Source organism: Haliotis rubra, unplaced genomic scaffold (assembly GCF_003918875.1).
Source record: "Haliotis rubra isolate DU_JTF1 unplaced genomic scaffold, ASM391887v1 Scf875, whole genome shotgun sequence".
Lineage (NCBI taxonomy): Eukaryota > Metazoa > Mollusca > Gastropoda > Lepetellida > Haliotidae > Haliotis > Haliotis rubra.
The window spans coordinates 209,126-353,304 of record NW_025767607.1 but is presented as its reverse complement, the minus strand read 5'-3'; the positions used below and the strand labels follow the sequence as shown (position 1 = coordinate 353,304).

The following is a 144,179-nucleotide window of genomic DNA, read 5'->3' as shown; positions in this document are numbered from 1 at the left end:
GGCGTATTGCTAAAAGCTGCGTAAGACCCCACTCACTTTATGCCATTTGATTATCATATATTGTTTTGTTACTTAAAATATTAAATCATTTCCTCACTCACTCATGTGTATTGATATCAGTTTATGATTAATTGCTATATTTAACAAAATCTGTGAGAGCCTAGTTATCTTTCTGGCCTTTGATGACAAGTGAGTGAGTTTAGTTTTACGTCGCTTGTAGCAGTATTCCAGCAGTATCACGGTGGATGTGTTCAGAAATGGCACATTTCAAATCTGGTTTGTTTACATAGGATAGGTGTTGTTTGGGTCTGGTGTTAAGGGGTCTGAGGTTTTTTTTCGATGTATTTGTAGCCACAGTTGCAGGGGATCTGGTAAATACATCCTGTTGGTTTTGGGCTGACGCTGGTGGGGCAATCGGCTCATAAATAGGTACTTTCTTACTCTGTTGCCGAAATACCAACTTTTTCCCACCGATGACCCGGGTTCGATCCCGATATGGGTTCCCCACATGTATGAAACCCATTTCTGGTGTCACCCTCCGTGATATTGCCAAAATACTCACTCACTCATCCAATGTAGTAACAAATGATGGTCCTAATATCAACAAAAATTAAAGAGAAAAGATACTGATAAACTTGCACTTGGTGTGTTCTGGGTTAAGGGAACATACAAGGTAACGAAAGATTCTGAGCAAACAACCCTTGTCTGTGACATCACATCCAGTGACCTTTGCACTTACTGAAAAAGTGTTGTTAGATCTCGCAATCTTGATTTTCGTGACTGTCTATCGAATAAAAAAAAAACGGAACACTCATCGGATGATGAGTTCGTCAACTTTTCGGCAAGCTTTATACATGTTAGCGTGTAAACGTTGTTGGTATCAAAACAACAATATATTATGCAGAGTTTGGACGAAACGTGCTATATTTGTTAATCGTACGTGTAATGGAATGCAACACGAGATTTACGTGGTTCAGTGTCGAAAATAATGAACCATAATATTATTTCAGAAAAAGAAATTTCATTTACTACCACGCTGATATGTAGTGATGAAAATATCAAAATATATTTTCAACTTGAATATGAAACATCGGAGATAAAAAAAGTTGAAAGTCAATTTAACGATTTATACAGGTTCCTAACGTGCAACGAATTCTAATGTCAGTCAAGTAATTCAGGTGAATTCAAGAATTTGTATGTTTGCTTTGTTCTTACCCTCTGTATGTGTGAAAATATCAGGATATATTTGAATAATGATTTTGATTTTTATCGAGTATCAATGTTCAGTATTAATTCAGTTGCACCTTGTTAAGTGACACCCCAACTGTGTGAAATCACCCTGATGCTTGGTTTGGGTTACAATATTTGAAGCCTCTGTAAAGCTTTCATATTTAAACCTGGCGAAATCTTCCAAACTCGATGCATCAGTGACATTGCAGCATGTTTATAATATAAGCATCATTTATTGATTAATTTAAGAGATTGTGAAACTTTTATTTACTGAGAGCAAAGTAATCTTATTGATCCATGTGAACTCATCCTGTACTTCTCGTGTTAAAATAATATAAAATAATATTATTTATGGTCCTAAATTGAAGCATGGTTTACATTAACAGTCATGTACCAAGCGCATGAATGTCATTGGACAGAAATGTAAAATAGCTGACTTGCGTTTCAGAGGGTTAGATTGTGTTTAATGTCATCACCATGGAAACAAACAATCATGATATTTCATAAATACAGACGAACTCAGAAACCTTTCATTCATTAGTAACTCCTGGACTTAAACATACACCTGTGAATATGCTGAACGCCAGGAACGTTATTATCTTGACATGCATACTGCATGTTGCACCATGGGGCACATGTTTAATGTCTGACGGAGAAGTAATTGACGCCATCTTAAAAGGCTACAAAGCCCATCACAAGCCAAACAATGTCGTTAACGTTACCTTAACAGCAGGATTGTCATCTGTGCAAGAACTGGACAATAAACAACAGTTTCTCAGCACCAGTATGCGGATGGTCTTCTCGTGGTATGACCATCGTGTTGTTTGGAATGCTTCGTTGAGCTCAGAGAAAAGTATTCTTGCGGACTCGAACAAATTCTGGAAACCTGAACTGATTATAGCAAATAGTATCAACGGAGAAGAGCTACTGCATAATGAAGGGTATCTGGTGGTTACCAGTCAGGGAACTATTCAATGGCTTCTCTCGGGTACTATACAAACAAAGTGTCCCATAAACATATACAAGTTTCCCTTCGATACCCAGACTTGTGAAATTGAATTTGGTGGATGGTTTGGTGCCTACAACAGAATACATATTTCAAGGGAAATAGACATAAAAATGGAGCAATTTGAAGAAAATAGTGAGTTTGAAATCTCCACAGAAAACGAAAAAAAAAGTAATATAAATGCGAGATTAGTTATAATCATCAACTTGAAGAGACGTCCTCTGTTCTACATCTTCACCAGCCTGCTCCCCGTGGTCCTCCTCCACCTCCTCAACAGCTTTGTGTTCCTGCTGCCTTCACAGAGCGGAGAGAAGACCAGCATGGCCGTGTCTATCCTCCTCAGCTTCCAACTGTTTCTGTCCATCATCAGAGACTCCCTGCCAGAGAACTCCCTGACCGTCAGCCTCTTCAGTCTCTACGTGTCTCTGGCCAACTTCACCAGTGTCGTCATCGTCGTTGTCAACATCCTCCTCCTCAAAATGAAAGAGAAGCCACCACCGAAATGGATCGTAAGAATGTGTAAGAAGGCGTTACATAAAGTTGATATTGTTAGCGACAATGTTCAAGATGACGAGCCGACGAGGCCAAAGTGGCCAGATATTGAAACTGAACTTAACAGGATCTGTTTTGCATGCTTCATTGTGTTCAGTAGTGGTCTGACAGCGGTGGTCCTTGGGATGCTGACGACATAAAGACACGCCTACCATGCCAACTGTCTTTATTAGAATGTTAACGTCAGAGAATAAAAGGTCCTGACGTCTCGACCGTCCCTTGAGTCAAAATGGCAAGGTAAATCATATGAATAAATGAATGCATTACCTGACCTACCACGCCTATTGTCTTTGAAACTTACAATACGATTATGTTTGTTTTATTATATACAGATACAATGGTAATAGGTAAGGAGCACTGATTTTATGTGCTTATCATGTTTGCTATAATTAACACAAATTGCTGCTCAGAAAGAAGCCAACGCATTATGTGACTTTCTCAGTGATACCATCTTTATAAAGTTTGGTAAAACATCCCTACTGGCACCAATTATGCTCCCCTCCCTGCGGATATGTTGCTTTGTGTATGTGAATTGGAATTTCTGGTAAAATTAAAACAAGGTCATTTGGCCAAGACTTAAGCTTAAGGTATATCGATGATCTAATACCATTCAATAATCATCAAATAACCAAATCCCCTTTTGCGAACACCTGGTATCATGCCTATTTGATAGTGATTCAAAACACATTCACTGTCATCGGATTGCATGGTATCAATCACTGGATTGTCTGGTCCATATTCTATTGTTTGTTTACAAACCACATCGAACAGCTGTAATAGTGCTGAAATAAATACATACTCATGGTATAGTCCCAACTGTACACTCGACCCTGATTTTTGCAGATGTATCTTATGGATGTTGAAAGGTTTTGTCGCTGCTATTTGCAAGGTTTATCATTAAACATTTGGCAGAGGTTTCAAGCAAACTGGGACATCATTCAATAGATCTTTTGTCTTCTTCCCATAAGAAGATTAGACGTTTAGACTCTGGATATTTGAGCCCAGATTCCGAGCATGTAGATGCTTTCATTGCAAACTGGAAAGGAGAAATGAAGCGGTTATTACCTCTAGTGTATCTGGTGCCTCACGTGTTGACCCATACACGCAAATACAGGGAAAGTACACGTAGGTTGTAGAACAATGGTATTTGTCAAGTCTCTGGCCTTTGTTGTGTAAACAAGGAACATGTATCAGGGTGGTAAAGAACTTTGTGCATTTGCCTTTTTGCGAGACCCATACCTCCCCAGTCAGATTCGGAGAGTTCGTTTTGTTGTTGATTTCTTCGATGCTGGCGTTCCAAATTGATTGCCGTTAATGATATGCTTTTATTTCTCCGGTTTCAAATATATTGAACTCTGTACATCATAATGTTCTATCTTCACTCCCGGAATGCTAAAAACTGAGTTTATGCAGGGCTTGAGCATGCTAATAAAATATGCTAGATCAGACTCGACAGGAGAAACATAGAATTTAGTTTTGTAGTGATCTCCTCAAAAATCAGAATCCCATAGTTTTCCCGCTTTGTTACCAGGTTCGCAATCGCTATCTTTATTTGTTATCCTTAATGCAGAGTTGCAAAGGTTTTGCTCCGGTTAGGACAGAATTATATGGTACATGTTATACTCATGTTCTCACTGGGTTCTGAACCAAAAGGTTTAGCACTTTATCTTTTGTAAATTTTGAATGAAGATTTGAGCCAACAGTTCAGGTTGATGTCAAACAATGAGCAAGTGTTAACTCGACCAAATCCAGTCAATGGTTTGGCGATAGTTGAAGTGTATTGACAACCCAGATGTTGCACGTTGTCGTGAATTCACGACAATTGCGGGCGTCCTGAGGAGCATCAAAGGGAGGATGTCGCACACTGACACCACTGTTGCAAGACACTAAACAGTGATAAATGCAGTTGACAATGGGGCGTCGGACAGGATTGTGTGAAAATATACGCCGTGAAGCCATGGGGGGATTACATGTTGGACAGAGTGTAAGGGACGTCGCCAGACACTACCAGGTCCATGAACGCACCAGTGTTTGCAATACTTTAATTTGCCAGTTGGCCATCAGGACCTGTTGCCGCAAGCAGGCCCTGAATGAAATCTGCGAGCCCATTTTTTAAAGTTAAACCAAAAACAATAAAAAATTAAAATAGACTACATTGTACTCAGTTTCACAGTGTTTCTACAAACTCAATTACACACAGAGAAGTTGTTATTGGTTAAAAACTGGTGTTGACATTCCTATGCGCAAAGTGGCGAAATACCAGGAAGTGAAACTGTAAGTTATTGTAACATGATGGATCATGGATTCCCGAACGTTAATAAAGAAAACAATTATAGGAAAGATTCCAGTCGAGAAAAAAATCCCTGACAAATAATTTACTGAAGGCCACAAAAGGCTGGAAATATTTGAATCTGCCGGCCCGATACAATAACAACCGGCGCTGGGCCTCCGGGCTGGCGGTTACTTGGAACGCTGGGACGCACAATTCGGCGTCTTCGACAACGGATGCAACTGATGGTTGGTGATCGACCCAGGCTTCGTGCAACCACCCAACATGAGTATCGTCATCTGGCGACGTCATCGATACGTTACAGGACGATGAGTGCAGCACGTCTAGCCAACGAACTTCAAGCAACGGGCACACACATTCATGCCCCGACAGTCGGAAATCGCCTTCATGCCGCAGGTTTACATGCACAACAACCAGTAGTTGGCGTGCCATTGACACAACGTCATTTAAACAAAAGGCTGAGATGGGCGCAAATTCATCAATGTTGGTGATGCAAATTCATTCCTTACATCCGTTTTCACTGAAACAGTATATTTTTAGACACCTTCAATTACCTACCTACAGATTACTTGGAAGACATTGTTGCAGGAATACATGGTTAAATAAAATAATAAAGTTCAACGACAATTTAAATATTAAAAGCCAACGTCGGTGTACTTTATAATTTAATTTCCACTCGTGATGATGCGAGTTACAATGGGGAACATATCTCAGTTATCTCCCTTTACAGCTTCGCCAATAGATGGCGCCAATAACTACAGTCCTAAGTATACTTCCGGCATAATGATGGCGTTCAAAGTTTGTTGCACGGTCGATTTCAAATGCGCAGCAATATTACGATGCCCGAAACGTACTGCCGTGCCTCGGGATGCTGCAATAGAGGTTCGACGTGTCCAAGAGGTCAAAACTTGCTGAAGTGGTGGTTGACTATCATTCGAAGTAGCGACGAATGAAACAAAAGCATGACGAGGTAGCCGTCAGCTCTCACTGATCTCACTCTCAGTGTTGTGTGTCCATTTCCACTTCTTACAGAGCGATTTCGTTACTGTAACTAATTATGGTAAGTACCACGTATTTTGTATCTTTTACAGTTTGAAGAAAACGTTGTTGTTGTTATTCTCCTTGCCAAATTTAGTTAACGTGCATGCCAACCGAAATTACGAGCAGGGGTTTTGAATCGATTCAGGAAAAGAATGTGCTTGCTTAAGAGGGACACATGCTGTACAAAACTTTTCACGCGAAACATTAGGGGCCTCTCACTGTAGTAATCATCTAAAACGTACAGTACACAATCTTTTCGCTTTACAAAGGGTGCACCCCCAAGGCGTCACCATCTGTAGAATGTCACTGATGGTATCGTCTGAAACCGGGATTCGTTAGTAAACCCTACTACCAGTTACTTATGAAGGTGGCCGTTCCGCATTGTCAGGGGTGATGAAAGGTCAAGTTACACACTCGCTTGGTCCATGGGGAATTAAGTCTAGGAGTGAGAGGTCAGACGACTGTAACTCCTCAATAAACACATTTCATTCATGTACTGGCGCTCTGGCACTCAATGAACTCAACACCAGGTTCTATACTCACATGGGTTTACTCGACCTCTCTCGTCATTACAAGGTGACGTGGTCTGGGCAGGATAGGGCAAGCTCTTCACCAGATATGGAACTGATCGATCGCGATGCGAACGTTCTGCTGACTGTGCAACCCGCACTAGTTTCTAATGCTAACCCATCTTTTTAAGGTGTTCGAGCCTGCTCCACCCTTGTCACATGACCACATATAATCCCTCCGATTCGTTTAAAGTTACATCATTCCATGGTCTCATGTTGTACCTCATGATCGAAGAATTACTGTAAACTCATCAGTGAGTCACTGTTAATTGCTACTTTAAGAGTCTTTTCTGTTCTGTTACTCACAGTTATCCTGTTCTCTATCCCTTAGTTTATTACCAAGCAGTAACAGCATTGATTCTATGACTAAATAACCGTAATTCTCAATAATGGATTTGTGATACGTTTCTTGAATAAAGGATGCATTTTCGCCTTATAACATCCTCCGCCTGTGGACAATAGCAGCTCGGAATAAGTAAACATGAGAACATGAAGGCGATGTAGAGAAATACAACAAAATCTACACAAGAAGCAATACAGGAGCACTTAACTCGAATGGGATCTGTTAATCAATTTGAAAGGTCTTGTGCAAAACGCGAAATTGGCAAACATGCCCAAGGTACACTAACTTACGTTCGAAAAACGGGACGAAAATGGCTCCTATGTTACTTCGTAATACCACAAAGCATGTACACAACACAACAAAATCTTAGTCTGTTAAAGTTCATAAAAGTAATAAAGATGATTAAATGTCACTTCGTACGACCACATATGGTCTGATCATTCACAAAAGTTCACTTGTCATCGGTCCCCAAACGAATTCACTGGCACTGTCTTGGGCAGGAAAAGTCACAGCATGAGCTGTCCGGCATTGGTACCGAACTCCACAACGAAATGTCAGTGACTAAACTCACAATGAAGAGTCAGTGACGTAACACACAGTCTTGCAAGATCCCACAGTACGATTTTGGGATGGAGACACGTGGTAAGATGAAAAAATGTCCGCACACGAGTAGACTAGCATGGGCAAACATGTCGTATGCCCGACGATCAGCAGACCATGTCGAATTATGGTGTCATAGATAGGTGTCGGAACAACTTTATCTGTGACGTTATAGGCGATGATAGGAACCATACTGTCTTCTGGCGTGTGGCGTGTACATTGGCTGTGCCCTGTGTATTGCGGTCGTCACCAACTGAAGTGGGGAGTCAGATGATTGAAGGTGGCGAGCGCCCGACAACAGTGGAGGAAGTGCTTAACTTCTGTTCCAACAGAACGTGGGCCGGCTATGGAGCTGCAACACTTGGGGAAAAGTGTTAAGCCAAAATCAATTTATTTGTGACATGAAGCGAATGTAAACAGTGTGTTGAAATATGGAGACATATGTCATTATGAAGTACCTCGATCTTTTCTGGACACAATGCTATGGAGGTAAGTATCAAACTACTATAAGCTTATTAAGACAAAGTACGATACTGACGTACAAATGCGAATTGTAGGACGACTCATCCAGTTCCTACTTGTCACATTCATAATATGGAAATGACATAAAGAGATACGAGATCGAAGTCATAGAATGCATGGACGTAATCTATAATTGTCGATATGACTATGAACAATTAAGGTACAACATTCAAGAAATGCTTTGTGGTGTAAAAGACGAGAACGAACAACATAGATAAATGTGTGAGGGATTGAGGGAATACATTGAAACACTGATGAAACTTGATCCTAGCAAGTAATATTAAGAGGAAGCAAGTGGAGAATAATGTAATGTATAGTCTGTAACTACCGGCTACCCATAATATGTGAGATACACAGTCCGAACACAAGTAGAATCTCTATATATGCAAAGTATTACCATATCTTTTGTAAGAGTGAGGATTAATATATGACTGAATATTCCTCTGGTGACTAGGTAGTGATATTAGAGACAAAAACATGATGGCATATGAAAACAGAACACAAAATATTAATACAACTTCCGAACATGGAGTATTTATCGGATAACATCACCTATGAAATTCTAAACCCTTGTTTATATCTCAAGTGCTCAATGTACCATACTGACAAGTGTTAGTTGCTTGTTGCACTTGATCACAGTATGAAATATAACGTATAGAAATATTAACTAGGACAAAGAAAATGTCGCATTTGTCTACACATGCCAGATGGCAAAGACTGCGAGGTTAAGGTAGCTTTAATATGATGGACAGGATGCTGTCTGCGATATGGATTATGTCAGAGGTAATGAGAAAGCTGCTTCACAATGTTGGAGGACTATAAATTACTTTGTCTAGTAGGAAGAAAAGCTTTTCACCCACTGATATAAATCTTCACAGAAATACGTAGATGTGTTGGAGTTTGCAAAGAAGGAAAATCAAAATGTAAGTAGTAAAAATGGAATTTCCGTTAAATATGAAAATTGGTCCAGAGGATTGCTAACTGATAATGTCAAGTCTCACGGGAAGAGATAGAATTGTGAGACCATAACCTCACAACAGGGTTGGTGGAAGGGAATATTTCCAATTACCATCAATAGCATTATACGCTCTTTCATACATTGGGAAGTAAGGTGTAAATTAACGTGAAATTTCTTGTCCTTTTTCGGATGGTCACGTTATTATCAAGTCATAAATGTGTAATTGTAAAACCATAATATTCGAAGATAAGTTGTAAAAGTTTTGAAAAGTTTCAAAAAATTCCGATATGAGTAAAAAATTAATTGGTTATAATTTTGAAGTTCTGTTTTCTAACAATTGTGAATGATCATGTCTTTATCGAATTCATCAAGTTTCAACGCAAAATGGCAAGGGATTTTAAATATACAAATCTGACATGCTGGACGCTTCTCAATGCGACCATTAATTAATACAATAGTTTTATACCACTGAAAGGAATAAGGCTTGGTTCGATTTCGAGAGCCATCGAACGAAGCCCGTTTAATTTAAATGTAACAGTCACAAGGATTTAATTCGTCTGTGTTGAAAATCTCGAGTAGAACATTCAATATAGTGATTGTACGCTTCTAAAACAGCCAAATAATCAGGTAAATTCATAACCTTCGTGACTTGATTGATTAATAAGTAAGCCGAATGAACTACTTCGATATACATGTACATCGAGGAGAGTGGAAGGAGTGTGAATAGGAACAAAATGCGAAATTAAAATTGACTCTCCAGTCCGAGAACAATGAACACCACGTTAACTATAATTATATCTTGGATCTAATGAGCAACATGAAACAACGGATATTGCACATTAAGACGTTTCTGAATCATGTTAAAGCTTTCTTTACTTCCTTAATTGGGAGCAAAGATGGACTCAAATAGTGATGAATTAACTGTTTAATTACCAAATACATTTCATCAATTTCTTATCGAGTAGTTGTTAGGAATGTAAGGTGTTCTAACAAAGTTGTCATTGAAATAAGAATACTTTTCTCCACATCTGATATGTGTATAGCAACTTCCTTAATGTTTCTATGGTTCGTTAAAAAACCATTAGGAGCGGATGAAATACGAGCATTTGTTTTAGACATGTACACGTCTGTCGACAGCTGACAAACTTGAAAAATGCACGAGAAATATAAGTTACATACTACTATAATTGTCTCACATACTGCACCAGTCGTTCTGCATATTCGACTCTAGCAGTGGCAAAACGTGAACGACCAATTGATCCAATAAATGAAAGAACTCCTCATTTTGTACTAGAATCCGCATATAAAACATTAATGTACAGAAATATTCCAGTGCTATTAGCTACCACTGTTCAGTTCGCGGGGAACTTTTGTTGCGCCTTCTTTATGCATCCATCTATTACATCGACTGAATAACAATTGTAATGAGGTAATGAGCAGGTACCAAACGTTTTAGTAGTTTGTCCTATGAATGTGTCATTTTGTATTGGAATACATGCACTCATTGTATTCTGAATGCAAACAATCACCATACTGATCGAAGTAGACTCCCGAATGCTAAAATATAAAGAATGGGATTATGAACATAAATATAAACTTGAAAATAAGTAATATATATATCTCATCAACATTTTGTACGAAAGGTTTCCATGCATTCTGAAACCGAGCAGTGATGAGAATTCATTTATCTCGAGACTTTTCCTGTAAATAGAAATTGACTGTATCTGGAAAATATGATACCAATTGTCACAAGTAGGTAATGGTAATTTCACACAAGTAACCGTGCGAATAAGCAACAGACATTAATAGTTGTAGCAAATACTGCGTCAGCATGCTTCACCAAAAAACATTTCTCATCATGGAACGTATATTTGTATCCGTACAGTATAACCATTGAACACTGAATTCTCTTGACTTCCTTTCGAGTCATGTAACTGTAATTCATTGTTCATCATCGTATTTCATTTAACATCATCGTGTTTCATCGTATTTCTTCGAACAGAATGGAATTTCACCGTATTTCATTGAACATCATTGTATTTGTAAGTATATCGCATCATCACGTGACGCACTATCGTCATATCTCTTTGGATCGTAGTTCATTTCTTTTTCTCGTATATACACGCATAGCGAAACGCTTTGTAATGGTCCGCGAATATGTACAATGTCTCTTATGGACAGCACGACCTGTAACCTTCCAGTAGAAGTAGTAGGTATATATGCATCCTGACCTAAACATTGTGGTCAGTAACCCGGGAGTGAATTCATCAAGTAATAGTATGCAACGTGACCCAAACCGTCGCAGGGTTTGGTCACTAACCCGTGTATATGAATGTATTCTTCATTATCAACCAGGATGGGACTGTATGTAGTCGAGGTATTCTGAATATGCACAACAAAACAATTGACAATAAACAATACACATATCAACATATATGCACGCTTCTATTTCCCTGTAACCTTGTGACAATTGAATCATGTAACACCATAATGAATTATCTACAGCTTGTATCAATATGAGCTGTGCTTCATGTCATATAGCATAATATAGTAATACTGCTGAAATAGAACACATGCAAAAATCAATATTAGAGTGGCCATCCAACACGATATCCGCAGTGCCTAAACTGAAAAGGAAACTAAGTATAACAATTTGTTTGAAACAATATAATTCTAACGCTTTAATTTGTTATTAAACGACTTCAGTATCATGTAATCATAGATCTCCTTCAGGGAATTTGTATTCATGTTCATCTGTAACCTCATGTACAGTTCAGGTCTCCAAATGAATCCTGTAGTATTTCTTTCCACTGAATATTCTACGCGCTCGAATGCATTTTGCTATACAAAGTATTCCTGTAAATCCAAGGTAACATGTTATGCCTGCTCGTGGTTAATATTTGAGCAGTGGGGCTCATCACATCCGTATCCTTATCATATTGAGTAGTTTATGGATGTAATTGGACCGACCGACAACTGGAAATGGGTTAGTTGGCCTATGTTTGTGGTTGACAAACCGTCTACGCCGTTAAGCGTGGCCAAGAACTTTCAGTCCTGTTCGCTTGCCATAACGTCGTCGTTTGCCCGTACACGGTGGCAATTTATTGGAGACGTCATATTGCCGATAAGCTTCGGAGTAATTTCCTGTGAGACAGAGCTTACTCTAAGTGAGCTATCATCATACAAATCTGATGATATATCTGTTGCAATTCGAATCGATATCTTGTCGTAGTTATCCGACTGGGGGAGACCATTGTCTGAATTTGCTGCGTACGGAAAGCATGAACGAATATCTACGGTATGCATAAGTTTTCCTGGTCGATATTGAACTGTGAAACCTAGGCAATGTTCTAATTTGGATTGGGGAGGAACTGTGCCGTCTTGCCGCAAGCGATCAAGTATTTGCTCTGACGCCGTAGGTTTTTTTATTGTTTACCAGCAACAGGTGGTAGCAATGTACCATTTGCCCCATTGGAACAACTGTTGAACCATTTTGAATAGCCAAAGTACAAGATTGAAAATTCATGACAACCTCTTGACGTATCAAGAAATCTAAGCCTAAAACCATGGTAGACTCAAAATTTGCAACAACTTGAAAACATTGTTCTGTTTGAAAATCACCAGTAGTGATGGGAAGTACAACTTGTCATAATACTGGCACCATATTTTGACTTATCCCTTGAAGAGATGGTACATCTGACTTTTGAATAGGGATTTCTTTCCATAGGCCTGAATCACTGAAAACTTCGAGGCTTAAAACATTAGAACCAGCGCCTGAATCCAGTTCAGCAATCTGTCCTCTCAGAGTATCGATTGCTAGCATGACGTTCGTACTGTCTTCAGACTGAGGGATGACCAATCTAGCCATTCGCGCAAATGAGACCGCCTCAGTAAGCACAGTTGGCTGTTTCATTAAAACATGTCGCCAAGTATTGTCATCCAGTCCCCTAACAGACGCGTCCATTAGGTCAATGCAAGTCTTTCCTAACAGACTAGCCGTCTCGGTCAGTTCCGCCAAATAAGCATCTAAAGATTCCTGAGGGGATAATGTACGAGTCACAAAAGTTTCTAACAGGGACCACCGATCAGTCGGGTGGACGTATTTGTCCTTGAACAATTTTCCACTTCGTCAAAAGTACAGAATTCGTTCTCTATTGACTGTAACTGATCTTTGTACCACAGGTATGCTGAATCCTTTAAAAAGAGTGGAAAAACTTGAATTTTCTCTGCGTCAGTCCATTTTTAAAGTTAGTAAAGTGAAGGAAACGATCAAGCCATTCCGCAGCATGGGAACTATCTTTACCTGTGAAATGTTCTGGCATTAAAGTGACCATATTGAAGTCAGGGGCAGAATTGGAATTATTGACGGCTGATGACGAATCTAAAGAGGAAAATGATAAGTCTAAATCCTCCTGAGAAATAGATTGGGAAGGGTCCTGGTGAGCAGATGGAGGGTGGTTGTTGTATTATACCAAGTCGGACCGAATTAGCAAATATTGAAAACGTGATGGGACGAGATGAGACCTGACTGGCAGCTGGCGTAGATGTACTTTCGGTGTTTGTACGAGACATTACAATTGACATTACAGTTGATGCCATAAATGTATTGGGTATATATTTCACATCTAAATTTTGTCCTCATGTCATAAAGCGACCGAAGTGCATACTTCCTTTCGTGGCTCTTTTCCTCTTGTGAACGTTCTCTTCTATATTATTGACTTCTATATTACACAAATAATTCCATTGTTTCCCGCTCATGATTTCGTCACAATTGTACAATCGACTCTGCTTTTTCTCTTTCAGCTGCACAATGGTACTGAACAACGAAATATAACTGAATAGTCTCGCTCCAGCATTTACATGTATATGAGGTACAGTCATTCATGCTCTTTCTCCAGAGAATTAAAAGAGTGTCATATGTCTTGCTAGTAAGTAGTTTGATTTCGGCTGCAAGATTGAAGGTGTCTGTAAAGCTCTCATGGTAGACATCTTGCGAACGCTTCCTATGTTGATGCGTTGATGACGTTGCATCGTGTCAATGACATACGCAAGATTATTGATCGTTCTAACGGATTGTGAAGCTTTTGTTTACTGAGAGCAAATTAGTCTTATTAAGTCATGTAAACTCTTTCTATGCCTTTCCTGTTTAAATAATACTTCGTATATATTATTTAAGGTAGTAAACTGAACGATGCTTTACATTTACAAACATGAACCAAGCACGATAATGCTATTAAACATAAACGTTAATTAACTGGCTTTCAATACGGAAGATTAGATTGTGTTAAATGTCATCTCCATAGAAACAAACAATCAAGATTTTATAAATACAGACGAACCCAGAAACCTTTCATTCATTAGTAACTCCTGGACTTCAACGTACGCCTGAGAATATGCTGAACGCTAGGAACGTTATTACCTTGACATACATACTGCATGTTGCACCATGGAGCACATGTTTAATGTCTGACGGAGAAGTCATTGACGCCATCTTGAAAGGCTACAAAGTCCATCACAAGCCAAACAATGTAGTTAATATCACCTTTACAGCAGGTTTGTTATCTGTCCAAGAACTAGATAATAAAAAGCAGTTTCTCAGCAGCAGTATGTGGATGAAATTCTCGTGGTATGACCATCGTGTTGTTTGGAATGCTTCGTTGAGCTCAGAGAAAAGTATTCTTGCGGACCCGAACAAATTCTGGAAACCTGAATTGATTATAGCAAATAGTATCAAGGGAGAAGAGCTACTGCATAATGGAGGTTCTTTGGTCAGGGAATTATTCGATGGCTTCTCACGGGAATAATAGAAACAAAGTGTCCCATAAACATTTACAAGTTTCCCTTCGATACCCAGACTTGTGAAATTGAAGTTGGAGGATGGTTTGGTGTCTACAATAGAATACATATCTCAAGGGAAACAGACATTATTATGAAACAATTTGAAGAGAATAGTGAGTTTGAAATCTCCACAGAAAGAATCACGGAAAAACCCTTCATACAAGAGCAAGATTCCTTATAACCATCAACTTGAAGAGACGTCCTCTGTTTTACATCTTCACCATCCTGCTCCCCGTGGTGCTCCTCCACTTCCTCAACAGCTTCGTGTTCCTGCTGCCTTCACAGAGCGGAGAGAAGACCAGCATGGCCGTGTCTATCCTCCTCAGCTTCCAGCTGTTTCTGTCCATCATCAGAGATTCGCTGCCAGAGAACTCCCTGACCGTCAGCCTCTTCAGTCTGTACGTGTCTCAGGCCAACTTCACCAGTGTCGTCATCGTCGGTGTCAACATCCTCCTCCTCAAAATGAAAGAGAATCCGACACCGAAATGGATCGTAAGAATGTGTAAGATGGAGTTACAAAAAGTTGATATTGTTAGCGACAATGTTCAGGATGAAGAGAAGACGAGGCCAAAGTGGCCAGATATTGAAACTAAACTTAACAGGATCTGTTTTTCATGCTTCATTGTGTTCAGTAGTGGTCTCACAGCGGTGGTTCTTGGGATGCTGACGATATGAACACACGCAAATATTACCCTAGCCTACCATATCAATTGTCTTTATTAGAATGTTAACGCTGGAGAATAATTGGTTCTGACGTCTCGACTGACCCTTGAGTCAAAATGCCAAGGTAAATTATATGAATAAATCAATGCATTACCTGACCTACCACGCCTATTGTCTTTGAAACTTACAATACGATTATGTTTGTTTTGTTATATACAGATACAATGGTAACAGTTAAGGAGGATTAATTTTATGTGCTGATAATGTTTTGTGGAGTAATTTGAAAAGTAAAATAGAAAAACAGGTTCAAACCCAGAGAATAATTGCTAAGATGTTATGGATGTGGATGCTAGAACCTTCAGGCTACCCTACCGCCTCTTGCAGCAAAAAGAATCCGGACAAATTATGTATTTAACCATTGAGAAATGTGCTAATGTAAGTAAATCTTCTCCATTATTTTCCAGAATGATTGGCATTGGCTAGGCTGATGTATGTCCTCATATCCTGACTGCGTAGATCAATGCTCATGATGTCGATCACTGCATTATCTGGTCCAGATCGGTTCTAAGTGTTCTTGTTATAGTTCGTGAATCGGGTAATCGTGCTTGATGGCATGGGTAATTTCGTATCATCTTTCCTTTCGCAATTATTTAAAGGTTTTATTCGATCGTAAACCTCAGAGAAACTCATGTTGTCGTATACCAACTGTGTAGATATACTTTCATGCCACTCGTACCGGCCAATAATGCAGTTTATGGACAAAATGTGTGTGTCAGCACGATTCATGCCATGATAATATTATCACACACTCCGCCATGTCAGATAATAATATATAATAGGGACACTTACTCATTGGCGCACGGGCATGCTCGAAGCCAGTTGTGCTATTGAGGTTTTCAGCAGGTTTTGGGCTTTGGTGTGTAAACGTATCACGAAGGTAAAGGATTTAGTGTATTGGTTTTCTTGCAAAGAAGCACACATCCCCACTCAGCTTGGGGGCAGACATTTTGGTGTTACAAATCGATTGCTGATAATTATATGTTTTTGTTTCTTCTGTTAAGATATATTGAACTCTGTATATCATGATGTTTTGTGTACTCTTCGGGAATGCTTAAAACTGGAAGTGCAGGTTTTGTACATGTTATCGAATCAGGCTAGATCAGATGTGACACTGAGAGCATACAATGGGCGGAATCCCATAGTTTACGAGCTTGGTTACCAGGTTCAAAGATGCGCACTTTATTTGTATCTTTAATTCAGAGTTTCCAAACTATTGATTAAGTTAAAACAATATTTTATAGCACAAGTTCATATTCTCATTGGTATGGATAGTCCCACTGATAATACTATTGTAAGAAATGTATTGGAGGCTGGACAGAGGAGGCCACTATGCCAGTGAGTCGCATCTTCTTTACTATGTGACAATGTGCTTAAAAGTCAGCAGGGTTCTCGGTGCAATGATTTTAGTTCTTTATCAGGGTTTCTTGGAACAGTTGAGTTATTGCACATTGTGTGTTCCGATGTCGTTTTTTGTGTGAACTGTTTGTGTCTTATTTATTGATTAGTTGAAGACGGATATGTACCGAGATGATGCATGGGTGGTCACAGGTTTCACAGTTATGACCTTTTATGCATTTGAAACGTTATTTAAAGTTGGAAGGAATATATGTTTCGAGCTTTAATAACAAATATGTCCTAAGGAAGGAAAGCATACTCCGACCAAGCTCCGTGAACCATTTCCGAAATCGCCTACGATCTACGATCTATGACTGCGTTGTGTTTAACTTCCGTACGAGTCGAACAGAGGCAAGGAGGTATTATTGCATTTATAGAACGACGGACTTGCACCTATAACTGTTTGAACGACGTCAATGTATATATATCGTCCTAGCCAATGAGGTACCAAGCTGCAGTTTAAACTGAATACCCTATTATTCACACAGTATGCCGACTCCAAACTGACCAGTGTTACTTTTAATACCTAACTGCCGAACACAAGACAACGTACGAAGTAATACAATCTTTAAACAATCTTTGATCCACTTATTCAAGCTGGACATAGTATGCCGACTCCAAACTGACCAGTGTTACTTTTAATACCTAACTGCCGAACACAAGACAACAATCTTTAAACAATCTTTTGATCCACTTATTCAAGCTGGGATAATGAATACTTGAGACTGCATAAAGTTTGTGCAATACCCTAGCAATTTGACAGAGGGTGGAACTAGAAGATTTGAATCAGCTTCTTCAGCTGGACGAGCAAACACTTTAATTACTAACAAACAATTATGCAGGTATATACACATGCAAACAAGTAGCGCAGCATTCATGATTAATAGCTTCCATTTAGGCATTTATATTCATATAATGAGTTGGTTTGTATGATTATTTTGGCCCTTTGGGCGCACCGTAAATTGATTTTACAGGAACACTTGTGAGTGAGTGAGTGAGTTGATAGTTAGTGTCACATCGGCAATATTTCAGCCATATCATGACCAGAAAACATTGCATATTCAAATCAATAAGTTTAGAACGTAAACACCTGTCGTTGATGGACAGTAAAACTACTGGAGTATCACAAATTTTGGCTTAAAACTAGTATCTTACTCTAAAAAGATATCACTATAGGCAATATATGGGCTATAGACATAAAAACGGGTTACAGATCGCCAGCAACTGATGGGGTAGATCACCCTGCTAGGGACCATGGGGACTTACAGTCCTTTCAGCTACCTCCATGGACCCTAGCTCGATTTACACCACCCCCTAAGTCGCTGGCGATTATAAGAAAATTTAGCCATAATTTAAAATCTCAAAATACTACTTTTTAAAAAATCTGGTAAGTTTCAATTTACTTTGAAAGTTTTGGGACTTACGTACCGTCTCAGGAGGACAGCTATGTTCAAAGACGAGCTTGACAAGTGTACACGAGACATAGTGCTACAGATTCCTTTGCTCGTGTTTAGTGTGATGTGAGCAAAGACTGTGAACGGAATGCCAACAAACGTTAGTGCAGTGATCAGCTTGGTTGCCTGCTGCCTTTTTACTGCATTCAACTAGCAGTGCACCTGGACGTAAGAGTTTAATATGTTTACCTTCAACTTCAACTCCTACTGTACGTACACCACTGCACGTGGTTACGGAATTCCTTAGGCAGCAGGGTGTAGAGGTGATGGAGTGGCCAGCATGCTCTCCAGACCTCAACTCAATTGAGCATGCCTGAGATGATCTCGGTCAAGGTGTGGACCACAGAGCTCTAGTAGAGGAATGGAATGCGATTCCGCAGGCTTTCTTTATGAACTTGATAAGGAGCATGAGAACAAGGTGCACCTGTGTCTTGGATGCGCGAGGAGGGTACACAAGATATTGAATGACCGAGGGCTTCCTGTTTGTCATTTTCATTTTAGGGGGTTGGTCTATACAACTGAAGTTTGCTGGTACTGTTTGAACTTTTTGTCTGTATGTCACGTTGTGTCACGTTTGTCAACACATTAAACATTATGATGACGCTCATAATTTTACTATTTCTAAGAAATGTGCTATATGTCATTTGATCCTTTATTAATGACGCCGAGTATATACTATTTCAAAACACAAACGCATAGGCATTGTGTATTTTTAAAAATCTATTAATTACCTATTGTGTTCAAACAATCGTGAAAATATTTAACAAAAAAGTGTTGATAACATAATTTTACACAATTGTAAAAGTAAAAAATCAACTTTACCTGAACATGTTGATTTTGCTGAGATTTTTTACAAGGATTAAAAAGGCATCACCACAATTTCAACAGAAATCACCTTCCAGTTGAAATTATGCAGCAAAGAGCATGTACTGTCTGGCCATAAAAATCCAGATTACTTTCGGAAATTGACATTCGTTTTGAAGAAGTTTCAAGGTCAAATCACTTCGCCACGTCTTGACGCTGCGACATTGAACATCGCCATTGAAAGAATGCACGCTGGAGATTATCAATATTCTGTTGCCTGGCGTCTGAATGTTAGTCTGAGCACGATATCACGGCTTGCAGCTCGTTACAACCACACAGGTATAACACATGACCGTCCCCGTACAGGCAGACCTCGAGTCACCACTGCAGCCCAAGATCGGTACATCCAGGCTCTACATTTGCAAAGGAAGGTAACTCGCTTGGCTGCAAAGGGAGGTAACTCGCACATATCATATGCCATCACAGTGACTAATAGTTAAACACGATAACAGTACAACAGCCATTAATCCTTGCTATTTTATGAGATGCCTTATGTCTGCAAATGGAGAAGGATTTTCTCTGTAACAATGGAAGTTAGATAAATAAATCTTTGCATCCTTATCGAACAGATAGTAACAAAAATAGGTGACTTAGAAACTTCTGAGAGTTACTTCTCTTGCTAAACGTTTTTTTCATATCTTGAGGATACACACTCATGATCCTTGATCAATGTTATTGTTAGCAAATATTCCCCCAAACTACATGTAGTTACTCAAGAATGATTAAGAAAATTGGTGCCATTAATATATTTGTTTTATGTATTTATTTCAAATTTAAACGTTTTTCTGATGAGATAAAGAGCCCAATATGCAAATCCTCATCTGATGGCTCCATTTGGCTATTTTCTACTAACATTTATTTCCATATTATTAATTACTGAATTACACACATAACTATTTGTGTCCAGTGGCGAATTATAGTGATGAAAGTGTTTTGCTTTTGCTTTTCTTTCAACTGTGCCATGGAATTGAATTACGAAATATACTTGAATAATCCAGCATTGGATGTCTACATATGTATGACGTGCAGCCCAACATACTTTTCATAGGTTTCAAAGAGTGTCATACGATCCATGCTCTGTAAAGCTTTTACGTCAAACATCTGATGATCTGGCGAACACTTCAAAATTTGAAGCGTTGGTGACATTGCATTATATTTTATTATATAGACAACATATACTGATCATTGATCTTCTAGCTTTTGTTTACTGGGGGCTAATCAGTGTTATCGATCCATTCTCATTATGTGCCTCTCACGTTGAATGATACTGAGTAATTATTAGTTAAGGTACCAAATTGAGTCGATGTTTCGATTTACAGTTGCGCCAAGCGCAATAATGAATAACACAGAAACGATAATTAACGGAATTGTGTTAATTCAGAAGATATAACTGTGTTTAATGCCATCTCCATAGAAACACACACTCATGATATTTTATAAATGCTGACGAACCCAGAAACCTTTCATTCATTAGTAACGCCTCGACTTAAACATACGTCTGAGAATATGCTGAACGCCAGGGACGTTATTATCTTGACATGCATGCTGCAAGTTGCACCATGGAGCACATGTTTAATGTCTGACGGAGAAGTCAATGACGCCATCTTAGAAGGCTACAAAGTCCATCACAAGCCAAGCCATGTAGTTAACCTTACCTTTGCAGCAGGATTGTTATCTGTCCAAGAACTAGATAATAAAAAGCAGTTTCTCAGCAGCACCGTGTGGATGGTCTTCTCGTGGTACGACCATCGTGTTGTTTGGAATGCTTCGTTGAGCTCAGAGAAAAGTATTCTTGTGGACTCGAACACATTCTGGAAACCTGAATTGACTATAAAAAATAGTATAAAGGGACAGGAGCTACTGCAGAATGGAGGTTCACTGATGGTTACCAGTCAGGGGAATATTCGATGGCTTCTCACAAGAGCAACAAAAACAAAGTGTCCCATAAACATTTACAAGTTTCCTTTCGATACCCAGATTTGTGAAATTGAAGTTGGTGGATGGTTCGGTGACATCAATAGAATACATATCTCAAGGGAAACAGACATTAATATGGAACAATTTGAAGAGAATAGTGAGTTTGAAATCTCCGCAGAAAGAATCACGGAAAAAATCCGAAATATAAAAGCGAGATTTCTTATAAGCATCAGCTTGAAGAGACGCCCCCTGTTCTACATCTTCACTGTCCTGCTCCCCGTGGCCCTCCTCCACTTCCTCAACAGCTTCGTGTTCCTGCTGCCTTCACAGAGCGGAGAGATGACCAGCATGGTCGTGTCTATCCTCCTCAGCTTCCAGCTGTTTCTGTCCATCATCAGAGATCCCCTGCCCGAGAACTCCTTGACCGTCAGCCTCTTCAGTCTCTATGTCTCTCTTGTCAACTTCACCAGTGTCGTCATCGTCGTTGTCAACATCATCCTCCTCAAAATGAAGGAGAATCCGACACCGAAATGGATCTTAATTATGTATAAGAAAGACAAACGTAAAGTAGATGTTGAGATAGGCAATGTGGAGGATGAAGAGCAGGGAAGACCAAAGTGGGAAGATATTGAAACTAAACTGAACAAGGCTTGTTTTCTATTTTTCTTTGTGTTCAGTTGTGGTGCAACGGCTGCAACGCTTGGGATGCTGATGATGCTGTAGCGGTCGCCATGCACACAATTTGCATCAAGATGTCTTTGCTTGTTACATAATGTTGCAATCAGTAAATCTGGAAACAACCGACTCTGGACAAAACAATCCAGTCCCTGACATTGCGGAGAGAAGACCACCATGGTCGTGTCAATCCTCCTCAGCTTCCAGCTGTTTTTGTCCATCATCTGGGACTCCCTGACCGTCAGCCTCTTCAGTCTCTATGTGTCTCTGGCCAACTTTTCCAGTGTCATCATCGTCGTTGTCAACACCCTCTTCCTGAAAATGAAAGAGAAGGCACCATCGAAATGGATGTTTAGAATGTGAGTTACATAAATTTGATATTGTCAGTGTCAATGTGGAGGGTGAAGAACAGACGAGGCCAAAGTGGCCAGATATTGACATTAAACCTAACAGGACCTGTTTTAAATGCTTCTTTGTGTTTAATAGTAGTCTCACAGCAGTGTTTTTGAGATGCTGACGAGATAAAGAAGACGTGCAAATATTGCCCTGCCCTACCATGTCAAGTGTGTTTAAAGTATAGAATGTCAACGCCGGAGAATAATAGGTCTCGAGTCTCGACTGACACTAGACTCAAAATGGCAAGGTAAATTATATTACATGACCTACAACGTCAGTTGTCTTTGATGGTATCTTAGGATACAACTATGCTTATTTAATTATATACAGATACTACGGTAATAGCTTAAGAAGATTAATGTTATGTATGTATAACGTTTGTTACAATTAACACAAATTGCTGCTTGAACATGGGCAAGCTCATGCTACAGTAACATGGGCTGATACTATACGCTTTGAGCTCTTGAAGCATTTCCCGAACTATGGACACATCTAGATAAATTTGATGGACTTCCACCTTCGTGGCACAATGCCCTTGCAGTACCTATACCAACGCCTGGCCGGGATCATAATAATTATTCTATCAGACCGATATATTTAACAAATTGTGTTTGTAAAAGCATGGAATGAATTGTAAATAATAGATTACTATTGTATGTGGAAACCAATAGCATAACTACAAATATACAATATGGTTTCTGGAACAATGGAAGTACTATTGATAATTTAGCACGATTGGAGTTGTTTGTTACAAATGCTTTCGGGATGAAACACATAGTCAAAAAGTTTCTTTGATCTTCTGAAAACACACGATACTACTTGGAAGCAGGCCTTTTAAAGGATTTAGGTTGGAGAGGTCCTTTCTCTCAGTATATATCGCAGTTTTGAATTCGAACAAACAGGCAACTTGAACTCCAAGCAGGTTTAACCCTGCGTGATTATTATAATCAGGATCAGGGTGTTCCACAAGGCAGTATTTTGTCTGTTACATTATCTAATATTAAAATAATATTTATTCAAAGGTTTCAACTGATTCTGTTGATGAATCGCCTTTCGTGGATGATTTTAATGTTTCTTGGTAAATATATGCATACAATATACAAATCTGTCTCAATGAAAATTCACAAATGGTCACTTGAAAAAAGCATTAAATCTTCTAAATAAATAACTGTTCTAAATACATTTTTCACATTTCTGCAGAAAATATACACTGCATAAAGACCTAGAACTATTTCTGAATGGCACCCCAATCAAAGTTGTAAGGAGGCCAAGGTTTTGGGTGTTATTTTTCACTCCCATTTAACTTTTTTGCCCAATATTAAATATCTTAAAGCTAAATGCTTGAAGGAATTTGATTGTTTTAAACATATTTTATTCATTCAAGAAAAGGATTGGGCACAAGTTATCCAACTTAGAAAAGCCCTCTCCAGATAATTACACAATTCATCTTACAACAAAGTACACAAGTGACAGACATAGGCTAGGATATGTACAACAGATGTTAACTGAGAAAGCGTTTTGTTTGAGAGATATAGATATGTACATATTTGAAAACATTCTGGTTGTCAGTGATTGAGAGACCTGCATTGCCTTGTAAGATAAGATTAATATCAATCAGTGTTCTATTTTTGACAATATGTTCTAAAGATTTTAACAGTTTATGTCTTTGAATAGTATACAAAGGACATTCAAGGAAGTAATGAAAAACATTCTCACATCTATGGCCACATTGACATGATGCGTCATTTTTTACATTTATTCTATATAAATCATAATTAAGTGTACTCGTCATATATCTTAATCTAGTGTGCATAACATTGAACTTCCTTATTCCATATGAATAATATATAGGTGCACATTTTTCCTGCACGTGGATATAAGATTTAAACGTGGCAACAGAGTCGCAATTTCTAATAGCTAAGGGAATATTATTCCACACTTTAACTGTTGATGGAATAAAAGATGACGTTGAGTACCTCAGTCTTGTATATGGTTGACTAAAGTTATTTGAGTTTCTTAACTCATAACTTGTCTGGTTGCTAACTACAGGTGGGAGTAAATCTTGAAGAAAAACTGGTGTCAGGCATTTTTTTAATTTTATAAAATAATGTTAATTTGCGTCTTCTCCTTCTCTCAGAAAGTAAATCCCATCCCTTTTCGTAATACAATGAACTGGAAGATGCATATCTTGGAAGACCAGTAACTATGCGCGCTGCTTCAAGTTGAAGTTTTTCTAATCTATTAGCTTGTTCAATTAAACATCCATCCCATACCTCGCATGCGTACTCAAAGTGTGGCCTTATGAATACAGTATATATTTTCGCTAGTGTTGTTCTATTTAATAAGAACTTTAATTTCCGAAATGATCCAATCATTTTAGATGTCTTTTTGATAATGTTTTCAATATGATGATGCCAGCTCCCGTTAGACGTGAAGATTAAACCCAGATGTTTATGAAAATCGACTGTTTTTATATTGCAGTTATCAAACTTCAAATTAATGTCTTTTTTGCCATCTTTCAAAGTAAATAATATAGCTTCAGTTTTTTCCGGATTGTAGGAAATTAACCAGACCTTTGCCCAATCGTTTAATATTTTTAGATTTTCATTCATGGCTCTTTCCATCACTTGTTTGTCCTTTGATAAAGTTCCCAGTGAAGTATCGTCAGCGAAAAGCCGAGTTATGCAATGTAGCTTATCAGCTATCTCATTTACATACACAATAAAAAGAAATGGGCCTAAAACTGATCCCTGGGGGAACTCCTGCTTTCAACACCATAGGCTTGGATAGCGACCCATTAACAAAGACTGATTGATTGCGATCAGTTACATAACTATTAAACCAATCAAGGAGTTTTCCACTGACTCCATACATCTCTAATTTAAGCATAAGCCCTCTGTGCCAAACTCTATCAAAGGCCTTTGATACATCGCAAAAGACCATACAATAGTATTCTTTGTTATCGAGTGATGTACAAATTTGATTATAAATTTCTACAAGTTGATGTACAGTAGAATGACCTCTCCGGAAGCCACACTGATATTTGTATAACAAATCGTTTGACACAAAGAAATTATAAACATGCTTAAACACAACTCTTTCAAACAACTTCCCAACGCAACTAAAAAGTGAAATTGGGCGATAGTTTGATACAACCGAATGGTCACCTTTCTTGAATAAAGGCATAACATTTGCATACTTCCATTGGCTAGGATACACACACAAATTTAGTGACATATTAAATAATATGCACAGGACTGGACTGATGGAATTAACAGTTTTTCTGAGTAATTGGTGACTAATCAGGTCTGGCCCAGCAGCTTTCTTAAGAGTAAGACATTTAATGATATCTGCAACCTCATTAACTTCGATTGTAATGTTTTCCAATACCGCATCGGTACGCTTGTCAAAATGTGGTAAACAAGTGGTATCTGCACCATTTAAATTAGATATAGACTCAAAATATTCATTTAACATATTTGCTTTATCAAAATCTGAAAAAGCTGATGGACAACCTTCATCTACATTTCTTTTCAATTTGATTTGTTGAAAGTCATTTCTAATTCAAAGTGGGGAAGGGATCAAGCTACCTCCCCACACAGTGGATATCAAACGACCGTCCGTGTAATACCAGTTTTGTTAAACGAGTTTATGATTTGGCATCAAACGAACGAGAGCGAGTTTGATTCTAAATCTTTCACGAGTTTAATAGGAATGGTATTTCACGGAAGCGAATTTAGTAATCTGTTTACTACTCTCCAACATAATTTGCTAGAAACTGCTTGCAGTGTGGTAAGTCTCAACTTTCCGCGAGTCACGCAATGTCTCATACCATTGTGACAGAGGTATTAGCATTGTGACGTCATAACTGTTAACCATTATGACGTCATATGTCTATATGTATTACACTAGTGTAATATTGCCGTAAAAGTATTACACTGCAGTATCTTACACAGACGACTAAAAAACATATATATGTAACAGGGTTGAACATATGTAGTAGCTTGTATTCATATTGATATTGTTTGGTGATAGATGTTAATTATAAGCTTTAAAATATTGTTAATTTCATAATGAGATAGACACCCTCAGTACCACTCATTTGGAGCCTCGCCACCTATGCAAGGCTAGCTCACAGTTAATATTTTCTACCAACTGTGCCGACTGGCTTAAAGTTTACAAAGAAGCCTTACAACTTCTCATTGGCTGTAAGTTGCGGTTGATGTTGTTCATTCAAGGCAAGGTGCTCAGTAATTTCATGCTGGCTGCCAACTTCAGGAGAAACATTTGTTTTGTCTTGAGGAAATTAAAGGTTATTTTTATGTATTACAATGTATTCTGATAAGGATAATAAGTACCCAAAAAATTCAATCTATTTTTGGTATTTTCAAGCATTAGTCTTAGATGTATGATATGTAATGTTGAGATAAAATGCTTTTCAATATCTCATGTATTTGTGTAAAACCATTGCTTTGAAAGTAATTTGTATTGCACTCAATATCATGATGTATTTTAAACTAGTGTCTTCTCGTAAAATACAATTGGTGTGTATAATTATACTTAATTATTTATTTTTGTTTTACATAGCATTTATATCTTTGTAAATAAGATACACACAAGTCCTTATTTTCAGATACAGAAATACCTGCTCTATTTCCAGATAACAGCCCTATTTTCACAGCAGAAGCAACAGCCATATTAACGTCTCTTAAATCTATCTATCAACATCCGAAATATAAACAATTTTCAGATTCACTATAGTGAAATTCAGGCTATTAAAAATGGCCTTGTCAACATCCACTTTTGATGGAAATAATTGAATTTATATAATGATCTTGCTCTTGACCAATACGACATCGTCCTCTGCTGGCTTCCCAGCCATATTGAAATTTATGGTAACACAATGGCCTATTCTGCTGCGGAGGCGACACAAATGTTAATTCCATGCTCAGATTATAAGCTCATGATTAGATCTTACATCAATAATCTTATACAAAAGAGAGGGACACCGAAGTAGGTACCAAAATCAAATAATACCAACTGTCGGTTACATTTGCATGGCTAAAATAGCCGCAGACGACCTATCAGACCTCCGTATTATCCCCACAGCATAAAGCAGCACACCGTCAAAGAAATCTGACGTCACTGGGAAAGGTTTATTGGTTAGACTAAAGTCGTTTTGTTTGTTGGTGACTGATGGCCGAGCTTGTGTTTTGCGCCACAGAAACACTGCATATGCCAAACGGATGTTTTGGAGCAAGTGCCGTTTGGATAGGGCTCAATGACGGTGTGGCGTTGTCTCTCACATAACTAAACTTGACCTTGTGAGGATAACTCGTAATGGACAACGGTACATCACGACCAAGACAGAGCTCTGCCACATTGCGATGACCATCCTCGTAATAGAATGCAAGTCTTACAATGTGATTTGGTAATTTTCTGTAATATAAGTTAAATATATATATTAGACCTTTAAATGATTGCAAAATAAACAAAAGCAAAAACGTGATGATAACGATCGCTTTAACTCATGAGTGAGTGAGTGAGTGAGTGAGATATAATTTAACGTCGCATCACATTATTTTAGGCAATACCGGGAGTTCTTAACCTTTTTCCTAGTGTATCTTGTCCTGCTGAGAGCATACGTAAGTCCCAAAACTTTCAGCGTTGGAAATGTTGATCTACCACTCTTTGTAATCGTAGTATTATTGCTATTTAAATTTTTGGCTAAATCTAAGCACAATCATCAATGGCTGAAGGGTTGGCGTAAATCCAGCTAGGGTTCATGCAGGAAGCAAAAGTACTGTAAGTTCCCATGATCCCTAATATGGTGATCTTTATTCAGATGTTGGCGATATATACCGTTTTTTGTATTACGTATTGTCCGAATAGTGTTATTAGTTTAACTAATAACTTTTACATGTTAGTGTTAATTCTAACTGTGATAGTCCTGCTTTTTTACTTTCCTTTCACGACAGATTTTCTTTATAAATTTGTTTTCGTCACGATGTGGCTGAAACATTGCCAATGTGACATTAGATATTAACTCACTAACGTCTGTTGTATCTCTCAGATGTTCTTAAAACAATTTCATTTGGGAACATGGAATTTACACACTGATGTAACTGGACACGAGTGAGTTCGAAAATCGGCGTCTTCAATTATTGGAAGGTTTTTACTTCACAGAGGTATAGCCCTTGCTCTAAGCTTTCCCACTTCGTGAAAACAGCGTTATATGCGTCAAGGTTGTTAAGAAAACAAATACCCTTCAAGACCAAGTTTGAAAAGTGGTACCGAAAATACCTTTTGACTCAATGATAACTGTAATGTTCTTGAATATAGGGAAGAACGTTTTTGGTTCCTGGGAAAATCTGTGTTGTGTTCACACTTAGAGTTTTAGGCCATCTTTTTTCACACAACTCTTTGCTAGTATCACCTGCAAATGGTACCGCGGCTTGGCCGTCTAGGGAGGTAACTCGTACATCTCATATGCCATCACAGCCACTGATGGTTAAACACGATGATCTTTAAACCTCAACCCAATTGAGCATGCCTGGGATGATCTCAGTCAAGGTGTGGACCACAGGGCTCTAGTAGAGGATTGTAATGCGATTCCACAAACTTTCTTTATGAACTTGATATGGATCATGAAAACAAGGTGCACCTGTGTCTTGGACGCGCGAGGAGGATACAATAAAAAATGATAGGTATGTAAATCAATAAAAATGAGATCGGTAACGATGTAACACATTGGACATGTAACTAATACATCATCATCTTGGACGCGCGAGGAGGGTACACAAGATATTGAATGACCGAGCGCTTCATGTTTGTCATTTTTATTTTAGGGGGTTGAGAGCTACTTTTTACAAGCATTTTTGCTCAAAATGCAAGGCTGAATTTGACATGCATGTGAATCAGTATAAAAGCATTCGTGTGGCATACATTTAAAAATGCCTATTGCATCCTGTCACACTCATTAACCTTTGAAGTAATTATGCGCTTAATATGCGATTTTTGTGACCTAAACAGTTTGCCTGGAATATAATTATGTCAACAAAAGGAAAAGATTCAGCCTTGCTTTGCATTTTGAGCAAAAATGCTTGTAAAAAGTAGCTCTTCACGCAAAAAACTAAAAGTCGCTCCATAAGGGAGATATTTGCAAAAATACGAAATTTTTCCTTCAGCATTTCCATGAAATCCAACATTTTGAAATCCTGTGGTACCATTATTAATCAATATATTGTAAACTGAGTTCATTGTATGGATGGAGAATGATAAATAAAACACTTTTTAAAAAATTTGAATTTTGCACTCATTGACCTTTGAACCCGATTTGTGACCTTATTTGAGCTTAGCAAACAACAGATTCGTATTCAGCACGAAAAACTACCCCAGAAAATGTTGTTTGCTTGCTTTTACTCAAAAATGCCTCATGCATTCACATTTCTTAGAAATTTGACTAGTCTAATACACAGTTATGCCACTTGATCATGTAAGTATTCTCAGAAACTGATGAAGTTACTCAAGGTAGAGTTGGAAAAGTTATGCCACAATTTGTTTTTGTTTGTATATATTTCACATCTAAACAATTTTCTAATGTCACAAAGCGACCGAAGCGCATATTTCCTCTCATGGCTCTATGTGACCGTTTCCTATTGTTGATATTTGTTCAGTATTATTAATTTTCATATTACAGACCTAAGTCTATGGTTCCCTGCGGCAGCAGCTTTTATTAAGATATTTTATTTATTATTTCTTTTTCAAATGCACTGTGGTACTGAATTACGAAACATACTCGAACAATCCAGCCCCAACATGTAATGCTTACACATATGAGGTACAGTCAAGCATGCTCTTTCTCCAAAGATTTCAAAGAGTGTCATATGATTCTTGCTTATAAGAAGGGTGGTGCGGTAGCCTAGTGGTTAAAGCGTTCGCTAGTAACACTGAAGACTCGGGTTCGATTCCCCATATGGACAAAATGTGTGAAGCCAATTTCTGGTGTCCCCCGCCATGATGTTGCTGGAATATTGCTAAAAGCGGCGTAAAACTAAACTCACTCATTTACTCACTTGCTTGTAAGTTGTCTGAATTGGGTTACAAGGTGGAAGGTGTCTGTAAAGCTTTCATGATAGACATCTGGCTAACACGGTGACTTTGATTCATGTCATGATATACACAAGACATATTGATCATTTTCACAGATTGTGAAGCTCTTGTTTACTGAGAGCAAAGCAGTCTAATTGATTCATGTAAACTCTTTTAGCGCCTTTCCTGTTTCAAAGATACCAAGTAAATATGATTTACGGTACCAAATTGAACGATGCTTTAGATCTACAATGATGAACCGAGCACAATAGTGTTATTAAACAGAAACTATAATTAACTTACTTGCGTTTAATACGGAGGAATAGACTGAGTTTAATGTCATCTCCATAGAAACAGCAGTCATGATGTTTTATAAATACAGACGAACCCAGAAACCTATCATTCATTAGTAACTCCTGGACTTAAACATACGTCTGAGAATATTATGAACGCCAGGAACGTTATTATCTTGTCATGCATATTGCAAGTTGCACCATGGGGCACATGTTTAATGTCTGACGGAGAAGTCATTGACGCCATCTTGAAAGGCTACAAAGTCCATCACAAGCCAAGCAATGTAGTTAACGTTACCTTTACAGCTGGATTGCTGTCTGTGCAAGAACTAGATAACAAAAAACAGTTTCTCAGCAGCAGTATGTGGATGATCTTCTCGTGGTATGACCATCGTGTTGTTTGGAATGCTTCGTTGAGCTCAGAGAAAAGTATTCTTGCGGACTCGAACAAATTCTGGAAACCTGAACTGATTATAGCAAATAGTATCAACGGAGAAGAGTTACTGCAGAATGGAGGTTCTTTGGTGGTTACCAGTCAGGGAACTATTCGATGGCTTCTCACGGGAATAATAGAAACAAAGTGTCCCATAAACATTTACAAGTTTCCCTTCGATACCCAGACTTGTGAAATTGAAGTTGGTGGATGGTTTGGTGTCTTTAATAGAATACATATCTCAAGGGAAACAGATATTAATATGAAACAATTTGAAGAGAATAGTGAGTTTAAAGTCTCCATGGAAAACATCACGGAAAAACTCAGCAAAACAAAACCAAGATTCCTTATAACCATCAACTTGAAGAGACGTCCTCTGTTTTACATCTTCACCAGCCTGCTCCCCGTGGTCCTCCTCCACTTCCTCAACAGCTTCGTGTTCCTGCTGCCTTCACAGAGCGGAGAGAAGACCGGCATGGCCGTGTCTATCCTCCTCAGCTTCGGGCTGTTTCTGTCCATCATCAGAGACTCCCTGCCAGAGAACTCCCCTGACCATCAGCCTCTTCAGCCTCTATGTGTCTCTTGCCAACTTCACCAGTGTCGTCATCGTTGTTGTCAACATCCTCCTCCTCAAAATGAAAGAGGAGCCACCACCGAAATGGATCATAAGAATGTGTCAGATGGAGTTACATAAAGTTGATATTGGTAGCGACAATGTTCAGGATGAAGAAAAGACGAGACCAAAGTGGCCAGATATTGAAACTAAACTTAACAGGATCTGTTTTGCATGCTTCGTTGTGTTCAGTAGTGGTCTCACAGCTGTGGTTCTTGGGATGCTGACGATATGAAGACACACAAATTTTACCCTGGCCTACCGTGTCAATGGTCTTTACTAGAATGTTAACGCCGGAGAATAATTAGTCCTGACGTCTCCACTGACCATTGAGTCAAAATGGCAAGGTAAATTATATGAATAAATCAATGCATTACCTGACCTACCACGTCCATTGTCTTTGAACCTTACAATACGATTATGCTTGTATATGTATTACATATAGATACATTGGTAATAGCTAACGATCATTACTTTTATGCGCTTAAAATGTTTGCTCAAATTAACACAAATCACTGCTCAGAAAGAAGACAACGCATTAGAATGGACAAACAATGATTTGTGGAGTTATTTGAAAAGTAAAGAAAGTTCAAACCCAGAGAATTATAGGAACATGAAGTAAGAAACGGATTCGGGATTGGGGATTCAATTCCCGAATCTGATTTCTTTGTTGACATTCGGGATTTGAATCCGGAATCTGATTTTTTGTTCACATTCGCGATTCAAATCCTGAATCTCAAGTTTATGTTAAGAAACGGATTCGCATTGGGCATCGGATATTCGAATCCCGAATCTGAATTTTTTGTTCACATGCCGGATTCAAATCCCGAATCTGATTTGTTTTATCATATTCGGGATTCGAATCCCGTATCTGATTTTTTTTTCATATTCGGGGTTTATATTTTGCAGGTTCGGCACTCGGCATTCGGTAATTGGTATTTGAAACCTTATTGTGCATTTCCTTTAGACATTTGGAATTCGGAACTCCAGCGTCCTTGTAACTTTACTCTTTGCACCTTCATCTGTCAAACGTATCTATCCTCGACGTTGCAATGCACCGTCGGAGATAGTGAACTGTCCTGAAGCTCTTCCCTGCTTGCGTCAACCCTCGATGACGATCGAAGAAAGACGAACAATGTCAATATTCATTATTTCATCCCCCTCCTAATGTACTAGGTGCTCTTTGTATACCTGGGTAACTTAAAAGCATAAACAACTACAGTTTCGGATATTTGAACCTGAGTTTATTTGAGGTTTTTTTAACATTCGGGTTTCGGGATTTGAATCCCTAATCTGAATATATGCAGATGCACCAACTGGAATACATTCCTCCAAGCTCCCAGATGAGGTGATTGCAACACTGAAGACGGAAGAAGATCTCACCAATGCCATCATCGCCATGACACCTCCTTCAGACCAGTCAACACCAGATGCGCCACAAGTTACTGTAGTTGTTCCAGATCCCTCAGCATCAGCAGCCATGCCAGATCCAGATCCACCTGTTGTAGCAGATATGCCAGTACCATATCCACCTGCTGTAGCAGCCGTTATAGACCGATCAGTTGTAGCCGCCGTTTCAGATCCGCCATCATCAGCAGAACTCCTTGTTGCAAAGAGACGTCAGCAGATCAGTATCCAGAGGAAGAGGGCAGTAGACTCTCAGTTGCAACAAGCCGAAAGAATGGTGAAAAGAAGTAAAGTTGTTCTGTTTGAAGTTCAAGTTGGTGACAACGTTACAGTTCCCATCCCATCCGTAGACAGAGGTAGAGCGCAATAGTGCAGTGGCAAGGAGTCAGTCTATCCCGCTGAAGGCTCCTCGGTTCGGGTCCCGAGGTGGGCACATTTGCATAGTGTCCTTGGACAAGATACTTAGATCCACATTGTCTCAATTCACCCAGTTATAAAATAGGTACCCGTGAGGATCTGCTGTCAAAGTGAATGTTTTGTTCATTGCGCCTAACAGGCAGCATGGTTGTATGCTTCCAAGGGAGTTGAAAGAGTATAGGAAAATACGACAGGGTCCTATGACGGGGGATAGTAATGTACGCAGCGCCGTGAGCAGGCAATGTGCCTGGATATGAGCGGCATATAAGCGGACTATTAGAGCTGATCCCTGCAACTTGATTGGTCTGATTACTGACATTAATGACAGTGGCATGTACACAACTGCTGTCAAAGCTGGTGTTTTATCTGGAAAATATTCTCGTAATCAATTTGATGTGTGCGCCACAGCTCTCTACACCTTAGAGGATATGTCTACTGAAAAAACTGGTCTCCTTACGCTCAGCAGTCCAGTTTTGGTCAGCTTGTGGTGGGCAAGGCTTTGTTAAGTGCAATTCATACTTGTCCTTATGCACATCCTCGATAATCTCCAGGGTACACGTTACGATCAATCTCCACTATACCCTGGATTCATCCACGGCTTGGCCCTATGATTTTATTGCCTCCCTTAGCTGGCTTTTTATCTAATCAGGTGTCTACGCTGGGAAGTTGAGCGAACCAATCACAACTCACTTTCGCTTCTTAAATTATCTAACCGTTTAAACTTGGCAACAAAATTGATGCAGAGGTACTCTGAAAGAGGAAGAAGGAGCTCTTTCAGATATTTTTTTAAAGTTTCAGATCTGTCAATTTGTCTTTATTATTTCCCAAAAAATCTGAGAGGCACTGCGAACAAACCTTCGCGACTGCGACAGCTATCTTTGCTGACACTGGCAAGCTCTGATGTAACAGCGGCTTAGCTGATTGGCTACTGTGAGAATGCGGAGCTAGCAAAGGAAGGTAATAAAGTCATAGGGCCGTGGATGCATCCAGGGTGGAAAGTGATCGAAACGTATACCCTGGAGATTTTTGAAGATGATCAAACGTGTATACATCTATTATGTTAGTTAAGATATCATTGTAGCAAAGAAACGTCTCTATCATGCTTAATGCAAAAGTCTAATTTCACATTTTTTTGGAAGAAATACACCTCAAACTACACATGTAGTGATTTCAGGGAATATGTCTAAAATTCTAGTCTACTTTTCAGTAATTATGTATAATGCCTGAAAAGTTCAGTGTTATGTATAATCACTGAGTGAATCAGACATTATATACTCATGCCAATAATGGTTGTCACCCCCACACACCCTCTCCAATTAAAAAAATTGAAGGGTGTGACAACCATTAATGGCATGAGTATACATAATCACTGAAAATTTCAGGTACAAAACATAATCCCTGGTATTACACATTCACTGTAACATATATATGTTACAGGAAATATGTATAAACAGTAAATATGTATAATTAATGATAATTTCAGTAAATATGTATAATGTCTGATTCACTAAGGAATTATGTATATTTATTGAAATGTTCAGTAATTATACATAATTCCTGAAATTTAAGAAACAACATCATACATATTTGCTGAAATCATTTGAATTACTGAAATATTGATATTACTTTAAATCAGTCAGCACATTGATTTTCATGAATTTGTATTTCATTGAGTTCATGAATTTTTATTTGAACGTTTTAAACTACTCGAAAGCTCACAGTTAGTTAGGACTGATGTTTTTTGAAACTGAATATTTGTTTGTGACAAAATTACTACCGTTAAGAATTATCACAGATTTTGCGGCGACGTTGACAATATTTACGCCCTTTATCACATGGCTGACTTTTCCCGAATCAGTTGTTTTCATTAATGTATTTGCACATTTCAGTGATATGTGATTGTTCACAGCTTGACATTCATATAATTAGAATAAAACATCTCTTAGAAATGAAATTTCTATAAATCTTAAGGTGCACACGTCATTAGCTGAGGGACAGATATTTTACATCATAATTACAATATAAGGTATTCATGGGTGGGTTTAGACAACAGATGCATTGTTTCTCGGTCTGAATAGTGCCTCGGTATCCATTTTCGTTGTAGCTAACCATTCTTTAAATAGTGTACAACATTATCTTGGTTCGCCAGTACCAATCGTACTTTGCAGGTTTCATTACATCACACAACCTCACTTATGGTGCAGTCGCTTCACATGCCTCCACCATATTCGAGATTCAAATCCCAAATATGAACAAAAAATCAGATTTGGGATTCGAATCCCCAATGCCCAATCCGAATATGTTTCTAAACAGAAAATTCAGATTCCGGATTCGAATCCCAAAACCCGAATGTTAAAAAACCCCTCAGATTTAAGGTTCAAATATCCCAAACTGTAGTTTGGCTGCATTTGTATCACTAAAATCAGTAAGGAGGAATTTTAGTGGTGGTCAGGCTCTGACTTGGTTGATGCATGTCCTCATGTCCTGATTGCGTATATCAATGCTCAAGATGTCGGTCACTGGATTATCTGGTCCAGATAGGTTCCAAGTCTTTTTGTTATCGTTCATGTCGTGAATCGGGTAATCATGCTCGATGGCATGGGTAATTTCGTATCATCTTTCCTTACTCAATTATGTAAAGGCGGTAATGGCATGGCGATTGTAGACCTGAGAGAAAGTCATGTCCTCGTATCCCAACTGTGTAGAAAGACGTTCATGACACTCGTACCGGCCAGTAATCGAGTGTGTGGACAGTGTGTGTCAGCACGGTTCATGCCATGAGAATAGTATCACACACTCCGCTAGGTAAGATCATAATAAATAATAAGCACACTTACTCAATGCCGCATGGGCATGCTCTAAGGAGGTTTTCAGCCGGTTTTTGACCTTTGGTGTGAAAACGTATCACAAAGGTAAAGGATTTAGTGTTTGGGTTTTCTTGCAAAGAAGCACACATCCCCACAAAAATTGGAGGTGGTCTTTTGGTGTTGACATTTTCGACGTTACAAAGTTGGCGTTGCAAATCCATTGCTGTTAATGATGTGCTTTGGTGCTTTGATATATTGAACTCTGTACATCATGATGTTTTATCTACTCTTCCGGAATGCTTAAAACTGGAGGTGCCGCGTGTGTGCATGTTATCGAATCAGGCTAGATCAAGTTTGACAGTGAGAACCTACAGTCCCACTGATAATACTATTGTAAGAAATGTATTTGAGGCTGGACAGAGGAGGCCACTGAGTGAGTCGCAACTTCTTTACAATGTGACAAATACTTAAAAGACAGCAGGGTTAACGGTGCAATGATTTTAGTTATCAGGTTTTCTTGGAACAGTTGAGTTATTGCACATTGTATGTTCTGATGTCGTTTTTTGTGTGAACAATTTGGGTCTGATTTATTGAACAGTTCAGGACGGATATGTACAGAGATTGTGCATGGGTGGTCACAGGTTTCACAGTTATGACCTTTTATGCATTTGAAACGTTAGTTAACGTTGGCAGGAATTAATGTTTTGAGCTTTAATAACCGCTCGTGGCAAATGTCCTGAGGATACTTTGACAAGGCTCCGTGAACTATTTCGAAATTGCCTAAACCGGACCATTTGTAGACCCAGATGACCTATCAGACTTCAGCTGTTATCCCCAAACCACAAATAAGCACAAATTCAATGGAGTTTGTCGGCGAAGGGACGGGTTTACTGGTTGGACAAAAGTGGATTTTTTTCATGACCGATGGCCGAGCTCGTGTTTGGTGCCGCAGAAACACTGCATATTCACAACGGAATATATTGGAGCAAGTACCGTTTGTGTCCAATAGGAGTATCAAAAAGGAGAGTGATAAGACTGTCAATATATCTCCCTATCTAGGATACATAATGTCCACTCCTCATCCATATTCTGGACCCATTCTGGACCCATTCTGGGTTATCCGGGGTAATAATAATCAGATTGTTTTGGCACTTCGAGCATGTATTCGAGCGTATCATTATCATTATTATTAGTCCAATGAGGTACGAAGCTGCAGTTTAAAATGAATACATTTTTCTCACATAGTATGTCCACTCCAAACCTGCCAGTGTTACTTTAATACCCTAACTGCCGAACACAAGATAACAAGTGATACCATCTTTAAACATTGTTTCATGGGTACAGTCCAACTGCCTCCAGGCAGCCAGTCTGTCCGTTTCATCAAAGAGACGGTCCTTTACACGTGGTTTATGTGGCAAAGGAGTCCATAATATTTGTCATAAAAAGCAAAATAAGCGTCATTCTTGGCGAAACCGTGTTTCAAGAATATATTCACGTACATCAATGTCTAAAGTTTGGAATGTGGTGCAAATGAAAGGTAAAGGTTCCAAATCAAGTGTTCACCATCTTAAGTCTGTGACACATTACTGACTGATAAAGTTGAAATAGCAAATATGCTAGGAGAAACTCTAGCAACACATTCCTCCTGATCAAACTATATACCAAAATTTCAAAAATTAAAAGAGCAAGAGAAAAAGAAAATAAATTTTAACTCTGAAAATGGTGAGGATTATAACGAATCTTTTCCATTCATGAGCTACATACCGCTTTAGGGAGGCGTATGATACTGCTACAGGTGCTCATAACATTCATTTTCAGTTACTTAAACATTTACCAGATTCCTCTTTAGAAACACTTTTAAATATATTTGATCAGAATTGGACAACGGGTCATTTCCCTTCATCGTGGCGAAATGCTGTTGTAATCCCAGTTCCGAAACCTGGTCATGATCATTCCGATGCTTCAAATTACAGGCCTATATAGCTTACTAGTTGTATTTGTAAGACCATGGAAAGAGTGGTCAATAACCAATAAATATTGTAAATAGAGGCAAAAAATATTATTACAAATATTCAATGTGGGTTTAGAAAACAAGGTCCTTCGCCGACAGGTTTTATAATGATATTTTATGACATTATAACTTAATATTGTCACGATATGGCTGAAATATTGCCGATGTGACTTAAAATCACTCACTCACTCACTTAGAAAACATAGAAGTACCATAGACCATTTACTTTGATCGGAAACGTTTGTTAAGGATGCTGTCATCAATAAACAACACGCTGTGTCAATATTTTTCGATTTAGAAAAAGCTTACGATACCACCTGGAAATATTGAATTTTAAAAGATCTTCATAAAATGGGGCTGAGAGGCCGTTTACCGCATTTCATATCTCAGTTTTTAACAGATCGGCAGTCCAGGTACGTGTGGGTTCCACCATGTCTGATGTTTATGATCAAGACCAAGGTGTGCCACAAGGTAGCATTTTTAATGAAATAAATGATTGGTCAGAACGTAATGGTTTTAAGTTTTCAAAATCTAAACAAATTGTATTCATTTTTGTCGAAAGTATAAACCACATAGGAACCCGGACGTACATCTTTTGGGCACTCCAGTCAAATAAAGGATGTTAAATTTCTGGAAATAATATTTGATCAGCACCTTACTTTCTTACCGCATATTAAAAATCAGAAAGCTAAATGTCTGAAGGCACTGGATTTACTGAAAGTTGTTTCTAACTCCAAATGGGGAAGGAACAAAACTACCCTCCTTCACTTATACAGATCACTTATCCGTTCTAAACTCGATTGTGGCTCCATCCCATCCATAACCCTATCACGGTAAAGAAATCGAAACAAATCCATTATAATATCATCAAGAATATAATAGGATAAGAAGCAAATGTGATATTTACAAATCTATCTTTACAGATGGGTCCAAGGATGGTGACGCTGTAGCCAGCGCCACTGTCATTGGATCCAGAACATTATCCATCAGATTACCATAGAACTCTTCCATTTTCACCGCCGAATCAAAAGCCATCTTAACTGCCCTAGAATGTGTAAGTAAGTAGTATAAATTATTTTTTCAGACTCACTATCCTGCCTTCAGCGTCCAGGTTTACTTGACATCATTGAATTAGATAATACGCTTGCTACTGGCCAATATGACATCGTCTTTTGTTGGTTACCGAGCCGTGTAAAATCACTGGCAATACAATGGCAGATGCTGCAGCCAAAGCAGCACTCAACGAATCTGAGACACCACTTCTGATACCATACACTGATTATAAACCCGTGATTAGAGCCTACATCCGTGATCTTCTGCAAAAGAGGTGGGACACTCAGGTGGGTATACCCACTTGAGATGTCTGTCCAGATTTGAAGAGGTAATTTTACGACGGTGTCGTATTGGTCATTCACAATATGCTCATCAATATTTATTGAAAATTTGAGGATCCTCCTTTTTGTGTCCCTTGTGATTAGAGAATCACGGTCAAACACGTCCTGCTTGACTGTATAGGTTTTTCCATCACAAGGGTTAATGTTATAGTGTCAAAACAATAAAGGATATTTTTAATAACGTTCATTCTCATTTATTCTTGGATGTTTTAAAAGAAATAGACTTAATTCATACATTTTGATGTACACAGTGATGTCTTTTATAGCTTGGTAGGATATGATTATTATCGCAGATTGATTGTGGCTGTACCCTCAATGGGGGTTGAAGTACCGTAAAAGTATTGTCCCCCTGAAAGGGTACATAAGTCCCATTTCATTCAAGGTATGTTTCTATCTACTATCTTTGTGACAGTAGAATATTTGTTCTTTTAAATATAGCCAACACCTGAGGGGGTTGTGCAAATCCAGCCGGGGTACATGCAGGAAGCAAAATTATTATAAGTCCCCATGGTCCCTGGTATGGTGATCTACCTTCAGTTGCTAGCGATCAGTAGCCCGCCTTTATTGTGTATTGTTTTCTGTAGTAATAGATTTTGTTACAACATACTAGTTTTAAACCAAATCTGTGATATTCTTTTCGTTCTACTGTCCATCGACGACAGGTTTATAAAGTATAGATTTATTATGGTTGAATGTAGATTGTTCTCGTCACGATATGGCTGAAATACTGCCGATTTGACGTTAATTTTACTCACTCACTCACTCGCTATGATAAAATGGACATTTGATCCACTTATTAAAGTTGGGATAATGTATGAATACTTGAAGAATGCATAACGTTTGTGCAATATCCTGGCCATTTGACAGGGGTAGAACTAGAAGATTTGAATTAGCTTCTTCAGCTGGACGAGCAAACACTTGAATTACTAAACAAATATCCAGGTACATACACATTGAAAAACGTAGCGCAGCATCCATGATTAATAACTACCATTCAGACATTTGTATTCATATCATGACTTTGCTTGTTTGAATGATTATTTTGGCCCTTCGAGCGCACCATAACGTCACATCGGCAATATTTCAGCCACATCATGAAGAGAAAACATATACATTAAAATCAATAAATTTAGAACGTAAAAATCTGTCGTCGATGAACAGTAAAACTACTGGAATATGACAAATTTTGGCTTAAAACTAGTATGCTACTCTCAAAAGATATCACTTATAAGACACTAAAATAAAAACGGGCTACAGATCGCCAGCAACCGAATGTAGATCACCATGCTAGGGACCATGGGGACCAATGCCTTTGCTACCTGCATGGACCCTAGTTGTATTTACACCATCCCTTCAGTTGCTGGCGATTGTAGGAACATTTAGACATAATTTAAAATCACAAAAATACTACTTTTTAAATTTAAAGTTTAAATTTACTTTGAAAGTTAGGGCAGCAGGGTGTAGAGCGGATGGAGCGGCCAGCGTGCTCAACCCCATTGAGCGTGCCTGGCATGAACTCGGTCAACGTGTGTACACACGTCACCCAGCACAGTGGATCTCCCAGGATTCCGCAGAGCTCTAGTAGAGGAATAGAATGCGATGAACTTGATAAGGAGCATGAGAACAAGGTGCACCTGTGTCTTGGACGCGCGAGGAGGGTACACAAGATATTGAATGACCGAGTGCTTCATGTTTGTCATTTTAATTTTGAGGGGTTGGTCCATACAACTGATGTTTGCTAGTGCTGTTATCTTATAATGTACGATTTGTTAAAATGTATGTATGCATCTATTGTGTACTATCAATAAAAATGATAGGTATGTAAATCAATAAAAATGAGATCGGTAACGATGTAACACATTGGACATGTAACTAATACATCATCATCTTGGACGCGCGAGGAGGGTACACAAGATATTGAATGACCGAGCACTTCATGTTTGTCATTTTAATTTTGGGGGTTGGTCTATACAACAAACGTTGTGTCACGTTTGTCAACACATTAAACATTATGATGACACTCTTAGTTCTATTAGTTCTGAAAAACGTTTCTTTACATGTGCTATATATCATTTGACCCTTTATTAATGACGCCTAGCATATTAACAAACAATCAAAATTAACACTTCCAAAAAGAATGTCATCTTATAATGTACGATTATAGTGTATGTATGCATCTGTTAATAGTTGTGCACCTATGTAAATAAAAAAAATGAGATCGGTAGCGATGTAACACATTGGACATGTCACGCTTACAATATCATCCCTTACCTAGAAGAAATTTAGGACCGGAGTCCGTCCTTCCGTCTTCCCAGTGAGGACACATTTTCTAAAAACTATTCAAGTTTGAGAACATTGATTGCCATGATCAAAGACGACAAAATATTTTTTATAGGATTTTAGAGCATAGTGTGAACAATTTTTCTACAAATCTATTTATGTTAGAAAAGTGAAATTGAACACACTGATGTAACTGATGACGATCTAAAAAAAGTTAGAAAATTAGTATTTTGATTTTTGATTTTTTTCTTCACAGAGTTATGGTCCATGCTCTATGCTTTTTGACTATGCACAAACAACGTTAAATGGATCAAGTTAAAAATGGTACTCTTAATACGTTTTAGCCTGTGACAGTTTTCATGTTCTTGTATATTGGAAATGAGATTTTGGTACCTGGGAAGATCTGATCAGCTTGGGGGAATAAATATCGAGAACCACATGTTCACTATATTGTTTTTTTCTATTGTTTACATTTACAGCAGGTCCCGTGGCATTCGTGACCAACTCGTGTTATTCCGGCACAAGCCAAATAGGGCTTCTGGGAATTTACGGAAAGGGGCGAGTGGTGACGAATGGTTCCGTGGCTTGGGTGCTAAGGGAGGTAACTGGTATATCTCATAGTCAAAAAAGAAACTTCACATTCTTTCTTCAGGGCACTATAAAAGAACAAGAGATGGTAAGATGGTTAAATTGTTATTATTTCATTGCTGAGATCTGTGTGATGTACTCGATACACTGACAGTGCCATAATCAGTTCCATTAGGCTACACCGCTGTTCCAAAACATGGGTATACAGAATGTCAAGTCACAAGAATAAAAATGCGAAATTTCTCAGTTCAATATCGTGTATGGCCGCCCCGCGCATTCACCACTGCCAAACACCGTCTTCTTATCGACTGCCTGATGCTTGTGAACACGTGGTTGGGGATTCTGCGCCATTGCTCTTGCAAGGCAGCGCCAAGTTCCTGCAAATTCTGAGGTTGGTTCCTAAGACCACGAAGCCTTCTCCCAAGTGCATCCCAAACGTGCTCTATTGGATTAAGGTCAGGGGACCTCGATGGCCAGTCCATGACGTTGATTCCAGCGTTTTGAAGGAAATTTCGTGTCAACATCGCGGTATGCGGCCGAGCATTATCATGCTGGAACTGTAGACCTGGGCCATGAGCCGCCATGAAAGGAACGAGTTCAGGAGTGAGCACCTGGTCGCGGTAAGCAGCAGCTGTGAGGTTTCCACGGATGACCAGAAGTCGGGAACGGTTGTTCCCACAGAAAGCACCCCACACCATGCAACTTCCGCCCCCCGAATCTGTCGACTTCCTGTACACAACATTGGGCATACCGTTCACGACGTCGTCTCCAGACTCTATGCCTGCCGTCCGTGAATGTGAGGGTAAACCTGGATTCATCGCTAAAGACGACTCGATTCCAGTCTCTCTGGGTGCATCGGAGGTGACGTTGGGCCCACAGCAGACGTTGACGTTGATGAAACGGCGTCAATATTGGCCCACGATATGGACGTCGAGAATAGAGATTGGCAGCCCGCAACCGATTTCGAATGGTCTGTGAGGACAGTCGACCTCTAAACATCTCAGCCCTGGTTCGTGTTGCCGGCAGAAATCTGTTACGTAGGTGCCGTAGGACGATTTGACGGTCTTCTGCTCGTGACGTCACACGTGGACGACCCGACCTTGGGCGATCAGAAGTGGTGCCAGTTTGTTGTAGACGACCTCGCAAGTCATACACAGTACGACGGCTGCATCCCATTGCTCTTGCGACGTCAATAACCGATATTCCCGCTTGCAACATGCCAAGGGCACGTTCACGTTGCACATTTGACAATCGTGGCATTTCAAGTACCGTTAGAACTGTGGTTTAAAAGTGTTTTTTCAATCCTTGAGGCCAATGCAAACACGTGCATATGAAGAAAACTTCGATGCGAAGATCACGTGATCGACTTCCCTTCCAAACCTGATTTGGCACTAACGTCATTTACACGACGAATCGATGGGTTTAGTTGGTTTTGTTAACGTTTTTCTAGAGTCGAAAGATAGGGATCCCATTTCGAATACATAGATGTATCATCAGAGAAAAATTATTCATTATTTTCCAAATTACATTTTGTGAAGTTTCTTTTTTGACTCAGTATATAGTTATTTCAAATTTATACATTTTCTGATGCGATAAAGAGGCCAATATGCAAATCTCCTCTTATGGCTCTATTTGGCTATTTTCTAGTGTTAACATTTATTTTCATATTATTAATTACTGAATGACACATAACTATTTGTGCCCCGTGGCGAATTATATTGATGAAGCTGTTTTGCTTTTGCTTTTCCTTCAACTGTGCCGTGGAACTGAATTACGAAATATACTTAAATAATCCAGCATTGGATGTCTACATATGTATGAGGTGCAGCCCAACATGCTCGTCATAGATTTCAAAGAGTGTCATGCGTGTAAGGCTTTCACGACAAATATATGAATATCTTTTGAACACTTCAAAACTTGATGCGTCGGTGACATTGCATCATATTTTATTATATAGACAAGATATATTGATTATTGATCTTGTAGCTTTTGTTTACTGAGAGCAAATCAGTGTTATCGATCCATTCTCATTATGTGCCTCTCACGTTGAATGATACTGAGTAAATATTAGTTAAGGTACCAAATTGAACCATTTTTTCGACTTACAGTTACGCCAAGCACAATAATGAGTATCACAGAAACGATAATTAACTGAGTTGTGTTAATTCAGGGGATATAACTGTGTTTAATGTCATATCCATAGAAACACACACTCATGATATTTAATAAATACAGACGAACCAAGAAACCTATCATTCATTAGTAACTCCTGGACTTAAACGTACGCCTGAGAATATGGTGAACGCCAGGAACGTTATAATCTTGACATGCATACTGCAAGTTGCACCATGGAGCACGTGTTTAATGTCTGACGGAGAAGTCATTGACGCCATCTTAAAAGGATACAAAGTCCATCACAAGCCAAGCAATGTAGTTAACATTACCTTTAAAGCAGGATTGTTATCTGTGCAAGAACTAGATAATAAAAAGCAGCTTCTCAGCAGCACCATGTGGATGCTTGTCTCGTGTTACGATCGTCGTGTTGTTTGGAATGCTTCGTTGAGCTCAGAGAAAAGTATTCTGGAAACCTGAATTGATTATAAGAAATAGTATCAAGGGACATTGGAATTTTCCGTAATACAAATGCGAGTTTCCTTATAACCATCAACTTGAAGAGACATCCTCTATTCTACATCTTCACCATCTTGCTCCCCGTGGTCCTCCTCCACTTTCTCAACAGCTTCGTGTTCCTGCTGCCTTCACAGAGCGGAGAGAAGACCAGCATGGCCGTGTCTATCCTCCTCAGCGTCCAGCTGTTTCTGTCCATCATCAGAGATTCCCTGCCAGAGAACTCCAGAGAATGTATAAGAAAGAGATAAGTAAAGTAGATAATGAGATAGGCAATGAGGAGGATGAAGAGCAGGTAAGACCAAGGTGGGAAGATATTGAAACTAAACTTAACAAGACTTGTTTTCTATTTTTCTTTGTGTTCAGTTGTGGTGCAACGGCTGCAATGCTTGGGATGCTGATGATGCAGTAGCGGCCGTTATGCACACAATGTGCATCAAGATGTGTTTGCTTGTAACATAATGTCGCAATCAGCAAATCTGGAAACAACCGACTCTGGACCGAACCATACAGTTCTTGTTTAAACCTGAGCATCTGAGGACTTGAAACTAAAAACGATATATCAAGTTTGGATTCTGTGCAGATTCAGCTAGTTGCAACCCAAGTAAGTGTTTGTTGGTTTGTTGTTTAAAGCCACACACAGCTATATTCCCCGTACACTTCTCCCACACGTCGTCAACAGCTTCGTGTTCCTGCTACCTTCACAGAGCGGAGAGGAGATCAGCATGGCCGAATATATCCTGTTCAGTTTCCAGCTGTTTCTCTCCATCATCAGAGACTCCCTGCCAGAGAACTCCATGACCATCAGCCTCTTCAGTCTCTACGTGTCTCTGGCCAACTTCACCAGTGTCGTCATCGTTGTTGTCAACAGAGAAGGCACCACGGAAATGGATGTTTAGAATGTGAGTTACATAGAGTTGATATTGTCAGTGTCAATGTGGAGGATGAAGAACAGACGAGGCCAAATCGGCAAGATATTGAAATTAAACTTAACAGAACCTATTTTACATGCTTTTTGTCTTCAATAGTAGTCTCACAGCGGTGGTTCTTGGGATGCTGACGAGATAAAGAAGACAATCAAATATTACCCTGCCCTACCATGTCAACTGTCTTTAAAGCAACGTCGGAGAATAATAGGTCTCGAGAATGTGTAAGATGGAGTTACATAAAGTTGGTATTGGTAGCGACAATGTTCAGGATGAAGAGCCGACGAGGCCAAAGTGGCCAGATATTGAAACTAAACTTAACAGGATCTGTTTTTCATGCTTCATTGTGTTCAGTAGTGGTCTCACAGCCGTGATTCTTCTGATGCTGACGATATGAAGACACGCAAATATTACCGTGGCATTCCACTGCAGTTGTCTTTATTAGAATGTTAACGCCAGAGAATTATAGGTCCTGCCGTCTCGAATGGCACTAGAGTCAAAATGGCAAGGTAAATTATACTAGCCACATAAAGAAACTGTGCATTGTCAAAATATTATCCCAGTTAATAAGTACGATAACAATGTCAAAGGTACAGATATACTTTAATGGAGGGATCATGAGACCATAACAAGTCGGGAGAATTTCAGTTGAAAAGTCAATCACAATGACGTCACGAGTCCACAAGCGGGACAGGGGTCAAACGACCATGTCACAAGCTCAATAACGGGTATGTCCACCCTCGGCATTGAGAACATCAGTGCATCGACGAGGCATATAGCCTATCAAGGAAGGCTTGTGGGATGTCACGCCAGATTCTCTCGAGTTCTGTTGCAAGGTCAAGGACGTTATCTTACGGATGAGGAAGACGGCGTAGACGCCGATCCATCTCGTCCCAAACATGCTCTATCGGGGAGAGATCCGGTGAATTTGCAGGCCAAGGCAGTAAGTCAACGTTGTGGTGTTGCAAGAAATCCATAGCAACCCTTGCCGTATGAGGGCGGGCATTGTCCTGTTGGAATGTTAACCATGGGCCATGACGTTGCAGAAAAGGAATTGCCACAGGTCGAAGAATCTGATCTCTGTAGCCCACAACAGTTGCCCTGAACAATCACCAAAGGAGTTCTTTGGCGTGCTGTTATTCCACCCCAAATCATCACGGAACCACCACCAAAGCGATTCCTCTCCAAGACACAGGCCTGTGCATAACGTTCTCCCACGCGTCTATAGGCACGTTGACGTCCATCACTATGGGATGGGAAATGTTAAACCTGGACTCATCTGTAAAAACAACATTTCTCAACCAAAACAAGGGTCTGCGGACGTGATTTCGGCACCACATTCGGCGAGCTTGTCGATGACGTTGTGTCAGGATAGGCCGTATGGCGGGACGTCGTGGTCTGATCCGGTGATGACGTAAACGTTGTCGAACTGTGTTGGGGTGGATACGGCGAAGTCCTGGGATGGTTCGGGCATTCATCACTGCAGCCTGAAACCTGTGGCGAAGATGGGTCACCCTCATCCATCTGTCCTGTCTTGGCGTTGTTACACGTAGACGTCCAGAACGTGGCCGATCGATGACGTCATTTGTGTTCTGGTAGCGTCTCACCAGTGCAGAAATGGTGTTCCGGTGGCAGTGGAAATGTGCAGCCATGCTGGAATGCTATGCGTTTCAATAGCCGTTTAATTTTTTGAACGATCGCAAGGGCAGGGGTTGAGCTTTCCAAAGTGACAGTATTGTGTGGCATTCATTTGCTCTGTTTCTCCTTTCCGGAATACACGTGCAACAACGTATTGCACGTCTCAAGGACGAACCCACTGCCGTCACGGAACGTGGCACGTGCATACATGTTGGATACATGTCACTAATCTCTGAGTTTAAATACTTATGTGTCTACACAGGTTTGATAAATTTACATTTTTATATTTTTGTATGCACAGTTTCTTTATGTGCCTAGTATATATGTATACATCAGTGGATTACATGACCTACAATGTCACTTTTCTTTGATGGTATCTTAGGATGCAACTATGTGTGTTTTATTATATACAGATACAATGGTAACAGGTTAGGGGTATAATATTATGTATAATGTTTGTTACAATTAGCACAATTGCTGCTTGAACATGGGCAAGCTCATGCTACAGCAACGGGCTGATGATATTCGCTTTGAGCTCTTGAAGCATTTATCCGAACTGTGGCTGGGAACACATCTAGATATATTTGATAACATATGGACTTTTAATAGGGAAATAGGGAATTTTCCACCTTTGTGGCACAATGCCCTTGCAGTACCTATACCAACGCCTGGCCGGGATCATACTCATTGTTCAAATTTTAGACCGATATATTTCATAAATTGTGTTTGTAAAAGCATGCCCGATTGGAATGAATTGTCTATAATAGATTAATATTGTACGTGGAAACCAATAGCATAAAAGCAAATATACAATGTGGTTTTTGGAACAATGGAAGTACTATTGACCATTTAGTACGATTGGAATCCTTTGTTACAAATGCTTTTGGGATGAAACACATTGTCTAAAGTTTCTTTGATCTTCTGAAAACACACGATACTACTTGGAAGCAGGCCTTTTAAAGAATTTACTTGATTTGGGTTGGGGAGGTCATTTGTGTCAGTATATATTGCAGTTTTGAACAAACAGGCAACTTGAACCCCAAGCGGGTACAACCCTGCCTAATTAATATAATCAGGATCAGGGTGTTCCACAAGGCAGTATTTTGTCTGTCACATTATTTAATATTGAAATAATAGTTTTTCAAAGGTTTTAACTGATTCTGTTGATGAATCATCTTTCGTGGGTGATTTTACTGTTTCTTGTCATGGTAAATATGTGCATACAATATACAAATCTGTTTCAATGAAAATTCACAAATGGTCACTTGAAAAAGGTATTAAATCTTCTAAATAAAAAACTAATTGTTCACATTTCTGCAGAAAATATACACCGCATAAAAGACCCAGAACTATTTCTGAATGGCACCCCGATGGACGTTGTAAGGAGGCCAAAGTCTTGGGTACGGGTCTTATTTTTTTCTCCTCTTTAACCTTTTTGTCAAATATATAATACTTTAAAGCTAAATGCTTGAAATAATTTGATTTGTTGAAGGGAAATATATTGGGAAATATTTAAGTAAGCCGCCGACGATAAACAACTTTATCCATATTATGCAATCTGCAAATGTCGATATGATTAAGAATGTTTTTTTATTCTTATATAATGTACAAATTGCAATTAAGAGCAGAACATTTTTATAAATCATTGTGTACCATTCATGTGATGTGTGATCACGCATTTGACTGTATTATGGGCCAGTGGCCTTTTACTTCAAAGTAGGGAGGGGATGAAACTACCTCCCAACATAGAGGATACTGAACGACCTTCCGTGTAATACCATTTTTATTAGACGGGTTAATGATTTGGTATCAAATAAGCGAAAGTGAGTTTGATACAAAATCTGTCACCCGTTTAATAAAAATGATGAGTTTATTATTCCGTTTATTACTTTCCAACATAATTTGATAGAAACTGCCTACAGTGTTGTTACTCTCAGCTTTCCGCGAGTCACGCAAGGTCTAATACCATTGTGACAGAGGTATTAGCATTGTGACGTCATAACTGTAACCATTATGACGTCATATGTCTATATGTATTACACTTGTGTAATATTGCCGTAAAAATATTACACTGCAGTATCTTACACGGACGAGTAATAAACATATATATGAAACAGGGTTAAACATATGTAGTAGCTTGTATTCATATTCATATTGTTTGGTGATAAATTATAATTATAAGCTTTAAAATAATGTGAATTTCATAATGAGATAGGCACCCTTAGTAAAAGCAAAAGCAACCCTAAACTATTCGATTATGTACACAACCAAGGCCTAACACGTTGTCTTGGGTCCTTATGAACTTCTGCCGTTGATAGTCTTTACGTAGAGGCCGATGAACCATCCTTAAAACATCTTTGCAGTATGTCACAAAACTATATTCTAATTAGTCTAACCCTGCATACTACATCCTCTTTATGAGGATCTGTATTATAAACATTCTTCTTTATTTCGTCTGTTGGTTGTTTAGTTGGTTTGGCGTTTAATGCCGCACTCAGCAATAGTCCAGGTATGTGGCTGCCGTCTGTAAATAATCGAGTCTGGATCCGACTATCCAACGTGATCAACGTCATGAGCATCGATCTTCACAACTGGGATACGATGACATATGTCAACCAAGTCAGCTAGCCTGACCACCCGATCCCGTTAGTCGCCTTTTACAACAAGCATTTTAGAAACAAAAATGAAACCATTCATTTCTGCTGTTGACACTGAGCAAGAAAATATATCTTCTTCCCGCCTGTTTCGTCTGCTCCCTGACAGTTGATCATGCCACAAGTAGACATAACACTGACTCATTAATAAAATCAGAAAGAAATGAATTACAGAATAGACAAGAATGTAAACAATCAAGAAGTACATATAATGCACAAAAGTCTTTATTTACAGAGGGATCAAAGGATGGTGGCGCAGTTGCTTGCGCCGCTGTCATTGGATCCAGAAAATATCTTCTGGATTACAAGACATATTAACAGCTCTTAAATCTATCTATAAACATCACAAATATAAACAATACATTTAATATTTTCATATTCACTATAGCGAAATTCAGGTTATTAAAATTGGCCTTGTCAACATCCACTTTTAATGGAAAAAATTGAACTATATATTGATCTAGCTCCTGGCCAATACGACATCGTCCTCTGCTGGTTACCCAGCCATATTCAAATAGGCAGTACTCAACAAATCTGCGACACCACTTTATAAACCCTGCGATTAGATCTTACATCCAAGACCTAATACAAAAGAAGTGGGACACCGGAGTAGGTACAAGTAATCAAATATCAGTTTCACTTGCTTGGGCTGAAAGTCCAGCCTTTAAGAGATCATTGTGCAACGATGTCTCATTGGCGATACAAGATACTCTCATGAATATTCATTAAAATGTGAGGACACTTCATTCTGCATCCCTTTTGAAATCGCCTAAAATAGCCCCAGACGACCTATCAGACGTCCGTTGTTATCCCCACAGCACAAAGCAGCACACCGTCAAAGAAATCTGACGTCATAGGGAAAGGTTTATTGGTTAGACTAAAGTCATTTTGTTTGTTGGCGACTGATAGCCGAGCTTGTGTTTGGCGTCACAGAAACACTGCATATGCCAAACGGATGTCTTGGAGCAAGTACTGTTTGGCTGGAGCTCAATGACGGTGTGGCGTTACCTCCCTCATGATCAACTATTAGACTGTCAACAGCTGTGACAGCCAAGAAATGGTTGTACACTTGGTCCGGTCTAGTAAAGTCATATTTGGCGGTCGCGCAATTGTGAACCAGAACTGCTTCTTGTACAGGAAGTCAAACTGGGTCCCGAATAGCTGGTTGGCGAGCACACAGGGAGCCGGGAGCCAATTTTGTATGAGAAGTAGCGTCTCTCACATGACTGTAAACTTGACCTTGCGAGGATATGACAAACTCGTAATGGACAACGGTACATCACGACCAAGACAGAGCTGTACCACATTTTGATGACCATCCTCGTAACAGAATACAAGTCTTACAATGTGATTAGGTATTTTCTGTACACAGTAGGTTAAATTTACATTAGACCTTTAAAATGACTGCAAAATGCAAAAAATGTGATGATGACGATGGCTTTCACGCATGAGTGAGTGAGTGATAATTTAACGTCGCACATTTAGTTTCCGCACATACAGCCCAAAGTACGTGTTAGATGTTAGAATGTTTGCTCATAGTATCACTGCACAAATTCACTGATAAAATTACTATATTAGTTTGAAGAAAGAGACGCCTTGTGTATATACCACATAAATATACTCATGGAAACGAATTTAAGGGAACACCTGAAAGTACAAGTGTTCCCTTATTCCTTTCCAGAATTTCACCCACAGTGCAATACACAATTTGTGAAGAAACCTGGAAAAGAATAAGGGAACATTTGTACTTCCATGTGTTCCCTTGTTCCTTTCAATGAGTATACAATTTCAACTCTGATTTCACATAGAAGTTTGTATTCTAGTGTAAGACAAAGTATTATGGCTGCCAACTTTTTCTCTATTGTCAGGTGACGAAAGGGCAAGGAAAAGCCCAGACACATTGCATATGCAATGAAGAAGCAGTTGACATCCATGAAATTCTGTCTTATGCTACTCTGATTGCACAATGAAATTTGATCAAAAAGTATTACGTTGGCTTTGGTTATTTCTATGATGTAATATGGTTCGATACCGATGTTTGACAATTTACTTCCTCTGACTGACTGACTGAGTTTGGTTTTACGCCGCTTTTAGCAATATTCCAGCTACATCACGGCGGGGGACACCAGAAATGGGCTTCCCACATTGTACCCATGTGGGGATTCGAACCCGGGTCTTCGGCGTGACAAGCCAACGCTTTAACCATACTTCCTCTGAGTGAGTCATCAATTATAACCCAGAACCTTCCTCTAAACCAAGTCCAGACAGCCGTCATGTAGATACAATGTTGATACAAAAAATAAATAAAACAAATCAATTTTCCAGAAGTAAATCGTAACCCTATGAGAAGCAATATTCCAGCAGATTCAGCATTTGGGGTCTACATTTCACAACGTTTGAGATACAAGTCTATTTCTGAATGGCACCCCAATCAAAGTTGCAAGGAGGCCAAGGTCTTGGGTTCTTTTTGTGCTCCCATTTAACCTTTTTTGTCAAATATTAAATACCTCAAAGCTAAATGCTTGAAGGAATTTGATTTGTTAAAAGTCGTTTCTAAGTCAAAGTGGGGAGGGGATCAAGCTACCTCCCTACATAGAGGATACTAAACGACCTTCCATGTAATACCATTTTTATTAAACGAGTTAATGATTTTGGTACCAAACGAGCGATCTTTCACGAGTTTAATAAAAATGGTATTTCACGGAAGCGAGTTTAGTATTCTTTTTATTACTCTCCAACATACTTTGATAGAAACTGCCTACAGTGTGGTTACTCTCAGCTTTCTGCGAGTCACGCTGTGTCTAATGTCTATCGGTATTACACTAGTATAATATTGCCGTAAAATATTACATTGCAGTATCTTACACGGACGGATAATAAACTAATATATGTAACAGGGTGGATGTACATATGTAGTAGCTTGTATTCATCTTGATATTGTTCGTTGATAGGTTTTAATAATAAGCTTTAGAATATTGTTAATTTCATAATGAGGTAGGGACCCTGAGTACCACCATATGGAGCCTCGTCACCTATGCAAGGCTAGCTCGCAGTTCATATTTGCTACCAGCTGTGCCGATTGGCTTAAAGTTTACAAAGAAGCCTTACAACTTCTCATTGGGTTTAAGTTGCAGTTCACGTTTTTCATTCAAGCCAAGGTGCTCAGTAATTTCATGCTGGCTGGCAACTTCAGGAGAAACATTTGTTTTGTCTTGAGGAAATTAAAGGTTAATTTTATGTATTACAATGTATTCTGATAAGGATAATAAGTACAAAAATATTTCAATCGATTTATGGTATATTCAAGTATTATTGTTGGATGTATGATATGTAATGTTGAGATAAAATGCTTTTCAATATCTCATGTATTTGTGTAAAACCATTGCTTTGAAAGTAATTTGTATTGCACTCATGATGTATTTTAAAATAGTGTTTTCTCATAAAATGCAATTGGTATTTACATTTAATTATATGTTTTTGTAGTGTTTTACGTAGCTTTTATATCTTTGATATTGTGTTTAGATACATAGACATACTATTGATGGCGTTCTGTTGATGAAGCACCAGGCCATTCGATTAAGCCAATAGCTGGTAATTATGTAAATGTTGGTAGTTTCTATTTCTAATGCTATTTCGATTTAGTTGTATTTGACAATGTATATAATGTTGCAGAATTGAGTGTTAAACGCCATCACCTGGCTCGGACACAATGAAATAAAGAACTCTGTCCTGCGGCTGGACCGTGTGTCATTTCTGGGACTAGACCGTCTACATGTAGATCATTGGTTCGGTCATAACTTTTAAATCAACCTTAAACTACTTGCTCCTGTTCACGACCAAGGTCTAAGACGTTGTCTTGGGTCCTTTTGAACTTCTGCCGTTGATAGTCTTTACGTTGAGGCCTATGAACCATCTTTAAAACATCTTTGCAGTATGTCACAAAACTATATTCTAATTAATCTAACCCTGCATACTACATCCTCTTTATTAGGATCTGTATTATAAACATTCTTCTTTATTTCGTCTGTTGGTTGTTTAGTTGGTTTGGCGTTTAACGCCGCACTCAGCAATAGTCCAGCTATGTGGCGGCCGTCTGTAAATAATCGAGTCTGGACCCGACTATCCAGTGATCAACGTCAGGAGCATCGATCTTCACCTGACCTGACCTGGCCTGACCTGATCACCCGATCCCGTTACTCGCCTTTTACGACAAACATTATTCCGCCTGTAGAAATACGAATGAAACCATTCATTTCTTGCTGCTAACACTTAGCAAGGAAATATATCCTCTTCCCGGCTGTTAATAAGTACACCTAACACTAACGCATTAATGAAATAAAAGACAAATGCATTACAGTATAGACAAGAAGTTAAACAATGAAGAAGTATATATAATACATTCAAGTCTTTATTTACAGATGGATCCAAGAATGGAGCGCAGTTGCCAGAGCCACTGTCATTGGATCCAGTACAATATCTTCTCTATTTCCAAATAACAGCCCTATGTTCACAGCAAAAGCAACCGCCAAATTAACAGCTCTTAAATCTATCTATAAACATCCCAAATATAAACAATATATACTATTTTCAGATTAAACTTCAGGCTATTAAAAATTGGCCTTGTCAGCATCCACTTTTAACTGAAATAACTGAATCATATACAGTCAAATCCCGATGAGTCGAATCGCTGGGGACCAAGTAAGACATTCGACTTATCGATGTATTCGAGACATAGGTATGTCTATGAGGGTAGAAAAAAAAGATGATCCCGTCCTAATTCCTTCACCTGTGCATTTGTTTACCTAATGATTTCCCTATCACTAATAGGGGCACCTTATTAGTTCCAGTCTGATTAGCACAGACAGTGATTTTCGTGTGAGCTGCGCTGGTTTGTTAATTGGATCAGTTTGCTACACCAATCAACTTCTCATTGACTGACTTCGGCTTATGTATACAAGATTGCTGTTGTTTGAATCTCATGGGACCAAATTTCCTTCTCGAGTCATCGTGTGTATTTATGAGACGAATTCGTGTAACCGGTATTCAAAAGATGACAACTATAACAGGAAATGGTCGGGACCGACAGATACTTCGAGTTATGCATAATATTCGAGACACCGGCATTCGACTCATCGGGATTTGACTGTACATGTAATGATCTTGCTTCTGGCCAATACATCGACCTCTGTTTGTTATCCAGCCATGGTGAAATTCAACTAATCTGCAACGCCACCTTAAATCCCATACTCCGATTATAAACCCGTTATTAGATCTTACACCCGTGATCTAATACAAAAGAAGTGGGACACACAAGTAGGTATCAATAAGTTACATCAACTAATACCAGCGATCGGTTACACCTGCTTGGGCTGAAAGTCCAGATTTGTAGAGATCATTGTGCAACGATGTCGCATTGGCGATACAAAATACACTGATGAATATTCATTAAAAGGTGATGCTACTTCATTCTGTATCCTTTCCGAAATCGCCTAAAACAGCCGCAGACGACCTATCAGACCTCCATTGTTATCCCCACAGAACAAAGCAGCACACCGTCAAAGAAATCTGACGTCATTATAGCGAAAGGTTTATTGGTTAGACTCAAGTCGTTTTGTTTGTTGGTGACTGAGAAACACCTCAGTGACTGTGTTTGGCGCCTCAGAAACACTGCATATGCCAAACGAATGTCTTTCAGCAAGCTAGGGCTCATTGATGGTGTGGCGCCGGCGTTGTCTCTCACATCACCAACTATTAGACTGTCAACAACTGTGACAGCCAAGCAATGGTTGTACACTTGGTCCGGTCTAGTAAAGTTCATATTTGGCGGTCGCGCAATTTTGAACCAGAACTGCTTCGTGTACCGGAAGTCAAGCTGGGTCCCGAATAGCTGGTTGGCGAGCACACAGGGAGCCGGGAGCCAATTTTGTATGAGAAGTAGCGTCTCTCACATGACTGTAAACTTGACCTTGCGAGGATATGACAAACTCGTAATGGACAACGGTACATCACGACCAAGACAGAGCTGTACCACATTTTGATGACCATCCTCGTAACAGAAGACAGGTCTTACAATGTGATTAGGTATTTTCTGTACACAGTAGGTTAAATTTACATTAGACCTTTGAAATGACTGCAAAATGCAAAAAATGTAATGATAACGATGGCTTTAACGCATGAGTGAGTGAGTGAGTGAGTAATTAATTAATTAACGTCTCACATTTAGTTTCCGCACATACAGCCCAAGGTACGTGTTAGGTGTTAGAATGTTTGCCCACAGTATCACTGCACAATCACTGATAAAATTACTGTATTAGTTTGAAGAAAGAGACGCCTTGTGTATACAGCACATAAATGTACTCATGGAAACGAATTTAAGGGAACACATGAAAGTACAAGTGTTCGTTTATTCTTTTCCAGAATTTCACCTACAGTGCAATACAGAATTTGTGAAGAAACCTGGAAAAGAATAAGGGAACATTTGTTCTTCCATGTGTTCCCTTGTTCCTTTCAATGAGTATATAATTTCAACTCTGATTTCACATAGAAGTTTGTATTCTAGTGTAAGACAAAGTATTATGGATGCCAACTTCTTCTCTATTGTCAGGTGACGAAAGGGCAAGGAAAAGCCCAGAAACGTTGCATATGCAATAAAGAAGCAGTTGACATCCATGAAATTCTGTCTTATGCTACTCTGATTGCACAATGAAATTTGATCAAAAAGTATTACGTTGGCTTTTGTTATTTCTATGATGTAATATGGTTCGATACCGATGTTTGACAATTGCCTTCCTCTGACTGACTGACTGAGTTTGGTTTTACGCCGCTTTTAGCAATATTCCAGCTACATCACGGCGGGGGACACCAGAAATGGGCTTCCCACATTGTACCCATGTGGGGATTCGAACCCGGGTCTTCGGCGTGACAAGCCAACGCTTTAACCATACTTCCTCTGAGTGAGTCATCAATTATAACCCAGAACCTTCCTCTAAACCATCTAGTCCAGACAGCCGTCATGTAGATACAATGTTGATACAAAAAATAAATAAAACAAATCAATTTTCCAGAAGTAAATCGTAACCCTATGAGAAGCAATATTCCAGCAGATTCAGCATTTGGGGTCTACATTTCACAACGTTTGAGATACAAGTCAATTTCTTTCTATAAATATTTTAATGAGAATTCCGACCGTATAATCAGCATATACGGTATCAATTTGAAAACCGATTCACCAAAACCTTTGATTGTATCCCTACACTAAAGGTGTAACGCTATTTTCTGGGCATTATCATATGCACAAGCCGTGGGTCTTCAAAAAACTCCCTCATTATAGCAAAATGGATGGAATTTGTGCTAGAAAGGTCAAAACAGTATCATAATTTAACTGCAGTTTTACAGAGTCGCGTCGCCGACAACACAGTACAGTTATCCCCCTAATTATAAAAGTGTCTGACAGTATATTTTTACACATGATCTCTTTGTGCAAATATTGCATAGACAATCCATATTAAAAGCAAGTCAGCGCTAAATATTCCTATTGATCTATGAAACTCATTCTATATCTCTCTTGGATGAACAACAGAAAGTAAATATTTCGAAGCGTACTTGATTGAAGCATGTTTTAGATTCATAGTTATTCAAGTGCACTATGCACATGGCGCTAAAATGTTCATATTGACATGCATTAAAGTCCTTTCTAACGTTGTTCAATTCCAAGGATTAGATTCCCTTTAATGTTCATCCCCATAGAAACTCACTGATAACATTTCATAAATACAGGAGAACCTGGAAACACATCAATCAGAAGAGAAACACCTGGACGAACACGCTCACTTGAGAACATGATGGACGCCAGGAACGTTATTATCTTGACATGCATAATGCAAGTTGCACCATGGGGCACATGTTTAATGTCTGACGGAGAAGTCATTGACGCCATCTTAAAAGGCTACAAAGTCCATCACAAGCCAAGCAATGTAGTCAACATTACCTTTACAGCAGGATTGCTGTCTGTGCAAGAACTGGATAATAAAAAACAGTTTCTCAGCAGCACCATGTGGATGATCTTCTCCTGGTACGACCATCGTGTTGTTTGGAATGCTTCGTTGAGCTCAGAGAAAAGTATTCTTGCGGACTCGAACAAATTCTGGAAACCTGAATTGATTATAGCAAATGGTATCAAGGGACAAGAGCTACTCCACAATGGAGGTTCTCTGGTGGTTACCAGTCATGGAAATATTCGATGGCTCCTCACAGGAGCAATGGAAACAAAGTGTCCCATAAACATTTACAAGTTTCCCTTCGATACCCAGACTTGCGAAATTGAAGTTGGTGGATGGTTCGGTGACTTGAATAAAATAAGTATCTCAAGGGAAACAGGCCTTAATATGAAACAGTTTAAAGAGAATAGTGAGTTTGAGATTTATGTAGACGACATTGCGGATATACACAGAAGTTATAGTACTAACATATTCCGCGTAACCATCCATTTAAAGAGACGTCCCCTGTTCTACATCTTTACCATCCTGCTCCCCATGCTCCTCCTCTACTTCCTCAACAGCTTTGTGTTCCTGCTGCCTTCACAGAGCGGAGAGAAGACCAGCGCTGCCGTGTCTGTCCTCCTCAGCTTCCAACTGTTTCTGTCCATCATCAGGGACTCCCTGCCAGAGAACTCCCTGACCGTCAGCCTCTTCAGTCTCTATGTCTCTCTGGTCAACTTTACGAGTGTCGTCATCGTCGTTGTCAACATCCTCCTCTTCAAAATGAAAGAGAGTCTACCGCCGAAGTGGGTCTTAGGAATGTATAAGAAAGACATACGTAAAGTAGATGTTGAGATGGGCAATGTGGAGGATGAAGAGCAGGGACGACCAAAGTGGGAAGATATTGAACCTAAACTGAACAAGGCTTGTTTTCTATTTTTCTTTGTGTTCAGTTGTGGTGCAACATCTGCAATGCTTGGGATGCTGACGATGCTGTAACGGCCGCCATTCATACAATATGCATCAAGGTGTGTTTGTTTGTTTGCTGACAGTCCTGTGCTTGTTTAAACATGACCATTTGAGGACTCGCTGATTTGGAACTGAAAAGGATAATGTTAAGCTTGAGTTCTTCTGTAAAAATGTGCAGATATTCAGCTTGTTCCAACCCTAGTAAGTATTTCTTTGTTTGTCTGTTGGTTAGCGCCGCACTCGGCAATATTCCAGTTTTATGCCGACGACCTGTAAATAATCGAATCAGGACTAGACAATCCAGTGATCAACATCAGGAGCATAGATCTTCGCAATATTGTTACGATGACATGTGTCAACGAGGTCAGCAAGCCTGACCAGCCAATCCCTTAGGTCGCCTCTTAGGACAAGCATGGGTTGCTGGAGGCTAGTTCTAATCCGGACCTTCTCGGGTTGCATATTGTATACCTGTATATTAAAATGTACATAATGGTGTAATTGTTGTACGTCTAATGTAACTGATAGCGGCCTGTGTGAAAATAAAGGTTAACTTACTGGCGAATTTGCAAACAATGATGACGAGTGGAGCTATTGATATCAGACAGTTTATATCATGTGCCTTAGAAAACAGCAAGGTGGTTTAAGTAAATAAGTGGACATGATAGAAGTTGTGGTGACTTTGTGTTGCTTTTCAAACAGGAACTTCAAGGTGTAAGTACAAGTTATTTATATTCCCCGTAATATCATTTTAACAGATATCCTGATATGTATGTACCAGTCAATAAAGGCTTGAAAGTTTTAAAGTTTTACTCATCCATTTGTATGGTACACTTTCTTTACCCGGGTAAATAGTAAAGATAAGATAGTTCCGGGTAGTGTGACAAAACCCAGGTGAGACAAAGATACAATAGATTGGCAGGACCCAACACCAAGTGATGCAAAGATAGGACAGATTGTCAGGACCAAAGTACAACAAAGATAGGATAGAGTGACAGGATTTCAAATATAGACCCAACTACACCAAAGATAGGCTAGTGTGACAGGACCCAAGTGAGACAAAGATAGGTAGGATTGACAGGACCCAGGTGAAACAAAGAGAAGACAGATTGACAGGACCCAGGTCAAACAAAGATAGTACAGATTATCAGGAGCCAGGTGAAACAAAGATAGGACAGATTGACAGGACCCAGGTGAAACAGGGATATGACAGATTGACAGGACCCAGGTGAAACAAAGATAGGAAGGATTGACAGGGCCCAGGTGAAACAAAGAAAAGACAGATTGGCAGGACCCAGGTCAAACAAAGATAGTACAGATTATCAGGAGCCAGGTGAAACAAAGATAGGACAGATTGACAGGACGGGTATATTTTGAAACAAAAAGTTTGAAACTCTTATAAAAGTATCTACGGCAATTTAACCATGATTTTTCCGGTATATCGTGACTGCTATGGAAAACATTCTGTGCTTGATGGTATCAATCGATAATGAATACCATGACAACTGAATTTAAATATTGTGCCATCTTTCCGATTTATCTAAATGAAAAGTCCCTGATTCATTACCGGATTACGCAATGAACTGTTTACCGAACAATATTCAGCCTGCTATTATGATGTCTTGGCAAATATCCCTCAACTTCATTTATCGATGTGTAATATACAACGCCCGGGAGTAAGCAGTGCAGCTCTTCTGAGTGAGTGAGTGAGTGAGTGAGTGAGTGAGTGAGTGAGTGAGTGAGTGAGTGAGTGAGTGGAGTGAGTGAGTGAGTGAGTGAGTGAGTGAGTGAGTGAGTGAGTGAGTGAGTGAGTGAGTGAGTGAGTGAGTGAGTGAGTGAGTGAGTGAGTGAGTGAGTGAGTGAGTGAGTGAGTGAGTGAGTGAGTGAGTGAGTGAGTGAGTGAGTGAGTGAGTGAGTGAGTGAGTGAGTGAGTGAGTGAGTTGTATGCAGACAATCCAGTGATCAACAACATGAGCATCGATCTACGCAATTGGGAACCGATGACATGTGTCAACCAAGTCAGCGAGCCTGACCACCCGATCCCGTTAATCGCCTCTTACGACAAGCATGGGTTACTGAAGGCCAATTCTAACCCTGACCTCCACGGGTCTGATGTAACATTGAACATTAAAGGCAAAAGAACGGCGAAGATTATATGAATGGGTCACTGAATGAGTGAGTTTGGTTTTACGCCGGTTTTAGCAATATTCCAACAATGTCGCTCCAGAAATGGGCTTCACACATGATAGCCCAACGTATTCCACATTTTAAATGCTATTGCACGGCCTACTGTTAAAGAAAGTAAACGACAGTATTGGTGAAAGAATATTTATCAAATATCAAATCATTCTCTCCTAAAAAGGGCGGTGGTGTAGCCTAGTGGTTAAAGCGTTCGCTCGTGACGCCGAAAACCCAGGTTCGATTCCCCACCAGGGTACAATGTGTGCAGCCCATTTCTGATGTCCCCCGCAGGAACATTGCTAAAAGCGATGTAAAACCATACTTACTCACTCGCGCACTCTTCTAATTATGTACTTTAATTCCAAAGTTTATTAAAAACAGCAAGAAAAGAACACCAATAATTTCAATTCAAATAACGGGGAAGCTTAAAATGAAGCATTATGTATTCACGAGCACTACAGGGCTATTGAACAAGCTCAGGATACAGCTATAGAAGCCGATAACATACATTACCAACTCCTGACGTTTTTACCAGAATCATATGGAGAGTCTTGTAAATATTTGTGATGACATTTGGGCGTCGGGAAATTTCCTTATTCGTGAGGTGATCCTTAACTTTTCTCGATACCTAATCCTGGACGCAATCAAAATCCTTTCAATGCCATCAATTCAATCTGTTAAAATGTGTGTGCAAGAATCTTCGAGTGGTTCAATTAGCGACTTGCTCATGCAAATTAAAACTTCCGCGTGCACATTGGACATCGATGTTTCATACGATAACCTTTACAGAATGTCACGAAAACATACCAATTGTTTGTTGTGATTTTCCTGAAAGAGGAATTTTGTTGAAGTAGCGTTTGTGGTGAACTTTATAAAGGGAAGAATTCTTATTGGGTTAGAACTACCAAAGCCAAATATCCTCTGGCAAATATCAACGATGATATTGGCGGACTTCCTGATGACCATATTTCGGTAAATGATGGAATCTGGACCGAGAAGCCAATGGTTGATGTCATGAACACCAGCAAGGTCATAGTGGTACAGTAGTACGATGACAGTCAGTGAGTTAACTGAACTGATCAGACTCCTTATCTCTCCTACAGTCCAACCTATACTCACCAGTATAACATCGCTCGTGGAGACATAGAAAGAATACTAAACCTATGCCTATCATTAAATATGTAAATGAAACGAAAAAATATCTTCAAGAATGATAGACATTTAGTGTTCCTTTGGGTGATATTTTAAGTTAAGGTGTTGTATGTCGCATATTATTTTTGTTAAACGATTTTGTGACCCGTGAAGCTCCGGGTTAGAATTGATCTTCAGCAACCCATGCTTGTCGTAAGAGGCGACTAACGGGATCGGGTGGTCAGGCTCGCTGACTTGGTTGACAAGTGTCATGGTATCCAATTTGCATAGATCGATGCTCATGCTGTTGATCACTGGATAGTATGGTCCAAATATACTCACAGAAACGAATAAGGGAAGACATGAAAGTGTAAGTGTTCCTTTACTTATTTCCAGAATTTCACTAACACTGAATACATTCATTGTGAAGAAACCTGGAAGAGAATAGAGGAAATTTAATGTGTTCCCTTATCCGTTTCCACGAGTATATAAAGAAAGTAACAGACATCAAAACAGATTTTTACTACTGACTCCAGCTTGATTCATTTACTAGTGAATCCTGTTCGGCTAGTGTATCTCCACGGAAGTGACGCTAAATTGCTATGACAGGATTGTTGCTTTTAAGCAATAAGACTCGTATCGCATTTAGGAATAGCTATTCGCATATTGTACCACACGGGGACCTGAACTTGTGATGTGAATGGAATTGTTTCAGGAATCTTTTCATTAATATCACGACGGGGTACACCAGCTATGAGTGAGTGAATACGGTCTTGCGCCGCTTTTAGCAATATTCCAGCAATACCACGGCGGGGGACACCAGAAATGGGCTTCACATATTGTACCCATATGGGGAATCGAACCCGAGTCTCCTGCGTGACGAGAGAACGCTTTAACGACTAGGTTACCCCACTGCACCCCCAAATATGAGCATCAACAAATTCTGTGAGCCTGACTTCCTGATATCGTTAGCCGCCCCTTCGACTGGCCCATGGGTACTTGAGACCATTTCTGATGTCGATGTCACATGTCCAATACAAAAAGGAACATTTACTCAGGAGCCGGTAATGCCACCAGAACATGGCAGCCTGCCGTGAACCGAATCTGTTGACAGCATATGAGATAGCTATTGATACACCAACTAGGTTACGTGTGACAGGTACCAAACCATCAACTGGGTTACGTGTGACAGGTACCAAACCATCAACTGGGTGTTACATGTGCCAGCTAGCAAACCATCAACTGGGTGTTACGTGTGACAGCTACCAAACCATCAACTGGGTCACGTGTGACAGCTACCAAACCATCAACTAGGTCACGTGTGACAGGTACCAAACTATCAACTGGGTGTTACGTGTGACAGCTACCCAACCATCAACTGGGTGTTACGTGTGACAGCTACCCAACCATCAACTGGGTCACGTGTGACAGCTACCAAACCATCAACTAGGTCACGTGTGACAGGTACCAAACTATCAACTGGGTGTTACGTGTGACAGCTACCCAACCATCAACTGGGTGTTACGTGTGACAGCTACCCAACCATCAACTGGGTCACGTGTGACAGCTACCAAACCATCAACTAGGTGACGTGTGACAGGTACAAAACCATCAACTGGGTCACGTGTGATAGCTACCGAACCACCAACCAGGTCACTTGTGACATGGATATTTTCTTATTTGTCTTATAAATGAGATATATAATCTCAGGGGATTAATGTTATGTATGTATAATGTTTGTTACAGTTAACACAAATTGCTGCTTGAACATGGGCAAGCTCATGCTACAGCAAAATGGGCTGATACTATAAGCTTAGAGCTCTTGAAGCATGTACCCGAACCATAGCTGGAGACACATCTTTATTTAGATTTGGTAAAACATGGACTTTTAATAGGGAAATAGGGAATTTTTCACCTTCGTGGCACAATGCCCTTGCAGTACCTATACCAACACGTGGCCGGGATCATACTGATTATTCTGATATCAGACCGATATATTTAACGAATTGTGCTTGTAAAAGCATAGAATGAATTGTATATAATAGATTAATATTGTATGTGGAAACCAATAACTTAATTACAAATGTACAATTTGGTTTCTGGAACAATCGAAGTACCATTGGAAGTACGGTTGGAAACCTTTGTTACAAATGCTTCATGTATCTACACAACACTTAGTCTAAATTTTCTTTGATCTTCAGAAAACACACGATACTACCTGGAAGCAGGCCATTTTAAAGGATTTACATGATTTGGGTTGTAAAGGTCCTTTGTCTCAGTATATATCGCAGTTTTGAACAAACAGGCAACTTGAACTCCAAACCGTTCAACTCTGGCTGATTATTATAATCAGGATCAGGGTGTTCCACGAGGCAGTATTTTGTCTGTCACATTATTGAATATTGAAATAATAGTTTTTCAAAGGTTTTAACTGATTCAGTTGATGAATCACCTTTCGTGGATGATTTTAATATTTCTTGTTATGGTAAATATATGCATACAATATACAATCTGTCTCAATGAAAATTCACAAATGGTCACTTGAAAAATGCATTAAATCTTCTAAATAAAAAACTAATTGTTCACATTTTTACAGAAAATATACACCGCACAAAGACCTAGAACTATTTCTGAATGGCACCCCAATCAAAGTTGCAAGGAGGCCAAGGTCTTGGGTTCTTTTTTTGCTCCCATTTAACCTTTTTGTCAAATATTAAATACCTCAAAGCTAAATGCTTGAAGGAATTTGATTTGTTGAAAGTCGTTTCTAATTTAACGTGGGGAGGGGATCAAGCTACCTCCCTACATAGAGGATACTAAACGACCTTCCGTGTAATACCATTTTTATTAACCGAGTTAATGATTTTGGTATCAAAAGAGCGAAAGCTCGTTTGATACTAAATCTGTCACAAGTTTAATAAAAATGGTATTTCGTGGAAGCGAGTTTAGTATTCTTTTTATTACTTTCCAACATACTTTGATAGAAACTGCCTACAGTGTGGTTACTCTCAGCTTTCCGCGAGTCACGCAATGTCTAATGTCCAGCGGTATTACACTAATAATAATAATAATAATAATACTTTATTGCCCAAGAAGGGAATTTGTCTTGCGTTATGGACGCTGGAATTACAATAAATACATATATCCATTACACACACATTACAACACGAACAACATCAGTCACACGACCTGAGGAGCTCTCACAGATCACAGTGAGCAATCAACAGTGGTTAAAATGATTTAAAGTACGTTATAACATGACCAAATGTTGTTGTTTCAAAGATTAAACGAATGTAAAGGGGAAGGATAAAACTGGACATTAAGAAAATAAATAAATAAACTACAATGTATAACACTTTAAGACTAGCACTGGATACAGAACAGATACATAAAACACAGTAGAATGCTAAGAATAAATAAAACTACTTCTGTTTGTTTAAAATAACAATACGGTATGGGATAAATGAGTCGGTGGCTCTCTTTGTCCTGAGGCGGGGAGTTTGATAGCGGCGGCCTGAAGGAAGAAGTTTATATTCGGGATGAGAAAGTGGTTCGAGTTTTCTGACTTGCCGCTGACCTAGACATGTGATGTCCTCGAATGTTGTACCTGAAATTTTGCCTGCTTGAGTTATTGTTTTGGAGAATTTGTTTCTTTGTTTTATTGTGAGAGCCCCCGACCACGCTTCAATGGAAAAACAAAGAACACTTTGGATAAATGTTTTGTAGAATAAAACAAGCGTGGGTGTGCTAACATTGAATAATCTAAGTTTTCTTAGGAAGTACAGGCGTTGTTGGCACTTAGCATAGATTCTGTCCGTATTCTTGTTCCAGTTGAGCTTATTGTCTATAACAGTTCCCAAATACTTATAGTCTGACACGATTTCTATATCAGAGTCATGAATAGTCACAGGCAGTAAATCTTCCTTCCTGGTATAAAATTGCCGTAAAATATTACATTGCAGTATCTTACACGGACGGATAATAAACTAATATATGTAACAGGGTGGATGTACATATGTAGTAGCTTGTATTCATCTTGATATTGTTCGTTGATAGGTTTTAATAATAAGCTTTAGAATATTGTTAATTTCATAATGAGGTAGGGACCCTGAGTACCACCATATGGAGCCTCGTCACCTATGCAAGGCTAGCTCGCAGTTCATATTTTCTACCAGCTGTGCCGATTGGCTTAAAGTTTACAAAGAAGCCTTACAACTTCTCATTGGGTTTAAGTTGCAGTTCACGTTTTTCATTCAAGGCAAGGTGCTCAGTAATTTCATGCTGGCTGGCAACTTCAGGAGAAACATTTGTTTTGTCTTGAGGAAATTAAAGGTTAATTTTATGTATTATAATGTATTCTGATAAGGATAATAAGTACAAAAATATTTCAATCGATTTATGGTATTTTCAAGTGTTATTGTTGGATGTATGATATGTAATGTTGAGATAAAATGCTTTTCAATATCTCATGTGTTTGTGTAAAGCCATTGCTTTGAAAGTAATTTGTATTGCACTCAATATCATGATGTATTTTAAACTAGTGTTTGCTCGTAAAATGCAATTGGTATTTACATTTAATTATATGTTTTTGTAGTGTTTTACGTAGCTTTTATATCATTGATATTGTGTTTAGATACATAGACATACTATTGATGGCGTTCTGTTGATGAAGCACCAGGCCATTCGATTAAGCCCATAGCTGGTAATTATGTAAATGTTGGTAGTTTCTATTTCTAATGCTATTTCGATTTAGTTGTATTTGAATGTGAGATGTGTAAGACAATGTATATAGTGTTGCAGAATTGAGTGTTAAACGCCATCACCTGGCTCGGACACAATGAAATAAAGAACTCTGTTCTGCGGCTGGACCGTGTGTCATTTCTGGGACTAGACCGTCTACATGTAGATCATTGGTTCGGTCATTACTTTTAAATCAACCTTAAACTACTTGCTCTTGTTCACGACCAAGGTCTAAGACGTTGTCTTGGGTCCTTTTGAACTTCTGCCGTTGACAGTCTTTACGTTGAGGCCGATGAACCATCTTTAAAACATTTTTGCAGTATGTCACAAAACTATATTCTAATTAATCTAACCCTGCATACTACATCCTCTTTATGAGTATCTGTATAATAAAAAATCTTCTCTTATTTCGTCTGTTGGTTGTTTGGTTGGTTGGTTTGGTGCTTAACGCCGCACTCAGCACTAGTCCAACTATATGACGGCGGTCTGTAAATAATCGAGTCTGCACCCGACAATCCAGTGATCAACGTCAGGAGCATCGATCTTCACCTGACCTGACCACCCGATCCCGTTACTCGCCTTTTACGACAAACATTATTCCGCCTGTAGAAATACGACTGAAACCATTCATTTCTTGCTGCTAACACTGAGCAAGGAAATACATCTTCTTCCCGGCTGTTAACAAGTACACATAACACTAACGCATTAATGAAATAAAACACAAATGCATTACAGTATAGACAAGAAGTTAAACAATGAAGAAGTATATATAATACATTCAAGTCTTTATTTACAGATGGATCCAAGAATGGAGCGCAGTTGCCAGAGCCACTGTCATTGGGTCCAGTACAATATCTTCTCTATTTCCAAATAACTGCCCTATGTTCACAGCAAAAGCAACCGCCAAATTAACAGCTCTTAAATCCATCTATAAACATCCCAAATATAAACAATATATACTATTTTCAGATTAAACTTCAGGCTATTAAAAATTGGCCTTGTCAGCATCCACTTTTAACTGAAATAACTGAATCATATACATGTAATGATCTTGCTTCTGGCCAATACATCGACCTCTGTTGGTTATCCAGCCATGGTGAAATTCAACAAATCTGCAACGCCACCTTAAATCCCATACTCCGATTATAAACCCGTGATTAGATCTTACACCCGTGATCTAATACAAAAGAAGTGGGACACACAAGTAGGTATAAATACCAGCGATCGGTTACACCTGCTTGGGCTGAAAGTCCAGATTTGTAGAGATCATTGTGCAACAATGTCGCATTGGCGATACAAAATACACTGATGAATATTCATTAAAAGGTGATGCTACTTCATTCTGTATCCCTTCCGAAATCGCCTAAAATAGCCGCAGACGACCTATCAGACCTCCGTTGTTATCCTCACAGCACACAGCAGCACACCGTCAAAGAAATCTGACGTCATTGGGAAAGGTTTATTGGTTAGACTAAAGTCATTTTGTTTGTTGGTGACTGATAGCCGAGCTTGTGTTTGGCGCCTCAGAAACACTGCATATGCTAAACGAATGTCTTTCAGCAAGCTAGGGCTCATTGATGGTGTGGCGCCGGCGTTGTCTCTCACATCACCAACTATTAGACTGTCAACAACTGTGACAGCCAAGCAATGGTTGTACACTTGGTCCGGTCTAGTAAAGTTCATATTTGGCGGTCGCGCAATTTTGAACCAGAACTGCTTCGTGTACCGGAAGTCAAGCTGGGTCCCGAATAGCTGGTTGGCGAGCACACAGGGAGCCGGGAGCCAATTTTGTATGAGAAGTAGCGTCTCTCACATGACTGTAAACTTGACCTTGCGAGGATATGACAAACTCGTAATGGACAACGGTACATCACGACCAAGACAGAGCTGTACCTCATTTTGATGACCATCCTCGTAACAGAAGACAGGTCTTGCAATGTGATTAGGTATTTTCTGTACACAATAGGTTAAATATACATTAGACCTTTAAAATGACTGCAAAATGCAAAACATGTAATGATAACGATGGCTTTAACGCATGAGTGAGTGAGTGAGTAATCAATTAACGTCGCTCATTTAGTTTCCGCACATACAGCCCAAGGTACGTGTTAGGTGTTAGAATATTTGCCCACAGTATCACTGCACAATCACTGATACAATTACTGTATTAGTTTGAAGAAAGAGACGCCTTGTGTATACAGCACATAAATGTACTCATGGAAACGAATTTAAGGGAACACATGAAAGTACAAGTGTTCCTTTATTCTTTTCCAGAATTTCACCTTCAGTGCAATACAGAATTTGTGAAGAAACCTGGAAAATAATAAGGGAACATTATACTTTCAGGTGTTCCCTTATTCGTTTCCATGAGTATATACATTTCAACTCTGATTGCACATAGAAGTTTGTATTCTAGTATAAGACAAAGCATTATGGATGCCAACTTCTTCTCTATTGTCAGGTGACGAAAGGGCAAGGAAAAACCCAGAAACGTTGCATATACAATAAAGAAGCAGTTGACATCCATGAAATTCTGTCTTATGCTACTCTGATTGCACAATGAACTTTGACCAAAAAGTATTACGTTGGCTTTTGTTATTTCTATGATGTAATATGGTTCGATACCGATGTTTGACAATTTACTTCCTCTGAGTGAGTGATCATTTATAACCCGGAACCTTCCTCTGAACCAGATCCAGACCGCCGCCATGTAGATACAATGTTGATACAAAAACCAAATAAAACAAATCAATTTTCCAGAAGTAAGTCTTAACCCTATGAGAAGCAATATTCCAGCAGAATAGGCGCGTTACCGATTGAACAACAGATCTTTGAAAAAGATCTTATGGTAGATACGTAAGTAACATTTTAAACTTTTGCATCACTGATATTGCACCATGCAAATGATATAATCTTACAATGGACTCTTTTTCAGTACAGATGTTTATTTATAATTCTATTTCAACTGAGTATGTAACACGAGTTCTGATTGGCCAATGCTATACATTTCCGACCGTATAATCAGCATATACGGTATCAATTTGAAAACCGATTCACCAAAACCTTTGATTGTATCCCTACACTAAAGGTGTAACGCTATTTTCTGGGCATTATCATTTGCAGAAGCCGTGAGTCTTCAAATAACTCCCTCATTATAGCAAAATGGATGGAATTTGTGCTAGTAAGGTCAAAACAGTATCATAATTTAACTGTAATTTTACAGAGTCGCGTCGCCGATATAGCTAAATTTGCGGCTATATAACCATCGATATACGTCCGTAAATTCGTCAAACACAGTACAGTTATCCCCTAATTATAAAAGTGTCTGACAGTATATTTTTACACATGATCTCTTTGTGCAAATATTGCATAGACAATCCATATTAAAAGAAAGTCAGCGCTAAATACTCCTATTGATCTAGGAAACTCATACTATATCTCTCTTGGGTGAACAACAGAAAGTAAATATTTCGAAGCGTACTTGATTGAAGCATGTTTTAGATTCATAGTTATTCAAGTGCAATATGCACATGGCGCTAAAACGTTCATATTGACATGCATTAAGGTCATTTCCAAGGATTAGATTTCGTTTAATGTTCATCTCCATAGAAACTAACTGATAATATTTCATAAATACAGGAGAACCTGGAAACACATCAATCAGAAGAGAAACACCTGGACGAACACGCTCACTTGAGAAAATGATGGACATCAGAACAGTTACTATCTTGACATGCATACTGCAAGCTGCACCATGGGGCACATGTTCAATGTCTGACGGAGAAGTCACTGACGCCATCTTAAAAGGCTACAAAGCCCATCACAAGCCAAGCAATGTAGTTAACATTACCTTTCAAGCAGGATTGCTGTCTGTGCAAGAACTGGATAATAAAAAACAATTTCTCAGCAGCACCATGTGGATGATCTTCTCCTGGTACGACCATCGTGTTGTTTGGAATGCTTCGTTGAGCTCAGAGAAAAGTATTCTTGCGGACTCGAACAAATTCTGGAAACCTGAATTGATTATAGCAAATGGTATCAAGGGACAAGAGCTACTGCATAATGAAGGTTCTCTGGTGGTTACCAGTCATGGAAATATTCGATGGCTCCTCGCAGGAGCAATGGAAACAAAGTGTCCCATAAACATTTACAAGTTTCCCTTCGATACCCAGACTTGTGAAATTGAAGTTGGTGGATGGTTCGGTGACTTGAATAAAATAAGTATCTCAAGGGAAACAGGCATTCAGATGAAACAATTTGAAGAGAATAGTGAGTTTGAGATTTATGTAGACGACATTGCGGATATACACAGAAGTTATAGTACTAACATATTCCGCGTAACCATCCATTTAAAGAGACGTCCCCTGTTCTACATCTTTACCATCCTGCTCCCCATGCTCCTCCTCTACTTCCTCAACAGCTTTGTGTTCCTGCTGCCTTCACAGAGCGGAGAGAAGACCAGCGCTGCCGTGTCTGTCCTCCTCAGCTTCCAACTGTTTCTGTCCATCATCAGGGACTCCCTGCCAGAGAACTCCCTGACCGTCAGCCTCTTCAGTCTCTATGTCTCTCTGGTCAACTTTACGAGTGTCGTCATCGTCGTTGTCAACATCCTCCTCTTCAAAATGAAAGAGAGTCTACCGCCGAAGTGGGTCTTAGGAATGTATAAGAAAGACATACGTAAAGTAGATGTTGAGATGGGCAATGTGGAGGACGAAGAGCAGGGACGACCAAAGTGGGAAGATATTGAACCTAAACTGAACAAGGCTTGTTTTCTATTTTTCTTTGTGTTCAGTTGTGGTGCAACATCTGCAATGCTTGGGATGCTGACGATGCTGTAACGGCCGCCATTCATACAATATGCATCAAGGTGTGTTTGTTTGTTTGCTGACAGTCCAGTGCTTGTTTAAACATGACCATTTGAGGACTCGCTGATTTGGAACTGAAAAAGGTAATGTTAAGCTTGAGTTCTTCTGTAAAAATGTGCAGATATTCAGCTTGTTCCAACCCTAGTAAGTATTTCTTTGTTTGTCTGTTGGTTAGCGCTCGGCAATATTCCAGTTTTATGCCGACGACCTGTAAATAATCGAATCAGGACTAGACAATCCAGTGATCAACATCAGGAGCATAGATCTTCGCAATATTGTTACGATGACATGTGTCAACGAGGTCAGCAAGCCTGACCAGCCAATCCCTTTGGTCGCCTCTTAGGACAAGCATGGGTTGCTGGAGGCTAATTCTAATCCGGACCTTCACGGGTCGCATATTGTATACCTGTATATTAAAATGTACATAATGGTGTAATTGTTGTACGTCTAATGTAACTGATAGCGGCTTGTGTGAAAATAAAGGTTAACTAACTGGCCAATTTGCAAACAATGATGACGAGTAGATATCCCATACAAGAGAGAGAGCTATTGATATCAGACAGTTTATATCATGTGCCTTAGAAAACAGCAAGGTGGTTTAAGTAAATAAGTGGACATGATAGAAGTTGTGATGACTTTGTGTTGCTTTTCAAACAGGAACTTCAAGGTGTAAGTACAAGTTATTTATATTCCCCGTAATATAATTTTAACAGATATCCTGATATGTATGTACCAGTCAATAAAGGCTTGAAAGTGTTAAAGTTTTACTCATCCATTTGTATGGTACACTTTATTTACCCGGGTAAATAGTAAAGATAAGATAGTTCCGGGTAGTGTGACAAAACCCAGGTGAGACAAAGATAGGAAGGATTGACAGGACCCAGGTGAAACAAAGAGAAGACAGATTGACAGGACCCAGGTGAAACAAAGATAGTACAGATTATCAGGAGCCAGGTGAAACAAATATAGGAAGGATTGACAGGACCCAGGTGAAACAAAGAGAAGACAGATTGACAGGACCCAGGTGAAACAAAGATAGGAAGGATTGACAGGACCCAGGTGAAACAAAGATAGGACAGATTGACAGGACCCAGGTGAAACAAAGAGAAGACAGATTATCAGGAGCCAGGTGAAACAAAGATAGTACAGATTATCAGGATCCAGGTGAAACAATGACAGGACAGATTGACAGGACCCAGGTGAAACAGGGATGTGACAGATTGATAGGACCCAGGTGAAACAAAGATAGGAAGGATTGACAGGACCCAGGTGAAACAAAGAGAAGACAGATTGACAGGACCCAGGTGAAACAAAGATAGAAAGATTGACAGGACCCAGGTGAAACAAAGAGAAGACAGATTATCAGGACCCAGGTGAAACAAAGACAGGACAGATTGACAGGACCCAGGTGAAACAAAGAGAAGACAGATTGACAGGACCCAGGTGAAACAAAGAGAAGACAGATTGACAGGACCCAGGTGAAACAAAGATAGGAAGGATTGACAGGACCAAGCTGAAACAAAGAGAAGACAGATTGACAGGACCCAGGTGAAACAAAGAGAAGACAGATTGACTGGATTGATTGGATCCAGATGAAACAAAGAGAGGACAGATTGACAGGACCCAGGTGAAACAAAGATAGGAAGGATTGACAGGACCCAGGTGAAACAAAGAGAAGACAGATTGACAGGACCCAGGTGAAACAAAGATAGTACAGATTATCAGGAGCAAGGTGAAACAAAGATAGGACAGATTGACAGGACCCAGGTGAAACAAAGATAGGAAGGATTGACAGGACCCAGGTGAAACAAAGATAGGACAGATTGACAGGACCCAGGTGAAACAAAGATAGGACAGATTGACAGGACCCAGGTGAAACAAAGATAGGACAGATTGACAGGACCCAGGTGAAACAAAGATAGGACAGATTGACAGGACCCAGGTGAAACAGGGATATGACAGATTGACAGGACCCAGGTGAAACAAAGATAGGAAGGATTGACAGGACCCAGGTGAAACAAAGATAGGAAGGATTGACCGGACCGAGGTAAAAGAAAGATAGTACAGATTATCAGGAGCAAGGTGAAACAAAGATAGGACAGATTTACAGGACCCAGGTGAAACAGGGATATGACAGATTGACAGGACCCAGGTGAAACAAAGATAGGAAGGATTGACAGGACCCAGGTGAAACAAAGATAGGACGGATTGACAGGACCAAGGTGACACAAAGATAGGACAGATTGACAGGACCCAGGTGAAACAAAGATAGGACAGATTGACAGGACCCAGGTGAAACAAAGAGAAGACAGATTGACAGGACCCAGGTGAAACAAAGATAGGACAGATTGACTGGATGCAGGTGAAACAAAGATAAGACAGATTGGCAGGACCCAGGTGAAACAAAGAGAAGACAGATTGATTGGATCCAGATGAAACAAAGATAGTACAGATTGACAGGACCGAGGTGAAACAAAGAGAAGACAGATTTACAGGATCCAGGTGAAACAAAGATAGGACGTATTGCCAGAACCCAGGCAAAACTGGGATATGACAGATTGACAGGATCCAAGTGAGACAAAGATAGGAAGGATTGACAAGGCCTAGTTGAAACAAAGAGAGGACAGATTGACAGGACCCAGGTGAGTGAGTGAGTGAGTGAGCGAGCGAGCAAGTTTTACGCCGCACTCAGTAATATCCCAGCTATATGTCGACGGTCTGTAAATAATCGAGTCTGGACCAGACAATCCAGTGATCAACAACATGAGCATCGATCTGCGCAATTGGGAACCGATGACATGTGTCAGCCAAGTCAGCGAGCCTGACCACCCGATCCCGTTAATCGCCTCTTACGACAAGCATGGGTTACTGAAGGTCAATTCTAAACACTTATGGTAGATCGTAACGGGTGAATACCAACAGGGGCGTCAGCGTAACACACGTTGTCGACAGGGTAGCGTAGTGGTCTCAGGTAGAAGGCACTGCACTTACCATTTGGTGGTCTGAAAATACAACAAATCATAAATTGGTGGTCATTATATATATTTGAGATTTTAAGCGGTTTTTTAACAGAATATGATTAAAGCGTATCAATACCTATGAAATACTCGGAGACAATCTTAAAGTTTCGTTTAACAAGTTCAAAAGTTGCAACTGCACCCCCGAACAAAATGATCATATGAATTTGCATACCCTTTAAAAGATGTGAAGAAAGAAATGCATAATTACCTTAGTGACAAATACTCTTGGTATAGCCTTACAAGGCATCGTTTCGGGTTTTCGTCATTTCTGGATATCTTGACTACTTTCCTGCCGACTTGTCTGCGTGTAAGCCCTCCTCTGTTTGTTTTGGACACATCGACTGTGTATCTGAGTTGGTTGGGTCCTGAATCTTTGGGGAATATTAATGTATGTTGTGAGTTCGCCCCACAGCGCAAAAACCTGTGCTCGTCTCCAGCCCGGAGTGCGAAGTTCAACCCTATGAGATACAGTAGAGTGTCCAGCAACTGCTGAGGGGTGTCTTCCCCCAATAGTCCTCTTCTCCACAACTCATCCTCCTGTGCCTCCGTGATGATACTGGCCTGCCGACGCTCAATCCCATATCTTTCAAATATGGTGAATCAAAAAAGTTTATATCAATACCCTTCTTTCTGAGGTTATATTGGAGAGCTGTGATTATTTCATATAAAGTATTTCCCCGATACTGTTCCCCTTTTTGATTTTTGACTTCCGTTATGAACAATATCAAAGTCTTGTTAAGAGCCATTTCGTTTGACGCAAGAGATACAATATCTTGATGTTGGAGTGGGACATCTAGGTTTCGTTTTTGTCTTTCTATAACCCAGTTCCTGAAAATATTTACTGCCCATTTACTTTTATTCTGAGTGTTTACCGAGTGACTGGAGTCATAGAGTTGTACAATCTCAGCTGCTGAAAGGGGGGTGCCAAAACGAATTTTTTCTTTCTTTTCAGATTGAAGTTTAGAAACAGCATTTGGCAAACAATTAGATGTAGGTTTTGATTCTAGTGCCCCAATTCCCCACTTTTCCTCCAGTAATTGACTGGCTAAAAATAACTCTTTATCGGAATTGTCGTCTGAGAGGATGTGGCTGTCATGAAGTTCATCATCTGAATAGCTACTTGAAAACAAATGGCATTGTCCAATATCAAAATTTGGGACCGCACTTTCACCAGCGTCGTCAGAAAACAGAAGAGCTTCAAATTCTGAATTTACTACAACCTCGTCAGCAAGTTCAGGCTTACTAGAAAGTGTATTTTTGCGTTAAAAACAGTTCGTCTTCATATCCGGACATCCTGCGCTGAACTTTGAAACACGAGCAAGAAATTGTCTGACAAGATACAGGCGTTTATACCGAAAGCCCTCCGATATTAGTGCACGTGCCGTTTCAGCGGGTTGTAACAGCTACCGGGAACAGTAGTGACATAGTGATGCTAGGGCGAAATCGCTAAGATGTCAGTACAAGTACAACTGTTATACAGACGAAATCAAAGACAGTATTGTTTTTAAAAAACATATCAAATGTCGGCATTTTAGTTTATGCACATATTGACAGGTATCAATCGCCATAGATCTATATCTATTGCTCATGTCACTACGTTCACTATAATAACCTCCAATATTAGTGCACGATTGCGACCGGTAAGATTTTGCTCAGACTGACTGACTGAGTTTGGCTTTACGCCGCTTTTAGCAATATTCCAGCAACATCACGGCGGGGGACACCAGAAATGGGCTTCACACGTTGTACCTATGTGGGGATTCGAACTCGGGTCTTCGGCGCTACGAGCCAACGCTTTAACAACTAGACTACTCCACCGCCCCAGATTTTGCTCAGAGCTCATATTGGACGGTACTTTGTTTTAAGTAGGAGAATGTCCTCAAACTCTCCATTAGTTGCGCACGTGGAGCAGGTTCGGGCTACAACCTGCTTCTCCTATACTGATATTGGCGCTGTTCCTGATGACCATATTTCGGTAAATGATGGAATCTGGACCCAGAAGCCAATGGTTGATGTCATGAACACCAGCAAGGTCATAGTGGTACAGTAGTACGATGACAGTCAGTGAGTTAACTGAACTGATCAGGCTCCTTAACTCTCTTACAGTCCAACCTATAATCACAAGCCTGGAACATCGCTCGTGGAAGCAGAAATAATTCTAAACCTATGCCTATCATTAAATATGTAAAAGAAACGAAAAAATGTCTTCAAGCATGATAGACATTTAGTGTTCCTTTTGGTGATATTTTAAGTTAAGGTGTTGTATGTCGCATATTATTTTTGTTAAACGATGTTGTGACCCGTGAAGCTCCGGGTTAGAATTGATCTTGAGCAACCCATGCTTGTCGTAAGAGGCGACTAACGGGATCAGGTGGTCAGGCTCGCTGACTTAGTTGACAAATGCCATGGTATCCCATTTGCATAAGTCGATGCTCATGCTGTTGATCACTGGATAGTATGGTCCAAATATACTCACAGAAACGAATAAGGGAAGACATGAAAGTGTAAGTGTTCCTTTACTTATTTCCAGAATTTCACTAACAGTACAATACATTCCTTGTGAAGACTGACTGAGTTTGGCTTTACGCCGCTTTTAGCAATATTCCAGCAATATCACGGCGGTGGACACTAGGAATGGGCTTCACTCATTGTACCCATGTGGGGATTCGAACCCGGGTCTTCGGCGTGACGAGCCGACGCTTTAACCACTGGACTACCCCACCGCCCCTTCTTGTGAAGAAACCTGGAAGAGAATAAAGTAAAGTTGTACTTTAATGTGTTCCCTTATTCGTTTCCACGAGTATACAAAGAAAGTAACAGACATCAAAAACAGATTTTTACTGCTGGATTCCAGCTTGATTCATTTATTAGTGAATCCTGTTCGACTAGTGCATCTCCACGGAAGTGACGCTAAATTGCTATGACAGGATTGTTGCTTTTAAGCAATAAGACTCATATCGCATTTAGGGATAGCTATTTGCATATTGTACCACACGGGGACCTGAATCTTTTCAGCAATATCCCGGCGGGGTACACCAGCTATGAGTGAGTGAATATGGTCTTGCGCCGCTTTTAACAATACAAGTATTCCAACAATACCACGGCGGGTACACCAGAAATGGGCTTCAATTATTGTGCCCATGTGGGGAATCGAACCCGGGTTTTCTGCGTGACGAGCGAACGCTTTAACCGCTAGGCTGGGTCAAGTGTGACGGCTACCAAACCGTCAACTGGGTCACGTGTGAGAGCTACCGAACCATCAACTGTCACGTGTGACAGCTACCAAACCATCAACTGGGTCACGTGTGATAGCGCCAAACCATCAACTGAGTTACGTGTGACAGCTACCGAACCATCAACTGGGTCACGTGTGACAGGTACCAAACCATCAACTGGGTCACGTGTGACAGCTACCAAACCATCAACTGGGTCACGTGTGACAGCTACCGAACCATCAACTGGGTCACGTGTGACAGCTACCGAACCATCAACTGGGTCACGTGTGACAGCTACCAAACCATCAACTGTGTCACGTGTGACAGGTACCAAACCATCAACTGGGTCACGCGTGACAGCTACCAAACCATCAACTGGGTCACGCGTGACAGCTACCAAACCATCAACTGGGTCACGTGTGACAGGTACCAAACCATCAACTGGGTCACGTGTGACAGCTACCAAACCATCAACTGGGTCACGTGTGACAGCTACCAAACCATCAACTGGGTCACGTGTGACAGCTACCAAACCATCAACTGGGTCACGCGTGACAGCTACCAAACCATCAACTGGGTCACGCGTGACAGCTACCGAACCACCAACCAGGTCACTTGTGACATGGATAATAACTAACCATGGCTCCAAATGTTTTTCACAATCAAAACAACACACACAATGATATTGCAAGTTTACTTGTCAACCACACTACAATGTAAAATGCTTGTTATATTTGGCCGGAAGTCTGCTTCTCCTCAGAAGGGTCTTCCCTTGCTTGTGCTGATCAGCAGACCTCCGCGTCCTCGAGACTCGGAACAGGAAATCACCAGTATGGATTGTGTGCAGCAGTGACGAGTCTCCTGTGAAAGAACACCCTCAGATCAGCTTGCAATTATAGTGAGCGAGCGAGTTTTACGCCGCACTCAGCAATATTCCAGCTATATGGCGGCGGTCTGTAAATAATCGAGTCTGGACCAGACAATCCAGTAATTAACAGCATGAGCATCGATCTGCGCAATTGGGAACCGATGACATGTGTCAGCCAAGTCAGCGAGCCTGACCACCCAATCCCGTTAGTCGCCTCTTACTGCAATTATAGGGTTTGTGATGCTTTCACCATTCGACACATTTTAATTTTAAGTGATACGACAGACCTGTGCTGGTACATCAATTCTGCAGCTATTCGAGTGAAGAGTGAGTGAGTGAGTGAGTGGAGGAGTGAGTGAGTTTAGTTTTACGCCACTTTTAGCAATATTCCAGCAATATCAAGGAGGGATCACTAGAAATGGGCTCGAATGAAGAGGTGAGGTGAGGTGAGGTGAGGTGAGGTGAGGTGAGGTGAGGTGAGGTGAGGTGAAATAAGTTAATGGCGAATTGCACAGACGTTCGATTGTACTAAGCCGGATATGTTGCTAGCCCACCGACCTTCAACAGTCTAACAGCCTTAAAACGTGCCTCGGTGTCTCACGTTAACAATATGGGATACCAAGCTGTCCAGTTCGTGAACATAACAAAAACAAGTGTTTGCCGCTAACATGGCTATGTCCCCCGCCACTAAAGAAGAACAAGATATAACATATTTACTAGTTTTTGTCGTTTGGCCACATAGAAGATTACCTTTTATGTGATGTAGTTGTCACTTGTCAGAATCTACTAACTCTGAAGATATTTCAGGAATATAGTAGATTTGAATGTATAAATGCAGATGCACATATCCACACACTTATGCGGTGTGTGTTAAGGCTGGGACGGCTCCAAATTTTCTACCCGGGATGTTAATTCCTGACATCAAATTTGTAAGAAATGTCAATATATTATTCAGCTCGGAGGCTAAAATTGGGTGCAACGTTTCATGAGATATCTGGTTTACATAAAGTGGTCAAAGTGTCGTGGTGACCTTGAAAATAATTTCAAGGTCACCCAATTGGGACTGGTGTCTGCGTAATCCCCCCGAATGTAGGCTGTCACCAAACTTGAAGTCATTGGGTACAAAAGTCCCCCGTTCAGCGTTGCGGCTGGGGAAATAAGCATTACTCGCAACTTATATTACTTTCATACTTACGGCTATTGTCAACCTCTGCAGATCTTCGATTTTTGTCATTTTTACACGTGCTCTGAAATGGGAAAAGTAGATATAAAAATGTATTCTTTAATAGCAGCAATTGACTATTCTGCATGGGTCAACTTGCATGGGTTACTGGGCGTCTCTTCAAGAAGCACAGGGGTCTACATTAAACAAGAAGTGGGGAATGACGGCCTATCCTTGATCATACACGCATTACTGTGGATCTATTCTCAGAGAACAAGCACTGATTACTAAGGGTCTGGTCTCTCGAACAACCACGGCAGCTAGGGGGATATTCTCTCGAAGACCAAGCACTGATGGGGGACATCAGAAAGAGCTTCAAGCATTGTACCCATGTGGGGAATCGATTCTTCGGCGTGAAGAACCCGGCACTTCGGCGTGGGGATATTCCGGGTCGGCGTGGAATCGAACCCGGGTCTTCGGCGTGGGGAATCGAACCCGGGTCTTCGGCGTGGGGAATCGAACCTGGTCTTCCATGTGGGGAATCGAACCCGGGCTTTCGGCGTGTCGAGCGAACACTTTAACCACTAGGCTACCCAACCGCCCAAGGGAGAGGGAAGAGAGATATAAAGGTAAGAAAGATCAGCTGTCAGAGGGACAGAAACACGCACCCCATCACAGACCGCGTCACAGAAGGTGAAGTTGCACTGGAAGCTAACGACTGGGTCGGAGGCGACATTGAAGGCAGGAAAGTAGGGGCTGACGGACGTCAGGCCAGTTGTCGTGAATCCTTGGTTCCGTTTGAAAATGATTCCGTCACCGCAGCTGTGAACAGTACGTGGCATGTGGTTAAAACAGCTTACACACACATATATCCAGAACAACTTTTATGCCCATAGATGATTTGATACCACTGATGACAATGCCAGAGTTAGTTAAAAACTGACATTCACTTTATGCGAGTTTATTGGAGTATGGACCTTCACAGTCAAAGCGACGATATTCTTGAAAGGACATGGGATACGACTCACTTGTTCTAATTTATGCCAAAACGATTCGAGGTTCAAGGGTCTAAATGATCAATCAGAAACAACGCTTCTGTATTTCCTTTTGGGGAAATCTCAAGGTTTTCCCCAGAACTGTGGAAGTTTTCTGTGTTTACATCTTTAGAGAATACGTTCGTGGAAATGTGTCTTTCGTACACTTGTTAACTTCAGATTAGCGGCCATGTGACCGGCCTCTGGTAATATGGAAAAGCCGAATATCGTTTAAGCTGCACATTAGATGTTCCAGTAGAGGTCAAAATGATTTGGTCAAAGTTGTCAGCGTGACACGCTTCACTTGATAAAGATTTTGAGTCAAATCATTACCCACGCTCAGAAGCCTTCAATACTAAGGTGGGACTTAGAATGTTACAATTAAAACAAGTGTTTGCCACTAATAGGGCAATTTCCCCCGTCGCTAAAGTAGAATGAAATCTTTATAACACATTTACTACTTTTTATTTTTGGGTCACATACACGATTCCTGAAATGACTGGGGTCTGCATAATCACCCAATGAAGGTTTTCGACATCATTGAAGACATTGGATGCTATGTTTCATGAGATATCGCGTTTATACAAGTTTGGGTCCAAATTTTCTTCCCGGGATATTAATTCCTGACATCAAATTTGTAAGAAATGTCAATATATTCTTCAGCTCGGAGGCTAAAATTGGGTGCACCGTTTCATGAGATTACTGACAGTAAAAAGTGGTCAAATTGTCGTGGTGACCTTGAAAATAAGGTCAAGGTCATCCAAATCAACTGGTGTCTGCGTAATCCCCCCCAGCGTAGGCTGTCACCAAATTTGAAGACAGTTCATGAGATATCGCGTTTACAAGAATCGGGACGTACGTACGGGCGCTGCTGACTACATAGTCCCCCGTACCGCGTGGCGGCGGGCGACAAAAACATCAGTGTGTTCTTGAATTCAAATCAGGGAATTCATCAGTTAACACAGTGACAAACATTGCATTATAAGTGCTAGAGTACAGTTTTACTAAGCTTTTGGCAATATCACTGGGGAGGATTTGAAGGTAGAGGCGTGGTGGGTCACCAGACATGGGCTTCACACGTTGTACGCGTGAGTGGAATCGAACCAGGAAATTCGGCACGATGAGCGAACGCTTTGACCACTAAGCTACCCCACACACCCTCTGTATTGTAAAAATGGTTAACGTCACGAATCTGTATACATTATGCGTTGTAATAGTGACGTGCGTTTGAATTTGTAAATAATCAAATCAAAGTTTTTATTTCTGAGACCTCTTCACGCAAGTATTCACGCTTATCATTCCTTGTGTTCCCAATATGAAGCAGCTATGTTGTTGAGTGTTATTCAAGGCAAACACTTTTACACAGAATTTTAATCAGAATAAATCTGAACATATCGAGTGAATATGATTTTACGCCTCCATAAATGGGCTCCACGTATGTATCTATGTTGGGAATCGAACCCATGTTTCCGGCGTGACGAGCGGACGCTTTAACCACTCGGTTATACAACCGCTCTTAGAATACACAAATGAACTTTGAAAAACGTACCCAGCCCTCAGCACTGGATATCGTTTCTTTGTATTTACTCCAATAGCATCACACGACACGGGCTTCACTCCTTTCTCTCCCTGTTCGCCTGAAGACACAACCAATACAAGTTGTCACGCATGCAGATTAGTAGCGAAATCACGATAAACTGCGTATTTGTGCATTTGGGTAAAACACGCAAAAATAATCCCCATACACAAATGCCAACCCTCACGAAAAATACCAAAAGGCAAATAATGCCACGACTGTTCGTAATGAAGTTTAACCTAGCTTGGACCCTTCAGCAATATACATTTGTCTTTTCCGATCCACAAACGATCGAATGCTGGCGGCAAGTACGTTTCCGTTGCAACGATTCACGCCGTCGGGATAAAATGTTTGGTTGGTTGGCTATTTTACGCTGCACTCAGCAATATTCCCGCTATATGGCGACGGTCTGTAAATAATCGAGTCTGGACCAGACAATCCAGTGATCTACAGCATGAACATCGATCTACGCAACTGGGATACGATGACATGTGCCAACCAAGTCAACGAGCCTGACCACCCGATCCCGTTAGTCGCCTCTTACGACAAGCATGGGTTACTGAAGATCAGTTCTAACCTGGTTAGGGTAAAATGAAAAGTCAGACCACCTGGCCCCGATTTCTTGAAACAAAATAAGATTTTACTCAAATTTCAAACTGAGTTTGACAGTTTGAAACGACTAAATTTTTAACTCAGCTGCATTTTTAAAATAATAAAGCCCAAACAATTTAAGTAATCTATTCACCAAACTCAAACTGTCTACTATGTTTGAGTTTAATATCGATTTCAGTTCATTCTAGGAAATGCTTTTTCTCAGATTTGAGTAAAAACTCTTACTCAATTTAAAACTCAGACTTAAGTTTGTTTCGAGAAATTTGGACCTGATCTATCCAGTTTCCTATTAAACTCAGCAAAGGCTGCTAGAAACCAAGTCGAACAAATCCCAACGGGGTTGAACATAAGGTACTTCTGTGTTGAGGACTATTTGGACCTGGGTCCGCATGCACAAAGCGAACTTAGTGTTACGTCCACGTATGGGGGTTAATATCACCGCTGCACTGTGGTCGCTTTATACAAGATGGCTTTTTTCTCCCAACAGAAGAAATGAGTAGAAGGACTAGTCCAACTGTCATTCTTACCTTTACTCACGGCTTTGAGCTGGACAGTTTTCACAAGGTGAAGGTCAGACCCTGTCAAATCATTGCCAAGAACGTCCACGACGTTCAGCGTGACTGTGGATTTGGACTCGCTTCCTGTGTTGTGCTGCACTTCCAATGGAGCTGTGAGTCTGCAACACGGGACATACAGCAATGTGGATTATATACTGAACAGCAATAAAAACGCAACTCAGAATTCCTGAAAATTACATTTTATCATCATGAGTTTGGATTTGATGGAATACATTTTGGTTTTTTTTAAATGCGTTGCTTTTGCTGGTCAGTATATGTCAAACCAAGCAATTTTCCGGATATATCCAGATTGTCTGGAAATAATCCAATGAAAAACTGCAGAAAACCTATGCTTAATTTTGCATGCATAACGTTTCAAACAGGCGAATCATGAGTGAGCAAATCTGATGACATCAGCTTTATTTCAGCCATATAGCGACGAGACAAAGGTTGGGTCAGGAAATAAGAACGACAAAGTACCGTAACAAATACATGCAAGCCCAAGTCATTTGTCAAAGAGTGCGAGGGAGTTTAGTTTTACGCCGTTTTAGCCATATTTCAGCATCAGACATCAGAAATGAGCTTCACACATTGTACCCATCTGGGGAATCGAACCCGGGTCTTCGGCGTGACGAGCAAACACTTTAACCACTAGGCAACCCCGCCGCTACCAATTGTCAAATAACGCCCCCAAAGATTATTATAATGTTTCGAGTCAGCAAGTTGTGGCAATGCCACAGTATGAAAGCGTATTAGTGAAACAGTCTAAAATAGTTTTAATACCTAAGTAAAGGATACTTAAAATTATGTTTATGATTAATAATATTAGCTGGTATCAACTAGTATCGAAATATTAACTGTATCCAGCTTGGGTCGTTACTTCAACCTTCATAACACACACGAGTTACATTGAAGCAGTTTTAATCGTCTTTGACAGCCCAGTTTGAAATCGCGGATTAATCCATATTTGACCGATCACACACGTATATCTAAGAACAGCTTATTTTGTTGCCTAACGCAGCAATATTCCAACCGAGTTTGGACTAGATATTCAATTACTTAATGAGCCTTCATCAACGTAATTAAGATAAAATGACATGTATCTGCCAAGGAACCGAGCCTGATCACGTCAGTTGTGAAGACCAATTAAGTATACGTTTTGTTTGGTTGTTTCGACACGGGGTAATGACACGCCACTGAATATTCATTGTACCTACCCATCGTGAATCGTGTGCTTTACCGAGGCAACGCCCCCTGCGGCACTGAATGTACAGGTGACCGTGTACTGCTCGGACTTCTTCTGCACCATACCGCCCTTCTGTCCGTAGGCCACAGTGACCGTGATGACGTAGACATCCACGCCCTTCCGCTTCTGCAAGAATCGAGGAGTGATGATTTTACGATGCTTCTGGCAATATTCTTAGACTTTTGGCTGTTTGTTGTTTAACATGGCAAAATTCTAGCTTCAGGACGGCGGTGTGAAATAATCGTGTCGGAACCAGACAATCCAGTGATTGACACCATGAGCCTGAATGGATAAAATAGCACGAAGCGATACTGTTGTCAGACTTCTACCACTTCGGTGCTAGTTTGGTTTAGCTGTTTCACGCCCATTCGGCAATATTCCAGCTATATGGCGGCGGTCTGTAAATATTCCAGTCTGGACCAGACAATTCAATGATCAACATCATGAGCATCGATCAACGCAGTTGGGATACCATGACGTGTCAACCAAGCCAGCGAGTCTGACCACCCCATCCCGTTAGTCGCTTCTTACGATACGCAGGGGTTGCTGAAGACCAGTTCTAATCCGGATATTCACGGCTATGGTGTAATGTAGGGTTTGACAAGGAGATTGAAAATAGATAAATTCTGGAATAAACTATGTAAAGTATTTCAAATATTTCTTTGCAAGAATAAAAAATACATAATTGTCAACATGCCGACTTCAGCGGACTAGATAAACATCATTGGTACTGTACAAAGGCATAAGGAAATTAATCTTGATGCTCTGTATACGAAGTACCCAAAGGGGGCTGGCATCCATATGCTAATTGGTGTTACTGCATCGATGAATACAACGGTAAATACAATAGACAACATTCTCCAATAAACTCACCTCGAACACACAAGGGGAGCTGCCGCGACCAGGATAGGAGACGTCGAGACGGAACTTGACCTTGTCCACGGCGGAAAACTTGTGGACTGTACCTCCAGCACAAACAGCCTTCGCATTGGCGTTCAGGTCGGTGACGACCTCCACGTAGCCGTCCGCAACAGCGTCAGCACCGCAGTTAGGAAGCACTGCACATCAACACGAAATGAACTTGAGTCTCGGTAATTTCCGGATATAAGCGAGAAGAAACGAGATTCAGCGTCTTCAAGATTATTTCCTTTTCATTGTGACGTGCATGGCTTATGCTGGTGTCACTGATAACCCACTTAGAGTGTGCAAGTTTAGTTTTTCGCCGCTTGTAGCAATATCCCGTCACGGCGGGGGAAACCAGAAATGGGCTTCACACGTTGTACCCACATGGGGAATCGAGCCCGGGTCTTCGACGTGACGAGCGAACGCTTTAACCGCTAGGTTACCCCACCGCCCTTTAGACACATTGTACCATCGTTTAACGCCTAGACCCAAATCAAGTATGCTGACCGCGAGCCGACCAGGTCGTGCTTTATACCCAATTCTGGTTATTTTCGATAAATGCAAGTAGTATTTTAAAATTTGCAGGATTTGTTTGTTTGAAACATTGCAGTATCTAGAAATTTCAGCGCAGTATTCTTGAGCTTCAAATATTAAAGTATTGTTTAGTTTCAAGTGAGTGAGTGAGCGAGATTGGTTTTACGCCACTTTTAGCAATATTCCAGCAATATCACGGCAGGGGACACCAGAAATGGGCTTCACACATTGTACCCATGTGGGGAATCAAACCCGGGTCGTCGGCGTGACGAGCGAACGTTTTAACCGCCCGTTTAGTTTCAAGTGTTTCAAAATGCTCAAGTTTCAGAGATTTTCAGGGATGTTTTTAAGATTTAGATATTGTAGTATTCCTAGTTTCAAATATTGCAGGTTCTAAGCCACATACCGTCTATGATGTACCCGGCAGGAGGATCTCCACGAACGATGGCCTGGAACGATCAATTTGGAAAAGTTCAACCGTTGATGTAAAGCAACGTTTGAAAAGAATGTTTTCATTCGGACAAATTAAAATTCGAAACAATGCATCACGTGTGTTGCAATATCAAGGCTGTGTTATTTGCATCGACAAGTGTTGTGATGGTTTTTAGGAATCTCAGTTGTCAGAGTCCCGAATGCCAACACGAAGAGCATTCTTGCTTTTGATCATGCATTGGTTAAGACGCTATTATATCCCAACATGTCTTTGCCGTTTAACGCCGCACTCGGCAATATCCGAGGTATGTGGAAGCGGTTTGTAAATAATCGAGTCAGGACCAGACAATGCAGTGATCAACATCATGAGCATCGATCTACGCAATTAGGATACAATGACGTGTGTCAACAAAGTCAGCGAGCCTGAAATCCAATCCCGTTAGTCGCCTTCTACAAGCATGGGTTACTGAAGATCAGTTCTAACCCGGATCTTCACGGGTTTATATCCAACAGCAAACATGTGCGTACCTTATGTATATGTCTTGTCTGTATTAAGCTAGTTCGCACTCAGCACTATTCCTTCTCTGTGACGGCGACCAGTTCGTGATCGAATCGGAGTCAGGCAATTCAGAGATTGATATTGTAAGCATCCATCAACGCCAACGTGTGAGATGGCCAGTCATTTGGTCATCTCTTACGACAAGCATAGGTCACTCAGGACCTGTTTTACCCCGGAATGCCTATGTGTTGTTATATACTGAACAGCAAAAGAAACGCAAGTCTGTCTTTTTGTCAAGTTTTTGAATAGAAGACAACTAAAATTATGTCTAATAATTTACTATAGAAAACACTGTCGATTTAACAGCTAAAAGTGTTGCTGTTAACACTGAATTGCAATAGGTTCAAATTGATCACAGTCCGTCAAATGGAGATACCCTGAGTGCGAAAAGTGACAGTCTCTTTGGTAGCTCGTATAGCCACCTTGAACTTGCACAGGCCGTGCAATGTTGCCTCATTGAGTTCACTAGAGTCTGAAAGAATGCCTGAGGCAAGTGGTTCCACCCAAACACCAATCTCTGTTCCAACTGTGCAAGTGTGAGTTGCTGTCTACCTGCAGCAATCCTACGTCCAATGTTGTCCCAGAAGTTCAATGGGAGCCATATCCGTCGCAGCAGCTCGAAGACGCCAAATCGTATCGCTGGACACTGTTCCCCTTGACTTCATGAACTAAAGCTGCTGTTACTGCTTGAGTTCGGTCCTTAGATGAGTGGGGTGAGGTAAAATTGGATTTTAACGTCGTGCTTGAGAATATTTCGCTCATATGACGACGTGCATGCGTGTGTATGTGTATGTGCGGCTGCTTGTACTAGCCGACTGAGATGCCATGCCGCAGTGACTGACTGACTGACCGAGTTTAGTTTTACGCCGCTTTTAGCAATAGTCTTTTGGTACGACGCGGCCTGGGATTGAACTTTTGGTACGACGCGGCCTGGGATTGAACCCGTGACGTTCCGCTCTCCGGGCGGACGCTCTAACCAATACACCAACTAGGCGGTCCCTTTGATGAGTTACCCGGATGAACCTATCATGCGCATAGTTGTCGCTCGTGGCCGTTCGGTACGGGACAATCAGCAGCAACCCGTGTAATGGTGGTAAGATGACAGCCCAATTGTCTAGCTACAGCGGTTGCATAGCCTTCCATAGGCCATTCCCCTCTGCTCATTCGTTAGTCTAGGCATCGTTTGTGTGGCGTGTATACCTCCTAGCGTCAACACTGAACTGATTTTTGACACAAAACTTTATAAACGATACCTCAGAGTGAAATGCATGTTTTCCATCCAGAACCGTCGATGTACGTGCTAAAATTATGGTTTTGCTGCACTGTGGGTGTGTTTGTGCGAATGCATGACATCTCATCTGGGATCATTACGTTATTTTACCATGAACGGTCCATAAACATGAACGCTTACTTTTGCGAAATTTCATTTTTCGAAACCTGCGTTACTTTTGCTGTTCAGCATATTTATGAATTATGATTTTGGAAAAACTATAAATTCAGAGTTTTCCAACTGTCAGTGGTACCTAAAATACCCGACGATTCACCCTACCTTTCTCATAATGTTTGATCAGCATTCCAGAAGTTGGTGAGTCACTAATGAAGCATACTTTATTGATAACTGTTTCGGTGTAAATTCTTTAACCGTTTTCAGGCCAAACGTGCCAAGTGATGAGTGTGAGCGAGTTTAGTTTTACGCCGCACTCAGCAATATTCCAGTTATATGTCGGCGGTCGGTAAATAAACGAGTCTGGACCGGACAATCCAGTAATCAACTGAATGAGCATCGATCTACGCAATTGGGAACCTATGACATGTGTCAACCAAGTCAGCAAGCCTGACCACCCGATCCCGTTAGTGGCCTTTAACGACAAGCACTGGTTACTGAAGATCAATTCTAAACCGGATCTTCAATAAGCCAACAATTAGGAAGGATTAAGTATTAATAACAGTAGAAAAGTTGATAGGATGATTAAAGGTGAAGACTAAAGCTTGATTAAATCATCAAGTCCATTATTTTCCCATACTCGTCCTATTAAATTGACAGAAACAGTGCGACTGGATTTGTGAGGTATTTAAAATCTTCTCTTAATGTGACAAAATGTGTCTTGGTACTCACAACGACCAAAGCTAGGATGAAGGCTACACGTTTCGACGCCATGTTTGAATACTGAAAAAGGAATACAGATAGCTATAGTGTACAATCTCTATATCCGTCCATATCATTTGAAATACTCTGTAAGAATCATTGTGCTCATTTATTCACTTAATGGAACATATTTCAATTTTCTGTTCACGACGATAATCAACAGAAATAGCGACAGCCTTCCACCTACCTCGACCATGCCCCTTCTCGACAGCGCTTGCATCGTCTGTCGCTTGGCCCGTCGCTCATGTAAATCTCGTGCCAAATGCCCGGATGTGCGCGATGGCAGAGCTATTGCCATTCACTCTGATACATCCGCCAACTTTGTCGAGTTTGATCACTGGAACCCCATTTTATATAGTTCAAAGTTTATTAATCTGTATTTCAGTACTCAGGCCTACAGCCCAATATGTACATTATACTTTAACAGTTATGTATTTATAAAAAATATAGCCGTTATATATTTGTGTATACTTTTGATATATGTTCCATATTTCACAAATATACCAGCTATATATTTCATATAAAATATAATAACAGTTATATTGTTTTTACAAACATTATACTATAACCGTTATATAGTATAGTATAGCAGTAGTATAATAATGATAGATAATAAATAGTTTAACTTATGTTCTATAATTCATAAATGGATAACAGTTGTATGTGTTATAAACAATATAACGTAACAGTTATATAATAGTTATATATTTGTAAACATAATATAACCGTTATATGTTTTACAATGTAGATGCTATATATCTAACACACATTACAATTACACAGTAATATATTTAACAAATAGTATAATATAACATATATAATATAACATTTATATTTAACAAATAGTATAATATAACATATATAATATAACATTTATATATTTAACAAATAGTACAATACATTTACATATTAACAAATAGTATAATATAGCATTGATATTTTTAACAAATTGTGTAACATAATCATTTATATTTTTAGCAAGTAGTATAATATAACATTTATAACATAACATTTATATATTTAACCAATAGTATAACATTTATATATTTAACAAATTATGTACAGTACAACCAGAAATTATTGAGAATTTAAAGATTGTAAATTTTTATTTTTTTTTACTCATTACTCACGTATCAAATGTGAATATTAGCAGAACATAACTCCAGATTCAAAGACAGGTGAACAGTTAGTATTTTGTCAAGTCACCATGGGCAGCAATGCAGGCTTCAATGCGGCGGGGCATACTACTGATCAAAGAAGTTAGAAAGTCGTGGTCCATGCTGTCCCAATATCGGACCACCTCTTCTTTCATTTCAGCAATAATTGTCAGATTTTTCTTATTGACACTTTCCTTCATAAGTCCCCAAACATTTTCTATTGGATTTAGGTCAGGGCTATAGCTTGGACAATCTAATAATGTCATATTTTGGGTCCGAAACCAGGCCTGTGAATGCTTTGAACGATGTTTTGGGTCGTTGTCCTGCTGGAAAATCCAAACATTTCCATAGAACACGTGAGCAGATGGAAGTAAATGTCCCTCGAGAATATCTGTGTACCGCTCACTGTTCATATTCCCTTCAAATACACAGAGGGGCGTTGCCCCTAACACATATATCTCCCCCCCCACACGTTAAATTTCGGACTGTACTTTGGGTGCTGATACAAAGGTTTTTCAGTTTGTTTGGTCCAGAATTTCAGTGTACTAGGAAACAGCCACACAGAACTTTCATCTGAGAAAATCACATTGTCCCAGTTAAAATTTTTATGCTGTAAGCACCAGTTCAATCTTCGCTCCTTTTGTTCAGTCATTTTTCTGGGCCTACCTGAGCCTCCCAGGTGCTCTATGCTATATCCATTTGCAATATTTTTCAAAACACGATAAACAGTGGAAAAAGGGATGCCTGTTCTACTTGAAATCACTTTAGCTGATCTAATGTCCTTGTTATAATACTCTAAAATCAATTTCCTCTTCTCTAAATCATCCATACTGAGGATCACTGAAAATGTCGTCTGCTAGCAAGTTAACAAAGGGGGATAACTCTTCACAAACTAATGAAAAAGGATTAAGGGGAGTTGTCTCTCTTGAATGAAACCAAGCACTTGATAGCTGGTCAAGGTTGTTTATACTAGAAATCCAATTTATATATCAAACCAATAGTGTAACATAACATTTATATGTTTAACTAATAGTATAATACGACATTTATATATTTCAAAAATTGTGTAACATGACATTTATACCGCCATATAGCTTAGTGCGCTGTTAAACAACAACCATCACATTTATTAATTTAACAAATTGTATAATATAACATTCATATATAAACTCATGCCATTAATGGTTGTCACCCCCTGTCCCCACCCCAACCCCACACACACCTCACACCCCACACCCCCTCTCCAATTAAAAAAATTGAAGGGGTGACAACCATTATTGGCATGAGTATATTTAAACAAAAGGTATAATATAACATTTATATATCTATAAAATATACTACCCATCAAAAGTTTAGACTCACTTAAAGCACTCACTATATGTTATGTATATGTATGTGGTTACATCGAAGATGAATTTCTCCACCAACTTGGGGGAACCAACTGAAAACCTTATGCATATGAATTGCACAAGGATGATGCTTCAAATTGCGAAAGGCATGAGCAAATGTCGTGCATGTGAACAGATTCGTTTTGGTGTAAAGTTTTGTTAAGAATTCGCCAATTTTCACAGATTTTAATCATTTACTGAACTCATGACAATAATCTTTTCAATGTTACGAATATGTTTTACAATACACCAGTTCATAACTAAACAGTACCTTTAAACAGTATGGAATATTTTGCAAAAAGCTAGTTTAGAACAGTGGACAAGTAAGTGGCTACATTTACATTAGTGAGTCTAAACTTTTGATGGGTAGTATAGAATAAAAAAAACAATTGATATGTAATGTTATATAACAGCCTAGTGTAGCCTAGTGGTTAAAGCGTTCGTTTGTCACTCCGAAGGCCCGTGTTCGATTCCCCACATGGGTAGAATGTATGAAGCACATTTATGATGTCCCCGCCGTGATATTGCTGGAATATTGCTAAAAGCGGCGTAACACTAAACTCACTCACTCACTATCGTGTCTAGGTCGTCTCACCTAGTTTATACCTATAAGTAATAGTTTCAGAAATCTCTGAATTATACGAATTATATATTTTACATAATTGTTATGTCAAAAACGGCTTTGGTATCCTATATTATCGCTTGGGGTTTTGTATCATTAAGTAGGTCTTTGTTTACAAAGACATATATGCTTCATAAGAACTATCTCAGAAGTCATACATCTACACACAGAAATATGAATCCGTCCTTCATACTTAATGAAATTTCATTCGGTTGAACAGGGTGATTTAGAATGAAATTAATTTCTTTTCGCGCTAAATGAGATATAAGGGAGGTCATTTTTGGTAGAGGGCGCTAATGGAGAGGGTTTGTTAAGCCGGGTTGTTCAAACACTAAACTCACTCACTCACTATCGTGTCTAGGTCATCTCACATTACATCTCACATCAGCAGTTGTGTGATTTTCACTTTACAACCAGGGATTCCATCCTAGGCCAAATATATGATAATAAAACAGTTATATGTTTTACAAGCAATGGAGCAGTTATCTATCTTATACACATAATAATATAACACACATATTCGTAGTAATATTCTCTTACAAACTTCCAGATATGAAACAAACAGACATTGTGGCTTCCCTTGTGGCAGTCTCGCCGAGGCATTTACGGCGGCGGTCTGTAAATAATCGAGTCTGGACCAGACAATCCAGTGATCAACAGCATGAAAATCGATCTACGCAACTGGGATACGCTGACATGTGTCAACCAAGTCAGCGAGCCTGACCATCCGATCCCGTTAGTCGCCTCTTACGACAAGCATGGGTTACTGAAGATCAATTCTAACCTGGATCTTCACGGATTCTTACTGTAAGATGCATGGACCATTATTCACGCATACACATGTACTTGCGGTCCTGGGCCCCGTTCCTCAAAGTGATCGTAGCGCTACGACTGTCGTAAGTCTATGTTAAAGTATGGGAGTTACGACTGTCGTAGCGCTACGATCGCTTTGAGGAACGGGGTCCAGAACCGCATTTGTCACTGTGACACTATTCTGTCTTGAAACAAGACTGCCAAACCAGACAACGGAAAATGGGAATGATTATAATGCACATGCAAAATGCATACTGATATTGAAAGAAAAGAAAATCCAGAATGAGCTGTTCCGGCGACAGCACAAGGGAGATTGAGTGAGCGTGTTGGGTTCTACGCCGCTTTTAGACATATTCTAGCAATATCACGGCGGGGGACACCAGAAATGGGCTTCACTCATTGTACTAATGTGGGGAATCGAACCCGGGCCTTCGGCGTGACGAGTGAACGCTGTAACCACCAGGCTACCCGACCGCCCCCGGAGGTTTGAACAACCCGGCTTAACAAGCTCTCTCCATTAGCGCCCTCTACCAAAAATGCCCTCTCTTATATCTCATTTAGCGCGACCGCCTCCGTGGTGTAGTGGTGACAGCGTCCGCCCGGAGAGCGGAAGGTCGCGGGTGCGATACCCGATCGCGTCATACCAAAAGACGTTAAAATATGGTACTTGTTGGTCCCTGCCTGGCGCTCGGCATTAATGGGTACAACAAGGACTGGTCGGCTCGGAGTCAGTATAATGTGTCTGAGTGGGGTATTCATGCTTCACTGTGGCATGGTATCTCAGTGAGCTAGCACTATAAAACCAGCTTAAGCCTGGGCTAGTACAAGCAGCCACACATACACATACACACGCATGCACGTCGTCATATGAGCGAAATATTCTCAAGTACGACGTTAAACCCAATTTCACCTCACCTCACCTCATATAGCGCAAAAAGAAAATTTAATTTCATTCTAAATCACCCTGTTCAACCGATTGAAATTTCATTAAGTATGAAGGACGGATTCATATTTCTGTATGTAGAGGTATGACTTCTGAGATAGTTCTTATGAAGAATATATATGTCTTTGTACATAAGGACCTACTTAATAATACAAAACACCATGCAAAAATAAAGGATACCAAGACCGTTTTTGACATATGTAAAACAAATAACTCGTATAATTCATAGATTTCTGAAACTACAACTTAAAGGTTTAAACTAATGTCCAAAGTACTATGAATTGTGTACAGTTACAGTTTGTTCAGCTTGACCTGATCAAGTGAATACTAATGTATTGCGTGACCGTGTCACAACTGGTTGAGTCTATTATTGTGAAGGGGTGCACCTTTGTAAGTTGATTGTCAACATGTCCGAACAGCCAAGACAAGGTCGCCGCTTGACATCTCAGTGTCGAGAAATCGTCAGCAGTGTCCTAACTTTCTTTAAAAAAAGAAGCTACAGATAGTTTAATGTTTCTGAATCGGGCTTTTAGGCAGCGAGCAGCAGCAGCAGCGACAATAACATTTTCTGCTCCCCTACTTAAGGAAGTTAACTCGACCTGCCGTTTGTGCCATTTGTCCTCCCGGGTCATGCATATGTAGAGTAGCTCAGGTCAAGCTGAACAAGCTGTTCATGAACCACTTTGAGGCTTGTTGGCCAATCATGGAAAGAAATCACAGCCCCTTGACAGTCTCAGTGTCTCGCTGTTTAAAATTGAAAACAAAATACATCACATATGTATTACCTTGGCATCGAAGTACATGACTGAGTATTGTTTTACGCCGCTTTTAGCAATATTCCAGAAATATCGCGGCGGGCGACACCAAACATGTACGTCACATATTGTACCCATGTGGGGAATCGAACTTGGGTCTTCGGCGTGACGAGCGAACGCTTTAACCACTAGGCTACCCCGCCGCCCCCGAAATACATGAGTGAGTTGTCTTTAAAGCATTGCATCCAATGTAGTCGGGATTTTACTTTCTAGTCTGTGTCACTAATATATATTTTATTGGCGTCAGTTATATACAGCCAGCATAAACTGGAAGAAATAACAGATTACTTTGTCAAAAAAGAACATTTTGTTTCGCAGGATAGAACTTCAATTTCTCACCCTGTACCGAGAAATCACCATACGTACTAAATTATCTCCCCTGTGAACCTTTGACCCTCAACCTAAAATTAACAACACTACTCCGAAGAGATTGTGTTCGCTTCATCAAAGGCTCGAGCCCTACAGGGCACGTTGACGAAACGCAAGTGTGTAAGCTCTAGGGACGAAAGATGACGTCCGTTGTGTCAAGATGTCTGGTAACCCGACAATGGGTTGTCAGAAAAAGCAATGTCGATGTCTGTCTCAGGCTGTCAAGCACGGCTACTGTGCCCTCAGACACTCGGAACCCGCCCACAGGGGACGCAAAATCCTTCCAGGAAATGCCTGGCCCCTCGGGGATCTACTCTGTTCCCGTTCTCGGTCCCCTTCTACAGTTTCACCCGTTCAGTAAGTGGACCTCTTCGCTAGCTTATCCGTTTGGAGTAATTTGAGACTTGTGTCATCTGACCCTTCAATGCATTTATGATACGTATTGACGGTGTGATGTACACAAAGTCAGTCACATGACTGCAGCTGTCGTTGTGGAAATGGTGGTCGGGGTAAAGGAAGGTCGGGAGGGGTGTATGCAGGGGAGAGGTTATTACGAACCTAAAACAGCAAACGCAACACTGCACTGCATTCCAACACTGGATTGTCTGGTCCTGACTCGATTATTTACAGACCGCCGCCATACAGCTGGATTATTGCCGAGTCCGGCTTTAAACAATAAACAGACAACAACTACATTATACATTAGGGCAGCATTTTTATCTATTTTGTGTCCCTTCTAATTTTATTGCCGCCACACACACTGAAAAACCAAAAAACAAACAAAAACCTTTTCATTCCAACACCGCCTCGTCATATAAAATGTTTATCTAACTAAAATGTTTTAATCAGTCGCTGCCACAAGTCCAGAGAACGCGAGAAATTGTAATAAAAATTACAATAATTGAGAATCAAGAACATTATTCGGATAATAAGGTCTTTATTTTTTTTTTACTTATTTCTTTCCCCGACCGACCGACCCATGTTCAGAATTTGATGGCTACGTGAAACACATAAATAATGATTGCCCTTACCGTAAAACCTTAAATAAATACCTGCAGGGAACTCAACTCAACATAAAAGTTTCTTAAGAGTGAACCCGTGAAGATCCGGGGTAGAATAGGTCTTCAGCAACCCATGTGCTTGCCATAAAAGGCGACTATGCTTGTCGTAAGAGGCGACTAACGGGATCGGGTGGTCAGTTTCGCTGACTTGGATATTGCTGAGTGCGGCGTAAAACTAAACTCACTCACTCACTCTTAAGAGTGATGGACACAACAATAACAAACATCAGATGGCGATTAGGTGCCTGACTCTGAGGGTGTGGGTTCGAATCCCGCGTGGGACTCAACCCAACAAAGGTACTAGAATCTGTACTTTACTAAGAAGGTGTTATCCCAAATATGACATGTGTTACATTTGACCACTTTCTAAATGGCATTGTGTAAATAACAGCATATGTTGTTGGTTTAGTAAAGGGTATTAATTTGAGTTTTTTAGTAATTCATCGTTCTCATTTTGAGTCTTGTGGAATGTGTAACAAGGTCATATTTATAAGAAAGTGATTCTCGTCCATAACGCGAGCTTACTCTTCCAATGAGTGTCATGTTAATCTCAACTACGTAGGGAGCGTCTCAAACGCATTTTCAGATATTCGTTCCTCAACATCGATATTTTCGGTATCAGTATTCGCTTGACACTTGTTTTCTGCAGACTGTCTCGTATTTTCTAATTTAACAACATGACCTACGCAATGTTTCGATGTAATTGTTAATACAATCAAGCATCACTGTGTCGATGCTTGGATGTAAGTAAATTATTCGAGTTATCAGAGGTTCGATACAACCGAAATACACATGAAACAGCTGTTTGTTGACACATCAAAGCTCTTTCGTTTCTTTAACAACAGAAAATAGACTGGAAACACCTCACGCTGTTCGAAAATCAGTATTTTTTGTATTATATAGGACCAGTGAAGATCCGGGTTAGAATATTGATCTTCAGATCCCCATGCTTGTCGTAAAACGCGACTAACGGGATCGGGTGGTCAGGCTCCCTGACTTGGTTGACACATGTCATCGTATCCCAATTGCGTAGACCGATGCTCATGCTGTTGATCACTGGATTGTCTGGTCCAGACTCGATTATTTACAGACCCCCACCATATAGCTGGAATATTGCTGAGTGCGGCGTAAAACTACCCTCACTCACTCTCACGGTTTTTTTAACAACGGTGAGGTGAGGTGAGGTGAAATTGGGTTTAACGTTTTACTTGAGAATATTTCGCTCATATGACGACGTGCATGCGTGTGTATGTGTATGTGCACAGCCCAGACTTAAGCTGGTTTTATAGTGCTAGCCCACTGAATGTGCGCGATCAGTAATTTTTGTTGTATACTATATTACCAACAGCTTGTAATGTTTTCAGGTCACGTGTCACGCAACGTCTTTTATATCCCCCGATAGCTTCCTTTAAACGTCGGGGCGGTGGGGTAGCCAAGTAGTTAAAGCTTCGCTCGTCACGTCGAAGACCCGGGTTCGATTCCCCATATGGGTACAATGTGTGAAGCCCATTTCAGGTGTCCCCCGCCGTGATATTGCTAGAATATTGCTAAAAGCGGCGTAAAACTAAACTCACTCACTTTGTGTCTGAATGATAAAATAATGATGAAAACATATCTAAAAGCGACGTAAAACCACTCACTCACTCCTTTAAACATCACTGATTCTTTCAACAGCGGACTACAAATTGGAGACAGCTCACAAGATGTTCGACAGTCTTCACGAGCAGTACGGCCGGACCTACCGCGTCATGCTGAACAACTGGACAGTCGTCACTGCAGACCCTGCCGGCATTGAAAGACGTTTACCAGCAAGAGGGACAACTACCCGCTCGACCCGATATTTCCATCTACGTCCATTACTGTGAGAAGAACGAGAAGGAGAAGGGGATGGGCATAGTGTAAGTTTGGAGTGAGTGAGGGAATGAATGAATGACGTTTACACAACAGTGAGAAACTTAAGTTTTGCGGTGGTCGGATTTTAATCATAGATCGAATGAATGAATTTCAGGAGTTATTTGTTTGTTTGTTGATTAACACCGCATCCAGCAATCAGGAGTTATTGAACCATTCGATTCGCAATCAGACCTTGTCACGTGAATCGAAGGTGTGGTATTGGCTGTTCTAATCCGCAATGCCTAGGCAACATCAGTTCAACTGATAATGATGTCGTCCCAGAATGTCACTATTTAGAGTGAGTGAGTGAGTGAGTTTAGTTTTACGTCGCAATATTCAATCTATATGGCGGCGGTCTCTAAATAATCGAGTCTGGACCAGACAATCCAGTGAACAACATGAGCATCGATCTACGCAATTGGGATACGATGACATGTGGCAACTACGTCAGCGAGTCTGATAAACCGATCCTACTAGTCGCCTTTTACGACAAGCACGGGTAACTGAAGATCAATTCTAACTTGGATCTTCACGGATGCACTATTTAGACAAAGAGATATCACTATAAACTGTTTTCACAAGCTATGCATTTTAGTAAAAATTTCAGGGAAAGCTAGTTTTCCAACTTTTATTCAGATATTATAGATTAACATTCACTAGTTTGTCCAGACATTAATAGATTAAGATATTCTTGTCAAGTCGATGGGGTAGCTTAGTGGTTAAAGCGTTCGTTTGTCACGCCGAAGATCCGGGTTCGATTCCCCCACATGGGTACAATGTGTGAAGCCCATTTCTGGTGTCCCCGCTGGAATATTGCTAAAAGCGGCGTAAAACCAAACTCACTGACTGCATGTCGATATTACAGTGAGTTACGTTATTTTACCACTGTGATCGTTTTGAGACGGGGCCTGATACTACAACCAATAATAGCACGCACCTACAGAGCTACAGATAACTTTTTGCGTCATTGAGTTATGTACTCGCATGTGTTTATCTCAATTGGGTATCCTAATTTTCCTTTGAGTTACTAAATAAATTGTACCCACCTCACTCAAACTCAATTGCCATGTTCCATTAATAGTAAAAATATAATAAAGTGTAAATGTTAGTTTACGTGTTTGTTATTTATATTTGATCTGTAGTATGAGAAACGATAAGAAAGACTGCACGTTGCCAAGTTCATGTGTTGAACAGAACCTCTCAGTATACCTCAGTTATTTTATCTATCCACCGGTACGCAAGCTAAGATTTGACATTTTTGTGTGTATGCATGTAAGATCAATTTTATTGTCATTGAGTATTTACAAAAATTCAAGGGTACCCGTACGCAATAGACTTAAGAGGAATTGAGTTTTCACATAAATATTTGCGTAATATACGCAGATACGCAGCTTATCTGTACCTCTGTCACCTGACAAGTAGACAGCGTGTTGTGCTTGTAGTTGGATGCAGTTTATCGGATGGCGACCTTCGTTCGTCCTACTGTTAACCCATTAGTGGTTAGGATGATAGCTTTTAACAATGATGAAAGTATTGACATGTAGGCATACTAATACTACTACTACAATGTTAACGATTCATGCAATCTGAGTGAGTGAGTGAGTAAGTATGGTTTTACGGCGCTTTTAGGGACCGTTCATAATGACTGGTGGGGGAGTGGGGTGATGATTCGAAAGTAAGTGACACCCCCTTCCTTTTAAAGTCATCACCACCTACTAACCATAAATTATGAACGGTCCCTTAGCAATATTCCAGCAATATCACGGCGGGGACACCAAAAATGGGCTTTACACATTGTACCCATATGGAGAATCCAACCCGGGTCTTCGGCGTGACGAGCCAACGCTTTAACCACCATAGGCTACCACACCGCCCCTAATGCAATGTGAACCAAGCATTAAGCATTATTCCTTTAAGTTTTATTAATGTTTAGCAACATGCGAAAACATTCGCATTAGCAGCTTTGATATACACCATTAATAACCTGTACGTTTCATGTTCGACAGTAACGGCATGGATTGGCGACGTCTTCGGACAGCTCTGTCGCGACAGCTCATGCGTCCAGCCTCCCCACACCAGTACCTGCCTGCCCAGAACGCTGTGGCCGATGAACTCGTACAAAGGATGAAAACTCACATGTACAGCCCCGAAGGATTCAGAGAGGAACTCTTCAAGTTTGCTGCCGAGAGTAGGTGTATCATTTCAGAAAGACAGTCAACATTAACCTCGTATGAATTCAAATATCGAACAAAACCCGATTTTTTACATGGTATACGGTAGTCTCAATGGTCTAAGAAATTTGAATTCGGTGTGCATGATTACGCCCCTTTGCTGATCCAGGATCTGCTGACGTTTGAATCGAATCCCAGGTTCGTCTTTATGGTGCTTATTTTGACAGCGGTCACAGGCCAACCAAAAACAGATACACTGATACTGTACAGCTTTTAAAGTGCTGGGGCGCAGGTCCATGTTCATGATGTTGATCACTGGATTGTCTGGTCCAGGCTCGATTATTTACAGACCGCCGCCATATAGCTGTGAATATTGCTGAGTGCGGCGTAAAATTAAACTCTCTCACTCACTCACTTTAAAGTGCTTGGGCATCAAAAGCGTCCTCCAATCCTGAGTTTTCTTAGCATATTTGTATCGCCACAACCAGCAGTATTTCATACGATGGCGATTTGTAAATCATCGAATCGAAACCGTACAATCCAGTGATTGACAACATGAGCATCGATGTACTTAATTTGTGATACAATGACATGCAATAACAAGTGCACGAGCCTCTTTATAAAGAGGGTATTTTAAGACTACTTCAATGTGTGACAGTGTACTAAGGGACGCAACTCCGTACAGCAAATTCCTCGACATGAGACCAGATAGTCTGTCATACAGACCCGGAATCAAACGTATCCAAGAAAACCCACGCAAGTCTAGAATATGTGGCAATTCTTGATTTGAAAAGAAATCCTAAAAATGTGGAAATGTTGACTTGCTACATATTCTAGATTTCTGAAAATGAAGAGAGTCACTGGGCTCCTTTTCATTATATTTCATGTCATTGGTTACTTTTTTATGAACAATTTTCTTCTGTAAAATATACTACAAACAAAAAATATGGGAACACCATAAAATTTGATAGTCATATATAAACTGAAACGTGGTGAAGTCATTTATACTCTAAGGTAAATGCAACTTTGTGTGTGCTTAACGGGCACTATGAACGATATGTTGGAACATGCAGTGAAGCAACTGATTTCTGCACTAATCTCTCCTCAGTAAAGTCCTTTTTCTAAGTGTCCTATCCTCCCTACCACTGAGACTGTAGTATGGCCGAACTTAGTTTAACAGATATTTCATACTTTTACATATGAACCACATAAACTGTAGATATAAATGCGAAAAAACTGTTTTCTTCTATTTCCGACACATATGTGTTCGATTCCCCACATGGGTATAATACGTGTCCCCCACTGTGATATTGCGGGCATATTGCTAAAATCAGAGTAAAGGTAGACTCACTCAGTCACCCAGATTGTTGGGGAGCAGATATACTCTAGAGTTAAAGTGATATTACACCTAATGACAGCCATGGGACGTTCCTTTGCCTCTAATGTTGGTACTGTGTAACCACAGGCAAACTATAGCGCAAATAGGGTTGCGCAGCAGAGAAAAGTCTTTGCTCGCAGGAAGACTGGTAATTTTCCTCTCTGTTACGCAACCCTATCTGCGCTACAGTTGCCTGTGGTGTAAACACAGGATAGGGCAAGGTCAGCCAGATCAGTTTAATCAAGATGTTATGGAGATTGACTGAAGCGTACGTAAAATCAGCCGCCATTGTCTTCGTTTCTTGTGAGGAACCATTGGCAAGTTGACGTTAGTAAGGAATTGGTTTTACGCCGCTTTTAGCAATATTCCAGGAATATCACAGCAGGGGACACCAGAAATGAGCTTCACACATTGTACCCATGTGGGGAATCGAACCCGGGTCTTCGGCGTGACGAACGAACGCTTTAACCACCTGGCTACCCCACCAGTAAGTTCGTGTTAAGTTGATGATGTGCGTTATTTACTTCTGAATGCGGCATTTAGAAATATTACAACCATTCCAGGCGACAGCAGAAATGGGTTTCACACACTGTACCAATTCGGGGAATCGAACCCAGGACCTCTGGGTTACGAGCTAACCTTTTAACCACCTTGCTACCCCCTGCTACTTATAACACATTAGGCGGGATGTGAGGCTTTGGGTTTGATGTCTGTGTGTAAGGGGCTCAATTATATTAGATCGGTGTATTACACCCGTTTAAACGTATATACATGTATTATATTTCAAATGATATTAGATCGGAACATTACACTCGTATGAAAGTATATATTTGGTTTGTTGTTGAACGCCGCACTCAGCAATATAAATATTACAGCTATATGGTGTCAGTCTGTAAATAATCGAGTCTCGACCAGACAATCCGGTGATCAACAGGATGAGCATTGATCTACGCAATTTGGATGCGATGACATGTGTCAACCACGTCAGCGAACCTGACCACCCGATCTCGTTAGTCGCCTCTTACGACAAGCATGGGTTGCTGAAGACCAATGTATACCCGGATATTCACGGGTCTGAAATATTGGAGATTTGGATGAGATCAGTTTGATATGACTTCGGGTTGAGAGAAATTAGTTTTTAGTTTCAATTGCCGGGCAAAAAAAAGTATCCTCTTTAAAACTTTGACAATAGAATTTTGTTGAAACAGCCGCCATGGTTTAATCCGGGAACGGTTCAGCAGTCACGTGACTACGTTAAGACTGTTTAGAAACTTGCGCAGCGGGTTACCTCTACCAGCTCAAAATGAACGTGAAAAACGTGTAGATGTGGTATATAAAATGCTATTGGCATTGTTCCGATCTGCTGAATAATATAGTTCCCAGTCACGAGACGATACGCGCATGAAACCACATACTCAAAACACATAGTGACGTTTTACGAGGCCAAAGCGGATTTCATGAAAAGCGTGCATTCAACTTTTGGCAGTACTGTTAAAGAAAAACCCTTATCGTCGGAATGGCCTGTTTTCCGTTCATATTAGATCACGTGTAGCGATTTCGTGTGTAATAATCGTGACTCCCTTGACCCTTGGGGATTGAAATGGTGTTCAGTTTTTGATAGGATGTGTGAGCGCACGTCACCCAAAGTATTTTTGCGTCGACCAGTGTTTTTATTGTCGAATTATTGTGTCTTTATTCTTAAACCTTGTCAGTAATACCCAGGGAAATACCGTTGTTGTAAATCCGGCTGAGGAACCTTGCTTACAGTAAGTGAATGAGTTTCACGCCGCACTCAGCAATATTCCAGCTATATGGCGGTGGTCTGTAACTATTCGAGTCTGGACCAGACAATCCGGTGATCAACAGCATGAGCATCGATCTTCGCAATTGGGATACGATGACATGTGTCAACCAAGTCAGTGAGCCTGACCACCCGATCCCGTTAGTCGCCTCTTACCGCAAGCATGGGTTACAAAAGATCAATTTTAACCGGCTTCTTCACAGGTGGATCTTGCTTACAACTCCTACCTTGTGTGATCCTCCACACAAACCTTTTCCCATACCTATGGATTGTCAATGCGAAATGTGAAAACCATATAAGACCTAAGAGCATCTATTGACACGCTGGAGCCGTACACTTTCGGAACGGACGAAAGCACGACTAACCTATCCAAAAGTTACGATCAGAAAAGTAGTCCGTCATAATCTGACCTCAGGTCATCACCATGGAGTAGCCAATCACGTACCTGGAAATCGATCTCACTTATGTTTGATACCAGTCATCGCCTATGATTTTCTCGCCCACAGTGTTCAAGAAATATAAATATTTTTGACTTGAGGAGAAATCACCTTCCACTCTCTTACCAAATACCAAATATCAGCGTGTCGAAGCTAAATAACTACGTGTTCACTGAGATTTGTGGAATACGTAGGGACCTATTTATAGCTTTCACTTCGAGACAACCGTGCCATCGACACATTAGAGTTCGACATTGTCTGACTGAATATGTGTAGCCGCATCTTTCAGGCATTGCCGTTGTAGCCCTCAAGTACGAATGTTCATGAAAAGTAGTATCTTTTAGGTACTGCCGTTGTAGCCTTCAAGAAGCGCTTGGGCTTCTTGTCCGATGTTCATGAAAAGTAGTATCTTTCAGGTGTTGCCGTTGTAGCTTTCAACAAACGCTTGGGCTTTTTGTCCGATGTTCATGAAAAGTAGTATCTTTCAGGTATTGCTGTTGTGGCCTTCAACAAACGCTTGGGCTTCTTGTCCGACGACTTGAGTACCGTGTCGCCAGAAAACGACGAATACCTGAAACAGGTGAAAACGTTCTTCTCCATCATCGGCAAAGATGGCAGTACTCCCCCTTTCTACAAGATATTCCCCACAAAATTCTACCGAGAGTTTGAACATGCGGCAAATGTCGGGTACAGGTAGGTTGTAAATATTGCATTTACGATTCCCAGATAATTTGGGTGTGTAGTGTTACCATGGCGTTACATCAGTACCAGTAACATCCTTCTGATGATTATACCCGGGTTCCATGTAAGAGATCACCACAGAGCGGAAGAGAAGAAGAGTTAGTGAGTTTAGTTTTATGCCGCTTTTCGCGATATTCAAGCAATATCACGGCGGGGGACTCCAGAATGGGCTTCACACATTGTACCCACATGGGGAATCGAACCCGGGTCTTCGGCGTGACGATCGAACGCTTTAACCATTAGGCTACCCCACCGTCCCTTGAGCACTTCAGTCACCTTTGAATTGCTGATGGGGCGTTCAAGCGATATTCTCTCACTCGAGTAAGACACATGTTTCTTGGGTATAACCAAAGTGGTAAACGTCACGGTTGTTCCATGTGACGATAAGCCCAACACACGCGCACTCCCTGAGAATGGTGTCTTCACTGTTTTTTTGTTTGCTGTTTCACGTCGCACTCAGCAATATGGAAGCGGACCACCAGTCCAGTGACTAACACCGTGAGCATCGATCTACAAAAACTGGGATACGATGGCATGTGTCAACCAACCCAGCGAGCCTGACCACCCGATCCCATTAGTCACCTCTTACGACAAGCATGGATCGCTGAAGACCAGTTCTAACCCGGATCTTCACGGGTCATTTCTTCACTGTGTTCCTTGTGTTTACTGTGTGGGGAGTGATTGGTTGTCACACACAGGCGTGAAATGGTATATTTGATGTCCCAGAACGAATGATTTGTGTTTTCAGTTACGGTCGGAAGGAAGTGAAACGTGCTATTGAAACGATGGAGACGCAGAAAAAGGAAGGGACGTTTGATGCCGATGCTCCGAATTTGATACTCACTCTGCTGTCTAATCCAGCTCTGTCCTTTGGGGATATCACCGCACTGCTACAAGACCTGCTGGTGGCAGGGACAGACTCGGTGTGTAGCATGGTGTGACTGATAGGGAGATAGGGAGACATCACTACACTGCTACAAGACCTGCTGGTGGCAGGGACAGACTCGGTGTGTAGCATGGTGTCACTGATAGGAAGGGAGGGAGACATCACTGCACTGCTACAAGACCTGCTGGTGGCAGGGACAGACTCGGTGTGTAGCATGGTGTCACTGATAGGGAGGGAGGGAGACATCACCGTACTGCTACAAGACCTGCTGGTGGCAGGGACAGACTCGGTGTGTAGCATGGTGTCACTGATAGGAAGGGAGGGAGGGACATCACTGCACTGACCTGCTGCTACAAGACCTGCTGGCATGGCAGGGACAGACCTCGGTGTGGGACAGACATGGTGTCACTGATAGGGAGTCACTGCACTGCTACAAGACCTGGGACAGACTCGGTGTGTAGCATGGTGTGACTGATAGGGAGATAGGGAGACATCACTGCACTGCTACAAGACCTGTTGGTGGCAGGGACAGACTCGGTGTGTAACATGGTGTCACTGATAGGGAGGGAGGGAGACATCACCGCACTGCTACAAGACCTACTGGTGGCAGGGACAGACTCGGTGTGTAGCATGGTGTCACTGATAGGGAGGGAGGGAGACATCTCCGCACTGCTACAAGACCTACTGGTGGCAGGGACAGATGAATCAGTGTTATGATACTCTCATTTCTTTAAAGACACTGATGCATCTCTCTCTCTCTTTTCATGATGGTTCCGGCATGTATAGACCGCCAAGAACATGGAGTGTTTCCTCTTCAATATGGGCTGCCACAGAGACATCCAGAGGCGCCTATATGAAGAGATCACGGAGGTCGTTGGGCAGGCGCAGACTGGGCGTCCGCTGGAGGCAGGGCAGATGGAAATAATGCCGTACTATAGGGCCTGCCAGACAGAATCATTTCGGTAGGTTAAGACTGAATTATACTCCTCAAAGATCGTTAAAGATTACCACTTTATTATTATGTTTTATTAATTAAGGTTATACGCCAGACTGTGTGCATCTGTTGAAATAGGCAAAGAAAATATAGCGTGGCCACGGTTTTCATGAAGTTTTCTATGTATTCCCTATTTTATGATGTCAAGGACTGTCTAATTTCCCTCCAGTGAAGATCCGCTGTGTACATGTTTAAAGACCATAACCAGGATTTTACCTTTACTAGAGGTCCGGATGACCCCCAATGACATCAAAGGTCCTTTCCATAAGAATAAGGGTCCAGCTAAGTAAAGTAACGGTGCAGCACGTTTGAGTCCAGGGTGCCGTTGTACTACCTTAAGTCTATATTAAGATATGGGAGTTACGGTCACATTAGCTCTAAGATCGCTTTGTACAACGGCACCCAGGGCCTCCTTTCACAAAGCCTTAAGGTGATCGTAAGTTACCTAGGTAATCTTAGTGCAATGTTAAAGAATGGGAGTTAAGGTTAACCTTAGTTCCGTCGTGAAAGGGGCCCCAGGTCAAAAGCCACTCTGGACAAAAGCCCCTCGAAAAATGTCCAAAAGCCTCTCACTTTATGTATTAATGGGAGAATATGATAAGACAAGAAATGATTAATGACATGAAACATTTATTGCTTCATAATATAATGACCCTAAATAATGTATAAATTAATGTGGTCAGTTTTCCCAGAAATTATTGAGAAGATCTTTGTTTCCTAATACTGATAATAGGATTTTAAAATAGGTGTTACATTATGTAGTAAAGCACGCAATATGGGAGGCAGATTGTGAGTAGGGGAAAATTGAAAAGTGTGGAGAATATCAGAAATGAGATGATTAATAGAGGAAGTCCTCAGGTATGTAAAGAAACCCTTAGACAAAATTACAAAGACTTAACTGGGTGAGAAAGCGCGGAATTCCCTCACCAGTGATGAAAGATGCACAAACAGAAAGACTTATAATACTTATAAAATGTATAAGAGCAATGAGAAATGTTCATTCTTATATGAAATACATAAATCAAGGGGCTTTTGACAGGGGTGCTCAAATTAGCGAGGGGCTTTTGCTCGAGGGGCTTTTGAACCAAGGGGCTTTTGACCTGAGGGGCTTTTGGCTGGTACCCAGCACATTTTACTGCAAAATAATTTAATAATTACTTTTATTACAAGAACTGACCATTCCTTGTAAAAAATGTGGTACAATTAATTGTATTGTGTTGGGGCAGGTGGGGAGGCTGATGGTTAAAACGGGCGCCCCTCACGCCGAAGACTGGGATTGGATTTCCCGGTAGGCAGACAATAAGCCCACTGGGACAAAAAAAACAACCTAGGCTAAATGCCCCCATGATAAAAAGCCCTTGCAAAATTACAGCCATAGGATAAAATACCCTTTGAGTTGATTTTGAGTTGACAGGTGATAACATGATGTTTTCTAAGCAATCCCTCCCACTGCTGACAGTTGTTACAGGTAAGTAGCATATGTGAAAACCATATGCTCCCAGGCTCCTCAGTGGAAGGAAGTCTGCTAAATGTTGTTTCAGAGAATTGGCTTAAATTGGTCACTTCCTCTTATGTTTGATTTGGTTGGGCAGGTACTCATTGTGGCATGTCAGTGAGCATGGTGTTTATTAAGATGGCCTTTTAAATGTTGTTACAGAGACACGTGCTTATATGTTGAGTACAAATGAAAGTAAATTAAGTGTTTAGGTGTTTAAATTATGTGCTAATATCTATGCATCATCATGATGCTAATGTTAGAACTTATATTATATCATATTTTAAATAATATATTCATGTGAGAATGAATTCATATGCTGCAAAAAGATTTGATGGTTTTCTGTGACATCTTTTCATTGAGGACAGTTTTTCCTACCCATTGAGGGTTTTTTGTCATGGGGTCATTTAGCCTGGGTCTAGGTCAAAAGCCCCACAGGACAAAGCCCCTTGGTACAAAAGCCCCTCGACCAAAAGCCTCTCAGGACAAAAGCCCCTCGAAAAATGACCAAAAGCCCCTCACTTTATGTATTAATGGGAGAATATGAATAAAGAAGAAATAATTAACAACATGATACAGAAATGCTTGATAATATAATGACCCTAAATACTATATAAATTAATATGTAATTAGCAAATATTTCAGAGAATAAGAAATATATATCATCAAACAAATGAAAACATGGCTATTGTCCAGAGGGGCTTTTGGTCGAGGGGCTTTTGTACCAAGAGGCTTTTGTCCTGAGGGGCTTTTGGCCGTTCCCCATTTAGCCTAGGGGTGTTTTGTCTGGGGACTTTAAGTCCCTGTGGGCCTATTGTCCTACCACCTATTCCCCACTTGGATACAATGCTTGAAGCCCATTTCTGGCGTCTCTCGTCGTGATAATGCTGGAATATTACTAAAACATGTGGGCGGTGGGGTATCTCAGTGGTTGCAGCGTTCGCTCGTCACTCTGAAAACCCGGGTTCGATGCAATGTGTGAAGCGTACAAACATCGGGGGTACATCAAGCGTGACCAGTGAACAACTTATTATGTTAATATATACGACTTCAGTTGCTAACGTGTCGTTATGATTACTGTTGCTTAATGTAGGTTCATGGAAGTGTGACATTACAGATTGCAGACAAGATGGCACCGGGTGCCATGTGCATGGAATTACTCTTTTCACCTTTCTGCTTCTCACCCACAGAAAGATGTACCCTGTCATGGTTAGTTCACCACGGATCATGCCCCATGATTCCGTTATTGCAGGATTCCACGTGCCGAAAGGGGTAAATATTTCATTAATTCTGTTTTTACGTATCATACGAGCCAAAGGGGCGGTGGGGTAGTCTAGTGGTTAAAGCGTTCGATCACTACCCGGGTTCGATTCCCCACAAGGGCACAGTGTGAAGCCCATTTCTGGTGTCCCCCGCCGTGGCATTGTTGGAATATTGCTAAGAGCGGCGTAAAACCCAACTCACTTACTCATAAAAGCCAAAGCATGTCATTGCGCAATGTCCAAAACATTTTAAATGAATCTTCCCTTTAACCAACAGACTTGTCCATCCTTAGTTGACCCCAACCTTTGCATCTCCAATAATTCTCTATTTTTTTCGCAGAATTCCAATTTTATTTATACATAGGCCCCAAGACTTTCCCTATTTGAAATGTCATCTGCGTCGTTCGATGCAAACTGTTGTGAGCCCAGTGATGTAATTTGTTCAAGTTGGATTAGGCTTACATCTAACCTAACAAGTTACTCATGTAATTAACACCACTGGATAAACGTGGATTTTGCACATCAGTACACGTGAATGTACATGTATCATCGCAGGTCACATGTGTAAGTAAGGATTGTAGGAAAAAAAGAATCAGGAAAAAAAGAATCAGGAAAACAGAAACGGAAAAAAAGAAACAGAAAAAAACCCAGCTTATAAAAAAGGTTACAGTCAGTATATTGTTAAGGGATTAACTGGCCTCCAATCATGTATAATTGGTATAACGATTTAGCTTATAAAAACATGTTCATCTGAGTACGCTCAACGGAGATCCACGTACAAACAATGCCTGTAAATTGCCAATAAATTTGCAAATCTGGTTGGTCACCACCTTCCATCTGTGTGGAAAGCTATACAATGGTTCCAGAAAGACCAAGCCTTGGTTGACACGTATATGAACCAGTTATCCATTGGAACCCAGCCAACAGTTCGGGTCAAGTCTAAGATCATCACAGTCAACAAACGCCTCCCGAACTTACAAATATTCCTGGAACACATTCTGCAAATTGATATATGATTATACATGTATTACTAGTATATTATATATATAGATTATATTGGTTATGATATTGGTTCATTATTCCACCAATAAATGTGTGAACTGATTCTTGTTTTCCTAGCAAAAATTGATTCTTCTTTTCCGATTCTTTTTTTCCTGATGCTTTTTCCGATTACCTAAGTAAGTTCACCAGATTCAGGAAGTTTCCCGCACTCTTGTGAAAGATTGCATCAATTACGCGTGTACACGTAATATCCTCAGGTGATTAGTATGTAATAACACCAGATGCACATGAATGTACACGTGTCCAAATTACAGCGCTAATTGCATTAGATAATCGCGTTTATGAGATAACACCTACATGTGTATGTAACATTAATCATTATACGTGTATACACCGTCTTCAGTTGTAAGTGACATCGCCGTTTATGATGTGTGCTGATCTTAGGTTACAAAGGCATGTGACTCCACTGCTAACTGCCGGATAGCTTCATCATGTATAACCCTTCGTGCACCTGCATGTGACCTGTATGGCACATGTATAAGTTATCAAATCACAATTTACCGATAGAAACGGGACGCTGGTACAACATTCTTAGAGAAAATAGACTCTGTAAACCTTGCGATTCTCCGTCTGTTGGGGACGAATTCCCTTACCTTTTTAAATGCGAAGCTCTTCTCCAACAGCGGATAATGTATATTCCAAATTATTATTACGAATGGCCTAATCTGTTCAAACTTAAACGGCTATTTTCAATAAAGAAAACAAAGCACGGATAAAAAATCACAGGACAAAAGTCACAATACAATAATATATATTAATAATATATACTAGTGGGTTGTAAAATGTCTCAATTATTATAACAGCTTCTGTTTCTGACATGATAACATAATTAATGAGGTAATTTGGGCGTGAAACCAGGACTTGGAAAGGCCACTGATCAGTGAACGGGGGTCACTCTGTTAATGAAGTAATGAGAGGTGTCTACTATGAAAACAGGTTGGGTACTTACTGTTAATCTTAATAAGATTAGATCTGTTATTACAGTAGGAGTATTTGAAAGAAGTGTATATAATTCTGTTTCCTTCTCAAACTAACATGAGAAGGAAGACACTTGGTATAAGAATGTATGTTTGTGGCCATGTCCTTTCAAAAAACAAAGAACTTTGATTGATCCTCTCTGAGGAATTGTGATTAGTAACTGTGATTCATGATTGATCCTCTGTCAGGAACTGTGATTTATGATTGATTCTGTAATTGATCCTGAGATTTATGATAACAACTAAACATTAAACAGATGAGAAAACAGCTATTGTGACTTTTTTCCTGTGACTTTCTTTCCGATCACCCCTCGTCCGTGGCAAAATCTCTTCAACCTAAACAATGAGGCAAAAAGAACGGTGGGTGCCCATCAGATGCTGCTAATTGAACACATCCCCTATAGTTCTCGTCTTAATGTAATAAAGTATCCCAGCAGTGTAAGCTTTTTCGGATTTTATGATGCCGTGATGGTATAATGACTGACCCAGTTTGATTTTATTTCGGTGGTATATACTTTGATATGTAATCATGTCTTGTAACAACGTGATGTCTATTTACCTAGAATATTAAAAACACATATTTCATTGTTTAAAATCCTCCCCCTCTATAAGTTATGTGTGAAGCCTATTTCTGGTGTCCCCCGCCGTGATATTGCTGGAAGATTTCTAAAAGCGGCATAAAACCATACTCAGTAAGTCAGTTTAAAATCCGGAACAGAGGTCACATTGCCATTGCCAGAAAAATCTAAAATTTACTTAGGTAAATGGATAATTATATACAGTTTTAAACTTTAGTACACAGCAAATGCTTATATGTATTTCTCATGCAACAAAGTTCATATCCTCAAAACAGCGTCGACCCCACAGTTGTTTAGGGAATAAAAATTACATGTAATACAGCGATTACTAATCTGTATTGTTGTACCCCGTGTTTGGGTGGTGTAAACTTACATCTGTTTATTTGTCATCATTCACTTGATGGTCAGTTAATGAATTTATAACAGGTATAATTAGTAGTAACACCACTCAGAGTAGCCAAAAAATGTTCTTATTTAGCATTTCTCGTGTTTGGAGTAAATACTCAACATTATTCATTTATGTTTGATGTCGCAAATGTATTACATAGTATGTAATATGCGCATGAAAGTAAAGCAAGAATTATCAGCTCAGTTAGAAAGAAAACATCGATCATAGGATCAAGTCAAAACATTGATTACACAAAAGTCTCGTTTCCTGTTGATTGGGTTCCGTCCTATTGCTCAACTTAGTACAATAACCAGTCCAGAATTTTTAGACCATTTCATTTAACTGGATACATAAATATTAATCAGTATTTTTGATACATCTAAGCACGTGTATATTGCAACACTACGCTTCTTATAATCCTTGCAAACACGTCGTCCAGCGTGCTCTGTCGTACAGCGAGTACTGACAAACGGAAACCTGGAAATCGTGGAAATCTCAAAACGAGGCTCTGCCGCTAGAAAGGTTTGGCGGTCTGGTATGGACTTAATATTATATCAATCACATTGTGCGTTACAGAAGTACACGGAATAAACGCAAAAAACACATAACAGGTGTAACCAGTGAGCCAGATGCATTGTGAATCATTTTACGAGCTCGTCAAACTGGGGTAGTCTGTGACGCCTTAGTTAAGGTCATGCTGCCTACACCTCGCCATAAAATATAGAAATACGATGTTATTAAAGTTTAAAATTAAAATACATTTGTACATACCATTTTCTTATGAAACAAGGAATTGGAATTCTGTGTAACCAGAGTTGTTTGTGATGTCTATTTTCACTTTCACGCGAGAAAATTCGGATCCGCTGAAAAGTAGGTCATTGTCTGAATAGGTTAATGAGACTCATGTTTCGGTTTGAACCGATAATACGTTGATTGATTAATTACTTTAATCTTACACAGCGGATTTGTCAAAAGGTGCGCTTGTGTATATATATATACTGAATACACCCACATTCTGCGGTAAAGTGCCTGTGTGAAAACAACGTATTTCCTTCAAAGGATTAACCGCCAATTCGTTGATTGATTGTTCATAGTTGTCTATGACTAAACTAAAATTTTTTAAAGAATGGCGGACATCACGTAAATAGTTGTCAGGTGTTCTATCTTGGGTGACCAATGAAAACCCTGAAACAAAGTCACGTGACCAGTTGAGAAACTACCATTAGTTATAACGTTATGTTCGAGGGGCGTTCATTAAAGATTTCCCCTGACCCACTTGCAGTGGACTTAGTGGAACGAAACTTGGCACAGTTATTACTCCTTCTCTTCATAGCAACCACCAAGAGTTACACACTGCTCCCATCGTTTTATAAACTATAAAGTCCTTGCTTGAAAACGTCAGTAGGTTGCGTATCAAACCATGACTTGACTTCCGAAATCAGTGTTTCATCATCTGGGAAGCGTGTTACTTTCAAAAATGACTTCATAGTTGGAAAGATATGGAAGTCAGATGGTGCATGGTGTGTGATAAGCCTGTCGAAAATGTTTGCCTGTTTTTTTGGTACTTGTCCAAAAGAGCCTTTGAGCAACTGACTCGATCCTGCTTCTGAAAAATGTGAGCAGCCTAGGAATCCATCGTGCAGACACCTTATGAATGTACAAATTGTCATGAATGATTTTTACCACAGACCCTACACAGAACTTGACATCATGTGCTAACTGGCGAACAGTTATACGGCAATCTTCCAAAATGGCAGTCTCCACTTGACGGACAGTGTCTTCATCAATGGCTGAAAGAGGTCGACCAGGAATGGAGCAGTTTCCACAGATTTCCGACCACATTTCAACTGGCGATGCCAGTGTTTAACTACGTCATACGATGGGGCATCCTCCCCATAGGTTGCTTTCATTTCATCAAAGGTCTCTTTTGGTGATTTGATATTTGTATTTTGTTTTATTCATATGTTGTAGCAACAAAACTCATTCCACTTCATTGTTTTTCGCCGTGAAATTTTTCGATTCGAGACAGACATGCACTAACTAGGTCGCATTTAGGGCGTGTGTGTCATATAAATATTAATCTATAAATTGTCTCGATATATATTACAGTCATTTTATAAATTCACTGAAACACAGATCGTGTACGTTTCATAAAGTTTTATGAAGTTTCAAAGTGCATAAAAATATAATGATAAATTAATTATGCAAGGATTATAAGGCAAAAATATAAACACGTACATTGACTTCGTTATTTTTCAATCCAAACATTTTGTACCATTGGCAGATAAGTTAAACTTCAAAAAGGTTTCAATATTATATTAATTGATATTAATTGGTACAAAAGATGACTACATTTCCAATTAATTCCAAGACGAAACTTTAAAGCTTGTTGATCAATGGAAGGATACGCCCTAATACTACCAGTTGCGCTTGCAAGTGGCGCAGCAGAGATCGCAACCTAGTCAGGAATTCTTGTATATCCGAGTAGTCTCGGGAGACAACACAATAACAAAAGCAACAACCAGTCACTAGGAATTGCTCTAGACCAGTGTCCATTTAGAGCGTTCGCTTGTCACACCGAAGACCCCTGTTCGATTCCCCACATGGGTACAATGTGTGAAGCCCATTTATTGCTGGAATATTGCTAAAAGCGGCGTAAAACTAAACTCACTCACTGAAGTGCATCATGTCCGTAATGTATAACGTCACATGCGTGTATCATATGCAGAAGTACGTAACGTCATCGCTCGCACGTGCACGTAACGTCATCAGTTACCAGATACATCATCATTCGCACGTGAATATACCGTCATAAGATACACCTGCTATATAAAACCACCCACACATCTCATACGTCATTGGTAACCATGTCCAAAAATTGTGACACGAAACGGTTTTCCTTCATAGGTAGATCATTGACCTCCCATAACCTATTAGTTACAGCGATTTAACCCATGACGTGGGACACTAACAGATCAAGTTAAGACAGATAACCAGCATCTCCTGTTTAAAATGTTTTTCAAGTTCCGCCTACTGTCTCACATCTCTCTGACAAATCTGGATTGACACTATACCCATTCCTGTCATTTTCAAATACGATTGGTTCCCCTGTAAATGTACATAACCGCCATTTTCTCTCTCAGACCACAGTATTATGCAACAACCGGAGATTGTTGATGGACGAGGAATATTTCCAGAACCCTGCACGCTATGATCCAGACCGGTGGCAGAGGGATAAACACAGGAAATACATCAGTAATATTCCTAAATTTGCCAACTTGCCCTTTGGATTCGGTGTACGCAATTGCCTCGGCCGGAGATTTGCGTTGCAGGAAATTTGGCTGGGAGTGGTGAAGGTAGGGATGGTTTTGTGAATGACTGCAATTGATTCATGCATTCACGTCATTGGTTTTTTCATGTTTACAGATATATTGGTCACTGTGCCAAATCGGGGGTGTCACTTTGGGGTAATCGAAGATGGAGGGGTTGTAAGATGGAGGGGTTGTGATTTAGGTTGTAATTATTTTCTGTAGATCCCGTTTTGGCTTTTAGGTTGTCTTTGCCCTGTTGGCATTTTGGGTGACGGCGAGAAATGACCTTTCAATTCTGGCGCTCTGATTTTTCACATCCTTACTGTGCCAAGTGTAGCGACTTCTGTACATGTACTCGTTATAGTTAACATATGTCACTTATGGTTCAATACACTACGAAATATTGGAAATATGGGCTAATGACACAGATATCGGACAATGTATTTCTACGATACGACCGATATCTGATGATATCAGCCTCGAAAGTTTGGATATATCTGCTCATGACAGTTTGGGGTCGGTGGGGTAGCTGAGTGGTTAAGGTGTTCGCTCGTCACGCTGAAGACCGGGTTCGAAGCCCCACATGGGCACAATGTGTGAAGTCCATTTCTGGTGTCCCCCACCGTGATAGCTGGAATATTGCTGTGAACGGCATGAAACCAAGCTCACTCACTCACTCATAACATTGAGACCATTTCGAAATAAATCTGAGTAAAACATGCCGACTATACCTGGTAATATATAGCAAGAAAGTTTGGAAATATCGGTTCACAACACAGATTATTTTGAACCCGGCCCCCACCCCACCACAAACAACTGAGATACGCCGGTACCTCATGATGAATACAACGAAATTAAGCAATATATACACTCTTTAGTAGATCACCATTGTTTGTTTGCTCTGATGGGCACTATGACAAACACCCGCTCCATTTGTCTGTAACACCCGCTCCATCTGTCTGTAACACCCGCTCCATTTGTCGGTATGTAACACCCACTCCACCTGTGTTTAACATATACGTGTCTGTACCAACCACTCCACATGTGTCTAACATATACGTGTCTGTACCACCCACTCCAACTGTGTGTAACAGATATGTGTCTGTACCACCCACTCCACCTGTGCTTAACACATACGTGTCTGTAAAACCCACTCCGCCTGTGTTTAACATATACGTGTCTGTACCACCCACTCCACATGTGTCTAACATATACGTGTCTGTACCACCCACTCCAACTGTGTGTAACAGATATGTGTCTGTACCACCCACTCCACCTGTGCTTAACACATACGTGTCTGTAAAACCCACTCCACCTGTGTTTAACATATACATGTCTGTACCACCCACTCCACCTGTGCTTAACACATACGTGTCTGTAAAACCCACTCCACCTGTGTTTAACATATACGTGTCTGTAACACCCACTCCACCTGTGTTTAACCTATACTTGTCTGTACCACCCACTCCACACGCGTTTAACATATACGTGTCTGTAACACCCAATCCACCTGTGTTTAACATATACGTGTCTGTAACACCCACTCCACCTGTGTTTAACATATACGTGTCTGTACCACCCACTCCACCTGTGTTTAACATATACGTGTCTGTAACACCCACTCCACCTGTGTGTAACATATACGTGTCTGTAACACCCACTCCATCTGTGTGTAACATATACGTGTCTGTAACACCCACTCCACCTGTGTGTAACATATACGAGTCTGTATCACCCACTCCACCTGTGTTTAACATATACGTGTCTGTAACACCCACTCTACCTGTGTTTAACATATACGTGTCTGTAACACCCACTCCACCTGTGTGTAACATATACGTGTCTGTAACAGCCGCCCCATCTGTGTGTAACACCCACACCACCTGTGTGTAACATATACGTGTCTGTAAAACCCACTCTACCTGTGTTTAACATATACATGTCTGTAACACCCACTCCACCACTGTTTAACATAAACGTGTCTGTACCACCCACTCCATCTGTGTGTAACATATACATGTCTGTAACACCCAATCCACCTGTGTTTAACATATACGTGTCTGTAACACCCACTCCATCTGTCTGTAACACCCTCTCCATCTGTGTGTAACATATACGTGTCTGTAACAGCCGCTCCATCTGTGTGTAACACAGACACCACCTGTGTGTAACATATACGTGTCTGTACCACCCAATCCACCTGTGTTTAACATATACGTGTCTGTACCACCCAATCCACCTGTGTTTAACATATACGTGTGTCTGTAACACCCACTCCACCTGTGTTTAACATATACGTGTCTGTACCACCCGCTCCACCTGTGTTTAACATATACGTGTCTGTACCACCCACTCCATCTGTGTTTAACATATACGTGTCTGTAACACCCACTCCACCTGTGTTTAACATATGCGTGTCTGCAACACCCACTCCAACTGTGTTTAACATATACGTGTCTGCAACACCCACTTCACCTGTGTTTAACATATCCGTGTCTGCAACACCCACTCCACCTATGTTTAACATATACGTGTCTGTACCACCCACTCCACCTGTGTTTAACATATACGTGTCTGCAACACCCACTCCAACTGTGTTTAACATATACGTGTCTGCAACACCCACTCCACCTATGTTTAACATATACGTGTCTGCAACACCCACTTCACCTGTGTTTAACATATACGTGTCTGCAACACCCACTTCACCTGTGTTTAACATATCCGTGTCTGCAACACCCACTCCACCTGTGTTTAACATATACGTGTCTGTAACAGCCGCTCCATCTGTGTGTAACACCCACACCACCTGTGTGTAACATATACGTGTCTGTACCACCCACTCCACCTGTGTGTAACATATACGATTCTGTAACACCCACTCTACCTGTGTTTAACATATACATGTCTGAAACACCCACTACACCTGTGTGTAACATATACGTGTCTGTAACAGCCGCTCCATCTGTGTGTAACACCCACACCTACTCTATTTGTAACACCCCCTTAATTCGTCTGTAACACACTCTGTCTGTAACACATAACTGGCTGTAACACGATCAGCATTTAATCTGTCTGCCACACAGACATGTCTGTAACACCCACTCCATCTGTCTGTAACACCCTCTCCATCTGTGTGTAACATATACGTGTCTGTACCACCCACTCCACCTGTGTTTAACATATACGTGTCTGTAACACCCACTCCATCTGTCTGTAACACCCACTCCATCTGTCTGTAACACCCACTCCATCTGTCTTTAACAAACCCATCCGTCTGTAATGCCCCCGTTTCTCGGTATTCCAGATCCTCCAGAATTTCGAAGTGATCGTCGACGACGACGATGCGGGGACGGATATTGAATACCATACTTTCATCCAACCCGCTAAACCTGTGCGGTTTACGTTCAAACCAAGATAGACCGGGGAAACATTTTCAACGGACACCCGATGGGGCATCACATACTACCCCTACGTGAAGAAACTGTCTTGGTTAATGTACAAATAATGTACACATAATCACATGTTCAGTGACGTAGCACATAATTGGAAATGGGCACTTATTACGCAACGTATGGAGGTCACCTAGTTGCGCCCCTTTGTAGTGTCAAGATACGCCACTAGCTGGTTTCTAATACGCCCAGATAACGATCCATCCTTTTGTCCCATATACCGTGCTTATGTTTTTGCCATGCGATAAACATCTATTGCTTCCTGCTTTGGTCTCACATTACGCTGATACATAGTGTCGCAACTCAACAATTGTCTAATATGGAGGTGAACCGAACCCAACACTCGTGCACTGATAAACACTTGTTTTAAAAGGAAAAACTGTTTACTAGTCGTCATTTATATAAGAGTATCGCCCACGGCTCACGTGACTTTTCAAATGTTCGTATCAAGTGAATGACCATGGCACGTAGACGTTGTACTTTTAGAGATCATAATTAAAGCAGCTTGGCTGACATTGCTATTTGTGTTTGTTTGTTTATTTTAAAGCCGCACTCAGCAATAGTACAGCTATACGGTGGCGGTCTGTACATAATCGAGTTTGGACCCGACAATCCAGTGATCAACAGCATGAGCATCGATATTTGGGATACCATGACATGTGTCAACCAAGTCAGCGAGCGTGACCACCCGATCCCGTTAGTCGCCTCTTACGACAAAGAAGGGTTGCTGAAGACCGGTTCATCATCACGGGTCTGCTGACATTGTTGCCATCCATAGGTACCTTTTTGGCTTTTAATAGTGACCATGTTCTTGTTTACCTGTTCTTGTTCCTTCCCTTTCTTCCTGGGTTAACCTTGGCATTCTCTCTGTGTGACTTTATGTGCAGTGATATTGCAGTGCTGGACACCCCATTTATACGATTTTTCGCTTGATTTTTCCCATGTATCCGACTAAGACATGTGTTTCGTGTTTCCGAGAGTCGGGGCCACAAAATGCGTTTTGGCGATTTGTTTCGTGCATCACGAACATTGGCATTCGTTGTCAAGCTCATTTACACCAAATATGATGGAAACGTCCAAACCTATTTATATAGCCAATAGCGAAATGGCTGATCCTCTTAGTCATTTAACGAAATGACTGGAATGTTTAGTCATTTCACGAAATGACTGATTTCACAATCTGACTGTAACAGTTACACAGTGTGAAGCCCATTCCTGGCGTTCCCTTCTGTGATATTGCTGGAATATTGTTAAAAGCTCGGTAAAATCATACTCACTCACTCTCTCATTTACATGTGTCTAATACTATAGCTGTGCGTCATTTTCTGTAAAAGAAGCCTACGCTCAACTGATATAGTTGCCTCAATCATATGTATAAATATTTTTTTATTATTGATAATTTTTATTTTCTGCTTTCCCTGTTGCAGAAAAGGCCGTAGAGCCAGGGAACACCAGGCACCACAACACATTCACTCACCAATCACACTTACAAGTTTCAAGTATTTACAGTAAGTTTAAGTTCAAGTTCATTCAGCCTATATTTTTCATTAGGGAACAGGACGAAAGAATTAAGAAAATCATTTAAAATTTGCAAAATCATGAAATTACATCCACTTTTTATAAAACTTATCTTGTTCACTTTTACTGAAGGATATATTCTTTAAAAAAAAATACCTATCTTGTTTATCTTGTATATTATCTTGCCATATGTATAATATGTTTGAACTGAACATTGAACATTGATTCTAAGTATCACATCATCCTTGCAAGTCCGGTAAAGTGTGTTTCCATTATGTTGGGATATTTTCCCTGAACAAACTCCAGACAAAATTGACAAAGTTCAATTTATGACTAAAACGGACGTGAAATCGTATTTCTGTCATCAGCAGGTTATTGATGGAGAGACTTCGAATATGAAGTCACTTACAGGGAATGTTCACTTAATAAAATGGAGATAGATACACTGGAAAATCGAAGATCGAACAGTATCGAATGTATTAATGAATGGATTGCCATGGAGATGGTTGGAGCTGCAATGATACACCATAGTTTCGATACAATGTGTATCACGGTACAAACACTTGGGTTCGATATATTTCGAGTGCATAAAAGACCTGAGAAATGGTAAACATCTCGGTACATCGAGGACGGGGTATACAGTTGTTGCTCTAGAAATAGGTGCACAACGTTCCCAACTGTTTTAGTGTTTAAAAAGGAACTCTTCCAATTCTCATGAACTGCCGAGTTAAATGGATATAAACTTTCAAATTCTAAATATGTACACTCTGTGTTAAAAGGCAGTATCTGATTTTTGACCTCCCGTGGTTGTTTACAGTCTAAATTCTATCCAAGCGCTTGACGCTTTCGTTATTTCCCGATAAAGGAGGGTGCTTTCAGCTATCCATTTCTGGACTGACGACATTGTTCAAGACACGTCGATGTCGTAGGTTCCAAAAGACTGCTTCTACCTTTAAAAGAGCGAGATGAGGGCGATTTGAGGCTGCATGGAACTTGTGTCGGATGTGCGTGGTTCGAATCCATCAGTTTGGCGTCAGGTCGTTTTTGGTAAAAATGTCGCTATAATTGGTATTTCTGAAAGGTGAACATCGCAGGTCATTTTTCTCGAATATATCATGCTTGTTGCAAATTTCGCCCAATTCGAACAACAACTGCCAGGTTGAGGTTCTTTCTTAATACACTCTATCTTCCTCCGGTTCATAATCAGAAATGCATTCGCAAGATTACCAATAAATAAGTCTATGTCACAATAACGTTTGACAAGGCCAGACACTCCTTTCAGCATCACTTGCCTTGTATGGCTGTTTCCAGAGTGAAAATATAGATCACGCAGCAACACTTCTCATCTTGGATGTTTTTTTCTATTGATTTCAATCAGTGATACCTTCCAAAGCTATATTGCTATGAAATATTATTAATCGACCGTCAACTCACTCATTACCTTGAGATCTACTCTGCACAAAGGTCGACACGAGACCCAAGTGCACGTGTCGGAGAGTAGCCGACTAGTCTTCTCCATCATGGTGAAGATGCTTTGAAAACACTTCAAATATTTTAGTCAACGTATTATATATGACCACAAAGTACATGAAATTCAAGATTGTAGTGATACACATTTAATTCAATCTAGTGATAATAGCTGGAAATTAATATTCGTTGTTCTTTTGGTTTTGATTTATATTTTTGTCATTTCAATGTGACATTTGAAAAGATTCTTTGGAACACAATTTCCTTTCAGTATTTTAGCATATAAATGAATTTGTGAACTAGTTAAATTAAAGCAAATTAATCGCTAGTTGTGTAACGTCCCCTGGATTAGTAATGTCAAAAGGATATTTAGGAATGAGATTATGAAGATAATTTTAGAAATGCCAACTCATTTGGGAATCCAGCTGACATATTTCAATCCGGAAAATATAATTTTAATAAATTCAGCTCTGTTTCCTTTTATACCTTGATGAATCGAGACTGAGAATTCTTCAGAGGTTGTATGCTATACTAATTTGAATTAAGTTCACATTCTCTAAAACTGAAACGATGATGCTGAAACTATTGACTTTAAACATGGTAATGATGACATACATGCCTGTAACCACGTTCATTAATCCACCCACAGACACCCGCAAAGATCCGAGTTAGAATCGGTCTTCAGCAACCCATGATTGTGGTAAGAGGCGACTAACGGGTGGTTAAACAACAAACAAACAATTTAATCCACTCACAGAAGAGTTCATGACGTAAAGACCTTATGCAATTCGTTAGGAGGCGAAGGACCGGGTTTTTGTTTGTTTGTTGTTTATGTCAGCTATATGGCGGCGATCTGTAAATGATCAAGTCACAGACAATCCAGTGATCAACAGCATGAGAATCGTTCTACGCAACTGGGATACGGTGACATGTGTGAACCAAGTCAGTAAGCCTAAAAAACACCCTATCCCGTTAGTCGCCTCTCACGACAAACCTGGGTGCTGAAGACCCGGATTTTCACGGATCAAGTTCAGGGTACCAGGCTAGCTGTTCCTAGACATTCTAATATTTCACATATAGTTATAACAGCTCTCATCAGAACAATGGTTTAACCACCAATTATGTACCTTCCGACTGCTTTCCATTCTGTGCTGGTATTATGTCGACCATTTGTGTTGAGTTTTCATAAAAAGTGCTGTTTGGCGATTATTTCGCTTTAATTTTGAACTTGAAGGTATCATGAACTGCGTTCGACAGAATCTTACCCCTTATAAGGTAGATATCAAGTTTTATTTGTACATGACTTGTCAGTTTACTCGACACAGCGCTACAAGGGTAATTTACAGAGAATCTTTACCTGTGTGTGTGCGTAAATATATATGACAATGTATTTCTAACACTAGTGTAACACTTATGACCGTAGAGATATTTAAACAGCCACGCAGCTGGTATTCGTCTGGCAGGAACACTGATGTGCAGCGTCAGGCCCCAAATACTCCATTGTTACTTTTGTAACGAACACCTGGTGTCATCACTGATGTTAAATGATCCTTTCACATAACTTTATAAACTAAATAAATTTGTCAGGATAAACAAGACTGGCTATTCCTGGCAGCGAGGTTCTATATTTGGATGTTTCTTTGTCACAATATGCAAAATAGGCGTTGTTGCAATATTTATTTCCATGTGTATAATTCATTACTCATCCGAACAATGCGTCTAAGAAGTAATATGACACAACCGTCATTATATGTATTTATTAGTGCATACAAGTTCAAGTATAAATTACAAATTGGCGGGGCAACACCTGTGGAGTAAGTACTTTACCGTAAATAGCTCAGTTTATCGTATATAAACTGACGTACAAAAGAAAGTATACACCTGGTGTTTTGGGATTATTTGAAAAGTGTTGAGATTTTGACTGGCAACTTCGCAATTGGGCACGGTATGGCAACATATTAGGAAAGTCTGTGACTTATATATCACTGTAAAAACTCTTTTCAAAACATTTACGTCGCTCTTTGGAAAGTAATCCAAAAGCACCAGGTGTGTACTTTCTTTTGTTCGTCAGTTGATATATCGCATGCTCGCTTTACATGTTATATTACATTATATTAGCATTGCTAACAAGCCATGTTGGCGACAGACATCAGTAAATATCTGATCAGTATTTACACATAAAATTTGACATACATATCATATCAGTATTTACACACGACATTTGACATATATCAGTAAATATCATATCAGTATTTACACATGACATTTGACATATATCAGGAAATATCATATCAGTATTTACACATTACATTTGACCAGCAGATGAGTGTGTTTTGTACTGAAATTTCAGATCACACGTGTTCATCGATTTAGGCACGCCAGCGTGGTCTACAGAGTGCTGTACAACGTCTACAGGTTACTTACAATTACCCATGATTTCAGACATCTGATATGTACATTCAAACATATTTCATATGTTTCTCTTATAAAGAGATATTATCGGGTTTGTTCACAAATGCCGTTCTTTCGTCAGTAAAAAGAAACAATATGTCATTGTAATAATGTCTTGGAAAACTACTAAAAGCTTTCAAAAAGTTTTGGTCTTCCAGAATATTTCATATTATTGTACAGAATCTGTCCTGGCATATCAGATTAGTTATGCTGATGAGGATGAATTGGGTTGTCCTTAACGTATTTTAGCACTATAGTAAGTCTTATTCCTCTACGGGAAATAGACAACAAGGGAACTTCGCGGCCAACGTCGGCTTGGTAGCATCTTGTCTCTTACAACAACAGAATGGCAATACTCAAAAATATATTCCACCTTGGAGAGTCCATATTTTCGTTTTTGTGATTAGGCTGGTGGGTTAAACCAGTATCATATCATATCCATGTTTGGATATTACCATCATGGCTGACTCGACCAGAGGGTGAATGTCAAGATGATTCCTGGACATTTATGGCCAGTTGGTGAATGGTCAAATACTTAAATTTTCATGCTTGGATGATACTATCATGACTGAGTCAGACAGTGAGTGGATATCATGTTGATGCTTGGACGTTACCATGATGGTCAAGTTTGATAGTGGGTGAATGTCATTTCGATTCTTTGACACAACCATTATGGTGGAGTTGGCCAGTGGATAAAAACATGATACCTTGTTGATTCTTGGACAGTATCATCATGGGTTAGTCATCCAGTGGACGAAGGCAGAATGACACCACTGTTGCCACTGACAACGTGTCCCTAGCACATTTAGTTGCTTCACCGTAAATCGAAGGGCTATTGACATTAACAGAGGATTATGTAGGATTTGTTAGTCACAACGATTAGATGTTCGCAATGAATACATCAGTCATTGTATTTGCATAACATACGGTGTTTTTGTCGTGGACACATTCCAACCTCTTCCATAGTCTTTGTAAGACGTCAGGTCAACACATGATCATCTTGGCGTTTGCTGAACATCGTATCCAGAGCACTAGGAGGACAGTTTAACTTTCGACATTTTCTCGGGGTGTGAAGATGAAAGGGATTGGTTTCGAAAATGTCCCAAAAACTTCATAAATGATGTCTGGCTCTTCGAAACCTTCTGGCAGTGAGATCTTGAAGTTCTGAAGCACCTGGAATTGAAAATGGAAACTTGTAATCTTGTACTTTGTGAACGATTTAGGCTTGTGTACCGCATTGAACAGTATTTAAGTTATATCACGGCCGTTTAGCTTAGAGAATGGTACAGGTATGATGCATAACGTTCATCGTGCTGGGCAAATCTTGGTTTGGAATCCCTGACGAGTCCATCCTTGCAAGGGTTAAGGAAGTTGTATAACATTGTATCTTGCCACAACAGTGTCATTTGCTGACAGTGACAATCACTACAAATGATTAAAAAAATATGAATTAAATGACTTAAGCAGGCCATTAAAGTTAAAACAAACCCAAACAAAGCGAAACAAAACAGAAAACAATCAAATTTTCCAGCCTACAGGAGAAACATTTTATGGTTAAGGTTTTCAGTTTAACCCATATTACAATGTCGAGTTATATTAGTACTGGTGTACAACTTCAGTGCTATCTTGTATTTTAAATGCAATTGTGTTATATTATTTAAGAAATTATGACGAGATGTTCCCAACAGGTGTGTCATCGGCCACCACATACATGTTTATGTTTTTTGTTCTCATTGGATTTTTTTTGCATATTAATGCCAGTTTTGCTTTAAAATTTACATGATAATATGTACAGAGAAACAACATTGCCTATTCAGAAACATAAATGACAACGGGATGACGATATCTAAAATATGAACACGAAACACGGCTGTTGAAAATGAAAATTTGAGCCATCAACAAATTTGATTGATCTCTCATGGTAAATTATTTGCAAGCTTAATGGTGAATATGAAAATTTACCTGGAATTATTTTTTCCCAATAAAATGTTATTGACATTTAGCTGTTACGATATTAAACCTGCGTTATGAAATGGAATAAAGGTCATCCAATTAACGTGTGATCTTGTGGACATTATGCATGAATTTGTCTGCTGAAGAACATATACTTCGCCTAGCCACGACCAATAATATAGCAATAAAACAATAAACAATGTTTGGATTTGGTTGTTGTGTATAATGAAACTGTCAGATATCTTCTGTTTCTATGACTGATAAACCAGTCCACCATTTCTGAAAGACTGGTAAAACAATTCTCTTTTATGTTTTCAAAATATATACTCCCTAAACTGACATAATGAATTATGTGTAAAATAATTTCCGGTCGCACAGACAATACGTTATCCAATGTCTGCACAGTGATGGTTTATAGCCCGCCTGTTACTGTGTTGTCTGGAGATGCACAGCTTCCCCCATATAGTGCATCGAGAGTTCATCCTGAACGTCATAATCTCTATTCTTGTGCCCCTCGCTGTATAATCGTGACAATCATACGGTTGTAGGGTTTCCATACATGTTTTACAATGGCCTCGATGATAGCGTATCATTTGAAAGGTATTTGTGATAAGGCATGACAGTACAGGTTACCTTTTCTATTCTTTGAGTAATTAATTGGTGGAAAGTTAACAGTTCGTTCTTGTTATTGAATAGGTGGGCTTCAGTGCCCTTGAAAAATAGTTAAAGAAAAAAAGATACGTTACCCTCCTACCATTATGAATTGCTTAAAAACTACCAAAGATATGTTAGAAGGTATTAGTTTACAAGAAAGCTTAACAACACAGCTTTATGCAATTCACGAAAAAACACTTCTCAAATGCATCCATATTTAGGTGCAATGCATCTTTTTCAGATGAGTTTAAATTGTCCTGTTTTTGACTATTTTTCGACCATGCCGAAATGAAACAGATGTTGCGATTCCTTGTTTTGTTCTGTCTCATGTGTTTTACGCTGTAGCCAAAATTTCCTTCGACATAGTGTGTATTATGTTATCTCTTATCGTATCTTATCTTAACAATAACAGTGATTTAAATGACCAAAAGAAAGGTTGAAATAAAATTCTGCTTTGGGACAATGATAAACCATTTAAAGTCACCATTTTGCAACTATTAAAACAAGAAACAACTGTTGTAGAGTGTGTAAAATTGTAAAAGAATCCTTCCTATGATTTCAGTCTTTCAAAACATTTTCTGCTGATTTGCATTAGTGAAAACAAGTTAAATGTGTCTTTGATATTGTGAAAACGTGTTTAGGAACACCTCAACTTATCCTTGTTAACATTTCTGCCTGAAAAGTAACATATTTCCATTTTCTGTTTACACATAGCAATATCAGTTGCCAAAACGTAGCAATATTCAAGCAGTATTTGCATCAATTTCACGTGTAGAAGGATTCTATAGGGTATAAAGAGAGATTAGAATGCATGATATGATACACAAGTACGAGAGAAATGCCACGATTAACAGCTAAAACGAGACAAAGGGCCATTGGAGTGGTGCAGATGGGGGTCGACGTACAATGCTGTTGCCAACGCCCTCGGATGCCACCGTATCACGGTTATTAGACTTATTCAGCGCTACAGACAGACTGGGGTCACCGTAGACAGACCAAGAAGTGGACGTCCACGCATCACAACGCCAGCTGAAGATAGGTACCTCCGTCATTAAGGAAGGAGGGTAACGTTTCTTTTGGCGTTTACGGTTTAGTGTATTTCACGTGCTTTAAGTATATTTCCCCCTATGAAATATTTACCAGTAGAAATGAATTACGTACCTTAACAGCAGCAAGATTTAATTCCTGTTCAGCAAATCTCTGTCCTACACATTTTCGGGGTCCGAAACTGAAGGGTAGAAGGCCCACACCAGGTATGTTATTCGTCAGCTGACCCGAATTATTCCTTAGCCATCGTTCTGGTTGATACTTCTCGGGATCCTTCACATATTCTGGGTTCTTCAGAAGACGTGGGTTGTTCATAATGATGATTGTCTGTGAATATAAATTCGACATTGACGCAACATGCAAGTGAGTGAGTGAGTGAGTGAGTGAGGGAAACAACACACGTTTCAGTTACGGCATCTTGACGCAATATGGGAAGCCGGATTCTGGTGCTTGACACGTGGATATCACTAACGAATCATGAATCATAATCACCGCAAATCTGAGATGCGAGCACAAGATCACTGGATCCTGGTACGGCCAAGGGAAGCAACTCTGCTCGTTGAACTACGGGTTCGCGTGCTGTTGTTATAAATGAGCAGATGTCTCAAATTAAAAGGCATTGTCGTTGAAAATAAGCGCTACTAAATTCTTATACCGTGAAATACAGACTACAACCTTATTTCTATATTTCGGGCCTGAAATATAACAATACAATGGACGTCACGTTGTGGCTGAGATAGTGCCGTTGTGGCGTTAAATATTAACCCACTCTTAACAATTACAATCACAGTATTTTGACGGATCTGATAACGTATAAGTTTGTTCTCTGGTTCGGTATAAACAATGATGTAACACAATAATCAGCATTCTTCTTGTGTCCTGATCCGAGGACCGGAGTGCTGTGGGAACCGACACTTGTCGGGGTCGCCCGAGGACAACACGACGCGTGGATGACCTGCCCCACATTCAAATGTCACTGCAATTATGTCAAAAGCACCAGTGATACACTGTCGCTTGCTGCACTATATCTTTCCTGTTGTCCTCTATGGTTAGAGGGGCGGTGGGGTAGGCTAGTGGTTTCAGGCGGTCTCTCGTCACGCCGGAGGCCCGGGTTCGATTCCCCACATGGGCACAATGTGCAAAGCCCATTTCTGGAGTCCCCCGCTGTGATATTGCTGGAATATTGCTAAAAGCGGTGTAAAACTATACTCACTCAGACTGAGTGTGTGTTGGCAGTAAGGGTTCGAATGCCGGATTCGATTAAACCCAAAAATAAATTAGTATTAAGCTACTCCACCATTCCCCGCAGCTAGGAGTGCTATTCGACGCTTTATAGTTTTTGGTTGTAGGTTAAAAGGTGAAAACGGGAGAATTCCTTTTGATTTAGGCAAAATGAGGATGTTTTTGTTCTGGACATTAAGGGTGTGTATTTGTCTTCTAGGAAACATGGGGAATGCTTGGTTCAAGGTAAAAAGGTGAAAACGGGAAGTTATTTTGGGTTTAGGCAAAATGAGGATTTTTTATTCTGGACAATATTGTTTGGTCCAAGGTTAAATATGGAATTTTGGGCTCAATGTAGAAGGTTAAAAGACGGAGGTGTCTTTTGTTCTCAGCAAAATGTGTATTCACTAATCGTGACTGATGAAGAAGTTCTGATTTCAGAAACAAAGTTTACAGCACATAAGTGACACGACACTTCAGCTGTCCACTTTCGCATTATCAGCAAGGCGATTGCACCTGGAATGTGTTTCGGTGTGTCACACATGTAGGAATCGCAAGCACGCAAGATAATACTAACCGATAAGTTACGAAACAAACATTTAAAAATAGAACGTGGTGTCCTACAGGGTTATATTTCGTTTCGTTGAGTATCTCATGCTCCTTAAGAGCTTGTCGTTACTATCTAAAACTGGTATGCATATAATCAAATGGTTTGAACGAATTATGGTTACGTCCTATTTTTGTAGCGAGATGCAGAAATATTTTGAAAATGGTATTTTGAAAACGTTCCAGTTTTACAAAACGATTCTATTGACACAAATATAGTGCCTGACGATTGGCCATCTTCCAAAGGTCACTGACCCTGTTTATTTCACCGCCTTATCAAAGCAAAGCAGCTCGAACTCGTGAAAATCCAGGTTAGAACTGATCTTCAGTAACCCATGCTTGTGGTAAGAGGCGACTAACGAGATCGGGTGGTCAGGCTCGCTGACTTGGTAGACACATGTCATCGTATCCCAATTGTGTAGATCGATGCTCATGTGGTTGATCACTGGATTGTCTGGTCCAGACTTGATTATTTACAGACAGCCGCCACATAGGTGGAATGTTGCTGAGTGCGGCGTAAAACTAATCTCACTCACTGAAGGCAGCTCGTCCTTTTACGAACATACCTGAATGTCGTTATGTAATGTCCACAACAGTTTACTGTCACGTAACTCCTTTGCTTTAAGCAATATTTCAGAAATATCACAGAGGAGGAGATGTGTTTTACATATTGTACAGGTGGAAATGAATCCGGGTTTTTGGCGTGACGAGCGAACACTATAACCTCTGGGCTTTCCTACCGCCCCCTTTTATATGAGACTCAGAACTTATCTCTAAACCATTTCAAATCAACATATGTTAATCGTTGATCTCCTACACGTCTACAGATCAATACGAAAGAAAGATTAGAACAAAAGCTGCGCTCGATGATGTTGCGATTGTGTGCAGATAAATATGATTTCTGGGTTAAAAATGTTTCTGCATTTGTGATTGTGGGACCTGACACCTGATGTGGCGACCGAGGACAGAACGACGCGTGGATGACCTGACCTACATACAGATATCGACAACTGCATTAACCCGTGACCCACATTTTGTGTGCAAGGGCCAAGCGGCCGTTTGCTTTCCTTGTCTTTTGGATTATCTGGTGAAAATATTTCTTTTTACGTTTTTAATCCTTATAGTGCAAATGTAAAGGGCCCAACCTGTTGAACAGATAACAAGGTGCTGGTGACCTGACCTACACAGATTGAGTCAGTGATTTCGGTGAACGTCCCTTTGAACAGTATATCAGTCACACCACGCGTGTCTGTTTAATGTGGGAGAAACTCCCGAAGCGGCGTCCACTGGTTAAACAACACGGACACGGGTATGGTGCTGCAGAGCTACAGAGCTCATTGAGTTATGTACCCGCTTGTGTTCATCTCAACTGGGTATCCTAATTTTCCTTTGAGTAACCTAATAAATTGTACCCACCATACTCAAACTCAATTGGGTATTTTGTCATTTCCCATTAATTGTAAAAATATAATAAAGTTGTATTTGATCTGTAATATGAGAAACGATAAGGAAGACTGCAAGTTGCCAAGTTCATGTGCTGAAATAGAATCTCTCAATATACCTCAGTTATTTTATCTATCCTCAGTAACCAGCATCACATTTATGTGTGTACGCATGTTAGATCATATTTATTGAGTATTTAAGAGACTTAATAGAAATTGAGTTTTCACATAAATAATATACGTAGATACGCAGCTTATCTGTACCTCTGAGTGCTGACAAACCTCAGAACATTATGGAGGTGAACTGGATTCGAACCCACAATCTCGAATTTCTAGCGTGCGCAAGGGAGGCAACTCTACCCAACAGGGGCTTAGATGACGGAGCCATCTATGCACGCGAATATGAATCGACGTCATCACTTTAATTAACCGTGAAACTAATCTAGTTGTAATTTGCTTTTCATCTGGTGAAGCTGGGTATAATTCACATGCCCTTAGATATTTTGCTGTGTAAGCATCTTGATTATGAAGATTGCTTATGGCTATTTCAGGTCACGTGGTACCCGTCATTCTTTCCGTCGTGTACAGGAAATGACGTCAGGATTAGATTTCTATCACATTTAGTGGAGTTAGTGAGGTGTTTGGCCATTATCAAACAAGGGCGCATTGCCACCATCAAAATAGGGCGCATGACCACCATCACACAAAGGGTACACGTTCACTTGCAAGTGCTCGGCAGACTAAAGATGAAAAAAACATACGTCTTTGGGTATGTAGTACCCGTTGAGATTCAGTCCATTTTGTAATATGCGGGCAGTCCCTGTTGGTACCGGATAACGCATCCTGAAATACAAGTAATTCCGTTAAAACTGGTCTTCTAGTAACCCAAGCTTGCCGTAAGAGGCGACTAACGGGATCGGGTGGTAGGCTCGCTGACTTGGTCAACACATGTCATCGTATCCCAGTTACGTAGATCAATACTCACGCTGTGGATTGTCTGGACCAGACTCGATTATTTAGACCGCCGCCACATAGCTGGAATATTGCTGAGCGCGGCGTTAATAACCGAAAGAAAGAAAGAAAACCCACAAAAATCTCAGCCCACCATCCTATCCCAAATAATTACTTTAACACATAAAGACATTGAACCATCACCGCTCCGGAATAAATATCACATTATAAGATACTTTACGCTTTGTTAAACTTTGCACTTGGAAATCACTAGACCAAACAAAGTCTATCCTTCGGTTATTTATAGGAGGCTAAACTTTGTTAATTGGGACGCTTTAACTCGATTTTCCTTTAAGACAAGGTAACAGCAATATTCTTTCTCATAATCGCTACACAAACTGGTTCGAATGAAAGAGATTTCACTGCCCAGAAAACACAATAACATTTTTTGAGAATATTAAATCAAAAGGTCAACGCGAGAGAATATTCAGTCTCGATTTCCACAGAAACAAATTTTATTTGGCGTAAAAGGCGAAATGTTGTCAAAATTGTGTTCATACCTGAACCCCTCCTTCTGACACGCCTTCAGGTACGGCATATTTGACAGCGCCTCCTCCGTCAGTGGCGCCGTAGGGCCAACCTCCTTCATGACCTCCGCGTGCAGCTTGTCCTGGACTTCAGGATTGCTCGCTAGTGCATACAGGAAGAACTCGAGATTTTTGGCAGTCTGGAAAAGACGATTTCAAAAATTAAAAACATGATTCATTATAACAATCAAATCATGTAAAAAGTCAGTTGAAACAAATTCCATTGTGCATTGAAGACGGTGAAAGAGGAAGTTTAGAGATAATTATTTATTGTAGTTATACAACAATTGTTTCTCTCACAGTATTACACAGACATACTGTACACATGTACAGGGGACGAGTAAATCCTTCAGACACAAAGTGAGTGAGTGGGTTTAGTTTTACCCCGTTTTTAGCAATATTCCAGCAATATCACGGCGTGGTAAACCAGAAATGGGCTTCACACATTGTACCCATGTGGGGAATCGAACCCGGGTCTTCGGCGTGACGAGCCAACGCTTTAACCACCTGACTACCCCATCGCCCTTCAGACACAAAGGAAATGAGAGGGCGGAGTATACGCCATGTTTCAGAATATGACTTCAATTGAATTATTCTACCAATTATGACTGCTCAACTGGCAAAGACCTATTGCTGTGGCCCGTGTTCGTGTGATCAAATTCAGATTCAACCCAATTATGATGCGTGACTTGTCAGCAGCACACCACTTCTTAAATTAACATACAGAACCTTGCCAGTTATATTCGGACACTTGACTTACTTGTTAATTTAGTGCAGCATAAATAATGTTGATGAATTTAATTTTCCTAAGATCCAAGTCAAATTTAGCACATTTGTGAGGAATCATCTTACCTACAATCACATAATTTCTGTTGCTTATTTATCGAATGGAAACAAGTTAATCAACATATGTACAGTGTCGAGAACTCCTTTAACATGGCGGCCTATGGTCTGTACTTTCACTTTGTACGAAGTTATGGCTTGGTATAATAGTGATAACGTTGAATGAGTGAGTGTTTGACTGATGGCGTTGGAAGTGAGTGAGTTTAGTTTTACGCCGCTTTTAGCAATAATCCGCAATATTCTGGGGACACCTGAAATGGGCTTCACACAGTGTCCCCACGTGGGGAATCGAACCAGGGTTCTCGGCCTGACGAGCGACCGCTTTAACCACTAGGCTACCCCACCGCCCCGAGTGAGTGTTTGAGTGATAGCGTTGGAAGTGAGTGAGTGAGTCAGTGAGTGAGTCAGTGAGTGAGGAAGTGAGTGATAGCGCTGGAAGTGAGTGAGTGAGTGAGTGAGTGAGTGAGGTCTATCAAGAGTAATCTCCCTTACCGAGTCCGTGCCTCCCACCATGAGATCCTGCATAACCGAGCTGATCTCGTCCACACTCTGAGATCCCGACGCGAACAGCGACAGAATAAAGTTGGCTTCTCCTGGGTCCCATTTCCCAGCCTTCTCCAACTCCAGACCTCGTTCGATGGCTTCTGTCGCAGCCTTGCTGGAAAACCTGAAAATATCAACATCGGTTTGAAGTTGTGTGATATACAAAATCAGGCCGTTCTATACGGCTAATGAAGATCCGTGTCAGAATCGATCTGCAGTAACCCACGATTGGAGGCGACCACTAAAGGGATCGTTGTCAGGCTCGCGGCTTTGGTTGACACATGTCATCGTATCCCGATGCATTGCAAAGATAGATGCTAATGTTGTCAGTCATTGGATTGTCTGGTCCAGACTCGATCATTACAAACCCGAGGTCATATAGCTCAAATATTGCCGAGGGCAGCGTTAAACACCAAACGCCACATGGTCTGAGTATTTCCAAGAGGCAAATAGCTTCCCAAATGAAAAATAAAGTTTGTTAATTTGATTTATTAAATAGATATTGCCTGGGTTCAATACCCCGTATTTGTGCCAGTTGGAACCCATTGCTGTTGTCCCCACACCGTGATATGCAATCCACACATGGACACTGATAAAGGCGGCGTAAAACCACACTCAGTCATTCAGTTTTTGCATCCATCCAAGATTTGCAGATGGGTGCATTGTCTACAGTAAAACAACGACTGTAAATATTTCATTGCCAGAAGCAACGTACGGCAAACACGTTTTCCCAGGGGCTTCATTTTAAATTTTTTATCACAAAACATTTCAGTGAGCGTGTTCCGATTACAAATACACGTGTTTGAATTCGCAAGGAACACTTGAGGGAGATATAATGCGCGTTCGTAGGTTGAATTCAAGTGCAAAGATAGTTCAAATGCTTCATGTACTTTCCAAGTCACACTGACATTTCAGGACAACGACCCAGCACTATACTATGCATGGATTGTCCTCAGCCTGCACGAACCTGATACGTACTCACGTTGCATGAAAGGTAGCAATCGATCGCCTAGACCAAGCGCTGTTTATTCCCAACCGGCGGGTTATTTAATTGGTATTTCTCCTCTCACGGGTATTAAATAGAAGTCATAGGCAGACAGAGAATTCCACGGTGGTATGACACGTGTTACTTAAGGTTTTTAGGCTTTTGGGTACAGCTCGACGGTTACCTCTGAACCAACCCAAAATATGTATTATAACTCGATTCTACAGTATTTGGCGTGACAGTGATATAAAACCCAAATTTGCTGCGTATTTCATATTTCACTGTCTTATTTAAATGGCGTGCTTCGTTTACTGGTCTGGTCAGGCCCCAAATATGTTGATTGGGTGTCCGTTGCTCATGACTTCAGCCACTGATTTGCCTGGCTTTCTTAAGCTCCTGATATATCTTGAGTTTTGGATTGCGGCGTAAAAAGACATTAACTCACTCATATGCTTTATCGGCTGCTCTCTTCATCCTCATATACATCGGCGTCCGGAAGAATCTGTACAATGGCGCCTTGCCGATGAAAGTGTTAAACACAGCAAAGAATTCTTTAACAGCAGCGAGATACTCCTCACAGTCTTGAGGAATGGTGTCTTGAGACAGGAAGCCCATCCGTTTGTTAAACACAACGACTGATATAGCTGAAAATATACAAAAGGAAACTATTATTAGTGAATGGATTGATTTGTTTTTACGCAGTTTTTAGCTGATATTCTAGCAATATCACGCAGGGGACACCAGAAATGGGCTTCATTTACCCATGTGGGAATCGAACCCAGGTCTTCGGCGTGACGAGCGAACGCTTTGGCCACTAGGCTACCCCGACGCCAAGAAACTATTACTAAATATGCTAATTGAGAAAATACTGAATGAATGAAATATCCTATTTGAAATACACATTTACAGATTGTCCGTAATATTGTTTAATGTTTGAATCAAAAGTCCAGATACTTATTTTTTTACGCAAAATGCTGTGTCCTTACGCTGTGGTGTAGAAGACGGAAATAAACTGAGTTATCTGCCCTTGTGTATGTGTTAAGGATAGTCGAGTAACTATTCCTGTTGAACAGGTACAGATGCAAAGCACATCATGTAATACAGCTCTTTGTCTGTACAGCAATATGAATAAATCACCTTAATGAATTCAAACGTGTTTCGGAAGAACATACAGGCTTGTTTTCGGAAATCTAGTAATGAAACATTTTGGAAGAGGCAGTTATCTGCTTTCGTTTTCCATTTTTGTTTTTCGTGTCTGTTTTGCAACATGACTATTTCACATTGATGAAAACAAACCAATCTCGGCGGAAAATATAGGGTTTTTTTCTCAGTGGGAATTTTGTTTGAAAATGGCAGTTATCTGTTTTCACGTGTATTCCGATGTCTGGGTTAGGTACTTACCCTCTACGGCAAATCTGAAATATGTTTCTCTCAGCTCGTGCGCCGACAGAGGCTTGGACTTGAGAAGAGAGATGAACTCGTCCGTGACCTTGTTCTGTACGGGGAGGTAATGCAGGGCTGACCGAGGAGGCAACAACTTCTTCTGAACCCGTTTCCGGAGCTGCCACCATTCTTTACCATTTCTGTAGATAGGAGAATAAACAGTTTCAGATAGGATGAGCTTACCCGACACCAAACATTCTTCATTCACAAACAATCTCGGTAATACAAACATGGAATTACTAAACACAAATGCCATATTTCCCTGTTTGGTTACGCATTACCCTGCAAGTAAATGACATAATTCTTAACATATTTCTTTTTTAACATGTTTTTGAATAATAAGATACAAGAATTACGTGGTGATACCAAGAACTAATCTGACATCAACACCTCACGCGTTTCAAAAGAGACCATAGATTGGTTTGGTTGTTGTTTAACGCCACACTCAGCATGTTCAAGCTATTGGGCCAGACAACCCAGTGATCAACAGCATGAGCATCGATTTAAGCTGTTGGGATACAATGACATGCATCAACCAAGTCATCAAGCCTATCCAATCTATCCCGTTTGTCGCCTCTTACGACAAGCATGGGCTTCTGAAGACTAATTCTAACCCGGATCCATAGATAAGAATCTGACGGTCATACTTATTAAGGTGTAGTCGTATCCCAAAGGTTTGTGGGGAGGTGATCATGCCATCAATCACTAGATACGTTCCAAGACGCAATTAATTACTGACAGTTGTGATAGTTTGAATTTTGTGGCGTTGATGAACACACAAGCAAATACAAAATGAACCAAAACTTACAAGACTCCAAGGTTGACAGGTCTGTTTTCTCTTTTGACGTATGTTTCATAAAGGTCTAAGGAAGGTCTAACTGGATACTTCTCCTCGTGTCTTATAATGGTTTCCATGGCTTCAGGGTCTGCGGTACAAACGTACCACTTGCCCAGACGAATACGGAATGTTTCCCCTAGTTCATCGTGGAGCTGTCCAAGAAGACGGTGTATCGTCACGCCAGTGTAGTCCGCTGCAACAAAACAAGAAATATACATTGGTGTATAATAATGATGATGATGATGACACTATTGATAATGATTATAATAGTTCCCGGGTTCTCTACCAGGATGACGAGTGATGATCCGGGTTAGAAATTGATCTTCAGCAACCCATGCTTGTCGTACGAGGCGACTAACGGGATCGGGATGTCAGGCTCACTGACTTGGTTGACACATGAGACCGTATCCCAGTTGCGTAGATTGATGTTCATGTTGTTGATCACTGGGTTGTCTGGTCCGGACTCGATTATTTACAGACCGTCGACATATAGCTGGGATATTGTTGAGTGCGGCGTTAAGCAGCAACCAACCAACCAGCCAACCAATCTACCAGGAGCACAAGCCCTCCGACACTCTGGGTAATGCAGAATGCTGCAGTGTTAGGGAGTCTACACATTTTCCGAAAAGGACATGTGTGTTCGACTCAGCAACGCTGTCTGTCCCATTCGCTGTCTGTACTGCGTCATAAAATATAACTCAGTCATTTACATGTTAATCTTCAATGGTATTCTACTGTATAGAGAAAACTATGTATTTCAAAACACATAAACAACAACTTCATTATAACAACAGATATAAATGCTGCCAATGTATTCGTACACATAATGAAAAGATTATCGCAGAGCAGTGATAGCTTCAACGCACAATACCGAGTACCGTTTTGAATCCCGAAAGTCTAGCGGTCTGCAGTTGACATGACTTACCCCCCTTGGATTAATGACCCATGGTTGTTGTTACAATATTGGTATGACCCGGTTAATGGTGGTCCGTGTAACAACATGCTATCTCAGACTGCTCCGTCATTTAGTGGAAAAAACCCAAAAGGCTCAGGAAATCTGTTTACCGTCTCTCTTCCCGTGGGCTTTACAGACCCAGAACTTGTAAGAGTTATCTTCTATCTCTACCTGTTTTAGACAGTTGTATTCCTTGAATTTGAATAAGTATTTATTTGATTTTGCACAAACCATTTTGACTGGCAGTGTTGCCTCAAAACAGCAAAGTTAGGTGGAGGTATGGTGCTCATACTATCGACCACTGGGTTGCCTTACCCACTCCAGATTGTTTACAGGCTGCCATGATAAGTTGAAATATGTCTGCGACACAAAACACAGACATACTTAAGGTCAGAGAGTTCAAGACATAACTGTGTCGTCCTCCATCTGAATGTCATTAAATACCTCGGTATTTATTCCTCCGGTGGTTTTGGCAAAGGAAACAACATACTGTTTATTGTGATCGTCCTTGAACTAAAAAATATCATAAACATATTCGCCCTTGAAGGTTGTTTAGAATAAGGAATATATCAGTTTTGTGGAACTTCCGCAATCATCTACAATGACCCATCTGCTTTCGTTATAACCTCAGGGGCACCCAGTGACCTCGACGGACCATTCTGCCATTTGGCACTTGCCCCCACTTGACTCCAATTCAGTCCCATCAACAAACATCTTTTCTCCTGACACTAATGCCTTTAGTAAACTTTAAAAACTACTTACGACGTATACAAAATTCAGCGACATATGTTTCATATAACCGCCGTTAGTGAGCCATCTTTACCTTTGACAACGTTCCAGCCACATTTCCAAGGTATTTGTCTATGTTATTATCTAAACTATTCAAACTCCAGGCCTCGCATACCATAAGGCCCATGGCAAGACGAAAACAACACGGTCAAGGCCGAATACTGAGGCAATGTCATGCTGTCGGGTGAGTGAGTGCGGTTCTTGTCACGGAATCATGAAATTGTATCACGACGACCTGCGTTCTTTGTGAAATTGGATACATCCGGTTGCGCTGATACCAAACTATGTATATGTTACACTGACACAATACGTTTACTGGTGGAGTGAGTGAGTGAGTAATGTTTACGCCACTTTTAGCAATATTCCAGCAATGTCACGTCGGGGACACCAGAAATGGACGTCACACATTCTACCCATGTGGGGAATCTAACCCGGATCTTCAGCGTGACGAGCGAACGCTTTAACCACGGGGCTACCCCATCGCCCCGTTTACTGGTGGAAACGCCGTGGTTACGTTCCTCATCATTCAAAGCGAGTAGACCATGTTTTATTCCATAATATATTTTATAGAATCAAGATTAATGAATATTTTTATTAATTTCTGTAATCTTGATATTTTCTTTGCAGGGTGATTAGTACCATACTGAAGCAACAGGACGTACCTGGAATTTCAGAAGAAAAGTTGACTTCTTAAGGCGTTGAAAATGACATCCACGCCAGCATCACGCCAGATCTCAAGCATATGTTAGTTAGTGAGTATGGTTTTACGCCGCTTTTGGCAATATTCCACAATACTACGGCGGGGGACACCAGAAATTGGTTTCACGCATTGTACTCATGTGGGGAATCGAACCTGGGCCTTCGGCGTGACGAGCGAACGCTTTAACCACTAGGTTACCACACCGTAATGTAACGTAACGATCGGGAATGTAACGTAACAGTGATTATCCCAGCCGTAAATGAATGCATGTATGCAGCCATGTCGCCACTGACATCAGGTGATGTGTCTTTCACTGCTAAAAATATACGCTGAGTATACTAAACAATGTCCCGTGTAATACCGTAAGATTCGAACCTGGGGAAATCTAGGCTTGCTTCATTTATGGATTCAGCATTGCAGGGATGGTTGGCAGTAGGGACAATAATGTGGTTCGGGGACTGTGAGACATACTAGATATAAACTTACTGAATGGTTTAAAGTTGAATAGAGCCCCGATAATCGGCCAGTTTCTTGGGCCGCTCGGTGTTGGCATGTCTTCGAAGGGCTGGATGTGGGTGTCATCAATAAGGCTGGGGATTGACGCGCTAGACTTGCCAGCCATCAGTTCCACCTGTCCCTTTGCTCTCGCCCCTGCTCGCAAAAACCGCGGACACTGCATGTTTCTGAAATCGATAACAGTGATACAGACATTGTTTAAATCGGGGCCGGTTGGTTCAGGTCGACGTCTTTGCCTTTCAAGTTTACTCATATCCGAGATCCATGACAGTCACATGGTTGAAGGTGTTTGTTTCGCTGTTAATGATAGTATTTTCAAAACGTTGGTGCGCCGTACGGTATTTGAACAATGGTTGCTGATAAGATTGTTTTCGACACAATGTGAATATAGAGGCAGTAATGCAAAGACACTGGATGATGTGACTTTTTAAAAGAAAAATCAAAAGGATGGCACAAGGTATTGTTCAGTTGATTCATCTCGTGTACTGCATCGTGTACTGTCTGCATGTCTGTCTGTCGATCAGTTGATTCATCTCGTGTACTGCATCGTGTACTGTCTGCATGTCTGTCTGTCGATCAGTTGATTCATCTCGTGTACTGCATCGTGTACTGTCTGCACATCTGTCTGTCGATCAGTTGATTCATCTCGTGTACTGCATCGTGTACTGTCTGCATGTCTGTCTGTCGATCAGTTGATTCATCTCGTGTACTGCATTGTGTACTGTCTGCATGTCTGTCTGTCGATCAGCTGATTCATCTCGTGTACTGCATCGTGTACTGTCTGCATGTCTGTCTGTCGATCAGTTGATTCATCTCGTGTACTGCATCGTGTACTGTCTGCATGTCTGTCTGTCGATCAGTTGATTCATCTCGTGTACTGCATCGTGTACTGTCTGCATGTCTGTCTGTCGATCAGTTGATTCATCTCGTGTACTGCATCGTGTACTGTCTGCATGTCTGTCTGTCGATCAGTTGATTCATCTCGTGTACTGCATCGTGTACTGTCTGCATGTCTGTCTGTCGATCAGTTGTGTTAAGAGCTGTTTAGAATACCAATTCATGTGTCTACTTCGAAACGTCATTTGACATGCTTGTCGTAAGAGGCTCGCTGACTTTGTTGACACATGTCATCGTAAATGACGATGCTCATGATGTTGATCACTAGATTGTCTGATCCAGACTCTGTTATTCACAGAATCTCGCCATATAGCTGGAATATTGCTGCCTGTGGCGTTAAACAACAAACAAAACCTATATGTAACGTATATAAAAACAAATGTATTTAATAACATCAAGATATATTACTACGACAGACTTGCTCCAGGGAGAATTGTTGAAAGATTTGGGTTCATCAAAGAACAATACCCTCTCTAGCCATAGAAGCACACATCAATTTGAAAACTTGTATATATAGATATAGCTGGTATAAATATTAGAAGACATGTAGTCAAACTCGAATTTGCAGAGTTTGGCATTTTCTGGAATCAATATGCTCACTGCTATAAATACATTCCTCTTTCACTAAACCCATTCATGTTATTTCAAGGGTATATATAATAAATGATAAAAGGTTTTAAAAATCTAAATATATCGTATTGACGGGGAAAGGTTAACGTGACTCTCTCCCAGTAAGCTGCGTGATTGTATTAAGTGCACTGATCAAATATACAACGGGAACGAAGAGGAACAACGGTCTCAAGCATCCATTGAAACAGATTACATTTATGCCGAGTTGAAAATGACACGAATTCAATGAAAACGTTGAATTAATAGCAGTGGCACCTGGCGCGCAAGAAAGCATATGTTTTATAAACATACAGATTTGATTCAATTCAATGTGTCTCAGTGCATGATGATTATGGTAATCATTAGAAAATAAAGAAAGAGAGAGTGAGTGAGTTTAGTTTTACGCCGCTTAGCAATAAGCCAGCAATATGACAGCGGGGGACACCAGAAATGGGCTTCACACATTGTACCCATATGGGGAATCGAACCCGGGCTACTTAACCGCCCCAGTAAAGATGCTTAATGAGAGAAGCCGCATCAATACCAAAACGTGGCACTAGAAAAATGATCAAGGTAAAATCCATCATCCATCATTGTGTCCAATGATGCTGTAAATTTTATGCCACTTAAAGATAGAGATAAAAACGGTATATGCCTGTCATTTGTCTTAAAAAAACTTAGATATAAACAAGTTTATAAATCAACACATAGAACTAGATTTTGTCTCATATCATTTAACACATCCTACAATGTATATGGTTAATGCATAAGTAAATGAAACAGGCGTTCGAACGGATGGAAGAAGAGTTGAAAACATTATGAACGCATCTAACTGTCAAACATATTTGTCTGCCTTACCTTTGTATAGTAGTGCCAAGTCCTCGAATATCACAA

The 144,179-nt window shown here is 40.3% G+C and overlaps 7 protein-coding genes and 1 long non-coding RNA gene across 9 annotated transcripts; 6 read left to right on the top strand and 2 right to left on the bottom strand.

Annotated features, from left to right (window-relative positions):
- Positions 1-2,349: 2,349 nt before the first annotated feature.
- Positions 2,350-2,928, top strand: LOC124263257 (acetylcholine receptor subunit delta-like). Its single transcript, XM_046697849.1, has one exon. The coding sequence runs from the start codon at positions 2,350-2,352 to the stop codon at positions 2,926-2,928; it is 579 nt and encodes a 192-aa protein (XP_046553805.1).
- An 89-nt stretch (positions 2,929-3,017) lies between these two features.
- On the top strand, positions 3,018-15,624 carry LOC124263256 (acetylcholine receptor subunit beta-type unc-29-like). The gene is made up of 2 exons (XM_046697848.1): positions 3,018-3,025; positions 15,084-15,624. The coding sequence occupies exons 1-2, from the start codon at positions 3,018-3,020 to the stop codon at positions 15,622-15,624; spliced, it is 549 nt and encodes a 182-aa protein (XP_046553804.1).
- Positions 15,625-21,437: 5,813 nt separating this feature from the next.
- On the top strand, positions 21,438-22,025 carry LOC124263255 (acetylcholine receptor subunit beta-type unc-29-like). Its single transcript, XM_046697846.1, has one exon. The coding sequence runs from the start codon at positions 21,438-21,440 to the stop codon at positions 22,023-22,025; it is 588 nt and encodes a 195-aa protein (XP_046553802.1).
- Positions 22,026-58,460: 36,435 nt separating this feature from the next.
- On the top strand, positions 58,461-59,528 carry LOC124263254 (acetylcholine receptor subunit delta-like). The gene has a single exon (XM_046697845.1). It carries the CDS (start codon positions 58,461-58,463, stop codon positions 59,526-59,528), a length of 1,068 nt encoding a protein of 355 aa, XP_046553801.1.
- A 6,096-nt stretch (positions 59,529-65,624) lies between these two features.
- LOC124263267 lies at positions 65,625-73,051 on the top strand. The gene is made up of 3 exons (XR_006894796.1): positions 65,625-65,803; positions 71,813-71,816; positions 73,039-73,051. It is a non-coding gene; the product is annotated as an uncharacterized LOC124263267 (long non-coding RNA).
- Positions 73,052-79,327: 6,276 nt separating this feature from the next.
- On the bottom strand, positions 79,328-90,598 carry LOC124263266 (vitelline envelope sperm lysin receptor-like). 2 transcript variants are annotated; one of them, XM_046697858.1, is made up of 10 exons: positions 90,464-90,598; positions 90,247-90,297; positions 87,546-87,588; positions 86,576-86,760; positions 85,674-85,828; positions 84,427-84,575; positions 83,261-83,348; positions 81,346-81,499; positions 80,711-80,762; positions 79,328-79,508 (listed from the first exon to the last, which is right to left on the bottom strand). In XM_046697858.1, exons 1-10 carry the CDS (start codon positions 90,572-90,574, stop codon positions 79,357-79,359), a joined length of 1,140 nt encoding a protein of 379 aa, XP_046553814.1. In that variant the 5' UTR covers positions 90,575-90,598; the 3' UTR covers positions 79,328-79,356. The 2 variants fall into 2 exon arrangements, with proteins under 2 accessions (XP_046553814.1, XP_046553816.1); XM_046697860.1 differs by having other exon boundaries at positions 79,328-79,505.
- Positions 90,599-96,414: 5,816 nt separating this feature from the next.
- On the top strand, positions 96,415-120,789 carry LOC124263264 (cytochrome P450 10-like). The gene is made up of 9 exons (XM_046697856.1): positions 96,415-96,740; positions 99,119-99,342; positions 101,344-101,525; positions 105,613-105,817; positions 106,614-106,788; positions 107,538-107,713; positions 110,431-110,512; positions 116,651-116,863; positions 120,126-120,789. The coding sequence occupies exons 2-9, from the start codon at positions 99,332-99,334 to the stop codon at positions 120,237-120,239; spliced, it is 1,158 nt and encodes a 385-aa protein (XP_046553812.1). The 5' UTR covers positions 96,415-96,740; positions 99,119-99,331; the 3' UTR covers positions 120,240-120,789.
- Positions 120,790-125,266: 4,477 nt separating this feature from the next.
- LOC124263265 (cytochrome P450 10-like) lies at positions 125,267-144,178 on the bottom strand. Its single transcript, XM_046697857.1, has 10 exons — positions 144,144-144,178; positions 141,750-141,946; positions 138,790-139,012; positions 137,940-138,121; positions 136,984-137,182; positions 135,503-135,677; positions 134,141-134,307; positions 133,391-133,472; positions 129,475-129,687; positions 125,267-126,879 (listed from the first exon to the last, which is right to left on the bottom strand). Exons 2-10 carry the CDS (start codon positions 141,940-141,942, stop codon positions 126,751-126,753), a joined length of 1,563 nt encoding a protein of 520 aa, XP_046553813.1. The 5' UTR covers positions 141,943-141,946; positions 144,144-144,178; the 3' UTR covers positions 125,267-126,750.
- Between the last annotated feature and the right edge of the window lies 1 nt (position 144,179).

Bases quoted from the DNA above. Each gene is read 5' to 3' on its own strand.
- LOC124263257 (XM_046697849.1), top strand. From the start codon at position 2,350: ATGGAGCAATTTGAAGAAAATAGTGAGTTTGAAATCTCCACAGAAAAC.
- LOC124263255 (XM_046697846.1), top strand. From the start codon at position 21,438: ATGGAACAATTTGAAGAGAATAGTGAGTTTGAAATCTCCGCAGAAAGA.
- LOC124263254 (XM_046697845.1), top strand. From the start codon at position 58,461: ATGTCTGACGGAGAAGTCATTGACGCCATCTTAAAAGGCTACAAAGTC.
- LOC124263266 (XM_046697858.1), bottom strand. From the start codon at position 90,574: ATGGCAATAGCTCTGCCATCGCGCACATCCGGGCATTTGGCACGAGAT. The intron at 90,298-90,463 runs GTAGGTGGAAGG...TTCCTTTTTCAG, and splicing joins CGAGAAGGGGCATGGTCGAG to TATTCAAACATGGCGTCGAA. The intron at 86,761-87,545 runs GTATGTGGCTTA...GTTGATGTGCAG, and splicing joins TGCCGGGTACATCATAGACG to TGCTTCCTAACTGCGGTGCT.
- LOC124263264 (XM_046697856.1), top strand. The intron at 107,714-110,430 runs GTAGGTTAAGAC...TCTCACCCACAG, and splicing joins TGCCAGACAGAATCATTTCG to AAAGATGTACCCTGTCATGG. The intron at 116,864-120,125 runs GTAGGGATGGTT...TCGGTATTCCAG, and splicing joins TTTGGCTGGGAGTGGTGAAG to ATCCTCCAGAATTTCGAAGT.
- LOC124263265 (XM_046697857.1), bottom strand. From the start codon at position 141,942: ATGCAGTGTCCGCGGTTTTTGCGAGCAGGGGCGAGAGCAAAGGGACAG. The intron at 137,183-137,939 runs GTAAGTACCTAA...GTATATTTTCAG, and splicing joins TTTCAGATTTGCCGTAGAGG to CTATATCAGTCGTTGTGTTT. The intron at 134,308-135,502 runs GTAAGGGAGATT...CGTCTTTTCCAG, and splicing joins TGGTGGGAGGCACGGACTCG to ACTGCCAAAAATCTCGAGTT.